Raw genomic sequence first — 144,179 nt, 5'->3', positions numbered from 1 at the left:
TTACCTAGTAAACATCAGATAAAAGCCTACCGTATCGTTCATTTGCAACACTACGTTTGGTCCTGGCTGAGAAAATACACTGGAACAGATCCAGTGGTGTGTATAAATCAATTCTGTTCACACCCCTGAAAAGCTGCCTACTCCTGCCAGCTTGAGCTGTTGGCAGATGGAAGGCTGTGTGTGAAAACTTCTGCAGTTGTTTGCACCATTTCTAAAAAATATAAAGAGAATTATAGCAAAGGATAGTGGAAAACATTTCAGTGTCATGCATTACTGCTCCCGCTAAAACCTTTGATTTTAACAGGGATACATAACAATCTGCCAAACACGTTGAGAAGTCTAGATCTACCACAGGACTTTAATTTTTCTACTTAAACTATTTTCATGTTTAACAGGTTTTAATTTGTTTTAATCTATAGAAAATTTCATAACCCTTTCTGAATATCTCAAAGATTAAGGTGCAGAGAATTTGAAGAATTTATGAAGCATACACTAGCTTAAATACTTAACAGTATGCAAGCCACTTCACGCGTGTTACCTCTAGCAATAGAGAATAGCAGATACCAAATTTCCCCTGAGTTGATTTGGAGCATTTATATTTTTTTGCTCATATATCTGCCAACACATACTCACATACTTCTCAACAAAGAATTTAAAAAAAAAAAAAAACAAAGGTACTACTATAAATTCAAAGATAGCAAGAGCCAATTAGCCAAAAACTACTTTGGTGGACACCAAGGTCCATAATCTTCATGGGTATCTTTAGAGGTTTGAAAGAAGCCTCTAGGTATTACCACTGTTGCTTATATATAGTACTTTTTTCCTCTGATGTAATTTAAGCAGTATTTTACATATTTTTATTCTTGGAAGAACAAGTAAGTCACTATCAACAAAACTAAAATAAATATCTAATGTATATTTGTTCCATAGTTCAGAAATCTACTAAAAATGATCATTCAGAGTGTTGAAGGCAAATTACCCCAAATGCCGAGTTGGCACACAAATTTTACCTCCCGGGCCAATTCTCATCAACTTGTTGCATCTCCCTAGAGCAGCAAATGGAGCAGGAATCTCAGGTCTTACCAAGGTTCAGCTGAAAATAGCCTGACTTGTTACTGATTTCTGACAGTAGCATGGGTGGGACAGCTGTTGGTCTCTCATTTACACATTTTTTAAAGGATACATCTTCACAGACCAAAGTGCAATAAAAGTACAATGAGACTCAAAGACTAAGAAGGAGAGCAAACACAAATTTGAAAATGACATCATGTGCATTTTTTAGTTTTTAAAAATCCATTAATGACAGCAACAACACAGAAATTAAAGAAAAGTTGGAAAGTAGCCAGAAGACATTTAAGAATATTGGTTGGTAACCTCAAAGTTTACAATAACCTGATTAAGCCCCAGAAATAAAAAGCCTTTGCTGAGTTATAAACACTGTTATGATTAATCAGCTGATACTAAAATCAAATACTTAAATAATCATCTGCTGATTGAAGGCCATGGGAGCTGCCCAAGAATATTTGATTGACTTGCTCTTTGGAGGGAAGCAATATTAAAGTTACTTTGTAATAATAGCCTATTATAAAGTCAACCAGACAGGAAATAATACCGCTATTATCTAGAGGTACAAGTTCACATTTCTGGATTCTTGAAGCAGAAAGTGACGCAGCAAAGTTTACTTTTAATTTAGATCAAACACTACTCCAATTTTGGAAGCAGTAACAAGAATATTTATCATGGGGAAATTTAGAGTCTTGAGTCACAGACACCAGGGAACTCCCCAATCCATTCTAAGTGCTATTCAATTTTTTCAGCTCAGAGAACACAGCTGTATTAGTCAGGGTTCTCCAGAGAAACAGAACCCATAGGAAAGATACACAGATAGACAGATAGATTAAAAAAAAAAAGGAACTGGCCTATGTGATGATAAAGTCTGGAAAGTACAAAATCTGTAGGGTGGGTTGTCAGGCTAAGGATTCAGGAAGTGTCCACGTTGCAGTTAAAGTATAAAGGCTTTCTACTGCAGAATTTTCTTCCAGCCTGGGGGAGATCAGTCTTTTTTCTGTTCAACTGATTGGATGAGCCCACTGCATTATGAAGCGCAATCTGCTTTAGTCAAAGTCCACCAGATTAATTGTTGGTTTCATCCAATAATGCCCTCACAAAAACATCCAAAGTAATATTTGACCACATGTCTGGGAACAATGACTCAGACAAGGTGACACATAAAATTAACCATCACAACCACTAACCAAAGAGAGATAAAACAAAATTCCAAAACCAGTTATTCCTATTACATGAAGGCAGCATGAAAGCTTGGAATGTATCCTCTCCTTTGCTTAAGGAGTCAATTAAATGAATTTCATCAGCTATTTACTGAATTATGAAAGATTGTCATAAAAGTGATCAAAATAGTATTTCCATTCCTCATGCTCTTCTGCAGTGTAACTTTGCTATTTCCCCACAAAGGGAGGGGGTCTAATTTCCTTCTCTTGAGTCTGAGTGGCTTTTGGTGATTCAGTTATAACCCATAGAGTCCAGTGACGGTGAGAGTGCAGGCTCTCTGAAAGCAAGTCAGACAAATGACTAAACTTCTACCTTGATCATTTAGACAGTTACTCTCAGGACTCTTCCTCTTACAGGCGCCATGCTTTGAGAAGCCAAAGGCACAAGGAGACATCAAGTAGAGTCTCAGATCTGAAGTCATATCTAAGCCCATTCCTTGAGTCATCCTATCTCAGATGCAAGAGGCATGAGTGCAGTAGCCTCTGATGATTTCAACCTCCAGCCACTTCAGTCAGCCAAGTGTCAAGTCCCTGGACAACATGCAGGAAGGAGAACCCGTCCCCACTACGATCTATCCGAATTCCCAGCCACAGTGTATGTGAGCATAATAAAATGATTGTTGATATTTGCTACTCAGTTTGGAGTAGTAGTTTGTTAAATCACAGAGATAACCAGACTAAAAGTGACTTACTATGTGTAAGCAAATATATACAAAGCACCATGTGGGATAAAAAGCAAAATAAAATTAAAAGTTATTGATGTTCTTCTTTATATATAAAGAAGAAAACAGAAGATATAAAAAGAAGATATCTTTTTTTATTTCAAAAAAAGACCAGTTTCTAAGCCTCAGAGTATTACTCATTATTAAGTGACATGCATAACATCAGTAAAACAGTAATATTTTTAAACATAATACTTTCTTTAAAAAATAAGCAGAAACACAGTTTGATTTTTAAGACTCTAATCACTGTTTGTGTGCCCTGTCTCTTTGAAGTTCTCTTTTGGCATTTTTCTACATTGTATAAAAGTAAACCTAAAAGTGTCAGAGGCAATGTCTACCCACCGCCACTATTACCAGAGGAGCAAGCGGGAGGAAAATCAAGGGGGTTTCTTCTTCTTTCCCAATGCCAAGGGAAGTGGGGGAGCAGGAGGCAATCAAGCAGAATATTTCAATACTTCATTTTTCTATTTCATGTCCTTCATCTTCTAATAGAATGGAATCTTTAAAAAAAAATCTGTACAGAGAGCACCTTATATTATAAATCTTGTTTCACTAGGCTGTAAACTCCTATATGACAAGAAGTCTGTCTTTTCTCTCCCCATGTTTTGAATAGTATCTTGTATCCTGACCTCTCAAATATTAAATCAGTCAAGTCTTGGAACAAAGGGTATTCAAAAAATCACTTTCTTTTTTATTTCATAACATACAGGGTCTTTCTGTTTCCCGGTGAAGATAATGAAAGGTCTTAATCATACCACAGGTGCCAACTTTTCATTTTCCTGGCGAGTGCCCTGATACTAAATCCAAATCAAGCTCTTATTGCAGCAAAGTTAAGTCGCTAGGATGACCAGAGTAGCAGGTCATCTCAGCCATCTTCTCCCATCTCCCACAGAGTGGAAGATTGCTCCATAAACCATGTTCCTTGATGCTTATCCAATCCTAGATTAAGTGATGAAAATCACAGCCTAACAGTCTTTCTTTAGAAATATCTCAAGATTTTCAGTCTAGACTTTCACAGTCTAAAGGACAGCACTCAGAGAACTCTAACTAAAATCTGAGGAGTCAGTAAATTTCAAGTGCAGAGTTGAGAACATATCAAGGAGAATGAAACAGTTTGATCACTCTTAGTTACAGAGACAAACAAGAGAGGGACAACCCTGCCTCTAAGAGAAATGCCTAGATGATTATCAGACCTTTCTCTAAGATTTTAAAGCAACTTTTCTTACAGGCACATAGAAAGGTATCTAATTAGAAGTCTCCTGACCACAAATGAAAAAGAGGGAGATAGTGTGTGTGTGTGTACCTGTGTGTGTGTGCACGTATGTGTTGTGTATACACACTTCTATTTACCATGTTTAAGAAATATAGAAGAAATTGGAATACAAATACGTATATAATAATCAGAAGAAAAAAATAGGGAGAAAATAAGATATACCACTTAAACTGTATCACCAAGTAACACAGAAAAGTTTAGACAAATGAATTCCATGTACATAATAATAAAAAAAAAAAAACAAATTCTAAATCTGTAAACCAAGATTGAATGTGTGTGGTATAAGATTGCATCTAAAAATTTTCAGAATTGTAGTTTAAATGTTAATTAATATGTGCTTCAATGGTAACCCACTCCAGTACTCTTGCCTGGAAACTCCAATGGACGGAGGAGCCTGGTAGGCTGCAGTCCATGGGGTCACTGAGGGTCGGACATGACTGAGCGACTTCACTTTCACTTTTCACTTTCATGCATTGGAGAAGGAAATGGCAACCCACTCCAGTGTTCTTGCCTAGAGAATCCCAGGGATGGGGGAGCCTGATGGGCTGCTGTCTATGGGGTCGCACAGAGTCAGACACGACTGAAGTGACTTAGCAGCAGCAGCAGCAAAGGGCTTCCCTTGTGGCTCAGCTGGTAAAGAATCTGCCTGCAATGTGGGAGACCTGGGTTTGATCCCTGGGCCGGGAAGATCCCCTGGAGAAGGGAAAAGCTACCCACTCCAGTATTCTGGCCTGGAGAATTCCATGGGGTCTCAAAGAGTTGGACACGATTGAGTGACTTTCACTTAGAGCTTCCCTGGTGGCTCAGACGGTAAAGCTCTGCCTGCAATGCAGAAGACCCAGGTTCGATTGCTGGGTCAGGAAGATCCCCTGGAGAAGGGAATGGCAACCAACTCCAGTACTCTTACTTGGAAAATTCCAGGGACAGAGGAGCCTGGTAGGCTACAGTTCATGTGGTCAGAGAGTCAGACATGACTGAGTGACTTCACCTTCTCTTTCTTTCAACAGAAAAGTATTCACATAATGCGTATCTGAATAGGCAATGTTGTCTAAATAGTTTTCAGAGTTCATTTATAAATGAAAATCAAGGCCTAACATTCAAAAATTGGGGAAAAAAACTCTTTCCTTTTACCACAGTTTCTCTCCAATATATATGATGTTTCTTACTTATTCATCTTTAAATAAATAAGCAAAATATGCATATATATGAGTTATAGAATATTTATTTATTTATATATATGTTAATATCAACTACCCTAGGTCATGGGGATACTTGCAGGTTGATTGCACACCCTACACCAAGTACCTCACACTATAACTATATCCTTCCCCACACCCAGGTCCTGGTCTCACCCTTGGATGGAAGGTGGCAAAGAATCCATCCTGGCAAGATCTAGGACTCTGCCCATGCTCCTTTTTCATATTTGCTTATAATAAATGCAAAGATATAACTACTTAAAATGTCAAAATAGCGATTGTAGAGCAACAAACCCTAAGCACAGATTCCTTCTGAGTGTGGGGCCTTGTATGACTATATTGGTTACATGCTCAAGTAACAGACATCTAGAAAACATATCCTTTAAATTTATGTTTTTTTAATGTAGTTTAATACTATACCTTATTAGTTTTAAGATTTAGAACCTTAGAATCTTTTCTCTTTCTTGTAATTTAGAGTATTTTTTTTCTATGATTTTGTTTTTTGTTTCATTTGTATTTGGGAAGATTGTCTCTTCTACAATACAGTTCTATAATATAAAAGTCTATGATGTCTTTTGTAATGGGTCAGCTTGACTAGGATGAATCCAACTTCTCATCCATGTATACTTCTAGTTAAGGTGGGCTGCTGGAGAACTATATGGGAGATCTGGGTGGCACATGTAAGCCAGCAGTCATGTTGGAGCTTATATATGTCAGCCTACAAGTGACTTAAAACTACAGCATCAGGCCTGAGACAACAGTTGCACAGAAACTGCTTAATCAGCCCCTTCAATTATGTAAGGTCAAATTCCCTACAACAAATCATATGTATTATATGATAATCATCAGTTCAGTTCAGTCACTTAATGATGTCCAACTCTTTGTGACCCCATGAACCATAGCATGCCAGGCCTCCCTGTCCATCACCAACTCCCGGAGTCTACCCAAACCCATGTCCATCGAGTTGGTGATGCCATCCAGCCATCTCATCTTCTGTCGTCCCCTTCTCCTCCTGCCCTCAATCTTTCCCAGCCTCAGGGTCTTTTCAAATGAGTCAGCTCTTCGCATCAAGTGGCCAAAGTATTGGAGTTTCAGCTTCAACATTAGTCCTTCCAGTGAACACTTAGGACTGATTTCCTTTAGGATGGACTGGTTGGATCTCCTTGCAGTCCAACGGACTCTCAAGAGTCTTCTCCAACACCACAGTTCAAAAGTATCAATTCTTCGGCGCTCAGCTTTCTTTATAGTCCAACTGTCACATCCATACATGACTACTAGAGAAGCCATAGCCTTGACTAGACTGATCTTTGTTGGCAAAGTAAATGTCTCTGCTTTTTAATATGCTGTCAAGGTTGGTCATAAGATATATATGTAATTTTTGTCCACAAAACCACCTTTGCATATAATTGCATATAATTATAATTGTCTGTATATAAATACACAGACATACACACATATATAATTGTAATTTTGTGTGTGTGTATTCTGCTTCTCTCACAGAATCCCAACTAATATAAGGAGTTATAACAGAAAACATTTTGTGATTTCCAAACAAACCAAATACATTTCCTAGGAAATGTACGCTTTCTTTATAAATGGTGAGATGACTCTATATAAAATTTGAAAAGTGTCCTACTTCTGGGAGACATTATTTATTTCTCCAATCTTTAAGACTAGATGGCTCTAACTGTCTTACCTGTGTTGGCCTTCTCTAGCCCTGCTCTTCATCTCCACCTCCAAAAATGAAGAACAAATTTTTAAAAAGTAGTTGATGCATTTGCATTTTTCTTTTTCTTTCATTTTAACAAAGTTAGACTTCCTTTCAAATTCAAATTTATTTTCAAATGAGAATCTACTTTGTGATTTACAATGTCTTTCTCCAAACTGTCTAGTCCCTAAGCCCTTCTTTGCAGGAAGCCCAGTGGTCTCATACTCTTAAGAAGAGTCCCTAGAACTTTATAGGGCCCCCCACTTCTTTTTTTCTTGATTAATGTGTCTAATTTAAGCATGCATGTTTTTAGTGCTATAAGGCTTCATCTCTGTATGTAAAACAAAAAATAAACCTTCATTTTCTAGATCCTTTCAGTCCTGCCTCAACTTTCAAGAATTTTTGCCCCTGAGCTTACTATGATCAAACTGTATGTCGGGTTGCCAGTTTATTTGTATCCTGATATCATCCACAAAGGCCCTGACATAAAAGTAAGCTAAACATATGTGATAAAAAAGATAAGTAGGAACAAATATCAGTCGGTGGCTAAAAAATATATATAACTGTAAATGTCCATGACAAGAGGAGGGAACAACACATTCAAACAGTAAAACTACCCATATTGCTTTACTTAAATACAAAATTTTACTTTCAGCTTCCTACAAAGTGTAAAGTGAAAACAAAGTAGACAATGCAATAATCCTAACTTGAAATGGACATATGGAGAGATATACATGCATATATACATATACAAATTATGAGTGAAATCAAAACATTCCATAAACAATTGCTCTTGAACTCCCTGAAGTACTAATTTAGGGGACTGATGCATTGAATGCATTTTCAAAAATATAATATATTCAGACGGTATTTCTAGTAGCTTTTTTTCAAAGAGAGTTTAGAGTATAGTATCCAAACACAACCCACTGAAAACAAGGCTTCAAGACATCAAAAGAAGGCTATAATTTCCAAGCACTAAATCACTGAGTTTACTGACAAATGTAATATATGTCCACCAAATAGCAAGTGTGGAAGTATTTTATTCATGAAATTGGTGGAAAAGATATCTTTCATGGTCTGTAAATGCAAGATGGAGATTGCATGCATTTGAAGTTCAAAATTTATCACATTTCCACTGTGTCCTAAACGCAAACTTGTTCCTAACATCTACCTTCAAGCAATTCCATCAAATGAACTAATACGTGGAGGGCTCTGTTAGTCACCCAACCTGACAGTGAAGTACACCAAAGCGGGTTCATCAGACAAAAATCACAATGAAAGCAATTTTGTCATGATATATCCAAAATTCTTAGAGCCTCAGATTCCTTGAGTTTTACTTCTGTTTAAAAATTGAAGTTTAAGTATGCGCATGTTAAAAAAATTATTTTAAATCTCTGAAGAAGAGTTATGATCACATTGAGGTGGCCTCTCACCACTGTAATCAGATCCATTTCAAATACGTTTTTTTTCTGAACATACAACTTAAAATATTTGAAACCTGCAATTATTCCTGAAGATTTCTATTATAAATGTCTGTTTAAAACATACTTGATAGGTGGGAACATTTTCAATATTACACTAAGGCATACCTTTACTTATGCACTCTCATCACATTTTTAGCTCACTGGACTTTTCTGATTTGATGCATGAATTTTGTGCCCCTGCAATGAATACTAAGCAAGAAAGCACTTGCAAATTTCGTGTTCAGTCCCTAAAGTGAGTTCTATGGAAGGCACATTTCTGATCATTTGGATCTTGTTCACTCATTTGTTAATGATAATACATGTTTAGCACACGATATACAAGGTTGCTTCCTCTGACATTGGTTTGTCAGACAAAAGCTGAAGATAGAATGTTCTTTGGGAATACCTAAAGAATGCTGACTCATCCTCTGGCACCATTTATAAGAAAAAGACAAATGTGCATTAATGCAGGAAAAGAATTTGCTAAAAATAACTTTAGTCATTCTTAAACTATACTGTCTTAAGCTATACCATCACATTTACCTCTTGAAAATTATTCATCTCTTAATTCTATTACATTTTTAAAAAGCTTGTGAGTTGATGATACTTACAGAGTAGAAATTGTCTAAAGCATTGCTTTAAATACTTACAGTATATTTATGAGGACCTAGTACATAATTTTGACTTTATATTCTCAATTTTTATGTAACATGTGTGAATAAAATAAGACAACCACTGTTCAGTTCAGTTCAGTCACTCAGTCATGTCTGATTCTTTGCGACCCCATGAATAGCAGCATGCCAGGCCTCCCTGTCCATCACCAACTCCCGGAATTCACCCAGACTCACGTCCACCAAGTTCATGATGCCATCCAGCCATCTCATCCTCTGTCATCCCCTTCTCCTCCTGCCCCCAATCCCTCCCAGCATCAGAGTCTTTTCCAATCAGTCAACTCTTCGCATGAGGTGGCCAAAGTCTGGAGTTTCAACTTTAGCACCATTCCTTCCAAAGACATCCCAGGGCTTATCTCCTTCAGAATGGACTGGTTGGATCTCCTTGCAGTCCAAGGGACTCTCAAGAGTCTTCTCCAAAACCACAGTTCAAAAGCATCAATTCTTCAGCGCTCAGCCTTCTTCACAGTCCAAATCTCACATCCATACATGACTACTGGAAAAACCATAGCTTTGACTAGACGGACCTTAGTCAGCAAAGTAATGTCTCTGCTTTTGATATGCTGTCTAGGTTGGTCATAACTTTCCTTCCAAGGAGTAAGCGTCTTTTAATTTCATGGCTGCAGTCACCATCTGCAGTGATTTTGGAGCCCCCAAAATTAAGTCTGACACTGTTTCCACTGTTTCCCCATCTATTTCCCATGAAGTGATGGGACCAGATGCCATAATCTTCATTTTCTGAATGTTGAGCTTTAAGCCAAATTTTTCACTCTCCACTTTCGCTTTCATCAAGAGGCTTTTTAGTTCCTCTTCACTTTCTGCCATAAGGGTGATGTCATCTGCATATCTGAGGCTATTGATATTTCTCCCGGCAATCTTGAATCCAGTTTGTTCTTCCCCCAGCCCAGCGTTTCTCATGATGTACTCTGCATATAAGTTAAATAAACAGGGTGACAATATATAGCCTTGATGTACTCCTTTTCCTATTTGGAACCAGTCTGTTGTTCCATGTCCAGTTCTAACTGTTGCTTCCTGACCTGCATACAGATTTCTCAAGAGGCAGGTCAGGTAGTCTGGTATTCCCATCTCTTTCAGAATTTCCCACAGTTTATTGTGATCCACACAGTCAAAGGCTTTGGCATAGTCAATAAAGCAGAAATAGATGTTTTTCTGGAACTCTCTTGCTTTTTCCATGATCCAGTGGATGTTGGCAATTTGTTAGGTCATTTAAAAATAAATAAACAGATAGATAAGGCACTTTAGGAAACAACAAAACCATTTTATAATTGTCAAGGAATTTTGAAAGAAATTATCAGTTTCTTACTTTATTATATATTCAATATTTATTAATACTAAGTCCAAATAATATTTTGAGTGACATATTTAAGCATCTGATAACAGATATATAATGTGTAAAATAAATTTCTAGACAAAGAGGACAAAAGCAGGTAGAAGATATGAGTTTTACCTCTCAAAGAGTTTAAATTCTAGTGGCAGAGACAAGAAAATCACACATAACAGGTTATTGAGTATTAGAGAGCAATTAACACGTATCACCAGATGATGGATACAAATTCAAGGTTCCAAGGATTATTACTGTCTAAGTTGGTCAATCCTAAATCAGAGCTAGGCTAAGACCCTTGTTCACTCTGGAAAGTTGCTGATATTTTAAGTAGTCAACTATACGGAGGAGAATTTGAGGCTCAAAATCAAGGAACTATTTTTGTGACTAAACACATCATACTTCATCACCTTAGTTTTCCCTGTGATTATGTGTGAAGAGAGGGTGGAGAAAGGAGAGAAGCACTAGATTCTATTTCTTGTTCATTAAATGTAACAGGACAGGATGTTTTAACATACTTAAAATTTCTTTCCACAGTGACACATAGACAGACAAAACGAAGAACTCTGTTACTCACAACTCCAAAGGAAAGAAGGCTACCACCTAAGACCACAGAGTTTTGTACATGGGATGAGAGCTGGATCTGTAGGGGGCAGCTAATATATGGCAAACAAAAAGAGGGAGAGCTAGGTTTGGTGGGTATGGATCAGTAAATTTAAATAATTTCTCAGTTCCAGGGCATAGAGGCTGTCCACAGCTGTCTTATACCAGGGCATGGGGTGTCTAGGGTGGTTTACAGAGCCTCCGAGACAAAGGAAGTGGTTGAGGTATAAATAATCTGCTGCTCAACAAAGAAAACTCACCAGCCTCCAGCCACAGATTTAAAATTGGGTCAAGACTGCATTTTAAGAAAAAATTATATTACAGAGTCACTACACATTTTCTCAACCATGTATTGAGATATAAGTCAACCTTTGTGGAATAAAGGCTCTATTTCTCCCCTGGTCCTCCTGACTCACAAGGTGCCTTCTGCAGCTTGGCCTCTGTATGTTGGTCTCTGTTCTCGCTGCATCCACAGATGGAACAGCCCTGCTCTATCTTGGGCACTGTCAAAGCTGGACATCTCAAACCTCTGATGGAGACACCTGCTTGACTGCACTCTCCCCCTTCTCACCACCAAATCCCATTGTAATCCTCACATTGTTGGAAGAGCTACACTGTAGCTGCTCTTGGGCAGTTGCTCTCAAACTTAGCTTCATGTTATTACTACCTGGGGAATATCTAAAAATGGTGCTTTGACCTTCACCCCAGAAAACAAAATCAGAATCTCTTTGTGAGTGACTGAAAGGCACCATTCAGTAGTTGCTCTGTGGCTTTGCCTGGGCCATGAGTTCATATGGTCCCTATCTTCTTCTAGAGTACATGCTGTAAGAATAGGAAACTTAAGATATATGTTTTCACTTATCTCTTTATGTTAACAATTTTAGGTTCCCATTGTCACTCATACACATCACTTTGGTAATTTACTGATTATCTTTTTGTGTGTAATTCTCCATGCTAAGCATATTTTCTCTTTTAATATTATTTCACAATATAACATAAATTTTTAAAAAATTCCAAGATAGCCACACCACCATAGCATGTTAAAGAACAGGTGCTCCCTGAACCCAACATGTGGCATAACTGTATATGTAAGCAATGGTGAATTGAATCTATTAAATGTTTTGATCCAGACTCGTTTGGCAATGCTCCTATAAACTCAGCCCAAATATCCTGGAGAGTAATGCATGCTAATGAAACCAAAGAGGTGGAGGCTGAATTTAAATAAGCGCTACAAATACTAGATGCTTGTGATTAAACATGCTGAGGTATGCCAGGAAAATTTAAGTCTCACTAATTATCAGATACCAAATGAGGTATCTGTTCAGTTATAGCTTGACTCAGTAAATCCCTTTTTTTTAGTACTATACAGAGTTCAATAGTTTTAAAAATAGATATGTTTGGCCTCTAATAATTAATTCAGTATTGTGTTGAATACACTTCCATTTGTTTCTATATTGAGTAAAAAAAAAAGAAAGAAAGAAAAAAGAAAACATCTGTTGTTTAATAAAGTTGTACTATGTGTGTTTTTTTAAGTTTGCCTCTATGATAGTCTTTCTTTCTAAATTAATCATAAAAGTGGCAACTTGCAAATAAATTATCTGAGAAAAAAGGTTCTTTAACATGGCTCTATCCAGAGGAAGACTATGTCACTGTAAAACTTTCTGAAAGATCTCCTTATATGGAAGGTGTAATGATTTTTTAAAGATCACAGAGGGGATCAAGGGACTTTGGAACTAAGGGCAATGTATGACAGGAAGAGAGAATGACCAGAGTTAGAAGATCTTATTTCCTGGACAGATCCATTAAGTTAGGTTGTGAACTTTCCAAATGCATTACAGCCTTGGTGTTGGAAGAGCACCGAAGGTTTTCCATGCTTCAGTCCTGCCTCCTAACCCTTACAAAGCTGGAATCAAGAGTCTGCATCCCATCACTGTTTTCTCTCTAATCATGCCACTGTTATTTCACTTACAGCAGGAAGAGTGTCATGGAAATGTACATATTTCAAAGGTCATACTGATAAATGATACTAATCAAATCAATGCATTTAACCAACAGGTAGATATTCATCACCTACGGTACAGAAATCACCATGCTAAGGACAAAGGATTATTTTTTATAATTGACCTAGTCCTTGACTTCAAGGCGCTTATAACTAGTAAGAGGAAAGCAACTATAGAAAAATAATGCATTATAAACTTTTTAATAAGGAATATGTGTATATATACTCATATACGTACATACATATATACAAATAATTGTACTTTCACATATGTGTATATAGAATAGGATTTCAGAAGGAAAGGAAAATTACATCCTCCCAATAGTGAATGAATTAGTGATCCAGATGTCATTTTTATTTAATCATTCAAGTAAAATGATAAACTATCTTCTATCCTCCAGATTTTATTTTACAGGAAAACAAACCAAAACCAGAGTTTCCAGTAACTGTAGCACAATGCATGTGTTGGTTATCACTATGGTCCTCAACAAAAACTACCTTCTGATAAGTAGTTCCAGCTGTCAATCATTGAGTCAGTGACTGTAGATTGCTGGAACCAAAGCAGGTTCCACAACCCGAGCAACCATCTGAGATGTGAATTTCAGGGCAAAGCCTTTTTCCATATAGCTTCAGATGCCATTATCCCAGTTCAGGTGATTAGATATCAGATGCAAATTCTAGATTCTGCAAAACATTAAATTCTTAAGGTCTAAGAAATGCTTCCTAAGTGAAGTTCTCCACATATCTGTAGTAGTCCATGACAGAATAAATGCATTATCTTCTTGTGTCCAGATCACTCTTTGTACTTTGGAAAATAGAAGCGCTGTGTCTCCCTATGTGCCCAAAATGTTATTATAAGTGAAAAATAGTGTGGCTGGATGGTTAGCAAAGTTAATGACCTTGATCAAAAAGTCCATCATGAAATAAACCCTCTCAGTCTTTAAAATGGTCACATTTTAAATAAAAGATTATATGATCACCCCAATTATAAGTGACTCATATCTCAAACTACAAAAAAAATATTGTATAATATTTGTACTTTCTGGTGCTTAATCCTATCTAACAGCATGCTCTACTGAACATATTCCTAAAGGATTACCTAGGTTTGTTGATTACTTCTCATGTGTTTATCATGGTGGAAAAGCATAAACAAAAAACCTAATTAATCAGCAGCTTTCTATGAAGCATTGTTTTATTAGCATACTGAGATATAACAAGGTTTCCCTATTCAGTTTATTGTACAATTATAGATTTCTTCCCACTGAGTTGTTAAAATGTGTTTCACGGCATATTCTGGTCTTTTAAATATGTAACTTAGATATGCCTGCATGCTCATTCACTCAGTCATGTCTAACTCTTTGGGATCTCACAGACTGTAGCCTGCCAGGCTCCTCTGTCCATGGAATTTTCCAGGCAAGAGTACTGGAGAGGATTGCCATTTTCCTACTCCGGGGGATCTTTCTGACCCAGGGATTGAATCTGCATCTCTTGCATCTCCTGCACTGGCAGGCAGATTCTTTACCATTGTGCCATCTGGGAAACTCCAATTTAGGTATATTTTAAACAAACATCAGTAAACACTCACTATATTCTAAGCACGGTACTATTAATAATTAAAAAATATACCATGGTAGCTCCTATATGTATAGTGCTTAGTATATGATGAACAATTTACTAAACATTATATATGTACTAGTTTATTTAATCTTAGTCACAAATTTATAAAGTAGGTATCAGAATTCTGTCCCTTTCCCCTGGGAAAAAACAAAGACAGAGGATTTTACTAAACTATCCCAAGCCAAAGAGTGGTAAAGGTATAAAATAGATAGCTAGTGGGAAGCAGCTGCTATATAATACAGGGAGCCCAGCCTGGCTCTCTGTGATGACCTAGAGGGATGGAATGGTGGGGAGGGAGGCTATGAGGAAATTATATATATATATATAGTTATCACCAATTTGTATTGTTGTACAGCAGAAACCAATACACTGTTGTAAATTATCCTCCAGTTAAAAAAAAATTTTTAAAGAGCTGATAAATAGCAAACCTGGGTTTGAAAAAGTTTGACAGTGTGCTTAATCAGTCATGTCCGAACTCTTTGTAATCCCATGGACTGTAGTCTGCCAGGCTCCTCTGTCCATGGGGATTCTCCAGGTGAGAATACTGGAGTGGGTTGCCATGCCCTTCTTCAGAGGATCTTCATAACCCAGGGATCAAACCCAGGTCACCCACATTGTGGGAGGACTCTACTGTCTGAGCCACCAGAGTAGCCCAAATGAATACTGGAGTGTGTAGCCTATCCTTTCTCCAGGGGATCATCCCAATCCCTTTGGGATGAACTGGGGTCGAACTGGGGTTGAACTGGGGTCTCCCACATTGCAGGCGGATTCTTTACCAGCTGAGCTACCAGGGAAGCCTTAGTATTGTCCCCACCATATACATGGCTATAGATTTATTACAAAAGAGACTGAACTATTATAAATAATTCTGAAAACTTTCTCATTGATTGTGAAATATACCGCTATTACCTGGGGGTTTTGAATTCCTCTGTAACTGTCAGATATGACAAAGGGATCGGAATGCACACGATGATTTTAGTTGGTGGGGTTCTGGTGGCAAGTGTCAGAGGAGGAATGAGGCTAAGAACTCTGAAATATTAAGTGACTACTGTTTTATAGCTCTTAGCTAGTACATTTTCAGAAAAACAAGAAGCAAAGAAATAGTTACAATATTGACCGGTCCAGGTTATACTGCAGAAAGAAAAAAAAATTTAAGGCTTCTTAAAAATTCTAGTACTTTTGAAGTATTTAAATATATGGTTCCTTGCAGTAGTGTTATCATAATTTTAAAGCTTGGGTAACAGATAGTGACTGAGAAAAGAAATTATGCAATTAAATGAAAGTAAAATTGTTGATGTGAATAAAGCAACATGGCCCTTTAGAAGTCATTATATTGTAAATCAATTAACTAAAGATGACTCTCTGGGCATATTTTGTTTGAAAATTTTTTCCAGACCATTAGAAATGGAAAAAAAAATAACCCTTGAAACATGAAAACTTCAAAGAGCTTTTGATTGATCTGGATGATAGTTTCCTGCACTTTGAAATTCTCTGCACTATAGTTAGACGTTTTCAATTATGCTGACTAAATATTCTCATCCACAGGGGCTCAAGAGTAATACAGACGCATGGAATAGTTTACGTTTCCAGATGTTGACATACTGCATTGAATGGTATTTACCAAGAAGCAAACATCTATTTGTTCATTGTGTTGCCCTTGATTCTTAACTTTCATTTTCACAAACATCATTTTCTTTTTAGAGTTTGATAGCTGTATGCAGTACACAGAGGTGACAGGAAGATATCCACCCAAAACTTGGATGTGATATTCCTCCCCGAAAGTAAGCTGAAAAGCATCACTTATCATGGAACCACGAAGTTACCTTAAAGCCAGTCCTTCAAGATCTAGCATTACAACAAATGGATATTTTAAAACTGTTATTTAAAAATACAATATCTTTATTTGAAGAATCACTGTAAATGAAGATAACCTTTTCTCTTTCAAGTATGTGAGAGGCTGGGCAATGCAGGTTTGGGAAAATGGGTACAGCTTATATCCTCCTCATGACAGAGAAAAACAATTTAAAGTCTGCAGGGCAGTTTAGAAAGAAAGAGGTGAAGAGCAGAAAAGAAGAAGCCGGAGGAAGCAGGAGGTCAACCCTGCCTAGAGAGAAAGTTCCAAGGAAGAAAATCATGGTAACAGCATGACTGGAAGTAATTCTGGGAGAACTGTGCCTGCTCAGGTGTGTGCGACTCTTTGAGACCTCATGGACTGTAGCTCCTCTGTCTCTGGGATTCTCCAGGCAAGAATACTGGAGTGGGTTGCCGTTTCCTTCTCCAGGGAGTCTTCCTGACCCAGGGACTGAACCCATGTCTCCTTCATCTCCTGCACTGCAGGCAGATTCTTTACCCACTGAGCCATCGGGGAAGCCAAAGGGGAGGAATATTAGGAATGAGAAAATGATAAAATTAAAAATATTGATAGCTGTAATTCATAGGGTTTATGATGACAGAGAAAATGCAATTAAGTGAGGTAAAAATGTAGTGTCTGTTATCTCAACCAAGGTGGGAGTTGGTAGATGATACTATAAATTAGAGGGATGAATCTCAGAGAAGGCAGGACCTTTCCCAGATATCAGATCACAAGGCTGATCCCACCTGCATGCCCCATGGTTAAGGAGTGCTGCAAAACTCGAAAAGCGCAGTGAAGATTTCAGACAATGCTGGCTTTGAATCAAGGATCATTTGCATCGACTGCCACTTTTCCAGCCCAGAGACTTTAGATGATCTTACCCACTTATTAAAGTTGGATATATTAATGGTCTTACTGGATTGTTAATAACATAAAATAAGCCAAATAAGTAGCACAGTGCCTGGCACAGGACAAATGGTCAGTATGTACCAATATGTAACTAGTATTACTATATATTAGAAATCTTAACTTTAATTAAAAGGTTCTGAGGTCTAGCATTTGGAATTTTTGCATTAAGTAAGGAAGTGAGAAGGAGCATTTTATAAACAGTATGAGATACACTGCTGATTTAATCAACGGAGTCACACAGAGTCGGACACGACTGAAGTGACTTAGCAGCAGCAGCAGTGGTTCTAGGGCTTCCCAGGCAGCACCAGTGATAACCCACCTGCCAGTGCGGAAATACAGGAAGTGTGGGTTCAGTCCCTGGGTCAGGAAGATCCTCGGGAAGAGGACATGGGAACTCACTCCAATATCTTCCTGGAGAATCCCATGGACAGAGGAGCCTGCCAGGCTACAGTTCTTAGCGTGCAGTCCTGAAGTCCTACATCCTGAAGCACACAGTAGTTCTAGAGAGCCCACCTGAAGCAACTGTGTCAGTGGGGAAGAATTAGGAGTCACTCTTAGAAAAAGAATATTCTGGGAAGAGATACCTTTGGGGGTTTTCATTTTGATTACTGGACAAAGGTAACTGGAATGAGAGACACAGTGGAACTAACAAGGCAAGAACCTGGATGTAGTTCTACATTTCTGTCTTAAAGAATGTCAGGGCTAAAGGCTTTCCTCTTAGGTTTAGGCCTTTTCCATCCTCCATGGGACACTCCTCTAAGGATTGTCCTTCAAGTTGTTCAGGTTGATCGATTTTTTTTTTTTTCCCCTACACTCTCTACACCAAAATGACTTCATCTACCCACCGCATTAGTCAGGGTCTTCTGCGAAGCAATACCAAGAAGCATTAAACAAGCACAGGTTTTGTTAGGGGAAGTGATAGAGGGTGGAGTAAGGGGCAGGCCTTCAGAGAGGGAGTATAGGGAGAAGTTATGGAGACCTGGGAGAAAGGGTTTAGTGGGAGCTTCCTGGACTGACATGTCATCTAACAAAGTTTTGACAAAGTCCATAGGAAGTCCTTCAGCCAAAGCTGATCAGCAAAGGAATCCGGCTTCTCCGAAGAGTGGGTCCACCATCTTCTTCTCCCTGCAGTCAGTCTTCGGCAAGGAGCCTCTGGGCTGAATGTGGCCTCAATCTGGGTGATGCACTTCCAAGTTCAGATACTGGAGGTCTGCAAGATTCATTCAAGGCCTCCACACCAACCTAGCAGAATTAATTCCCAATGGAAATTCCCAACAACAACCTCAGTTCGAGTTCCAGGTTAATTCAACTACCTGATTCATACTCCTCCTCAATTCTGCCACAGATCCTCTGACTCCAAGCATCTCAACTTTCCCTGCCTCCTTTGCCAGTGCTCCTACCTCAATCTGTTCTATATCCCCCATATTTAAAAGTACCAAAATGTATCTAGTTAGTTAGAAGCTGAAGTGAAGAAGTGAAGTGAAGTGAAGTCGCTCAGTCGTGTCCGACTCTTTGCGACCCCATGGACAGTAGCCTACCAGGCTCCACCGTCCATGGGATTTACCAGGCAAGAATACTGGAGTGGGCTGCCATTTCCTTCTCCAGGGGATCTTCCTAACCCAGGGATCAAACCCGGGTCTCCTGCATTGCAGACAGACACTTTACCATCTAAGCCACCAGTTAGAAGCTGAGTCAAGTCCTAAATCTCATGTCCTCAAAGATTTTTCTCCCTCCATCTTCATCAATTTCTTTTAGAATCATCTCTTATCCTAAATCTTTTCCTATTGATCATCACAACCTTAAATTATTGTAGGACACTAGTATCTCTAACTCTTGCAATAGGCTTTTGACTTGCACTCTTGGCTCCAGATAGCCCCCTTGCAAATATATTTTCCATGCTATCTCAACTATGCCCCTGGTAAAATTCTGATTTTATTAGGTTATTTCCTTCCTAAAGTCCCTCAGATAGGCTGTTTTATTCCTTTGGAAAGGACCAGCACTTACATACATGATATATCAGTTGGGGCTCTGCTTTCTTTTTATAGCTTTTCTTCTGTAAATACCTATCAGCACCCCCTGGGCTCCAGCAACAGTGAAATCACTGAACTTAATCTACTGGAAATGTGCTTTATATGCTTCTGTTTCTTTTTAAATATTATTTCTAATGGAATACCCTTCCCCTCCTGCTGGACTGGCTACTTCCTATTATTTTCTTTGAGAACAAAATACAATTATGTATCTCAAAGAAAACTGAAGTATCTGAAATAATTAGGAACATAAGTTTTAGTTAATAATGGTCAAAACAGAACTAAGGTAAAAAGAGAATGGTTTTATTTTAAGGACAGCAGAATGAGAGCAGAAACATTTTTTAATGATGCCTAGTGTTAGGGTATTAGTTCCTCAGTTGTGTCTGTCTCTGTGACCCCATGGAATATAGCCCACCAGATTCCTCTGTCCATAGAATTCTAATTCTACTGGATTTGGCAGCCATTCCCTTCTCCAGGGGATCTTCCTGACCCAGGCATTGAACCGTGGACTTCAGCATTGCAGGTGGATTCTTTACCATCTGAGCCACTGGGGAAGTCCTTTATGATGCCTACAGGAATATAAAGATGTAAATTTAATCTGATTGTTTAAAAGTACAATGAGAAATTAATGGCATAGATTGATATATGTGATAATTACCCACTGAAGAAGGGCATGGCAACCCATTCCAGTACTCTTGCCTGGAGAATCCCATGGACAGAGGAGCCTGGTGGGCTATAGTCCATAGGGTGGCAAAGAGTGGGACATGACGGAAGCAACTTAGCACGCATGCACACATGAGATAATTGCATCCTGACTATATTTTAAAATAATGACGCTTATATTTTCAAGGTAGATGCTACAGTATTTATGAGTGAAGTGATAAGAATCCTGGGGTTTCTACCAAAATAATCCAGAACAAGAGTGGAAGTAGTCATAGGGAAGAAAGGAAATGAATAAAGGATAGTTTAAACAGAAAGATAAGCACATGGAGGTATATTATACTGTCCTCTGCTTTGTGTTTTCTATTTTTCATGACAAAAAGTTATTGTTGTTGTTGTTTTTAAGACACCTGGAAATAGTACTAATAGCATGGTAGAGAAGTAAAAGTGGAAGAAGAACTTAGCATTCAGAAGTTGATGGGTGTCTAGTGTGTAGCGATGGTAAGATGTATGTATAAGGTTTGCAAGGCAAAATTAAAAGCCACAAGATACTTCTAAAAGAAGAAGTTACAAAAAAATGAAAGTAAAGTTGGTGAAAGTCTTTATAAAGTATTCTAAGTAAGCACTAAACAGAACAAAGTAAACAACACAGATACAGACTTCCTTGGTAGCCCAGTGGTTACAAGACTTCATGCTTCCACTGCAGGAGGTATGTCTGTTCAATCCCTGGGCAGGGAATTTCCACATGCCATGTGGTGTGGCCAAGGGAAAAACACAACTCAGATAACCGTGTATGTGCATGTGTGTGCATGGCTGTGTAACAGTGAAGGGAAGGAGGTGGAAAAGAAACTAAGATGTCACAATGAAAACAATACTAAACGCACGCCATCCATTTTGGAGACCTACAGGAGATTTTCACGTGTGTATACGCTCAGTGCTTCAGTCGTGCCCTGCTCTTTGCAATCCCATGGACTGTAGCCGGCCAGGATCCTCTGTCCATGGGATTCTCCAGACAAGAGTACTGGAGTGGGTTGTCATTTCCTTCTTCAGGAAGCTCCTCATGTAGAGGAAAGAAACGCTCAGATCCCTGGAGTTGAAGACCAAAGGTGTACTCCCTGCCTTAGATTCCACGGCCTCATCTCACAGGGAGAGGTCCTGGGGCTCGTTACTCTAAAAAATATGATAAATTTTAGAAGTGAGTTTTCCCTCTGAAAGGCTTGCTTATGTCAATTTTCAAAATTGGCACCCTATGTTCCTCTAGGCATTCCTTTAGCATTCAAGGATCCTTAAGATTCTGGAACATTTATACAGTGTGTATAATTAAAGGTAGGATTTACTGATTGATCTTTACTAAGACTCTAGAGAGACTGACAAAGGTATCATCTCTATCCACCCCCCAGACCCTACTCCAAACTGCCCTGTCTTGGAGAACACAAATATTAAAGGAGCTATTCTTTACTACTGCTTATTGATTTCATCTAATTTTCATACTGTCACTCGTGATCGATACAGTTAATTTTTGCTGTTCTGTATGTATATTGGATATTGTCATTTATACCATTAATCACACCCATAATTGTCATAAGAACAGAAATGCCTTTTCTTAGACGTTTCATTCTAAAATATAATTATCCAGACATCCTGCTGTTAATGGCACCGAATCCTAATTACTTCAAAATGAAGCCATTATTCATAAACTTAGAGCCTGTACTACACGTGTTTACAGTAAGTAGATGGGACAATACTATAAAATCTATTATCTACAGTACAGCTCATTTTCTAGAAGCTGATTTAAGTGCTCAGCTCCTTAGTATTTCTTTTTCCAACCTTATTAACATATGATAAAGTTTACCAGCTCCAGCAGTCTAAAGAATAATGGTATAAATTGTCCCTCCCTGAAAACTGACATTCAAAGCTCCTTAACAGACTACATAGTTAATGACAAACGCCCCCACAACACAAACTGTGTCACTAGTAAAATGACATCTTCCATTATAATTTTTTTTCTGGATTTAATACAAGATAATTATGTCAGAGAAGTGTACCAACAGATTATTTCTCAAATAATTTGTGATCTAATAATGAGTAATAACCTAACAATTGTACATTTCCACAGTGCTTTACACTTTTCAGAGTATTTTCACATCCATTATCATACTTTATCTTAAAAATTTTACTTATGTGGTATTTACCTACTTAAATTCCTTTTAAGTCACTCCTGCTGACCAATACCAGAAAAATCTCTACACATTCCTCATTAATTTTCAATGAACCTAGGACTCACAAACGTCTATTTCTTTTTGTATATTCTCTTCAGTTTCTTTTCTCAAAGATTAAGACGTAAACATATGTAGATTGCCCAAAACCAAAGTGTATTTAAACTGAAAATAATAATAATAAATTCTTCTGGATTATTTTTCTACCTTTTTTACATTTATCAACAACTGTGTTTATACAACACAATGAAAGTCCCAGCAGGAAGGTATTCATTTTTTTCCTTTCAAAATCTTAAAGTTATTCATAAATTCGAATTTCTGTTGATTTTAAAAAGCATTTCTTGAGTAAATATTCTAAGCAATTTAAGTATTTTCTTTTCTTTCTGTTGTCAAATCCATCAATACCCCATTCAAGTCTATCAACCTGTGTAAAACTCCTCTGACATTTATCTATGAAATATTTTATTAGTTTCCACATTAATGTTTAATCTCCATTCCACTATTATTTACACGTGATTTAACTGTGTTGCACTTTTCTACTTTTAAACTTCTCTCTTTGGAGTATGAAAAAATAGGCACTTTCCTAATTTGATAGCGAAGTGAAATTGGTACAAACACTCTGGAACATCATTTGGCAACATATGCTAAGAAATTTTGGCTTATTCATCTCAAAGAGACAGTCCATAAGCACAAAGATTTAAGCAGGAGAAGATTCATCACATCATTATTATTTTTGAACACAAATCATTTTATATCTGAAAAGAGCTATGTGACATAGGCTATTACCAATACATAGTGATACAGCGGTGGCGGGTAAGAGCTGTGGGCCACTCTGAAGTTTGAGTGCCTGGGTTCAGAGCTCCACTCTGCTATAGGCCAGCAGCATGATAGGCATGGTAATCAGTTCAGTTCAGTCACTCAGTCGTGTCCGACTCTTTGCAACCCCATGAATCGCAGCACGCCAGGCCTCCCTGTCCATCACCAACTCCCAGAGTTCAAACTCATGTCCATCGAGTCGGTGATGCCAGCCAGCCATCTCATCCTCTGTCATCCCCTTCTCCTCCTGCCCACAATCCCTCCCAGCATCAGAGTCTTTTCCAATGAGTCAACTCTTCACATGAGATGGCCAAAGTAATGGAGTTTCAGCTTTAGCAGTAGTCCTTCCAAAGAACACCCAGGATTGATCTCCTTTAGAATGGACTGGTTGAATCTCCTTGCAATCCAAGGGACTCACAAGAGTCTTCTCCAACACCACAGTTCAAAAGCATCAATTCTTCAGCACTCAGCTGTCTTCACAGTCCAACTCTCACATCCATACATAACCACTGGAAAAACCATAGCCTTGACTGGACGGACCTTTGTTGGCAAAGTAATGTCTCTGCTTTTGAATATGCTATCTAGGTTGGTCATAACTTTCCTTCCAAGGAGCAAGCATAATTTAATTTCATGGCTGGAATCACCATCTGCAGTGATTTTGGAGCCAAAAAAATAAAGTCTGACACTGTTTCCACTGTTTCCCCATCTATTTCCCATGAAGTGATGGGACCAGATGCCATGATCTTCGTTTTCTGAATTTTGAGCTTTAAGCCAACTTTTTCACACTTCTCTTTCACTTTCATCAAGAGACTTTTTAGTTCCTCTTCACTTTCTACCATAAGGGTGATGTCATCTGCATATCTGAGGTTATTGATATTTCTTCCAGCAATCTTGATTCCAGCTTATACTTCTTCCAGCCCAGCGTTTCTCATGATGTACTCTGCATATAAGTTAAATAAGCAGGGTGACAATATATAGCCTTGGTGTACTCCTTTTCCTATTTAGAACCAGTCTGTTGTTCCATGTCCAGTTTTAACTGTTGCTTCCTGACCTGCATATAGGTTTCTCAAGAGGCAGGTCAGGTAGTCTGGTATTCCCATCTCTTTCAGAATTTTCCACATTTTATTGTGATCCACAAAGTCAAAGGCTTGGCATGGTAATGAAACTCTCTAAATATTCATTTATCATGGAGATGATAAAACAACTACTTCACAGAGTTGTTGATAGAATCAAAAAAATACAAACCAAAGCTGTTAACACATTGCTTGATACATAATAAGTGTTCAGCAAATGCTACCTACTAAAACTGTTTTTGTTTTTGGTTTGTTTTTTAATTTTATTAAATAATCTACATATGTCCCTATAAAAATGTAAGGTGTACAGCATAACAGTTGACATATTGTGTAACAATTAACATAATAATTTTAGTTAGCATTCATCATCTCAAAGGCAAAGGCAAAGCACTCGCTCAGTCGTGTCCGACTCTGCAACCCCGTGGACTGTAGCCTACCAGGCTCCTCCGTCCATGGGATTCTCCAGGCAACAGTACTGGAGTGGGTTGCCATTTCCTTCTCCAGGAGATCTTTCCAACTCAGGGATCAAACCCGGGTCTCCTACATTGCAGGCAGACGCTTTACCGTCTGAGCCACCAGGGAATCATCTTACATAGATATAAGAAAAAAAGAAGAAAAAATCCCTTGTAATGAGAGCTCTTCGGCTTTATTCTCTTAACTTCTCTATAACATCATGCTGTACACTATATCGCTAGTAATTATCTTACAGGTATGCTGTGCTTAGTCGCTTAGTCATGTCCGACTCTGCGACCCCATGTGCTGTAATCTGCCAGGCTCCTATGTAGATGGGGATTCTCCAGGCAAGAATACTAGAGTGAGTTGCCATGCCCTCTTTCAGGGAACCTTCACAACCCAGGGATCGAAGCCAGGTCTCCCATACTGCAGGCAGATTCTTTACTGTCTGAACCACCTGGGAAGCCCAATTATCTTATAATTAGATGTTTTCACCTTTGACCATCTTCCTCTAATGCTCCTTCCTCCCACCCCACCTTTGGTGACCACAAATCTGATCTCTTTTTCTATAAATTTGGATGTTTTTGTTTTATAGATTTTCTGTATATGTGCGATTATGCAATATTTGCCTTTCTCTGCCTGACTTAACTTTACTTAACATAATGTCCTCAGGAATCTCAACCATCAGGAACCATTGCTGCAAATGACAGGATTTCCTCATTTTCTTATGGGTGAATAATACTCATACATATATGTAATTTACATAGGGTTTAGTCCCGAAGTCATGTCTGACTCTTTGAGACTCCACAGACTGCCCAACAGGCTCCTCTGTCTATGGGATTTCCCAGGCAACAATACTGGAGTGGGTAGCCTTTTCCTTCTCCAGGGGCTCTCCCTAAGCCAGGGATCAAACCCACGTCTCCTGCACTGGCAGACGGATTCTTTACCACTGAGCCACCAGGGAAGCCACACACACACACACACACACACATACACACCCCCAACCACACACACACACACACACATCCCCACACCCCCACACACCAACACCCACACCCACACCCACACCCACACACACTCGTAAAACAACTTCTTTATCCATTCATAAGTTTTGATGGACATGTGGGTTGTTTTCATGTCTTGGTTGTTGTAAATAATGTTGCTTTGAACATGGGGTGCAGATATCTTTTTTAGTTAATGGTTTCATTTGTTTTGGACATATTCCCAGAAATGAAATTGCTGGATTATATGGTAATTCTTTCTAATCTTTTGAGGATCCACCATACTGTTTTTCCTAGGGGTTGTACCACTATTTATAATTTACAATCCCACCAACAGTGCACAAGGGTTTCCTTCTCTTCTCATTGTTGTTAGCATTTCTTATATCCTATTTGGGGGGGGGGGGTGTGATAACCATTCTAACAAGCATGCAGTGACAACTTAGTGTGGTTCTGACTTGCATTTTCCTAACTACTAGTGATCTCAGCATCTTTTCAAGTATCTGCATCATTATTTTTCATACAGAATATGCAAAAACCACCCACAAATCCTATACTATTTAAAAACTTGAACAAGTTAATTTATGCTTTGGCTATAAAATGAATATTAAGAATCTCTTCAAAGTAATGTAATTTTGTTTTTTATTATTGTTCTTATGGTTTCTTATTGTTATCAACACTTCTTTCACTGCCATCCCCAACCTTCAAGGCTTCCACGTGATCTATTCAACTTTCCCAACTTCAGAATTCCTAATTTTTTCAGAATAACTAAGAGAAATGAGTCAAAGTAGCCTTCAGCTTTCCCACCACCATATTTAATAAAGTAGTCATCCCCTCTCTTCTGTGTCTGTCCTACCAAGTCAGAGAGTTTGATAAAAGATCATCACCTCAGTTGCTCTGCATTATAAATATTCCAAGTCACATGCATTTGTTGAGACTTTATTTGATATAGAAAAAAAGTGTTATAAAATTAATCTTTTTATCCATTTTCTTATATTTGGTAGCCCTAAAATGGATATCATCAAATTCATTTTTATTACCTCTCTGCTGGTATCTCACAACTGGGGGAGTAGAGGGTGCTCTAGGGACTCATACACACAGACATATGGGATTTTGTGGGGCTGAGCCCATCATTTTAGTTTATGGGCTTTAGAATCATATAGTCTATATGTTCAATTTCCCAGCCCAGCATGGTGTTTAATGAAGCTGTTTAAAGTTATGGTCATAAAAAGTCTTATTTTTATTGAAAGGAAAGAAATGCTTTTGAGGAAATGCTATAGTAGAAAAGAGGGATAGAAAATTAAAATGCAGTTCGATCCTATCTATATAAGATAATATGCCCATATGGAAGATGTATACTAATATAGATTCCCTCTCATGAAGGAGAATCTTGCTCTGAGGATTAAAATATTTGGGGATATTTTTAAACTATACAAGCCACCACTGCTTACAAATGTAAAATTTATAGCAGTTATTATTAAAGACTCCATTTCTCCCAGCCTCTTCCTCCACACATACACACACACACACACACACACACACACACACACACGCACAAGCATATGTTTTGAAACCCACTAGATAACTGAAATTATTGATGGAAGTGTCTTTAAGCATGTAAACTGTTAGAAGCAAACAGCACAATAGAGAATAATTGCTCAGAAATCTTGAGTGGTTAATGTTGGGTAGTGAGATATGAGTAATTTTGTAACTGTTATTATTCATGTTTTCTGTAATAAGTGTGTAATTTTAGAATCAGGAAAAAACTAATATTTATGTGTTATTTTTTCTAAATTTAAGCAGAGCACTTGTGTGTCAAAACAAACTGGCAGAATCTGATATCTGCTCTCAATTTCTCCCTTTTTAAAATCTCATCAATATTGAAATACAAAAGAACTAATCTTTGTAATATTCTGCATTGATAATATCTAACCTTTCTGTCCTCCTGGAAGTCATGAAAGCTGGTCACTGAGTTAGTCATGACCTGTCACAGCGCATGAACACACATCACCAGGGAAAAATATAGTGGCAGTAGGGTCACAAAGAGTCAGAAACGCCTGAAGTGACTTAGCATGCACAGTAGAAGTCACAGTAACTTGTGTGCATGCTAAATCATTTCACATGTCTGACTCTTTGCCACTGTATGGAATGTAGCCCATCAGACTCCTCTGTCCATAAAATTTTCTAGGCAAGAAATCAGAGTGTGCTGCCATGCTCTCCTCCAAGGGATCTTTCCCACTCGGGATTGAACCCACATCTCTTGTCTGGCAGGCAGGTTTTTACCAGCAGGTATACCTGGGGAGCCCAGCAGTAACTTACTGACTTACCTCTTTGAGGCACTATTCTCATTGTTTTATGTACATTAATGCATGGAATCCTCACATTCCTATGAGGTAGCCACTCCTTTTGTTTCTTAGTGAGGAAACAAACTAAGACACAGAGAAATTTTAAAATCTGCTCAAGGTCACCTATTAAAAGAAGGGTAGAGCTCAGAGTCAAGACCATATGGACCAATTCCAGAATTCACTCTTAACTCAGTGCTTAAGTAAATAATAAGTAATTCAATTGGCATCAAAACTCTATGATCCATTTTCATTTGATTTCTAATTATGTCTAAAACTTCTTTCTAAGCATGATTTCTGGCATACCACACACTCTCATTAAAGAAATACAGACTATTTTAAATATTATTTTGTTATTGCTATTATTATATCTCTTTTCATCATTTCACTTCCCAATATGATTTGTTTCATTTGTAAAGAATTATCAGATGTCAGTCTTTCACTCTACACATCTGATGAATTTCTTTTTTAATTTTTCAGAGCTTGATAATTGATTGAATTTATTAATGCTTTTATTACATAGGATAGGATTTCTTATCTTGCTTTTTCCCATAATTTCTAGGGTTGGCTTCAGCATGAATGACCACGTACTTAAGAGGCAACATCATCACAGCCATCCAAAACCTATAAGGAGAATACTCATGTGATCCTACCATTTACAATGTTGCAGGTCAGTAATGTTGGTTAGAATCTACAATTAAATTATTCAACAGATGGCTTGTGTGTCACTGGATAAATAATGTGAATTTCAACTTCTTAATAAATTCCTTAGTATCACTCATCTTTTGACATTATAGTTGGTTTTTAGCAGCCTCATACTATTTGTCAGTCATTCTGTTGTATTTCCTTAGTAAGTTACTCACTCATTCATTTATTCATTCATCAACATTTATTCAGCTCTAGCTTTCAAACAGTATAATTGTTAGAGGTAATAAGCCTCCCAAAGTCAATTGCAACATAAGACAATCTTCTACAGAAATAAAGAGAGGACATGTGATAAGCCTTGAGAGTGGGAAGAAGGGCGGTAAGAAGATGACGTCAGAAACCATCTCCTTAAAAACCAGATAAATAAGAGACTGCTTGGAAGTTCTGGAATTAGTTAAGAACAAGTGTGGATGTGGATGTGAGTGTATATGCTTGTGTGTGCATGTGTGTGTACATGTGTGAGTACGAGTGTGTATGAGTTCACAGTGTGGGGAGGGAAGGAGTGAAAGAGAAGAAAAATTTAAGAGATAGGAAGAAGAATCCCCCCAAAGAAAGCAAGCAGTCTATTATGTGGTATCAGTGTGTTATGTGGTGATTGTCCCTGCAATCACCATCCAGCATGAATACAGGAAAGGACAATGTCAAAACGGTTTGTAGAGGCTAGATACCTTCAGTCTTTCACTTACACAAAAATCCATTTAACAAATATGTAGTTGACCCCTGGAGTATTCCAAGTCTATTTCAGGTGTGTGTGTGTGTGTGTGTGTCTGTGTGTGTGTGTGTCTGTGTGTCTATGTGTCTGTGTGTCTATGTGTCTGTGTGTCTGTGTGTCTGTCTGTGTGTCTGTGTGTGTGTCTGTGTCTGTGTGTGTCTGTGTGTGTCTGTGTGTGTGTGTGTGTGTGTGTGTCCCGTGGACTATAGCCCGCCAGGCTCCTCTGTCCATGGGATTCTCCAAGCAAGAATACTGGAGTAGGTTGCCATTTCCTTCTCCAGGGGATCTTCACAACCCAGGGATCAAACCCAGGTCTCCTGCATTGCAGGCAGACGCTTTATCCTCTGAGCCACCGGGGAAGACTTACAGGTTTAGAGAATATAATAATCAATAAGCCAGGCTAAGTTGATGCCTAAAAATACCTGTAATCTACTCCAATAAATAAAAAGCAAAAACTATATACAAGATGAAGAAAGATTCCATGTTACACAAATGCATTTTAATCTTGTGCCAAAGATACAGGAAGGCACTGAAGAGTTTCCAGCAAGGAGCTTTGGAAGCCGATCTTACATTAAGCAAGGCCATTCTGGCATTACCCTGGACGGGCCTGTATACAGGGCCAGTTAGTAGGTAACTATATTATTAGAGTTATGACAAGCATCTGAATTGAGGCCTAAAGACAGAGAGAAAAGGGTGAGAAAGAGAGAGGAGTTAAGGAGCATGCCAGGTTTCTGGTATAAAATTTTAGGTGAATGGTAGTGGCTCTAAGGCAGGAAATATGGAAAGATCTGGTTGGGAGAGCTGAATGGAGATGAGGAATGTAATTTTGAACATGTGGAGTATGGGGTGTCAACGGGATTTGTAAGCAGAGCTGTCCAATTAACCTGAGTACTAGGTCTGAGATGAAAATATAAATGTATTCTTTCATATTATGGGACAACAGATAAAAACATGGGATGACATATAATTATCATATCTTAGAAATTATGTCATATCATAGAAAGACTATGCAGTTAAGAAAAAAAAAGGGACACAGACAGATATCAGAATCAATACTGTTCTAACTAGGTTGGCATATCTGCAAGAAATCAAAATATACAGGTTATTTGGGAAACTTCAGACCATATAAGAATTTCTAGAGCTTGTACTTAGACTTTCTTTTAATTTTTTAAAACTATGTATGATCAACCTGAGTTGCTAACTTCTATTTTTAAACAATTAAGAGATAAACATCAGTATTTTGTTGTTATTTAGTCACTAAGTTGTGTGCAATTCTTTGCGACCCCATGGACTGTAGCCTGCCAGGCTCCTCTATCCACAGGGTTTCCCAGGCAAGAATACTGGAGTGAGTTGCCATTTCCCTCGTGGGGGGCTGTTTCCAACCCAGGGATTGAACTTGTATCTCCCGCAGAGGCAGGCAGGTTCTTTACTCCTGTGCGCTTAGTCGCTCATTCGTTGCCGACACTCTGCAACCCCATGGACTGCAGCCCTCCAGGCCCCTATGTCCATGGAGATTCTCCAGGCAAGAATACTGGAGTGGCTTGTCATCTCCTTCTCCAGAGCATCTTCCCAACCCAAGGATCAAACCCAGGTCTCCCGCATTGCAGGCATATTCTTTACTGACTGAACCACCAGGGAGAATCTCACAAAAGATGAGAGAAAAGAAGGAAAACAAGAGAAAGTGATATATATTATTGAAATACAGTTAATTTTATATGTGTCTTCTTCCCTGTATTGCTTTTTGAGGTCAATATATGCATCTCTAATAAGCATTCAGGAACATATGATAAAGTGTTTAGTAAATACATCTAAGTATATCCATTTTGCACATTTTGCCCACAAACTCTCCCTTATCAGATACCTGACTAAATATAATTTATTTGTTTTATTGACAAAGTATAACTCCATCTTACCTATCAACCAGTCTCAAGATAGAAAATCTAAGGCCTCACAAATGCATTTGTTAAACCTATAGATGGAACTCAAAAGTATTTTTAAAAGAATCCTTTATTTGCATTTTCAAATAGAAGATATACCTCCAATTATATATCTAAGATCACAAATACATCTTGGAAATTAAGCTCTTTCTATATAACTAACATAACATCCTGTGTATTTCCAGCATCTAAACAAAGTAAATTGGTTCAATTATACTTTGTTTTATAAATTAAAATTTTAACCTAGTATATGTATCTTATTATGAATGTTTTCCTTAAAACCATACTTTTATTGCCTTGAAGAAATAGGCAATACATGATCATCTGTGGAACTATCTGCAGAGAGTCCCTTTCTGATCCCCTAATCCATCTTCAGAGCTGTGTGCGAGTGGCCACCTTACCATGAGCCCTCCTCTCTCCTGGCTGCAATTGCTTGGACCAAGGGCAGACATTTGCTCTAAGCAGAGTCAATGAGTCTCTGCTATAAATTCTTAGATATAGAACTAAGAGAAAACACAATCTCTTTCTGTTGTGTAGGGCTGAGATATAAATTTCCAGGAATTATAGTGGTCATATTTTCTATAAGAAGAAAACCAGTCTTCAGCAAGAGAGAGCAGGGAAGAAAACAAAAAGAAGTAGAGTCTAGATATAAATGAATGTCATCGATCTTCAAACCCTGGTTCTATTAGTTCCAAAGGCACAGATGCAACTCTGCTTTTCCCATATCTTGATTGATCTAACTTTTCTCCTAGATTATTTAAGATAATAGTATCCTTTCAATAATCTCATCCTTCTACTTAAGCTAGTTCAAATTGGGTATCTGTGATTTACAGGCTAAATTGTCCCACTTGATCCATTTATTAAAAATTTACCATCATATGTGAGGCCTCAGAGACCCAGAGCAGGCAGCTGGCTCTGAGCCTCCTATAGAAAATTAAGATTTTGCAAGGACTGCATCTTTGGAACAATCACCAAGTCACAATGGAGCAAATCAAGGATGTTTGTCTGCTTCGCCCTGGATGCTGATAGAAAAAAAAAAAAAAACTTTCTCCTTTCTCATAGAAAAACTGCTAACCTACCATAACAAAATAGATGATGCTATATGCAGAGATTCTGAAAAGGACATCACAGTGGTGCTGCTAAGAACACTGTTAGAAATAAATATGAACCACTCTGGAGAGACACACCCTACACCAGGAGACACAGGATCCTCTAAGTAGAACTTCACAAGAGATGAGTTGCCAATAGAGAATTATAAAATAAAGCCACCTACCATCAGCGAGAATCTATCAAACACCCAAACAATAGGATTGTATCCTAAACACAGCAGATAATAAAGCAATCTGATAAATTTTTTAAAGCTGTGTATAAAATTACAGGCATAAAAAGACAAATCAGAAATATAAGAATAAAATAATACAATTATAAAAAATATGGAATCCTAGATATGAGGAATAGAGGCATGGAAATTAAAAACTCAGTTGTTTAGGAGGGGTAGCTATTATAGTTAAAGCTGTTTCTCAGTATTCAGATCTCCTCCTGGGCATACTTCTCCATCCCCTTGAAGTTGAGGGGAGGAAGTTGATGGAGTTAAGGTGAAGCAATGTGATTTGACATTAAATGTCAGTGGAAGGACATGCGTCACATTTGAGCTGAGGTCCTAAGTGTGCAAACAGGGTTGAATGCAAGAAGAGATGGTGATCACAGACATTTGTAAACATATAGGTAAATCTAAACAAATATTCACTGTGTAAAAACTACAGTCAGAATAATTTGGGATTACAAAAACAAAGTGAAATAAAAATACTGAAAACACAAAAATAAAAAAGTTTACCGTCATATCTAATTATGTAAATTTGTTCTCATAAATTTATATCCTGTGTTTATTGCATGCCTTACATTGTATGTTAGAGAATATGGCATTTGAAACTTATTTTTCCAGAATGTTATACTTTTCTTTCATAATGGCCACTATACTTAGTCTATCTGTGTTAGCCCCTTGGGTAACATACAAAAATTCATCAGAAAGCCCTTGAATGATAGATGCCTATTACATAAGTGTGACATTGCAGCCCTTTTAAAGTATTATTATTTAGTATTTTTTTTAACAACTGTTGTTTCACTTATTTATTGATTGCACCAGCTGTAGATTAAAGTCTAGGTTCCCGGCTTCTTGCTCTCCACACATCTCAGTTAATTTCTGTTTATAGCATCATTTAATGGGTGTTCTTATGCAGCATTTTTGGCTATGGCTTTTAATTAAAAGAATATCTTTATGATACTGAAATTTGACATTAGGAAGATTTAACCGTACTACTTTTATTGTATAACATTTTATTTTATAATATATTACTTTGATGGTCTAATCAACCTGAATTTCTACTTAAACAGCCTGTAAATAGGAACACAGAAGTAATTAGATGTTTTTGAAAGAAAATAAATTTAACAGATAAACATCTTAAAAACTCAAAGAGACAGATACATTATTCCCAGTTGTAGATATTATCTTATGAAGCCAGGAAAATAGGAAAGTGTGAAGATACTAAAAATTAAATAATCAGCTTGATTTTAGCATATATTTTGCTATTTAAAGTCCTGAAATAACATTCTTTTTTAGACTTTCATGCACTTCACAAATGTCAAGAATTTTTCAAAGTCAACTTGATATTCTATCTAGTTGATAATTTATCAACAGTTGATAGATAGTATTTCTATTATGGTCTTTAAAATTTAAATATTTAACAAATGCATGGTATTTACTCAATTCCTTGATTTGTTTTGTACATTATTTTCTAAGCGGAGAGATTTATTAAGTCAAGACTCAGGATAGAGCTGAATAGAAACTGCAAAGAGAAGGAAAACTGGAATTGACAGTGCCACTAATGCTTGATCTTTAAAAGGGTCCCAATTTAAGTGTTAGTTTCTGGCTTGAAAATTCTGCAAGAAGGCTTTGGCCAATAGGACAATTCATTTTCAACTGAAGACTTTCTTCTTACTTCACCAATGGAATTAAGGCTATACATCATGATTTTGTCATTTTTTCATACCTAATGCCACAAACAGAAACAATGATATTACCTCTTAACATCCCTTCTATCTCAGAATGTGAAATATTCTATTTATCATGTAGCACTTGCCTCCTATGTTTGCCCTTGATATCATTTTCTCTTATTTTCCCAGATACCACATCTCTCCAGTTAATTGAGCTTCTCTAGTGTCTTCAACTTTTTTTTTTTTTTTTTTGGTACTTTGATAGCAGCTTTTAAACATTCATGGCTCAAACGGTAAAGAATCTGCCTGCAATGCCTGAGACCTGGGTTCAATCCCTGGGTTGAGAATATCCCCTGGAGAAGTACATGGCAACCGACTCCAGTATTCTTGTTTGGAGAATCTCATGGACAGAGGAGCCTGCGGGGCTACAGTCCATGGGGTCACAAAGAACCACATATAACTAAGCAACTAACACTTTTAAACATGCCATGCCTCCTTTATCTCATTATCAATATATATGTATATGTTTTATTTTCCTAATTGATGCTATTAAGGTACAATGAAATGCACTCATTTTGAGTGTGTACTTTGGTGCATTTTGACAATCAACATATAGAACATTTCCATCACAACAGAAAGTATTATTATGCCCTTTTGCAGTCAATAATCCACTCAAAACAGCCACTGATTTGCTTTGCCACAACAAATTAGTTTTGCCTATTCTAAAATCCCATATTACCTATATGAAATCATATGCTATACATGGCTCTTTTTGCTCAGTAAATTATATTTGAGATATATTCATGTTGTGTGTATCAATAGTTGATTCCTTTTAAATTAATGAATAGCATTCCATTATATAGATATACCATAATTTGTAATATAGTTTTAGTTTTTATATTGAGGCCTATGATTGACTTTGTTAATTTTTATACATAACATAAGGTCATTTACAGTTCATTCTTTTTTCAAAAAAGATGACAAGTTATCACAGGAGCATTGTTTAAGCATGTTTTTCTTTCTCCACTGAATTACCCTGTTATCTCTGTCAAAAATAAATAAATCTTATATACAAAGCTCTATTTCTAAATTCTCAGTTCTTTTTTGTTTACTGTGTGGATTGTTTAGCACCACTTTGATTAGTATAGTTATATAATATCTTAAAACCTAGTATGGTGTCTTCCAACTTATTCTTCTTCCTTTTTCAAAAGTGTTTTACTTATTCTTGATTTTTAAAATTTTACATAAATTTTAGAATATGTATGAATTATTTTTCAAAAATCTTACTGAACATTTTAATGGGACTGCATGAAATCTACAGATCAATTTGGAGGAAAATAACATCTACTAGTATTGAATTTTCCAGTTCAAAAACAAAATGTCTTCTATTTCTTCAGATCTTTTTAAAATTCCCTTTAACTCTGTTTAATATTTTTTTTATAGACATTGCACAAACTTTGCCTCCAAATATTTAATGGATTTGGGTGCTTTTGTAAATGAAACTATTTAAATTTACAATTTTTCATTTCTTTATGTAAAAAATATAATGGATTTTTACATAATGATCTTGTATCCTGACATACTGCTAAACTCACTTATTAGTTCTAGTAATTTTTTGGTATACATCTTATGAGTTTTTACACATATAATCATAAGTACTCATATCATCTGCAAATAAAGATGGTTTCATTCTTTTCTTCTTAATCTGTATAATGTTCTTTTCCTTATTTATTGCACTGGTTTGAACTTCCTGTACAATGTTAAATAGAAGTGGTAAGAGTGGACATCCTTGCTTTGTACTTGATCTTACAGGAGAAGTATTTCAGTCTTTCAAAATTAAGTTTGATGGGAAATAATGGTTTTTCATAGCTGTCCTCTAATATTCTGAGGAAGTTCTCGCCCATCCCTAGTTTGCTGATAGCTTTTAACATCAATTGTTAACTCATTAAATATTCTTCATTTATTGAAAAAGTCATAGGATTGTTTTCTTTTATACTGTTAATATAATGAATCACATTCATTGATTTTCAAAACTAGAAACAAATTTTCCTTTCTGGGCTGAATACTAAATAGTCATCATATGCTATCCTTTCTATTTCTGCTGGAAATGTACTGCTAATACTTTCCTTCGGCTTCCGTAGTATTACTCTTTTCCTATTATCATCATGGCTTCCTATTCCTCTTTCTCACGGTTTTTTTTTTTTGTGCCACTCACGCTCCTTATTCTATGCTCTTCCTGGATTATCTCATTTATATTCATGATTTTAATTATCATCTCCGTGACAGTGTTTCTTCAAATTATATCTTCCACAAGCTGCGTATTCATACCCTACCTCCTGCTACTCTTTACCTAGTTGTCCTATATGGATCACAGTCTGAATACTGTGCCCAGAACCTAAAGTTTTCTTCATATACTTTAACAAAGCTCCTTACGCATGATTTTTTGATCTTACTTGATATCACCACTACAACACAATGTCACAAATTAAAATCTGAAATTCAGCCTCAATTGTTTCCATTATTTTACACTTAATATCCAAATAAGTTTTCTTATTTAATCTCAAATAGATCTTAATTGGGGGCTTCCCAGGTGGCACTAGTGGTAAAAACATAAGAGACACAGGTTCAATTCCTGGGTTGGGAAGATCCCTGGAGGAGGAAAGGGCAACCCACTCCAGTATTCTTGCCTGGAGAATCCCATGGACAGAGGAGCCTGGTAGGCTACAATCCATAGCATCGCATAGAGTCAGACATGACTGAAGCAACTTAGCACACACGCACGCACAGGTCTTAATCATTCCACTCCGTTTATTCTCAGATCTCTTTTTTATTTCATACTGCAGGAGCTCCTTAATTCTTTTCTCAATTCCATGATACACCAATCAATCCTATCAGAATGATACCAGGTATAACTTCCTTAATTATAACCTTTAATGTCTCCCCATTGTTTATTCATTAAAATCTAAATTTTTTAGCTCAGATGGTAAAGAATCTACCTGCAATGCAGGAGACCTGAGCTTGATCCCTGGATTAGGAAGATCCCTTGGAGAAGGGAATGGCAACCCACTCCAATATTCTTGCCCGGAGAATCCCATGGATAGACCATGGGGTTGCAAGGAGTCGGATACAACTGAATGACTAACACACTCAAGTCTGTTTGTTACCTGACTTTTTGCATCTTATGTTATACTAAACCACACAGAATTACTTGAAATTTCCTGAATATACTCGATTTTTTAATATTTCCACTCCAGCTCGTTGCTTGACCCTCCGAAAGGCAGTCAGAATACATAACATCCAGAAAGTTTTCTTTTGTTCTGCCCCTTAAGTCCGTTCTGAGCCCTCAAAGCACCTTGAAAACCTGCATTAGTGTACTTGTCACCTTGTACTGAAAGTTATCTATTTTATGTGCCCATATTGTCCAAGTGAATATACTCTCTCAAGAGAAAGAATCTTCTCATTATTCTTTCTATATTTAGTTCAAATTTCTATCTCCATTCCTGGTACAAAATATGTGCTGAATTAAAACTCAAGAGTCCAAATAAAAGTTAAATTTCTTCCTAAAACAATGAAATGTAATGCAAGAAAAAGAATGCAACTCTTTTATTCAGACCACCTTACATACAGAGTTAAACTTTGAATCAAGGAAAAATAAGTAGGAAGCTGCTATTTGCCATGCTTATGGGAGAGAATCGGGACTCCTTTCAATACAATGAAAAAGATTATTTACTCTGAATTTTGAAAAACAACACAAGCAATAAACTAGTACAACATTAATATAAGGAATCAAAACCTCTGCATTGGGTGGAATGGCATAAAACTACTGTGGTCACTGAAGGTTAGCTGGTTCCTGAAGAGAATGCAGGAAGATTGCAAGAGATCAGAAACACATCTGATCCAGTCTTAACTAAATGTTTTCACCAATTTTATAACTGAAAGCTTTAGTACATGTTATTTGCTAGGTTTTGTAAATGATTCACACTTAATTTAATAATAGATGGTATATGATTCTCATCCTAGAATGTGCATATAGTTGTTCCAAATGTACCCTGTTTTCTTCTTCAAAATCAATAGATCCATCATCCCTAAACAAAATGTTAACAAAGCTTATTTCTTCCTGACTGGGAGCTACATCTTGTTCCCAAGTCTGTTCCTTATTCTTGGGTGTCTTTTGGTATACAGTATGAGGTTTGGTAAAGAGATACTGGAAGTAATCCAACATCCCTTTTCTTCCTCTCTTCTTTAGCTTTGGTTATTGTTAAAAATTCTTTCTGCAAAGAATTTTGACACCAGAAGGTTATAAAAATTCAGAGATAGGAAGAGAAAGAGAGAATCTAAACTTTGGCTGCACAGTTAGCCTATGGGCTGAATCCAGGTAGCAGAGAATGTGGGTTTGTTTGCTTGCCTGTTTATTTTGGGTCACATATTTTAATGCTTTTATACTGGATATACAGTTTTCATTTGTCTGCAGTTCTCAGGATTTGCTATTGTCCTATGCAGGGTTATTTCTGTTATTTTATTTATGAAAATACCTTTATTATTTATTAAATCATTTCCATTTAGGATTTCAGGTGTAAGCTCATTCACTCTCTTTTTGAGGAAGAAGTGAAAAGTGAAAGTGTTCATCGCTCAGTCCTATCTGACTCTTTGTGATCCCATGGGCTATAACCCACCAGGCTCCTCTGTCCATGGAATTCTCCAGGCAAGAATACTGGAGTGAGTTGCCATGCCCTTCATCAGGAGATCTTCCCTGATCCAGGAATCAAACCTGGGTCTCCCACAATGCAGGCAGATTCTTTACCTTCTTAGCCACAGAAACTGAGTGACAAAGATAATGCAAATTGCCTGATTTTACAAACCTAATCAATGGCAGATTCAATCTGATACTGCAGTTCTTCTGGACTTCAGATCCAGACAGTTTCCAATGTAGTTTGCTGTCTCGGGGCTCATGGTCTCTTAGTTCTGAGATGGAAAGGGAAGAGGGTGATATGAAAACAAAAGGAAGCTGAGAGAGAAGTATAAACTTCGGAAATGATTTGAATGTTTATGCCTGAATGTGTGGTGTGGATGGAGTAAATCTGTGTTTGAGAGTGGAAATGGGGTATGTGTGATTTCTGGAAATGATTTTCAAAGCTGTGCCAATAAACACTATGAATTTAAGGAGACTGATCAAGGACTGCACTCAGTGAAGGTGATTTAGGCTGCCGGTCAAGTAATGAAATTTGGATCATATAAGAAATCCACAAACACTGACAATTTATCATCTCAGGCACATAATAAGAGTAAGGGAAGGAGTAGAGAGAATGAAAACAGAAGGAAACAAAGAGAGATCATCAATTTAACTGCCGTGTTTGAAGGTGAGAAATACAAGGTTTTTCTGGATTTCAAAAAATATGGCCTTTGGCCAAGTCTCAGCTGCAGTGTTATTGTCAGCCGAGTTTTTTGATTATGGATTTGTTTGGAAACTTGCTACAGTGGCACTTCGCTATCATTTGCCCTGCTTTCAACAAAAGAATTACGTTCAGTTCTCACTAGCTAACTTTTCATGCAGATTTGTGATTCATTGTTTCTTGCCTCTGGAGAATTCTGTGACATTAAAACCGTGCCCTGTTCAGATGCTTCTGAAGAGCCGTCAAAACCAAACGGAGACTCTGAAGCTCATGTTAGTTACCGCATTTGATGTGGAGTCCTATTCTCAGCATACCCTTGAAATCCCTGTTACAGTTAGTAAAAGCCGTGAGCAGAAACGCCAGGGATGATGTACACCGATGTCCCTGCAGTTACCCACAAAGGACCGGAAGTGAGGTGTGGAAAGGAATGGAAGATTTAGGGAGCACAGATTGCCAAGTTTTAATTGTGCTTGTCGTCTGCCTGCAACACACAGGAAAGAAAACTGCTGTGATTCTTGGACCAACAATAAGGACAGAGTTGTATTCCTTCACCATTTTTCCATTCTACAGTGTCTTCATCTTGATCCAAGTCACTTGGGATATGGCTGTATGTATAAATGTTAACAGTTCCAGAATCATTACAATAAGGTTTTTCAGTCAAAACAATCCTTGGCAGTTCAACCTTGTGAATTTATTGTCAAAATAAAAACCAGTTTCAGAGCACTGCCTGACTAGTCTGGCCAAGACTGTGTGTAGCAGACCTGGAAGTTACACAGACTCTAATTAGAAACCTAAATCTGCCTCCTAACTTCTTTGTGTTTTGAGTTTTTGCATGTGCATGTGGGGTGGTGGTGTTTATTTCAATTATTTTTTATTTCAATGTTATTCAATTCTCTGAATGGTAGTTTTACCATCTGCAGTGATGTGGTATCTTTTACCTGTCTGATGCTTAAGTAAGATAACACGTTAGAAATACACTGGCTTATAGAATGTACTCAAAACAAGAAACTTTATGTTAAAGGTAATAAAGAGTTTTGTCTCAACACAATGATGCGGAGCTCTTTAACCTATATTTTAGGGTTAGTTATCTGTGGAAGAAAATTTTTAATGAAGAATCTTATGCCTTACTCCCTCCCACAGTTAAAGTTAGAAGGCCTAGAGTAGGGCCCAGGAATCTGAAATTTAATAAGTTTTTTAAGGATGATTCAGATTTTGAAACACAAACATGGCATAAAAGGGTTTGTAGAGAAAATGACAAGATAAATATAAGACTAATCACTCTTCAAAAATACTTGTCTGAAAGAACCAACTTTTCATGGAGTTAGCAATTTATTTTTCAAGTAACCTGTACATTTAGCCAATGTAGTAGTGAGGCATATAGGGCAGGCTGTGTCAAGGGCTTCTGTTTCTCTTAATGGAGACTTCAATGGAATTCTCCATCTATTTTTTTGCAGGGGGATAAAAATGGGATCTCTCTTATCAAATATCAAATCAACAGCTCCACAGTCATGCATTTCTCATTTTTTCTTACCTCTTGTAAATGCTTCGAGTTATTGTGCTTATTTTTCAAGTTACAGTGTGGCCTAGTGCAAACAGTAAGAGCTTAAGAAACTGAAACTATTATTTAAAAGTCTGGCCCCCACAACTCTTGTGTGACTTTTGGCAAGTTACTGGACCCCCTTTTCTACAGCATTGTTATACTTCTGGATCAACACTTCTACCAGAGTCCTGTGAACTAAATGCTACTGGACAGCTCAGTGCCCATTACTGTGTACTGTGAATCCCATGAAAATAGGAATGTCTAATTTAAAAAAAAAGCAACAAACATATATTTGGTAAAATAGAAATTTAAATTCAAGAACAAGGTCTCATCTCCAAATTTCCTATCAAGTAACTACAGGTTATTATGGAACATCCACATAATGGGACATTCTATAGCTATTCAAAATCATGTTTAAAATTGTGAAAATACTAAAATAGCATTAAAAAGAGGCAAACTAAACATAACATGTTCTCATTTTTTTTTACTATATAAAGATCTTTCAAAATATTAATAGTTATTGGGTGGCAGCAGAATGATAGTTTTATATTCCTAATATCCTCTTGTATTTTTCAAATGTTCAATAATGCTAATGTAGTTAGTTTTGTTTTTCACTGTCAGATTTAAGTTTGATTCATCAGCATGCTGGAAGCCCTGCAGGAAACCCCTGAACCAGTTCCCTGCTTCCCAGAATTTACAAATCAAAACTTTCTTTGTGATAACCTACTAGAGAAACCACAAATCATAATTGATCCTGTTCAACTCTTAATTGTTCTCTATCGTAAATGAAAGGAGAGGGAACTGAAAGTTGTAAGCATGATGGGGACACTCAGAACTTAAAATTCAAAGGGCAGCATCTACCAAAACAGGCTTTTAGCAAGCATTAGTCATGCAGGCAAGCAATGAGAAGCTTTTTTAAGAGTTGTAAAGAAAGACTTACTAAGGTTTAGAAAACAGGCTTATGGAACAATCAAAAGAATATGCCAAGTCCCCCACCCTCCCCTTAAAAAAATGAATCACTAAGAAAACTAAAAACGAATTGAAACATACACATTACCATATGTAAAATTAGACAGCCAGAGGAAACTTGCTGTATGTCACACAAAGCTCAAATCCAGTGCTCTGTGACAACCTAGAGGGGTGGGATGGGGTGAGAGGTGGGTGGGAGGTTGCATACCTATGGTTGATTCATGTTGCTATAAGGCATAAACCAACACAATATTGTAAAACAATTATACTCCAATTATATAAATTTAATTTAATAAAACTAAGGCCAAGCAGAAATTATTCCACTGTAAGTAATTTTAAATGCTGGAAGTGCAGGTTCTTGAAAATCTTTACATCATTGCACAAAGATGTTCACATGGATGGGGCTTAAAAATAAGTTATATGCCAAAAGAAAAGGATGAGAGAATATCTGAACAAATCCATATTGAAAATCAATTGGGTTGAACTAGAAATAACCTCTACATCCTTTTAAAATGCTCAGCCCACTGTGTACTATATCTGGATAAAAAGCTTTTATCAGTAGATACAAAGAAGTTTCTGTGTGAATGACCTAATAGGAACATACAGAAGAAAACGCAGGATTTTTTTTCTTATTAAATATGTCCTATGTCTTTACTTAAAGCTGGCCAGCAATAAACTGGCTAATCATTTAAGCAGAATAGTGGAAAGAATGTATTCTTATGATATGATGGATTTTTGTGAAAGAAAAAATTATGAATAATATACAGAATCAAAACCAGTTTTTTAATTACTCTATATTTTCTTATTTATATATATTTTTAAATAGCTAAGTTCACAATTTTACAATGTCCTTTAAAATGCTATGTTGTTTAAATTTTCATCTGAGTTAGGAAATCCACATATACATGTCTGTACAATACTCCCCAGAAATGACAATTTTTCACTTCTATACTCTAGACTGCCAAATTATGCCTAATAAATAATTCTTTTTGTTTTTAGTCTCTCTTTTTTGCACACTTCTGTGATGCTAGATGATGAGCAGTCCTGAGACTGGTGTGACTCAAGATTGACAGAGTACTCTAAACAGACAAGGAAAATGGACAAGGCAACTAAGTGTGCCAGGTGTCCTATGAGGGTACCATTTGCAGCTTAGTGTGAGACTGTTGCAGGAAGGGGGACCCCTTCCAGGGCCTGAAACTGGGCTCTTGTCAAAGACTCAGAAATGAATTGTCCAAGGAGACACATGTGCTGACAATGCAAGAGATATATTGGGAAAGGGAACCCAGGTGGAGAGCAGTAGAGTAAGGGAATCCAAAAGAACAGCTCTGTAGTCTTAGGTTTTATGGTGATGGGATTAGTTTCTGGGTTGTCTTTGGCCAAATCATTCTGACTCAGAGTCCTTCCTGGTGGTGCAAGCCTTATTCAGCCAAGATGGATGCCAGCAAGAAGGATTCTGGGAGGTGATCTGACACGTGGTGTCTCCTTTTGACCTTTCCTGAACTCTTCTGGTTGGTGGTGGCTTATTAATTCCATGTTCATTACCAGGACCTCTTGTGGTTAAAAAAAAAAAAAAAAAACTCATGCAAATAGTTACTATGGTGCTTGGACAGAGTGGGCGGTTTCAGTTAGTGTGCTTCCCCTAACATAACATATAACTATTTTCTTCCCCTTAATTAAATGATATAATCACATCATTTATGTGTGTAAAGAAACTATCACATTTAAATATACATATGTACATATGCACATGAAGTATACATTTTCAGGAGAAAAATCCTCCAATATCCATTCACTTACTTAGCAACTAATTTTGAACATTTAGAATGGGTCATTTGAAATATAATTTAGCCCCAAGAAAAAATGAGATATAACCGATAAAGAGGAAGATGATAGATGCTAATTTTGTCAATTTTCCCAGCAGACAGAATCACATTTTCACATGCAAGTGGGGTGAAGAAGAGCCTGGAAGATCAGAGAATAGTGACTAGCCCAGTGTGAGCCAATAGTACATAGATGTAATGGAGAATAGTAGTGAATCAGACAAAAAAGCAAGAGGGACCTGATTATGGGAATGATCCATGAACACAGATTAATTCTAGCTGCCACATCTCATTTCCTGAGTCTTGATTAAATAGCTTAACTAAGAACAGAAGAAATGATACCCTGAGTGATATGCATGACTTGCTGAGCAGAAAGTTATTTCTCTATCAGAGCATCTATGGAGATATGATGGAGAAGTGTATCAACTTTTTTGATATGAAACTCAGAATCAAGAATACCTGTAAATAATTCCTACCTCCTTATAATTCCATCAAGGTTAGGTTAACATGCGGAGAAGGCAATGGCACCCCACTCCAGGACTCTTGCCTGGAAAATCCCATGGACGGAGGAGCCTGGTAGGCTGCAGTCCATGGGGTCGCTAAGAGTCAGACATGACTGAGCGACTTCACTTTCACTTTTCACTTTCATGCACTGGAGAAGGAAATGGCAACCCACTCAAGTGTTCTTGCCTGGAGAATTCCGGGGATGGGGGTGCCTGGTGGGCTGCTATCTATGGGGTCGCACAGAGTCGGACATGACTGAAGTGACTTAGTAGTAGTAGTAGGTTAACATGAGTTACTAAAACCTATTTGAAGCCATCGGTACAGTCCCTTCAAACCTCCTCAAAGAAAACTAAGTCCCAGGGGTTTATAACCTGAATTATAAAGTAATACTTCATTTACTCTAAATCAGCATTCAGACATCAAAATTTATCTCCTAGTTTTAATATTCTGAGAGTTACTCTCCAATTAATATTTTCATTATTGTATGGCCATTGATCCATTCTAAACTCCATTCTAAACTCATCTTCTTACTATGAAAATACTAGAGAGTAACCTCCAATAACTATTTGTGGTGTGTGGTTAGGGTTAACCTGTAGCTTGACAGCCAGACTTGGGTAGCTCTATGCTTATCTCTGGGAATGGCCAAGATAAAGATGAAATGTCCTAGGTATACTGTGCTATTTAATGTTCAAAACTTCCCTTGAAGCACCCTATACTAGCTTGTTTGCAATGTTCAGGCTATATAGCTTGATGACTGGGATGTAGTTCCACTGGTTACTCAGCCCACTTTTAGTTGTGTCATTAGCAGAGTAAAAAGAAGTCCTTTCAGTAAACTAGTGTTTGAGCTCTCTCAAAAATAAAACATCTTTCATATATCTTAGATGATTCATCATCCAAAGATGAAGCATATCCAAACTGTGAGACTGAGCAGTCTCAGGGGAGCTTCCTCTGGCAGTCTTGGACTATTCAAAAACTACCAATGCTTTCTTTTTCCTGTTGTATCATATCGTTGTTTAGTCACTAAATCACGTCTGACTCTTTGCGACCCCATGAACTGCAGCATACTAGGCTTTCCCGTTCTAACATATATTTTATCTTTATTAATGTTGTATGTGAGTATGCTGTATTTGGTCACGTGAGACTTTCCAACTATACAGACTTTTGTAGTCATTGCGTTCACCTATACTCTTTCAGCTGAACCAAGGTATCAGCTTTTCTCATAGTTTGCCGCTCAAGCAATTTTTACACAACAAAGAACATCAGAAATTTTAAAACAGATGGTGAATGTTTCTATGATATCTTGTGTTTATTTATAAAAATATAAATGATGTTATTTTCCCTAAATGAGGTTGGTATGTTGAGGAAATATGTACACTTTTGGTTTTGTATATCCTCAGAAACCATCCCCCAGGTCTATTTTGCTCCTGCAAATTTGAATAGGATGATTAATCATCCTGATTTGACCTGAACTGATGAGGTTCCTGGGACATGGGACTTCCAGTGCTGAAACTGGGAAAGTATCAGCCAAAGTGATACTAGTCAGTCACCCTAGATCTTATACCTGTATTACCAGCCTTAAATGGTGACTTTTTATTTTCCCATAAATTTTCCTGCAAAAATTAGCTTTATTGCAACAAGAGTTCATCTTTTCTGGAAAAACATTTACTCCACTGAAAATGAAGTGACCATTTCTCAATTTGGCTGTCTTCAAGTTGCTAAGAATTAGCTTGTAAATTTTTTAAAACACCGGAGTCATGGAAGAGCATCATTTCAGATGTCAGAAGGCTACAGAAGGCTTACATGTGATTCTTGAATCCACAAAACTGTTGTTCAGCTGCTAAGTCATGTTCAACTCTTTTTGACTCCATGAACTGCAGCATGCCTAGCTTCCCTATCATTCACTATCTCCCAGAGTTTGCTAAAACTCGTGTCCATTGAGTTGATGATGCCATCCACCCATCTCATCCTCTGCCACCGTCTCCTCTTTTGGCCTTCAATCTTTCCCAGCATCAGGGTCTTTTCCAATGAGATGACTCTTCACATCAGGTGGCCAACCATTCCAAAGAATATTCAGGGCTGATTTCCTTTACAACTGACTGATTTGATCTCCTTGCTGTCCAAGGGACTCTCAAGAGTCTTCTCCAGCACCACAATTTGAAAGCACCAGTTCTTTGGTGATCAGTCTTGTATATGGTCTAGCTGTCACATCTGTACGTGAGTATTAGAAAAACCATAGCTTTGACTCTATGGACCTTTGTTGGCAACATGATGTCTCTGCTTTTTAATATGCTGTCTAGGTTTGTCATAGCTTTTCTTCCGAGGAGCAAATGTCTTTTAATTTCATGGCTGCAGTCACCGTAAGCATGATTTTAGAGCTCAAGAAAATAAGATATGTCACTGTTTCCACTTTTTACTCATCTATTTGCCATGAAGTGATGGGACTGGATGCCATGATCTTAGTTTTTGGAATGTTGAATTTTAAGACATCTTTTCACTCTCCTCTTTCACCTCTGGTAAAACTGTAACATTGTTTTAATTTGGAAAAGCCATTTGCCTCTCAGGATTCATTTATTTATTCAACAAATGTTTATCAATCTTCTATTTCATTCCAACACTGTGTGAGTTACTTGTGGGCAGCAGAGAGAACAATAAGTGAAGTAGTCATAGCCTTCTACTTCTAAGCTTATATTCAAGCAGACAGTGGTCTTTAGAGCCCCAGTCAGCTTTAAAGTTCAATGGCCTTGCCATTTGTTAACTATCTTCTTTTTATATCCTCATACTCTCTTATGGAAACATGGCCTTAAGTATTAGCCTTTCTCATTCTGAAACAACTGATTAAAGGATTCTTTAGCTTTCCCTTTTACAAAAATAAATATTTTATCCATGAACTTGGAAAGAGTTTAAAAAAATATTTTTTCCTGACATTTGAATTGAGATGATAATTTCGAGGTGATCATCTTGGAAGCAGTTCTGGGTTAAAATGTTAAGAGCCATTGCTGAAAATATTATGTTTAATACAACTAAGGACATCTATCTGCCAACATAACTTTTCTGAAGGGAAATCAGGATTTAAGTTTCAGTTCAGTTCAGTTCAGTTCAGTTGCTCAGTCGTGTCTGACTCTGTGACCCCATGAATCGCAGCACGCCAGGCCTCCCTGTCCATCACCAACTCCCAGAGTTCACCCAAACTCATGTCCATTGAGTCGGTGATGCCATCCAGCCATCTCATCCTCTGTCGTCCTCTTCTCCTCCTGCCCACAATCCCTCCCAGCATCAGGGTCTTTTCCAATGAGTCAACTCTTTGCATGAGGTGGCCGAAGTACTGGACTTTCAGCTTTAGCATCAGTCCTTCCAAAGAACACCCAGGACTGATCTCCTTTAAGATGGACTGGTTGGATCTCCTTGCAGTCCAGGGGACTCCCAAGAGTCTTCTCCAACACCACAATTCAAAAGCATCAATTCTTCAGCGCTCAGCTTTCTTCACAGTCCAACTCTCACATCCATACATGACCACTGGAAGAACCATAGCCTTGACTAGATGGACCTTTGTTGGCAAAGTAATGTCTCTTTTTTTTTAATATGCTATCTAGGTTGGTCATAACTTTCCTTCCAAGGAGTAAATCAGGATTTAAGTTTACATATCCTCTAATAAAGGGTCAAATATTTGAACTTAATTCTATTGCTCTCTAAATCAGAAATTCTTATTCTTTCTAAAACAAAATTTCAGAAAGCCACAGCAATCATTATATTCTCACTAGTAACCCTATTTAGACATCACATTTTAAGGAGACAATAGTGAGTTGGTGGGGCATCCCAGGTAGTGTCTGTGGTAAAGAACCTGCCTGTTAGTTCAGGAGACATAAGAGACGTGGATTTGATCCCTGGGTCAGGAAGATCCCTTAGAGTAGGGCATAGAAACCCACTCCAATATTCTTGCTTGGAAAATCCCAGGAACAGAGGAGTCCATAGGTCACAAAGAGTAGGACACGACTTAGCATGCATACACTGAGCTGGTGAGCTAAACGTCAAGGTACTGCCATCCACAGGAAACAACTGGCTGAATTCAATGAAAGCTGATAAAAATCCTGTCTCAATTTCCTAGGACGGTTTGGATCGGATATGACGACAATGTAACTTAATACCAAGCAGAGCAATGACACACCTGTGTTCAAATGCTCTGAATTATTGTATCTAGAACTGCAACTTTTCAGCTATTTATGTACTTCTGTGTCTCTAAATAACATCTATTATGTAGCAAGAATAGAAATTTGTTCTGGGTTGCCTATTCAAGAGACAAATCTTATCTTCCCTACTGTAGTGTGCTGCAGAATGGGAAAACAAACATGCTGATTGAACTTTTTTCATGTAATTGTGACTTTGTGTATCTTTCTCTATCAGCATAACTTTTCCCTTTGGTGCTATTTCCTCTGCACCTTGGACTGCAATTTGCACATCCCTTCTTTGAACATGCAGGCAGGTGACCAAATATCAACTCTGAATATGTTAATAAGGACAACCATAGTTACCCATGTGGAAACAACATTCCAAAGTGTCCGACTCAGGTCTCTTGGACAATAAATAACCCAGGAGTAGCCGTATGGTTTTGTATTCATCTTTATACACATGAACATAATCTTAAAAAGGCATTTTCAGTTTTACTGCAAGCACACAAAGTTTTAATATTCTCTTGCAGTGACATGACAAACTAACTCCCAGATTGTCTAGACCCAAGTCTGAAAGGTATTGAAAGATTTTGTGGCGTCCAACTTGAACAAACTGAAGAGCCCAGGAGCAAAATGATGAAATGTGTCTTCTATCTTACTCATTCAAATGTAGCCTACTATTATAGCCTGTGGAATTGTTGAAGCAAATTTCACAGACTCATGCAATTTTTCATTTAACCTGCATTAATTGTTTCAAATACTTTAGAAAATGACAATGCTCTGTACTTGGGCACAAATCCAGATTTTTACTAAAAAAAAAATGAAGGGGAAAAAAGATGCAAGGATGCATCAACACCAACATGAATATGGAGTCAGGGTATTAAAATTCATGAAGTCCTGTCAACTGAACTGGTGCAAACTCTATTTGCCTGAAATACATGATGACATTGCAAGCCAGCAAAGATGAAAACAGCTCGCGAAAGCTTTTTCTGATGCTATTTCATTCCTCCGAATATCAAGTGAACTGTTTTTCTCCAGGTAGGAGCCACATGCAGATCCTCCACTCTGTAAAGTTAGGCCAGAACTGGTTTTTCAAAAACAAGGATTTTCCATCCCTCTGCTGTCCCTCTCGCTCCCTTCTCAGCATGCTCCCTGTATATAGAACAGAAAAATTCTCTGAACCATGATCGCATTTTCTCAGACAAGCAATGTCCTCTCTTGACGCTTGAGTTGAACTGAAACCAAATAAGCCCCATGGATACATTTGTATTCAGACTCAGTAAAACACTTCTTTAAAATATTATCTTGGGGACTATTCCAAAGAGCTCTGACTGGTTGCTGTACAAGGGAGGCAGCCTCAATGCAAACTGGGAATGAGCTAGAAGATAGCCTGCTAGAAGAATTCTGACAAGCCCTTAGGTAAAGATCTAATAAAACACGGGCACAATTGCTAGTAGTTTAAACTGGAGAGTTTCTGAAGTTCTGAAAATTAAATAGGACAAGTCAATTTCTTCTTACTTATAAATTAAACAGGACAAGGAAATGCTTTGAAATTGTGGGCTCTGTCACCCACATTTTCTCAGAGTCATCAATCATCATGAATCTTTTCATTAAAGCTCTTACAAAATGTGATCTATTCTTAAATACTGTTTGGAAAGAGTCTTGAAAAATTCCTTGCAGTCAAAGACCATGTCTTCTACGGATTCAATGAAAGATTTAGCATTTGGCAGGCACAATTCAAGTTTAATTATGATCACAAGAATATTATGTGCAAATCCAGGAGGGACACTGGGAGGTCAAAAGTCCAAAGACCCACATTCAGGATATGTGGCTGCTAAGCCTTCACCAGAGCTGAGAATTTACTTTATTTAAAAGTCTTTAAAAGAAAATCTCATGGCTTTTCACTAACTCCTTAAATTATATAACCTGTCTAGGCTAGAAATTTTCTTCCTTTAGCACTTATTCATTTATCATTTTCTAGAAGAGAGTACTGTCCAATAGAACTTTCTGCAAAGATGATGTGTTCTGTATCTGTGTGTTTAACACAATAATCACTAGCTACATGTGCCTATTGAACACTTGAGACATGGCTAACGCAACCAAGGAACTAAATTCAGAATTTTAAGTTTAATAATTTTTAAATTGAAATTAAATAGCCACAGAGGGCTAATGGCCTGCTCACTGGTAATGGTAGAGACTGCGCTCATCATAGTTTTAGTTGAAAAGGCTCCCTTTATTTTTTTCATTTGTCCAATAGGTATTTACAGAGATGCCCTTAGTGTATTCTGTGCCAGGCACAGTTCCAGCTGGAAGGAATATAGTAGTGAATAAAAGTAAAAAGGAATCCTGTCACAGAGGACTTAATTCTAGTGAGGAAAAAACACAAATCAATAAAAAGATAACTAGAAACACCAGTAAATATAATAAAGGGAAACCCCAGGGCAATGTGATGAACTGTAATTAGCCAGTTGTTAGAATTACTATTTTAGATAGAGCGGTAAGATGAGTTCTTTCTGGGGGAGGTGACATTTGAGCTGAGACTTGAATGATAAGAAGGGACCATTCATGCTCTGAGCCAGGGAAAATCATCCCAAGAAGAAGGAAACAGCAAGGGCAAACACCTGAGGCAGGGCCTAGCTGGGCATGTGAGAGCAACAGAAAGGTCACTGTGACTTGAACCCAGTGAAGGATGGAAAGCAGGAGTGACATCATCATAGAGGTAAACTGGAGTTAGATCGATCAGGGCTTTCAGACCATGGTGAGTAGTTTGCTTTTATTCTACGTAGATAGACAAAGTTTTAAAACTAGAGAGAGGGCTCTATTTCATGTGGCACAAAGGGTAACTTCTAATGGAGAAAAAGAGACTATCAACATGTGAATTTTAATGATGGCTATGGTAGATAGCTGGAGAAGGAAATGACAACCCACTTCAGTGTTCTTGCCTGGAGAATCCCAGGGATGGCGGAGCCTGGTGGGCTGCCGTCTATGGGGTCATACAGAGTCGGACACGACTGAAGTGACTTAGCAGCAGCATGGTAGATAGCAAAAGCGATCAAAAGAAGTAGAGTATTCTGGAACTTTTTTTTTTTGTAGATAAAAACTGATGAATGAGTATGAGAGATGATAGAAAAAGAGAAATTAAGAAGAACGCTTTGGACTTCAGCTTCAACAACTGTTTGGATGAGATGAAGAAAGCTGAGCCAAGTGTAGGTTTATGAGGGCAAAATCAAGAGTTTCTTCTTGAATATGTTATAATTTAGATGCCAGATGGAGAGGTGACATGGGAAATGAGATAGCAATCTGGCTCTAGTTCTGCAGATATCCATCAGAAATCCTCAGCTGAGTTGTTATTTAAAGCCATAGAGCAGGAAAGAATCACTGAAGAAAAAAGTGCCAATAAAGAGGTCAAAATAGTCACTGACAGCAAAAGAGAGGATCACCTTGGAGCTTTCTCCTGGGTTTACCCTCTTTAGATGATCCTCACAGTGGCTATTCTGAATTATAAGCCTTGTACCACTGGATCTGAAGTCTATCAAATGCACAGGTCCAGACATTTCAGCCACATCAAATTGTCTACAGCTCAGCAGGTATATCACGTTGTTTCAGATGTCAGTGTCTTTATACATATTGTCCCTTGGCCTAAAATTCAATCTTATCGCCTATGTTCTTCCATTACCAATCACCTGGATAACTCAACTCATCCCTTAAAAATTGATTTAATGGCTCCTTCCCTGATTCTTCCCTCCTTTGTGCTGTCTTATGCCTGATTCATTCCTGATATTATTCGGTTTCATGTCCTTAAGGATAGCCATGTTGTCTTATTCATCTTTATATATCTAGTAACTAGCACAGCTGTGTTTATTCTAGGACAATAGAATGATTACTACTCCCAAAACATGAGCTTTTTCTTCTAAGTTCTGCCTTGCAGTAAGAGCATTCTCTTCCAGCCCAGTATAGGCAATATCACCCATATTTTCTCCGCTGAGAGAAGAGTCCTCCTCCTGGAGTCACCTTTCCCATCGGTAGTCTTCCCAAGAGCATAATTAAGATTCCCAATCTGCTCTTCTCAAACAAAGTGATCCATTATTTTTCAGCTGAAGAAGATTGTCTTCCCGTTCTGTACATATCAGTAGAAGTTAAGATCCTAGGCAACTATTTGAGATTTCTTAAACAAATGGTTTTCAAACATTCATAACAAAACTCGTACTCATGATACATCTATTTTAAATGTTTATTTCCCAGACGTACCTCCCAAAATTCTGACTCTGTTATGTCTGAGGTAAATTGTAGGAACCAATATTTTTAATCAACATCTCAAGAGACGCTGATATAGTAGAACTTTTGTGATATACCACGGAAAATTTAAGGGTTTTCCAAAAGCAGTCCCACTCCCTATTTGACCCTAAAGGCACCCCTAACACAGACAGAGAAAAAGTTATATTAAATTGCAGATTATTCCAGAAGCAGATAATTTTAGAAAGTGTTTAATTATCAGAAAGTTTTTTCTTAATTCCATTTTAGAAAGAGCTAGGTAAAAATATCCTTTTGGGCCCAATTATTGCTGTCCTGTAGCTAACCATACATATATTTAGAATAATGACGTTATGAAGAAATAAGAAGGAAAGCAGCTTGTCTAGTTTTCATACTATTCTACAGGCAACTTTCTGAAGTCTATGTAACATGCATCACTTCATTTTCTTCTCAAGATGTTTCTTTCTACATGCAGTTTATTTACAGTATGTCTACATCTAGGCAATCAAGAAAAGAAGTTTATTTAGCTCTGTCAAAAAGCCAAATAAACCTGGGGAAAAAATCACCTAGCAAGTGCTAATCATACTGGGGCACAGAAGTGAGCAAAAGCAGCTGCAACTTCTGCCATTCCGTCAGTCAACAAGGCTGATTGAGTGGTCCTTAGCTAGTGCTATAAGAATCCCTTCCTCAAATCTCCATTTGTGTTCCTCCCAAAGTTGCATATTTACAGAGACCTCTCCAACTCCGGAAGACTTATCTATGTTAAAAAAGATATAATTAAATATCCTCTGTAAGAACCACTCCATGACAATAACCAACATTTTATTTTTTTATTGGAATATAATTGCTTTACAATGTTCGGTTAGTTTCTGCTGTACAATATAGTGAATCAGCTGTATGTATACATATATCCCCTCCCTCCTGAGACTACCCCCACCATCCCATTCCACCCCTCTAGGTCATCACACAGCACCCAGCTGAGACCCCTCTGCTACATGGTAGCTTTCTGCTATAATCAACAACTCTTAAAATGAGCTCTTTTTATAAGCCACTCATCCTCTCAAAAGCAAAATTCAGATATCAAGAGATATCAATGGGAGACTGAGTATTACCTGAATAACAATGACTGAGGTTGTTGTCAACAGTGTAGTTTCAAGAAGATAAATTCAGAGCCTCCATCTTTATCAGCAACTGAACCACTAATTCTCATATTTCTATGCATTTTTCAGACTGTAGGATTTCCCCATCTATAGTCCGACTACAACATTAAAACATTTGATCAACAGCCCAAAGCTAAATAGGGCCCCACTAGGGAATCTCTTTTTGCTAGAAATGTGTGAATGTTTTCCTAAGTGGTGAGCTCCAACCACTGCCAAAGTATTTACCTTAATTAACTCAAGTATAGTTCCCTCAGGATGAATTCAAATATTCTACCCAATCTTCTAAAATGGAAATCCTCTAACTTCCCCAAATTACTATCCCATTAGTCAGCTGGCCAGTCCTTGTAAACTTTGTGTTAGGATTCTTTCCAGTAAATTTACAATTGAGGTGTTAAATCTAATATTCCTTCTAAGAAGTGAACAGATGTTTCAAGCACAACTGTTTTTCTAAAGATCACTGTCTTGCTTTGGTCTATCTAGCTATAAAAACAACTAAGAAAACATGGGACTCTGCAGTGATGTTTCAGTAACTCAAAATATGTTAACTCTAGAGAAATGATTCTGGGATCAATGTGTAATCTTGATTCTTTCATAACTAAAACCATTCACATTAAATGCTGCAAACTGTTCTATTGATAAACAGTAAAAGTTTGAGGAATTCTTCATGGAGAGTGACATTTTATCAGGGCCATAAGTTGGTGAAGAATTTTCACTGGGAGTGAGGGGGCATTCCCAGCAGAGCTAAGCTACAAAATTAAGAAGCTGAAAAAAATGTGCTTGTTGAACTAAAAGTAGCTGAGAGTTTTCTATCATATTCTATGATTATTTAAAAGAAAAAAGATAAAGCCAAATAGGTAAACTGAAACCAAATAACAAAGAACTTTCACTTAAATAAGAACTATGGATTTTATTCTTCAGACAATGGGAAATGAAGATTTATGAGAATGTGAGTTGCTGATTCCCTCATGAAGACTGACTCAGTTCTGGAGATGCGAAATAACTGTGTGCTTGAGATAGGAAAGGCATGCTGTTGTTACCAGTAGCAGGGAGGTAAGAGTGGTATAGAGTAAAAACTCTTAGGCTCTTGAGTGTGACTCAAAAAAAGGAGTCACTTTCAATTCTGATCCTGTCACATATTTGCTATATGACTTTGGGCAAGGTATTTAACATCCCTGCTCTTTATTTTCCTCATGTGTAAAAAAGAAATAACAATGGTACATTATGTAAAATAGCATCTTATCAAGATTATATAGCATTTTAAGTACTGTTCATCGGTAGTGGTTAGAACAGCACCTAATACATAGCAAGCACTCAATGTCATTTATTAGTTCTATTATTTTGTAAGCACTGTCTCTATGTTATATACAGATTACCTGCTATTATCCACACTATAAACTGCATAATAAATTGACAGAGTAATCTAATATGAACTATTCAATAAATAACTCCACACAAAAGTCCCCACTTTACACCAGAGGTCACTGAAACTCAAAGATGTGGAAATAACTTTATAAAGTGGCACACTTGTTAAGTTAGAGATCTGGAATCCAATGTGGTCATCTGACTTTGAAATCTGAGCTCTTCATCACCACTTTCTTCTGCTTTGTGCACCTGTATTAGTTAAATTAGATTCGCATAACAAGAGAGGGATGCATTTCACCAATCTTGTCCTCAAGATGAAGAATTACATGGTCTTATCTGGGTCCTTGAAAGCATCATTTTAGATGTTCCATTAGCCAAACATTTGCCTTTTCATCCACCCATACACACACATCAAGCCCAAATTCTCAATAATAAGTATATTTGACTTGAGCTCCTTGTATCTCCAAAGATTGAATTTCAAAAAGTCTACATCTGATCATCCATCAACTTGACACCTCCCTCTGCCTTCCTACTTCATTTCCTTCTCTCTAATCAATAAAAGTGGGATGATGAGGGCTGAATTTTACACAGATTGTTCTGGCATCAGTAGGCTGGCTGTAATGAAGCAGGTAAAGAATACAAAAAACAGTCCTGTTTAGAAGAATAAAAGGGGCCTGAACTTAGCGAGTAGCAAAAGGAATTTTTAAAGAAAAGAAAAAGCAACAAGGTATTATAGAGTTAAAGCTGAATCTGACAGCTAATTCTATGGGGAAGGTGAATGGAAGGGAGAGTGCTTTGATCCATGATGACTAAGATAATTACGAGCCCTGTGAATTACCAGGTGTTATTGTTGCTTCCCTGGTGGCTCAGAGGTTAAAGTGTCTGCCTGCAATGCAGGAGACCTGGGTTCGATCCCTGGGTCGGGAAGATCCTTTGGAGAAGGAAATGGCAACCCACTCCAGTATTCTTGCCTGGAGAAACCCATGGACAGAGGAGCCTGGTGGGCTACACGGTCCACGGGGTCGCAAAGAGTCGGACACGACTGAGCGACTTCACTTTCACTTTCACTTTTTTGTTTCTCTTAAGCTTCCCTGGTGGCTCAGAGGGTAGAGCGCCTGCCTGCAATGTGGGAGACCCAGGGTTCGATTCCTGGGTTGGGAAGATCCCCTGGAGAAGGAAATGGCAACCCACTTCAGTATCTTTGCCTGGAGAACCCCATGGACAGAGGAACCTGGTAGACTACAGTCCACGGGGTCGCAAAGAGTCGGACATGACTGAGCGACTTCACTTCACTTCACTGTTGCTGTTTAGTCAGTTGCTAAGTTGGATCCAACTCTTTTGCCACCCTATGGACAGTAGCCCGCCAGGCTCCTCCGTCCATGGGATTTCCAAGGCAAGAATACTGGATTGGGTTGCCATTTCCTTCTCCAGGGAATCTTCCCAACCCAGGGATAGAAACCATGTCTCCTGCATTGCAGGTGAATTCTTTACTACTGAGCTACGTGGGAAGCCCAAATTATCGGTTATGTGGTACCTTAAGAAACAATAGGGTATAAGAGGGCACATACAAAAGCAGCCTGAGAAACCTAAACCCAAACAGAGAACATAATTACAAAGTTTTCTTGAGCTTTGTGTCACACTTCCTTGATTATATGCTATAAAATTTAACTCTGATCCAAAGTTTCTATCCTCTTTTTCTCTAGGTTCTCAAATTCTAATAACCTACATCTAGTATCAACTGGCTGTTTTTTCATGTTCCTGCCTCTGAGAATATGGATCAAAATTTCAAACTTCTAGCAATTTTCTGTTCCTTCCTGTTATTCTGAGTAAAGCAAAAGATAAGTGTAAAATAATGAAAATGTAATAAATTTGATTTTAAATATATCCAGTTGAACTATTGAGGATATAGTCCAAATACAAGTCTATGAGATTTAGTAAAAACAATTCATTAGAGATATATATTCAGGGGTCATCTACACAGGGAGAATTGCTTAGCTACGGGAAAAAAAAAAAAAAAAGAAGAAGAATAGATACCAAGAGAGAAGTATTTAGAAGAGAAGAGAACTGGCTCAAGAATAGATCATAAAGGAATGTTTAAACTTAGAGGGAAAGTATCCCAGAAAGAACACTGGAGAGGGAGAGAACAACCAGGAGAATTGTGGTCTCACAGAAGCAAGGAAGTGGAGATGGCCTTATGTGTCTTATTCAGAGAATCATAGGAGATTATGTATTGTTTTGACTTGTTCTTGTTCCCACCTTCAGATAACAGCATTTCCTCCCTCACTTCTTTCAATTAGAAAGAACTTTCTATTAGTGTGGAGAACTTATATTTCTGATACTAACTGTGGTTCCAATTGGAGTCACTGATTCTAGTACCATGTCTCTTCTCTCATGAAATACAAGGGTTCTAGAGTCCCAAACTGGGTCAGACATGGTACTGCAGCCCATGACCACAGTGGTGGGTGTGTGTGTGTGTGCGTGCACACTCAGTCATGTCCAACTCTTTGAGACCCAGGGACTGTAGCCCACCAAGTTACTCCGTAGGATTCTCCAGGCAAGAATACCACTGCAATGAGTTGCCATTTCCTACTCCAAGCGATCTTCCCAACCCAGGAATTGAACCCACATCTTTTGCATTTTCTGCATCGGCAGGTGGGTTCTTTACCACCACACCACTTGGAAAGTCCGTGACCACAATTGTTAGGACTCAGATTTGGAACCAGAGTCCAATCAATTAGAATCCCTCCTCTATGACAGGGAGGAAAAGACGAGTAAGAACTGTCCTTAAAGTTCACAAAACTATGAAAATCTGAGCTTGGAACTTAAAACTAATGGTTTTGTCTCCCAGACTGGAGGATTTAGTCCGTGGTAGGATATTCAGAGAGAGACTTAGGAGGTATGGGAGGAGAGAGTCCTGTGTATGTGTAAGTGACTTCAGTCATGTCCAACTCTTTGCAACCCTATGGACTCTTAGCCTGCCAGGCTTCTCTGTCCATGGGATTCCCTAGGCAAGAACACTGGAGTGGGTTGCCATTTCCTTCTCCAGGCAATCTTCCTGACCCAGGGATTGAACCCACATATCTCACATCTCCTGCATTGGCAGGGAAGTTCCTTACCACTAGCGCCACCATGATGTGCACAGAGAGAGTAAACAGGTATGGGAGGAGAGAATGCTGACAGAGCGCAAATCTCAAAGAGCTTTCACAGTGCACTCACTCCTGCTCTTTCAAGACTGACTTTTTGCCACTTTGTTTTAATTTGCATACTTCCCTAGAATCACCAATAAGTGATTCTGTTTACTTTGTTCCATCTCTTTATAATAGAGTTTCTGGTACTAACAACCAAGAATCCAGACTAAAGGACAGAGCATGAAGCATAAGGACTGAGAAGAATGGATTAGACTTTGTAGCGTATAGTTCATAGGCAGCCAGAAAGAAGCTGGCATCAGTGTACTGCTGGCAACAGAAAATAGATGTTAAAGGGTTAGAGACCAAATGATGGGGAAGAAATGAAGTCAGTGAAGATGGGCTAGATTTCTGACAAGTGTAAAAAGAAGGAAATAAGCAGCATCTTTAAGGACTAGCAGGGTTTATGAGTATAAAACAATGTATCCTCTCTTACTATAAATATGAGTAATTCTTACTGTATAAATCAATGGATATGTTATTATGAAGTAGCTGTTATTAATATATTGTGATTCAAAAGGGTACACAGCTTCTCTTCAGGAACTGTCCTTGGCATTTTCCAGTATATGGAAACAAGATCAGCCAACCTTGTAGAGTTATAAATTTTTAAAAAGCTTTGGTTTTACTGGCATTTTTTAATGAGTTCATTTCTGGTTTGAAAATCTATTTATTAAAACTGCTTTTGAAAATGTCAGTCATTTTCAGTTATGCCCAGGGAAGCCAAACAAAAGGATTTCAGTTGATTTGGGGACTATTTAAAAGGCGCAGTAGGGATTCCTGTGGGGAACTAGTGGCCACAGGAACAAATAAAAGGCAGAACTTGCTGATACAGACTAGGTCATCTACCTCCTCATCTGAAAAATTCTCCACTCAAAGCTATTCTTTCTCAAACTTGGAAACAGGTGGGAGGATGGGAGGAAGAAAAGGTTGCCTCAGTACAGGAACTTTGTCCTCTGAAGGTGAACTAGCGTAGAGAAGAGGGAAAGGAGGAGGAAACCTATGAACAGCATGTATTTCCACTGCAGTTTACAAACATAACATGACGATAACTACACAGATATATAATATCCGACTTTATTTTTACAACATCCCCGTGAGAAGGTCAAAGAAGATGTCCTCATCCCTTTTTAAGAGATAAGGTAAAGGCAGTTCAGAAAGGTTTATGTGATTTGTTTGCCAAAGATCATTTAACAGCTAAGCGAGACAAGCAAGAACCCAGCCCAGACATGTGAACACAAACTCCAGAGTGCATGCTCTTTCTTGCCTCTTCTGTATCCAACTCTTTGAGGTGCTTCTCTACTGTGACAGAGGCTACATTTTCTGTGAAATATTTAGTGAATCTTTTGGTTTCTTATGAAATTTTACAAAAACCTTAGGAGTGGATCTTTCTCATTTTGGAGTCCCATCTAACTCCAGGTGTATGAGTTATTCATTCCAACGCATACAATATGTTGTTGATAAATTTTTCCAGCTTAATGAAATCATAATAGTTGCCAGAAGCAACAGGTGACATTTATCATGCAAATCACTGCATGGCATTTGTAAACATGATCTAATGTTTAATCATGGCAGCCCCGAGACATGGGCATTTGCTTTTCAATAGAGGCCACTGAGTGGGGGACAAGGATATAAGTCTATGTCTAGATTAATCCATCAAACTATAGTGAAAAATGATGTATTTGCAAAAATAATGGTCTGTAGATCAGACCTCAGCATTTCCTCCTTAGAGGAAATTTCTTAACTTGCTATAAATTTCTCCAGATGTAGATGATGCTGGATTTGTATTCAAAACATTACAGATCTTTAAACGGTGAACGTGAGCCTTAGATGAGAAGACTCGATTGCGCTAGCCAGATCTATTAACAGTATCAAAGTCTCTCTGGAACCAGTTTCCAAAATCACCTTTGTGAAAAATGAGGTAAATTATAGCATGCGCCCTGGTGATGGAGGCCGAAGTTTCCACCTCAAAGGTTCCAATCCAAGCTTTATGCTTTCAAAATATCATAAACTATGATTGTAGTACTCTGCCAAACAGGAAATAATTGTCAGCAGTGCTAGATGGTTTGAAGGAGGCTGTGGTTTTAAAAGTTCAAAGTGCTTTCTTCCTTCTGTGAAGAATGCTTGTTTTCCCTCCAATGGTTATTTCTCACAAAATCAAGCGGATGGACATCTTGAAAACAGGCTCTCTCAAAGACAGCTGCACCTTTGCCTCAGTCATGAAGCTGAAATGACTACTGTACTCTTTCATGGGATTTTCAGGCAGTGGGACGATTACCTGAAAGCCCCAAATAATAAACACCTATCTTCCGCTTGTGACCTAAAAGGACTTCCCTTTAGTAGGCAGGGAGAGTCGGCGGCTGCTGTGTCAATGAAATTTCTTTGGAGGGATGTCTTGAGTATGATTTTGTGTGTGGAAGTGTGAACTCAATCTGCTGAGGAGCCCTCCACAACTGCCTTTGGTACAATCAGTAAAGCAGTTTGAAATTCCAAAGCAGCACTTAACGATTATCTGTTAAAATAAGATCAGTGTACATTTTACTAAAAAGAAGTCATTTTTATGGAAGAGGAATGATATAGTTCATATTACTTAAAAGAACAAATACTTGACTTCTCCATCTTATTGCTGCTGTTTTTAACTGTCATCCTATTGAGTTCTTACCCCTGACAATATAAAAACTAGAATGAAAACACAGAGCAGAAAACTTTAAAAGAAAGTACCTTCTAGCACACAGTTCTTTGAATAAAGATGCCTATATGTGCTGGTATTACAAGAACTTTTTTTTTTTTAATGGCAGCTGGAGTATTACCAGTGGTGACCGCACAAATTTACACAACCTGATTTTGCTGATCAGTACTCACATCTCAGAAACTGGGACACTTCCTGAGACTCAATTAGTAATCTCCTTGCTCAGAAATCAATGCTGAATTCACAAATACAAAGTTATGTAAATTTTGCTCTAGAATTATCCTAAATAATTTAAAATTTCTATCAGGATAAGCACCTTTTAATAACAAATCCTCTTTCCCTAAAATTGGTTTCTACTGTATTATTCATTGAAAATATTGAATAATTTCACAACACTAAGAATATTGATCTACCCTATATATCCCTCTAATTGCCTTGATATTTGTTTATAAAATGTTTAATCAGTTAGAAAAATAGTTTTCAATTCCTACGTCTATTGGGGTAAATTTTGGTAAATTATATTTTCCTAGGAAATTATTTATTTCACCTAAAGTTTTATATCTATTTGCATTCTTCTGTATAAATAAATCTCTCGATTAAAAAAAAATTAGGAAAGATAATATTATTTTAAGGCCATACCTACCTTCATTAACCAGTTTAAATAGGTCCACAGATTTGATAAGACAAAGTCAATAACAAAAGTTGAATTAATAAAACAACTTTAACTGTCAAAACACTGTATTATCAAAATTAAAAAAAATTAAAACAGTCTATGAGATCAAATTGTAAACACCTGTTGGAGCATTGAAAAAGCAAGAAAATTCCAGAAAAAAGTATCTACTTACGCTTCATTGACTACACTAAGCCTTTGATTGTGTGATCACAACAAACTGTGAAAAATTCTTTGAGAGATGGGAATACCAGAACATCTTACCTGCCTCCTGAGAAACCTGTGTGCAGGTCAAGAAGCAACAGTTAGAACCAGACATGGAAGAGACTGGTTCAAAATTGGGAAAGGAGCACATCGAGGCTGTATATTGTAACCCTGCTTATTTAACTTATATGCAGAATACATCATGTGAAATGCTGGCTGGATGAAGCACAAGCTGGAATCAAGATTACCAGGAGAAATATCAATAACCCCAGATATGCAGATGACACCACCCTTATGGCAGAAAGCAAAGAGGAACTAAAGAGCCTCTTGATAAAGGTGAAAGAGGAAAGTGAAAAAGCTGCCTTAACATTCAGCATTCAAAAAACTAAAATCATAGCATCCAGTCCCATCACTTCATGGCAAATAGATGGGGAAACAATGGAAACATAGACTTTTTTCTTGGGCTCCAAAATCATGGTGGATGGTGACTGCAGCCATGAAATCAAAAGACGCTTGCTCTTTGGAAGAAAAGCTATAACAAACATTGACAGTGTATTAAAAAGCAGAGACACTGCTTTGCCAACAAAGTTCCATATAGTCAAAGCTACAGTTTTTCCAGTAGCCGTATATGGATGTGAGAGTTGGACTATGAAGAAGGCTGAGCACTGAAGAATTGGTGCTTTTGAACTGTGGTGTTGGAGAAGACTCTTGAGAGTCCCTTGGACTACAAGGAGATCAAACCAGTTAATCCTAAAGGAAATCAACCCTGAATATTCACTGAAGGACTGATGCTGAAGCTAGATCCAATATTTGGCCACTTAGTGGGAAGAGCTGGCTCACTGAAAAGGACCCTGATAATGGGAAAGAATAGAAGACAGGAAGAAAACGGGATGACAGAGGGCTAGGGAGTTGGATGGCATCACAGACTCTATGAACATGAGTCTGAGCAAGCTCTGGGAGATGGTGAAGGACAGAGAAGCCTGGTGTGCTGCAGTCCACAGGGTCACAAAGAGTCAGACATGACTGAGTGACTGAACAACAATGGGCCACCATTTTAAAAAATTATATTTTTCTGTAGAGTAACAATTTATAGATGAAAATACACAAATTGTAATGTATAACTCAATAAATTATCACAAAGTGACACACTTTTGTAACCACATCCTAAGAAAAAAAATGGAACATTACAACACCATAAATGACCCATAACTGTCAATAACATTTTGAAAATCATAGATGAGTATTATATGTTTGGGGACTTTATATAAATGGAATCATCTAGAAGTATCTGATTTCTCTGCTTGATATTATATTTTTGATATTATCTCCTGTTACACTTTTTGTTGCAGCAAATCATTAATTTTCTTACAGTATAATGTTACATTGTAGGACTGTAGTACTGTCTATATATCCCTTTTATTCTTGGTGAATATCTACTTTATTCCTAGTGTTTGGCTATTAACATTCACTCAACCGTGATTATTTTTCTCTCCATTATTTTATTAATATGGGCATTTACATTGATCGATTTCTCAGTGTTATCCTAACCTTGCATTACTAAAATAGACAAAACTCTGCCATATTTTCCCTTTTATATATTGGTCTGTTTGGTTTGCTTATATTTTGTATAGAATTTTTATAATTCATGGAAGACATTGATATTTGATTCTCCTCCTACAAATGCACTGTCAGTTCTGTTGTTACATCTTCCCTCATAAATTAAGTTGGGAAGTAATCTCTCTGTAATATCTGTAAGATCTCTACCGTTTTAATTGCCCGTATTAGTTATTAGTGTCTTCCCTCATTTTTTAATGAACAATATCATCAGGGTTTATCAATTTTAAACTATCTTTCTGAAGAATCAGCGTTTGTCTTGGTTCCCTTTTGTAATTCTTTTCTGGTTTTAGTTGAAGTCTCCAACGATAATTGTGCATTCGTCTGTCAACTTTGCCTTATGTTTGCCTATGTTTTTTTAGGGTCACATGAATTTAGAATGATAATATCTTCCTGGTCAATTAAACATTTTATCATTATGCAGCATGCCCTTCTATTAATGTTATTTTTAACTTACGATTTTTTATCTGATATTAGTGTGGTTACAGAAACTTTCTCTTGCATCTTTTTACTTTGGAACTTTCTGTATCCTTCTGATTACAGTATATCTTTTATTTGCACCTTATGGGTTGAAGTTATTTGGAGTTTAAGTCTGTCTTTTAATTGGAATATACAGATTATTTACATTTAATCAAAATGCCAATAAGTTTTGCTTTTAATTTACCATATTATTTTTCCCACAAATGATTTTAAAAGTATAAGAATCCAGACTTAATTGACAATATAAAACATCTATACTCAAAGCTCCAAATATTTCGCTGTCGTTTCTGGTTTGGGGTTATGGGATCAGCCCATTACAAGAAAAGCACATAAAACTGACATACATAGTGCCCATGCTGATCTTGGCACTTTACATTCAAGAGAGAAGTCTGTCGCATAGAAAAGGGTCTGTTTGAGATGTTTTACAAGTGAATATAGATCCTTCTTAGGTTGGCAAAGGAATTCAGCCCCCACCATCATTTCCTCATCATTCCAGTGAGCCATTCCCCTACCCATGTTCAGTAAAGCATTGTCCCTTAAGGACTGAAAAAGTCTTGAAGTCCATGTTACCCCTGTGATTTTTATTCAGCAGGAGAATGGTTCCAAAACAACTTTACCCTCCATTTTCCAATGCTGAATTCCAGCATTGCTACTTTAGGAGAAGCAGAGACTCAGAGTACTTAGAACAATTGGAAGCCCCTTTCCTAACTTTCTTGCTGGCACAACAATATCCTCAATATCAGTGATGTGTTGATAACTTCAACAACAAGCCAGCCACACCCTGCCCCATCCCTGGTGGCTCAGATGGTAAAAAATCTTCCTGCAATGCAGGAGACCTGGGTTCAATCCCTTGGGCAGGAAGATCCCCTGCAGAAGGGAATGGCAACCCACTCCAGTATTCTTGCCTGGAGAATTCCAGGGACTAGAGGAGTCTGGCAGGCTACAGTCCATGGGGTCGCAAAGAGTCAGACAAACCTGGACAACTAACACTTGGGCACTTTTCACTTCACCACCCCAAGAAAAAAAATCCCTGATTTATAGCCTTTACTTATTTCTGTAATATAAATACTCCCAACAAAACCATTTTCAAGCTACCTTCCTGACATAAATTTGAAGTTTGGAAAAGATTTATATAGTTGGCAGTCATGAGCCAGTATCAGCTGGTTCCTCTGGAGTCTAATGGAAAAGGTCACAATGACTGTGGAAGTGCCCTTATGCGAAGCATGTTATTTCATGAAGAACTTATTTTAACACTTTGCTCATGTTACTCATTTATTAACTGAACACATATTTAGTGAACCCACACTAAGTGCCAGATCCTAAGCTAACTTGCTGAGACACACAAATGACACAGGGCACCTGCCTTCTTAGGACTTGCATTCAAGTGAATCACCAAGTGTCAAAAAATCATCCACTAAATAAATATTTAATTCCATATTATGATAAGCCCTATGATGCAAAAGATATGGAGCCATGAGAGGTAATAATGGAACATTTAATTTACATAGGGAAGCTAAAGGAAAACTTTTTTTTTTAATGATATTGAAACTGAGAGCTACAGATGAAGAATTAGGTTAAGTGGGATACATTTGTCCTCCATCATAGAAATACCACCTATCAAAACATCTATTTTCTGGATAAAAAAACAGTGTAGGTAACTCATTCATCCACATGAAAGTTTCAAATTATTGACAGAAATTATTATATTCTATTTTTCAATCTATTTTTATCTAAATAACTATCCCATGGGCCATCTCTCTCTGTAATATGATGTTTTAGATATATTTTAAATTTTTTCTTCAACTGAGAGACCCTTCCTTGACATCTCTCCATTCCTTCCAAAGTACACTACATTTGATTGGTCTGCCAGACCCCTGCACAACAGTCTCTATGTCTTCTAATCAGTGCAGAAGAAAAGGAAATTACTACCTTTACTTCATGGTACACAATTCTACAGTTATATTTAATACATCCCTGTGTATCTACAGAATGGTGATCATATTACTAACAGTGTATCCAAAGTCTACAAGAACCTAAAGTGGCTCTCCAATAACAGAAATAAGTCTAATTATGTTCTCGTTAGGGTTAATGTTAGGTTAGAGTTTGTTGTACTCTCATTCTTGAAATTACTAATGTACCTCAGGTAGCAGTTACTTTTTACAAATATGAACAGCTGATTAATCATTATACTCCATTCACAATTCCACCTCTCTTTTATGCTTGCTACAGTAACATGCGAATACTAATAAAGGATTAAAAAGGTTCAATTAACTCAGTGGTTTTCAACTCAGGGTAATATTTCCCCCTGAAGATATTTGACATCTGGGGACACTTGAAGTTGTCACTCCCGGGGCAGTTCTACTGGCATCCAGGTGGTAGAGACCAGGGATACTGTTAAACCTCTTGCAATACACAGGAGAGTCCCTCACACCAAAAATTTCTAATATGTGGCCCTACATATCAAAAGTGCTAGGTCTGAGAAACATTGAGTTAACTAGACTGATTTACAAACCAATATTTTTAGCGGGATTATTTAACTTGTTTTAGTTGCTAAGTTGTATCTGACTCTCTTGTGACCCTGTGAACTTTAACCTGCCAGGGTCCTCTCTCCATGGGATCACCCAGGTAGGAATACTGGCATGGGTTGCCATTTTCTTCTCTAGGGGATCTTCTCTACCCAGGGATTGAACCCACGTCTCCTGCATTGACAGGCAAATTCTTTACAACTGAGCCTACCAGGGAAGGCTGGATTATTTAACTACTGTATTTAAATTTTAAGTAGTAAACCATAACTAAACATTACATTCTGATTAATAATACTTTTGCACATTTTCTTGTGCTAACATGAGTCCAGAAAGACTTTCATTACTCAGCAACCCAAGCCATATATATAGCCTATTCACATAAAAATAGAAATCTCTTCTAAATATTCTAAAAGCTTTAAAAGCAAGTTCTGACAATGAACAGTTAATTTCATGCCTTTTTATAATTATTCATTCCATTATTTGTATTCAATAGATCCTTTGGGATTTTTCTCCCTTTCCATTACAGAGATTATCTCATGGGAAGGAATTTGATACTGTATTCAATCATACTGTTAGGACTCTAAAAGTTTCATTACAATCTTTATTTTAAACCTATATTATTTCCATGTTACCAGAGCAGATTTTAAGACAAAATGCTGCATCTATGGAGATTCTAGGCAACATCCACAGCCAACCAAATGGCACTGTAGGAAGTGAAGATACAGGCAAGACACAGCTAACATTTAAGAGGAAGAGTTCACGCTGACCCTAGGTATCTCAAAAGATCTCATGGGCTGACTCTGAAGGCATTTAGACCTGACTGAATTTCCTCAGCAAGTACAACAATATTCAAGTATCATATCTTCCCTACTTTCAAGCATGTTTGCTAGGCTGGCAGAAAAAATAAGACTGAGCTTTTTTGTCTATGACCCTGAATTCTGGAGAGACCGCTGAATTGACACACAGTTCTGAAGTGGCACTCTCCATCTGCATTATGTATTAACTCTGCAATGCCTGTCTGCCAGCCATACATCTGCCCTATAAAGTGACTGCAATGGAAGTCAGAGGAATGAACGATACAGGACTGACCTCCTGATATGTTCAAAGATTCTGACACAGAATTGGTTCTTGAAGTCCTAATACTTCCAAGGTTCACAATCAGTGTTCTAGAGCCTTATTTAGGGTGATCCAGCAGCGAGTGAAAATATTTGGACTGCAATATCTGATTCAAATTTGTTCCTCATCATTTTTCCCTGAAGATAAAGAAATAACACATTAAATTTTTTAAAAGCATGTTTTTTTGCCAACCTATCAAGAATTGTTAGATGCTAGAAAATATGACTCTGCGTACTGGCTAGATTCTAAAGGGACACATGGAAGACCCCTGGGACAAGTTAAATATTAGTTCCATGACAACAGGAACATTGTTGTGTGCACAGCTGTAGCTCTGGGACTCTTAGGACCCCATGTATAGCAAGTGCTTGCTAAAAAATGAAAGACTGCATAGTGTAGTATCTTCAGCAAACACAGCATTATCTTTTATTTAATATATGTGTACTCTAGCTTCTAAAAGAACACTGTTTGCTGGCTTCTTTCCTGTTGCAACTTCTCCCAATATCTAGAACTATTTATACACTCAGCTGATAGCTAATAAATATCAGAGATTATATGACAAGATGACAAGCTGTCCACTCAAAACAAATATTTTCGGCCTAGATTTTTCTCTGTTAAAAACTAATGTGGTTTCAGTTGTGCCTGTTATCTACTTATAAGCTCAATCACAATAAAAAAAATTAGATAAAAAATCTTCTCCGAAACGTCTTCCGTTGTCACTATGCCTTTTATGACTGAAGACATATTCTGCAAACTGATGAGCTGAATTTTATTAAGAGAGATTTGTGGTAAGACTCAAGAAGATTTGTGCAATATTTTCTCCTGTACTAAGGAAAGATATTCCCATTCATCATCAATGGTTGATAAGAAGTGTGGCTTTAACAACATTTCTGATGATGAATGAACATATCCTTTTTTCATATTAAAATAAATATTAAAAAACAATCTTCTTGAATCATGAAAGAAGTCTTTCAATACAGTTTAATCATGAAGAGTAGAAGTGAGATTAAGAGAGAAAGCTGTGTATGAAGGAGGTGTTTCATGGTTCTAACAATAGCGTACCCTTTCACAGTTTTATAAGAGAGGAAAGGATAAGTTAAGTCCTCATTCAGTAGAATGTGTGCGTCCTCATGCACGCTCATTCACTAAGTCATGTCCGACTCTTTTTGTGACCCCATGGACTGTGGCCTGCCAGGCTTCTCTCTCCATGCGATTTCCCAGGTAAGAATACCAGAGCAGGTCGCCATTCCCTTCTCCAGGTGATCTTTCTGACCCAGGGATCAAACCCAAATCTCCTATGTTGCAGGTGGATTCTTTACCACCGAGCCACCTGAGAAGCCCTCAGCAGTTTGACAACCACATTAATATTGTTCATCTTAAATATATATTTCTGTGTTGTATATATTAGGGAAAAAAAGAGGGGGATGTTAAGTCTTAGCACCCCAAGAAACATTGCAAATTCATTCCCTTTATAACTCTTTAGTTCATATAGAGAGAACTTGGCATTAAGTACTTTAAAGAGAGAATTTGCACCAATCTGGCTTATATGAGCTTCAGGGAAGTCTGCTAAAAAGACTTGATCTTGATTATTTCTTTTGTTACATGATTGAGGGAGGATAAACGGAGTGGCCATGGGATGCTATTTAATGACCGTGAACGTTTTACATAGTCTGCATAAATGTCACTTTGAAATAGCTGTAACAATAGTGCTTCACTCATTAGCTGGGTCCTTAAAGTGTTTCCATTAAACATCTCATTTAGAAAGGAAAAGTCAAGTTATTTAAAATCCTCAGTTCAGTTCAGTCGCTCAGTCACATCCGACTCTTTGAGACCCCATGAATCGCAGCACACCAGGCCTTCTTGTCCATCACCAACTCCCAGAGTTCCCTCAAACTCATGTCCATTAAGTTGGTGATGCCATCCAGCCATCTCATCCTCTATTGTCCCCTTCTCCTCCTGCCCCCCAATCCCTCCCAGCATCAGAGTCTTTTCCAGTGAGTCAACTCTTCACATGAGGTGGCCAAAGTATTGGAGTTTCAGTTTCAACATCAGTCCTTCCAATGAACACACAGGACTGGTCTCCTTTAGGATGGACTGGTTGGATCTCCTTGCAGTCCAAGGGACTCTCAAGAGTCTTCTCCAACACCACAGTTCAAAAGCATCAATTCTTCAGCACTCAGCTGTCTTCACAGTCCAACTCTCACATCCATATATGACCACTGGAAAACCCATAGCCTTGACTAGATGGACCTTAGTCAGTAACGTCTCTGCTTTTCAACATGCTGTCTAGGTTGGTCAGAACTTTCCTTCCAAGGAGTCTTTTAATTTCATGGCTGCAATCACCATCTGCAGGGATTTTGAGGCCCCAAAAAATAAAGTCTGAAACTGTTTCCACTGTTTCTCCATCTATTTGCCATAAAGTGATGGGACCAGATGCCATGGTCTTCATTTTCTGAATGTTCAGCTTTAAGCCAAAATTTTCACTCTCCACTTTTACTTTCATCAAGAGACTTTTTAGCTCCTCTTCACTTTCTGCCATAAAGGTGGTGTCATCTGCATATCTGAGGTTATTGATATTTCTCCTGGCAACCTTGATTCCAGCTTGTGCTTCCTCCAGCCCAGCATTTCTCATGATGTACTCTGCATACAAGTTAAATAAGCAGGGTGACAATATACAGCCTTGACGTACTCCTTTTCCTATTTGGAACCAGTCTGTTGTTCCATGTCCAGTTCTACCTGTTGCTTCCTGACCTGCATATAGGTTTCTCAAGAGGCAGGTCAGGTGGTCTGGTATTCCCATCTCTTTCAGAATTTTCCACAGTTTATTGTCATCCACACAGTCAAAGGCTTTGGCATAGTCAATAAAGCAGAAATAGATGTTTTTCTGGAACTCTCTTGCTTTTTTGATGATCCAGCAGGTGTTGGCAATTTAATCTGCCTTTTCTAAAACCAGCTTAAACATCTGGAAGTTCACGGTTCACATATTGCTGAAGCCTGGGTTGGAGAATTTTAAGCATTACTTTACTAGCATGTGAGATGAGTGCAATTCGGTGGTAGTTTGAACATTCTTTGGCAATGCACTTCTTTGTGATTGGAATGAAAACTGATCATTTTTCCAGTCCTGTGGCCACTGCTGAGTTTTCCAGATTTGCTGACATATTGAGTGCAGCAATTTCACAGCATCATCTTTTAGGATTTGAAATAGCTCCACTGGAATTCCATCACCTCCACTAGCTTTGTTCATAGTGATGCTTTCTAAGGCCCACTTGACTTCACATTCCAGGATGTCTGTCTCTGGGTAACTGATCACACCATCATGATTATCTGGGTCATGAAGATCTTTTTTGTACAGTTCTTCTGTATATTCTTGCCACTACTTCTTAATATATTCTTCTTCTGTTAGGTCCATACCATTTCTGTCCTTTATTGAGCCCATCTTTGCATGAAATGTTCCCTTGGTATCTCTAATTTTCTTGAAGAGATCTTTAGTCTTTCCCATTCTGTTGTTTTCCTCTATTTCTTTGCATTGATCACTGAGGAAGGCTTTCTTATTTCTCCTTGCTATTCTTTGGAAATCTGCATTCAGATGGGAATATCTTTCCTTTTCTCCTTCGCTTTTCACTTCTCTTCTTTTCACAGCTATTTGTGAGGCCTTCCCAGACAGCCATTTTGCTTTTTTTGCATTTCTTTTCCATGGGGATGGTCTTGATCCCTGTCTCCTGTACAATGTCACGAAACTCCATCCATAGCTCAGCAGGCACTCTATCTATCAGATCTAGTTCCTTAAATCTATTTTCACTTCTACTGTATAATCATAAGGGATTTGATTTAGGTCTTACCTGAATGGTCTAGTGGTTTTCCCTAATTTCTTCAATTTAAGTCTGAAATTTGGCAATAATGTGTTCATGATCTGAGCCTCAGTCAGCTCCTGGTCTTGTTTTTTGCTGACAGTATAGAGCTTCTCCATCTTTGGCTGCAAAGAATATAATCAATCTGATTTTGGTGTTGACCATCTGGTGATGTCCACGTGTAGAGTCTTCTCTTTTGTTGTTGGAAGAGGGTGTTTGCTATGACCAGTGCGTTCTTTTGGCAAAATTCTATTAGCCTTTGCCCTGCTTCATTCCATATTCCAAGGCCAATTTTGCCTGTTACCACAAGTGTTTCTGGACTTCTTACTTTTGCATTCCAGTCCCCTATAATGAAAAGGACATCTATTTTGGGTGTTAGTTCTAAAAGATCTTGGAGGTCTTCATAGAACCGTTCAGCTTCTTCACTTCTTCACTGTTACTGGTTGGGGCATAGGCTTGGATTACTGTAATATTGAATGGTTTGCCTTGGAGACAAACAGAGATCATTCTGTTGTTTTTGAGACTGCATCCAAGTACTGTATTTTCAATCCTATTCATCTACAATTAAAATGATGATTTCATCTTAGTGCAAAATACTGGCTGGGGCTTGGGGATGGATTAAATAAAACATAGACAAAAGCTCCAAAGTACTTTATCTTTCCTTTGTATAATCTGCATTTCATTTAGAAAATAATTTGTCTAGGCTTTATGTGGTTGTTTGTCCAACAAATGTAGATGTCTAAAGTTGGAATTTTATTATTTTAGATCCATTGATATAACAATAATAGAAAATTCTACTAATGCTGGCTTTATGCAGGGATTGGCATACTTTTTTATGTAATGGAGCTGATAGTTAATATAGTAAACTTTGCAATCCATGTAGTCTCTTCAACAACCACCCAACTCTGCTGCTGCAGTGGAAGGAGCCCTAGACAATACATAAATGAATGTAGTAACCATGTTCCAGTAAAACTTTATTTATAAAAATAGGCGGTAAACTGGATTTGACCTGCAGGTTGTTTTTGCCAACCCATGACTTAATCTGTAAGGAAATCTTCCGCTGATTGAGAATGAAATTAGAGGAGTGGGTAGTTCAAGAGTTTATTTAGCAGCTTCAGAAATGTGAGCATGGGTTTGATTGCCACCGCTGCCCTAGACCTATCCCACATAATCCTAAACACTTGATTCTAAAATGTCCTCTTCTAAGTACAGTAAACATGAATGTTGTCAGAACCATGAGGGTGGGCTTCCTTCATATGCTTTCCCTGTTTCAATTAGGAAGGGAAGAAACTTCCTAGAAGACTCTTTTACATCCTTTGTCAGACTGAGTCACATGCCTATCCTTAGGCCAGTCATTGCCAAAAGGGGATGGAGTAGGCATGATTACCTGAGAGCAATTTACTCTTTGGGACTTATTACCACCGAGAAAGTTGAAGTTTCTGATACATGGATGAAGATAAAATGGCTGCTATATAGGCAATCGATACTTTATCACACAAACAGTAGTAAGATTTGTCTGTCTTGTTTTGTTTCACCAGTTAGAACATAAGACTGTAGATGGCTTTCAGATGTTATTTTGATTCATGGATGGAAGAAGTAAAAATTACTCCTTTGGGTCTTTTATCTTCCCTATTGAAGTTCTACACCTGGTCTTGGGCGACATACATTTTAGGAAGATGATTTTATTTTACTGGTCATCAGTCTATCTGAAAATTTGCAGCAAAGAATAAGAAAATATTTCTATTGATCTTGATATTATGGAGGAAAGAATTCTCTCTTTTAAAGCCACACTCTCACAAATTCTCTATGTTTAACCATGGACAAATTAGAAAATCTAAGTACAGAGACATAATTCTGGTCCCAAGAAAACGCATTTGAAGCTGTGCATCAACCCAGCTGGATGGCAAGTCTGCCCAGCCGAGATGTGGTTGTGTCTGACAGTCAACAGAGTAGCTGCTGGGGGTGGAGGTGGTGGTGGGGGCTATTTATGACGTGTGGTCTCCAGAGAGAGAGTATTTTCTAAAGGAAGGGAAATCAGGTACATAAGACAGTCAAAATAAACCCTTTGTTGTTAAAAGGATTTTTTTATTCTAAATAAGACATAATGTATCTCATCACTTGACTATATTCTGCAATCTATGCTTGTATAGATATAAGAAGAGGGCCTAAAATTAAAATTGAGAGAAGTATTTAATCAAAACCTCTATGAAACATTAAAATGTAAGACAGCAAAAAATTAGCAAAATTTATCTAGCTGTCCCTGCTGAGAATGTTACCCATTCCTGGGGTTCCAAGGACTCCAAAGAGCATGTTAACACTGCAGAACTTCCAAAGTCCCAACTCATAAGCAAAGGTATGAGCAGTGCCTGTCAGATAGTGTGCCCAGCTGAGGCATTGATAGGGCTTGAAGGTGACCACGGTAGGCAATTAAGCTGTTTAGTGCACAACGGAGGAAATGGTTCCCAGTGGGATGCTGACCAGCAGGAGACCCAGCTTCACAGCTATCTTAGGCCTCCACAGCAGAGAAAAAGCTGGAGCAAAAGAGAAGAGAAATATGTATGCCATATAGGGCTAATTTGTGAGCATACATGGCATCCCCAGAAACTTCAAAAAATCTTGGGGGACTCTATAGGAGAGAGAGGATATACAATTGAAAATGATACCAAAATACTGCTTGTTAAAGCTAATATCTTCATATAAGATTATACTGAATGGTCAGAGAAAACACAATATATTAGCATAAAATGAAGCATATGAAAGAGGGATTCTGTCATTAACCCTTCTTTTTTTTTGGTCTTCTCATGATCTGCCTAAACTGGTTAAAAATATTAGTAGTAAACCCTACCCATAACTAGATTTGAAGGGTACCAAAAAGTCTTTTATCTCAAAAATGTTTTAGTCCTGGCCTTGCCAGACCTGAAATTCTCAAGTTATCCATAAACATTGACTGTGGTGTCCTTTCAGGTGCAAAGCCCTGTGTCTGGTCATTCTAATCTTATTACACACTCCACTGGGCTAAAGCACAGGAGGCCTCTGTTTAAATGCAAAATTTACCTGGAAAAGACAAGACATTAAGTGATTACATGCCATTAGGACCTTCACTCATCAGATTAGTCTCAGAAAGACCCTTGAGGGAACGAAACATGAACAAATAACAAATGCATTTCCATGGGGTAGTAGAACAGAGCACTTCATTTTTGAGGTAGGAGGTTTACAGAATTAGCAGAAAATATTCTTTATGTATTTTCTTTCTGCTTTTGCCCATAGATATTCCACCTTAATCTAGCCATGAATCCTACTAACTCTTTCCTAAATTTATTTTCTAATGTATGTGTGAACACCTATATGCCCACACTCAGGTCAGAGTACACAGTTAGACATTTTAAGAACTCTTGAGCAATGCAAAAGCTGGAGCTCAATTCAACTTATAAGCTTCTTCTGGTATTACCATTAATGATTAGTGTGCTCATTTAACTGTTCACAGCCATTATTTATTGAATGTTTAGGCTCTGGTGGCCTTTGAGATAAATTCTTTAAGCAAGTAGCAAAGTCAGGATTTGCATATTGACCTATTTTATGTTAAGGTGTAAGGATTTTTTTTTTTTTAATTAAGATCCACTTTTTAACTGAAAGTAAAAAATGAACCAGGAACAGAAAGCCTGAAGGTATTTACAACCTGCATTCCTGCAGAAGTCAAGTAATAGTAGCTTTATTTAAAAAGGCAAGAATTCTCATTTGCCACATCTAGCTGACTGCCTTCATGTATATTACCTGCCTTAACTAGATCTATCACTTCAGTTCAGTTCAGTCACTCAGTCATGTCCAACTCTGCGACCCCATGACTGCAGCACGCCAGGCCTCTCAGTCTAACACCAACTTCCGGAGTCTACCAAAACTCATGTCTTTTGAGTTGTTGATGCCATCCAACCATCTCATCCTCTGTTGTTCCCTTCTCCTCCTACCCTCAATCTTTCACAGTATCACGGTCTTTTCAAATGGGTCAGCTCTTCGCATCAGGTGGCCAAAGTACTGGAGTTTCAGCTTCAGCATCAGTCCTTTCAATGAACACCCAGGACTGATCTCCTTTAGGATGGACTGGTTGAATCGCTGTGCAGTCCAAGGGACTCTCAAGAGTCTTCTCCAACATCACAGTTCAAAAGGATCAACTCTTTGGCACTCAACTTTCTTTACAGTCCAACTCTCACATCAATGCATGACTACTGGAGAAACCATAGCCTTGACTAGACTGACCTTTGTTGACAAAGTACTGTCTCTGCTTTATAATATGCTGTCTAAGTTGGTCTTCCAAGGAGTAAGCGTCTTTTAATTTCATGGCTGCAGGCAACATCTGCAGGGATATTGGAGCCCCCCAAAATAAAGTCTGAAACTGTTTCCACTCTTTCCCCATCTATTTGTCATAAAGTGATGGGACCAGTTACTATGATCTTCGTTTTCTGAATGTTGAGCTTTAAGCCAAATTTTTCACTCTCCTCTTTCAATTTCATCAAGAGGGTCTTTAGTTCTTCTTCACTTTCTGCCACAAGGGTGATGTCATCTGCATATCTGAGGTTATCGATATTTCTCCCAGCAGTCTTGATTCCAGCTTGTGCTTCCTCCAGCCCAGCATTTCTCATGATGTACTCTGCATACAAGTTAAATAAGCAGGGTGACAATATACAGCCTTGACGTACTCCTTTTCCTATTTGGAACCAGTCTGTTGTTCCATGTCCAGTTCTACCTGTTGCTTCCTGACCTGCATATAGGTTTCTCAAGAGGCAGGTCAGGTGGTCTGGTATTCCCATCTCTTTCAGAATTTCCCACAGTTTATTGTCATCCACACAGGCAAAGGCTTTGGCATAGTCAATAAAGCAGAAATAGATGTTTTTCTGGAACTGTCTTGCTTTTTCAATGATCCAGCAGATGTTGGCCATTTGATCTCTGGTTTCTGCCTTTTCTAAAACCAGCTTGAACATCTGGAAGTTCACGGTTCACATATTGCTGAAGCCTGGGTTGGAGAATTTTAAGCATCACTTTACTAGCGTGTGTGATGAGTGCAATTGTGTGGTAGTTTGAGCATTCTTTGGCATTGCATTTCTTTGGGATTGGAATGAAAACTGACCATTTTTCCAGTCCTGTGGCCACTGCTGAGTTTTCCAAATTTGCTGGCATATTGAGTGCAGCACTTTCACAGCATCATCTTTTAGGATTTGAAATAGCTCCACTGGAATTCCATCACCTCCACTAGCTTTGTTCATAGTGATGCTTTCTAAGGCCCACTTGACTTCACATTCCAGGATGTCTGGCTCTAGGTGAGTGATCACATCATCGTGATTATCTTGGTTGTGAAGATCTTTTTTGTATAGTTCTTGTGTGTATTCTTGCCACCTCTTCTTAATATCTTCTGCTTCTGCTAGGTCCATACCATTTCTGTCCTTTATTGAGCCCATCTTTGCATGAAATGTTCCCTTGGTATCTCTAATTTTCTTGAAGAGATCTCTAGCCTTTCCCATTCTGTGGTTTTCCTCTATTTCTTTGCATTGATCACTGAGGAAGGCTTTCTTATCTCTTCTTGCTATTCTTTGGAACTCTGCATTCAGATGCTTATATCTTTCCTTTTCTCCTTTGCTTTTTGCTTCTCTTCTTTTCACAGCTATTTGTAAGGCCTCCTCAGACAGCCATTTTGCTTTTTTGCATTTCTTTTCCATGGGGATGGTCTTGATCCCTGTCTCCTGTACAATGTCATGAACCTCATTCCATAGTTCATCAGGCACTCTATCTATCAGATCTAATCCCTTAAATCTATTTCTCACTTCCACTATATAATCATAAGGGATTTGATTTAGGTCATACCTGAATGGTCTAGTGGTTTTCCCTACTTTCTTCATTTTAAGTCTGAATTTGGCAGTAAGGAGTTCATGATCTGAGCCACAGCCAGCTCCTGGTCTTGTTTTTGTTGACTGTATAGAGCTTCTCCATCTTTGGCTGCAAAGAATATAATCAATCTAATTTCGGTGTTGACCATCTGGTGATGTCCATGTGTAGAGTCTTCTCTTGTGTTGTTGGAAAAGGGTGTTTGCTATGACCAGTGCGTTCTCTTGGCAAAACTCTGTAAGCCTTTACTCTGCTTCATTCTGTACTCCAAGGCCAAACTAGATCCATAAACATGTCAATTTGCAGAATTTTAAAACAAGTTATTTTAAAGAATTTTAAAATAGGATATTTCTATTTATAGAAACTAAGTGGCTTGATATCTCAGGAAAGAACCAAAAACTTATAAATCAATAGAACTAAATACTACTCAAAAGAATCATCAGAGGATGAATAAAATGATTTTAGTCTATTCGTCTATCGTTACAAAAACTTCTTGTGTAGTAAATTTGTAATATGTTACTGAAATTATTTTTAGATATTATAACAAAAAATGAAAAAAGAAAAAAGACCAAAAAGCATGAAAATATAATCAAAATAATTGTATCACACAATGTAATTTCATAGACATGAGTAGCTTGTTGCATACAGTTTTACAAGAAACTAAGAGAATTAATTCATCTCAACTTATTATCTATTTATACATTTTTCCAACATTTAGAATTAAGTTAAAACCATATGTATTTGTTGAAAGTTAGAAACAAAGTGTTCTACATTAAATGTGTATTTAAACTGATAATATTTTAGTGTACACCAACAAGAACAAATTATTAAATTGTGCCATATTTTTTAAAAAAAGGTAGAAACTATAAGCAGAGTAATAGAGTTGTCAAATTCTGGTTCTCAGGGGAGATCTTTGCTTACTGTGAATGATAATCCTGCGTGTCAATAGGCATAAAGACAGCTACAGAGTAAGAAAACAAACTGTCAATTATAAGTCAATTCAGTGAGGGGTAAAAATCAAACCAACTGGCTATCTGGCATCAGTTATTCAAACTAACCTGTTGATCGAATTTTTCATTGTTTCTACCAGTTTCCTTGATATCCTATACTCAGATTATAATTTCCTCAGTAGGGGCTGGATGAAGCCTCTCTCCACTATGTCTGTGGGTCCAGAAACCAATTTATTGGAGCATAAATGCTCAGGGAAGTTTCTAATAGGTTTCCCAAAAGCTAGCTAATAGTCAGTAAAGAAGCAATGAAATTTACACGGAATTGCTCAAGCAACAGTCATTCATTTACCCACTTGCTCACTTGTTTATGGAACAAAAAGTAAGCACTTCACACGCTCCAAGACTCTAGATATCCTTCTTGGTACTTAAACTCTAACAGAGTGGCCTTTTCTCAGCCCTTCAGAAAACTGAAGACCAGAGAAACCAAGTGGCTTGAAACCTCAGGAAAGAACAGCAGGATGTGAGCACTGGCTCACTTGTGGCAGAGAGCAGGAGTACAAGACACAAAGCATCACAGAAGTAGATCACACAAAGAATCATTTAAAATGTTAACAAGCTTATAAAAGACAAATTATGCAAAAATACAGAACCCATGGGAGCTCGGATACGAGAGGAGTTCGCATCCACTCTCTGACTCCTATCCACAAACCTCTAATGAGTACTCAACAAAGGGCTTAGAAATAGAGCAGGAGATTTTCCATGTGCTATAGAACTAGAAAAAAATGAAGACTGGTACATGTAACAATATAGATGTATATCAAAAGCATTATGCTAAATGAAAGAAGCCAAATTCATAAACTACATATTTTATGCTTTCAGAATATGATATTTCAGAGTAAGGCAAAGCCAAAAGAAATCAGTGGATGCCATGGGTTATGTATTGGAACTGGGAGGAATGACTGCAATGGAACATTTAGGAGCTTTTCAGGATCATGGAAGTGGTTTTTACTTGATTGTTGCGGGCACATGTCCAGCAAAAAAAATCATAGAACTCTCTGCCTTCATCGAAACTCATAGAACTATGCATTGAAAATGGTGAATTTTATATAATAATTTTTTTCAATAAACCTGTGAAGGAGGATTCCAGAATAAATTTCTTAACCCAGGTAATAACCACAGCTAATATTTTAGTTTACTTACTTTTATTTCTGTGTGTGTGTGTTTTATCATCGATGTATAGTTTTGTATTCTGTACTTAACAATACTGAGAGCATTTTTTTCATCTTTAAATCATCTTCCAAAATCAAATTTCACATTATAGAAAAAGGTATACGGAAATAGTTTGTTAATTATTACTAAAAGATATAATATATGAAAAGTTTAAGAATCTAATTGCTGTACACAGTTTAGCTGATCATGTGTTCATTTTTCATTTAATTCATTATTAATTCACTCAGTCATTCAATAAACATGTACTGAGCATCACTGATAGAAAATAAAATTAAATGAGATTCATGTTCTCAAAGATATAACTGAGTACTGAGGACACAACCAATTCAAAAGCTAATTTTAAACCTGGTGACATATGTTACAACAGAGGTATTAAAAAGTACAATTATTCATAATATTATTCATAAATTACCATGAGACTTTCATAGGGAATCATTTTATACATTTAATCACCATTAAATTTAATTGTTTTTTAAATTTGCATTTATATGCCTGTATTAATGAGATTTTCTTTGGCCATAGTGATTCCGGTCACTCTTTCCTTGAAAACATTCTGCACAAACCTGTGGTGTGCAACTTTAACATTATGTCATTCATTAACTTTTTCATGTGTCAGATTTGAGTCACACTCTTTCTAACAAAAATTCTTGCTCCTGAGGAGGTTTTTCCCTGGTTTGGAGCCAAAGTGATCATGAGCTTCAGGGACCAAACCCCTGGTGAAACCCTTCCATTTTTATTTTTCCCAATAATCTATTTTTAACCCTTAATTAGCAATACAGAAACACCATCTTATTTCATGCCTTACTATGAAGTTTAAGTGCTTCATATCTCCAGCAATATGATTGATCAAAAGCAGAAATCCACAAACACACATAGAGTTCAACTATTACTCTGAATAGTCTAGGTCTCATTTCCAAATAAAGATGTCCCAGGGGCAGCATTGTGCTTGAACTACATTCTTGGGAGGTCCTCGACTAACTTGCACTGTTGCCTCAACTTGCATGAGAAGAAAACTTCAAGAACCAGAACAAAGCTATAATACCAATTACTATAAAGTATTTTGAAAATGAAGTCACTCAGTCGTGTCCGACTCTTTGTGACCCCATGGACTGTAGCCTACCAGGCTCCACTGTCCATGGGATTTTCCAGGCAAGAGTACTGGAGTGGGTTGCCAGTGGCTTCTCCAATTTTGAGGAACCTGCTTATATGAGTCAGCTGGGGCTGCCATTATAAAATATCACAGACTGTGTGGCTTAAGAAACAGAAATCTATTTTTTCACAGTTTTGGAAGCTAGAAGTCCAAGATCAAAGTGTCTGCAAGATCAGTTTCTTCTGAGACTTCTCACCTTGGCTTGTAGGTGACCAGCTTACCACCATGTCCTTACACAATTGCGCCTCTGTGCATGGGAATGTCTATGCCCCCAATTCCTCTTCTTGTAAGGACATCAGTTACACTGGATTAGAGCCCACCCATATGGTGTCCATTATAAGGAGGCCAATTATATTGGTTAGGGCTTCCCTGGTGGCTCTGATGGTAAAGAATCTGCCTGCAATGCAAGAGACCCAGGTTCAGTCCCTGGGTCAGGAAGATCCCCTGGAGAAGGAAACGGCAATCCACTCCAGTGTTCTTGCCCAGAGAATTCCACAGATTTAGGAGCTTTGCAGGCTACAGTCCATGGGATCACAAAGAGTTGGACACAATTGAATGACACATTTTCACTTTCCACCCATATTTAACCTATTTAACTTAATTACTGCTTTGAAGGCCCTAAATCCAAGTATAGTCATATTCTGAGATACTGGGAGCTAGAAATTTAACCTATGAATTTTGAGGAAACATAATTCAGTCTACTACAGCAGTTGTTACATTTATTAAAGAGATAAAAATACTGAAAAAAGTATTCAATATATATTTTTATGAACATTTATTACTGACTTCCAACAAAGTAATGTATTATTCCCTCTGAGGAAGTGATAGGTTTTCTTAGGAACACTGTGAATCGTATAACTGATCATGTTTTGAATTTTTCTTTGATCATCAGGATTCTCAAGCTCAACTTAAGTAAATGTACTTTGCTTATTCTATGAACTCTATTTAAAAATTTACACTTTTTTTCCAGATTTTGATCAATTTATTTTACCTGCTTTGTCAGAATCTTGATTTACTTTTATCGTTTTTTAATCCATTTTATTGTAGGTAATATGAAATATGACATCCTAGGTGGCAAGATTAAATAAATTGTGGGGACAGTCATCAGCAAACCTTAAAAATGCCCAACATGTGTGTAAGCCACAGGTGACTACGTCTGATTTTCCTTAGCTATGGCAAACCTCCTGCACTGGAAGCGATAGCATGTCTAATGAACGCGGCATGTCTGTGGTCTAGACGTCTCCTCTGCTCCATGAGGTATTTATGTCTTTTGATCACAAACTCTTCTTGAAAATATGAAAAGTTCAAAATATCTATTCCCTATCAAAAGACAGCATATTTTGTGTGCTGATCAAGAGTTCAGACCCTGCAGCCTGACTTCTGGGTTCTAACACTAGCCTAACCCCATATTAGCTGTGATGCCCTGAGCAAGTTGCATGAAATGTCTGTACACCATATTTTTTCATGTGTAATGGGAAGACAGCGGGAACACATATCCTAAGTGTTTCATGAGGGCCAGGAGAATAAAAACTTATAAAAAGATCAGAACAGCTCCAAACAAATAGAAACTGCTCCATCACTGTTAAGCAATATCATCTCAGAAAAATACACTCCAAAATTTGCATGTGGTTTCCGAGTCCTCACAGATGCCCTGAAGCTCTTCACTACTATGTAGTTCTGGGTCCAGGAAGCCCAGCTAACGATGTCTTCTCTACCAATTTTGTCTTGAACGAGAAATTCAGTTAAATTTAACTCAAACATACATTATTTCCGCTTTTGCTTTTGTATTTGTTGAGCCTCCACAGAACATTTGACAGGGAAGTGCTAAAGCATCATTATATTATTTTGTGCTTTATTCCATTAAAAAAAAAGACATCAAAAGAATAAAAAGTACAAATTGCATTGGACTATAAAGTACAATTTCACCATGTTTTCTTCTGGGAAATGATCAAGGCCTTCTTTTATTTTGTTGTTTCACAAACATTTAGGGAGCACCTCCTTTTCACAAGGTAATCAGCTAGAGGAAGAGAGAGAAAGAAGGAGATAGTGTTTGGTGTTTCCAAGCTAAGATTCAGTGTGAACTGTGACCAGATCAATGAAACCACAGAAATAAGTACCGATTATGAAGATAGTTAAAAGGGTGGACTAATTGTTCTTTGTGCTTTTTCCCTAACACATATAGATAATCCCAGGCATCAGATTTCCAACCACAATTTAGAGTGATATAAACCCACCTTCCTTTCCTTACTTTATTCATCCCAAATACTGTTTGAAGATACTACTTGTATTTTCATGCATGTTATTATGTAAAATAAGTGAAAGTAAAAGAATTGTCAAACCAAATTCAGCTGGTTACTGAAACATAGAATTGTTTTTAATATCACTTTTTTCACAAACCAATATATCTACCAGCCTTAAGACTTGTGGACTGAATAAAAAATGTATTGGGTGTACTTGATACAAACAGTAAAGAGGGAAAATCTTTTACAATGGAGCTTATATTTTGTTATATAAAAGCTCTGTATTCCTCTATTATTGTGTGTTAAAAGGACTCTCTAGTTTTCAAATAATTTTGCATTAGCTTTGGTTCAGCAGTGATGTTCTTTTCTTTGAAAAAGCTTTGCCCACAGCTCTTTAAGCCTTCATGTGTAAATTAAAGAGAATGAAAAATAGTTAGCATGAGGCATCTTAGAAACCTTGACACTCCATCATTATTGCCACAAATGTCCTTATTAAACTTAATTCATTGATGTGCTTGGTCTAAACTATTTTTTCTTGAGAATAAAATATATGAAACACTTATTTTCTAAACCCAATTTACTAATAGCTGATCAGTAAAATAAATTTTTAAATTTAGCTAGGCAACAAAGCTTTTTAGAAATTTCAACAACCTTGGAAGAATTTTCTACATAGGCACAGCCTTAGTTATTCCTGCAATTTGAACATGCTAAACATATGATATTTAGAATAATCTTACAAAATGTAAAAAATATATTTATCATGAATAGCAATGTTTTTATTTTATAGCAATAAGTAATTATTCCAAACATTGCTGCTAATATTTCATTAAATTATAAAAATATCTTACATTCCTTATATTATTTGGGAGGAAAATGGTAATAGATCAATGAGTTGATGGAAATAAAATTCACACTCATATTTTCACTGCAACTAATTCTAGAAGAAATTTAACTTTAAGGAATCTTAATCATAGCTTTTTTTTTTTTTAATCTTTAATTCTTACATGTGTTCCCAAACATGAACCCCCCTCCCACCTCCCTCCCCATAACATCTCTGTGGGTCATCCCCATGCACCAGCCCCAAGCATGCTGTATCCTGCGTCAGACATAGACTGGCGATTCAATTCTTACATGATAGTATACATGATAGAATGCCATTCTCCCAAATCATCCCACCCTCTCCCTCTCCCTCTGAGTCCAAAAGCTTTGATATATTCTTATTGTTTAACAATCTGGGTACCTATGTAAACACACTGGAACAATGAAATTATACCCTCTAAAAAACAGTCATACATTTGCTATCACAGTCATTAGCAGAAAGAGACAATACAATTAGAATGAAAGGAGGCAATGAAAACACTAACTTGGAATAGAAAAAAATGTAAAGACAAACTTGGAGGAAGGATGGCTTCGCTGTGGCATTAGCACTACGAAGAGATGAAAACGTCAGGACACCAAGTCAATCTTTGTTACAAAAACTGCAAGCTTAACAAAATCAGAGGAGAATCCATCAACAGATGAGTGGATAAACAAAGTGTAATACATGCAAACAATGAAATATTCAAACATAAAAAAGAATGAAGTTCTGATACATGCTACAACATTAATGAACCTTGAGGACATTATGTTAATTGAAATAAGCCAGATACGGAAGAGTAAATGTTTCATAATTCCACTTATCTGAAATACCTAGAATAGGCAAATGCACAGAGACACAAAGTAGATTAGAGATTCCCAATATCTTGGGTGAGAGAAAAATAAGGAGCAATTATTTAATGAGTATGGAGTTTCGTTTTGGTTGATGAAAACACTGGGCTGATAGTAGTGATAATCGTATAAAACTGTGAGTGTAATTAATTCCACTGAATTGTACACTTAGAAAGGTTTAAAATAGTAAAAATTATATTTATTTTACCAAAATCTTTAAATATAAACATACTATACATACAAACACACACACACACCTGCAAGTTAATAAACATCCTAGAGAAAATGCATATTAAGAACTTAGCATGGCAATTATGCATGTACCTGGCAGGTCACATGTATTCAATAAATGCAAATTATTTGTAAAGTGAAAGAAGGAATCCTGACCTTTAAAAAGATGTAGACCACAGGACTGGAATTCAAGTTCCTTGACAATGTGAACTGTTTGCTTTCCAAACCCTCCACAGAATGGAGCAAAGGGCTCCCACAGGTAGATATTTCATGTTGGATGTGCAACTGGTTGAGCAAATTTGAGCCTGGTTACCTTGAAGGAGTCAATGGCACCTCCACTTTCATAAGGGAGAAGTGATCTGGTAGTACAAGATAAAGAGTAACAAAGTCTTTGGTAACAAATATTTTAAAATTAAGAAGGGGATAGAGAGAAAGAGAATCAGAATTTCAATTTATGGAATTAGAATGTTTCAGCTAGAAGCTAGGACTCTAGTGTAAATTCAGTCTTTCATAGATGAAGAAATTGTAGGTAGGGAGGAAAATAAAATGAAAATGAGGTAGCCAAGGCCAAGGTGATTCATGCCAATGTTGTCTAGTTTGAGTAATACCATAAATTCAGAGAACACTGTTTCTGCTTCTCTTAAGTCTAGTACAGTGCCTCAACACTGCATGAAGGAACCAGTAAGATTTATTAATATTAGTCAGTCAAGTCAGGTATCTGTTCAAGTGCTGAAGTGATTACTATAATCGCAGTACAAATAAAAGGAAAAGCAGAAGTGCAAAATTTTAATCCCTGTGCCTAGCGTTCAACTCATATTGTGTGTGTTGGTAACTCAGTCATGTCCGACTCTTTGAGACCCCATGGACTGCAGCCCACCAGGCTCCTCTGTCCATGAGATTAGCCCAACAAGAACACTGGAGTGGGTAGCCATTTTCTTCTCCAAATCAGAAAACATTAAAAATAGGAAACTCTATAATATAATCTGAACAAAGTTCATTAATCCTTCTAGTTTATAGATATGCCTTTTAAAAGGCAGTCACTAAGTGAAAATTCACACTGCAGTATAAAAATATACTGCAGTAACCATTCTTTTCTAATGATACCTGTAACCTATGTTGGAATTAGTTGCTTAAAAGTATGCTAAACAAACAAATCAAATACCCCTAACAGGCCTTACCAGAGATACTAAATAAACCATGAAGAACTATTATACAAGATAAACAAACCCAACTAGAAAATGGACCAAATAACCTAAGTGCTGTGGATAAAAGTTAGAGACACAAGGTAGAATCAGGCAATATTTAAACCACATTTCATTCTTCCAAGGGCTCAGAACCGAGAGCATATAGCTTTTGTCTACAGTACTCTAATTTCAATAGAATATTTGAACTTTGTGACAATGATTATATCTACTGTATTATAAAATTATTAATCATTAAATGTTTAAGTGAGTTTTTCTTTTCTATACCTATAAATGTTATTATATTCAGAAGCTAAATTTTTAACATCAGATAGATTTTAAATTTTAATTTGCAATTACTCTAAAATACCATTTGACAAAAAGAAGTTTGTTTTACATCAGATTCTTGGAGGAGATAATTAATTTTAATAGCTGTAACATTTATCAAAACTTGCAAGTGTTATTTATAAAAAATGACTATTAAAGTATACTCAGCCTTTAAAGGAAACTATAAACATTTTAACTTTGCTAAAATGGATGAAATAAACAAAATGATTTTTCAATTATCTTATTAACCCCATGACTAAATAAGATGATAGTATATTTTCTTCAGTTCAGTTCATTTCAGTCTCTCAGTTACATCCAACTCTTTGCGACCCCATGAATCGCAGCACGCCAAGCCTCCCTGTCCATCACCATCTCCCGGAGTTCACTCAGACTCACGTCCATCAAGTCTGTGATGCCATCCAGCCATCTCATCCTCTGTCATCCCCTTCTCCTCCTGCCCCCAATTCGTCCCACATCAGAGTCTTTTCCAGTGAGTCAACTCTTCGCATGAGGTGGCCAAAGTACTGGAGATTCAGCTTTAGCATCAATCCTTCTAAAGAAATCCCAGGGCTGATCTCCTTCAGAATGGACTGGTTGGATCTCCTTGCAGTCCAAGGGGACTCTCAAGAGTCTTCTCCAACACCACAGCTCAAAAGTATCAATTCTTCGGGGCTCAGCTTTCTTCACAGTCCAACGCTCACATCCATACATGACCACTGGAATAAACCATAGCCTTGACTAGACGGACCTTTGTTGACAAAGTAATGTCTCTGCTTTTCAACATGCTATCTAGGTTGGTCATAACTATTCTTCCAAGGAGTAAGCGTCTTTTAATTTCATGGCTGCAGTCACCATCTGCAGGGATTTTGGAGCCCCCAAAAATAAAGTCTGACACTGTTTGCACTGTTTCCCCATCTATTTGCCATGAAGTAATGGGACCAGATGCCATGATCTTCGTTTTCTGAATGTTGAGCTTTAAGGCAACTTTTTCACTCTCCACTTTCACTTTCATCAAGAGGCTTTTTAGTTCCTCTTCACTTTCTGCCATAAGGGTGATGTCACCTGCATATCTGAGGTTACTGATATTTCTCCCGGCAATCTTGATTCCAGCCCGTGTTTCTTCCAGCCCAGCATTTCTCATGATGTACTCTGCATGTTAGTTAAATAAGCAGGGTGACAATATACAGCCTTGATGTACTCCTTTTCCTATTTGGAACCAGTCCATTGTTCCATGTCCAGTTCTAACTGTTGCTTCCTGACCTGCATATAGGTTTTTCAAGAGCCAAGTCAGGTGGTCTGGTATTCCCATCTCTTTCAAAATTTTCCACAGTTTATTGTGATCCACACAGTCAAAGGCTTTGGCATATTCAATAAAGCAGAAACAGATATTTTTCTGGAACTCTCTTGCTTTTTCGATGATCCAGCAGATGTTGGCAATTTGATCTCTGGTTCCTCTGCCTTTTCTAAAACCAGCTTGAACATCTGGAAGTTCACGGTTCACGTATTTTCTTCAGATATTATCAATTACATGTCCCATTTTTCCACAATGATTCTATTAATGTGATTATTTCAAATACTTATAAATTAAATCAGTGTTGAGAAAAAGCATATTGTAAATTCCACTAAGTTACTTATTTATTTCATTGATATTTATCATGTAGTTATTTTGAATCATGCATCAAAACCAGCATTCAATTGCAACAAGATCATTTATTACTATAAACTCAATATAAAACTTCTATTAAGCAATACAATTCACACAGTATCCTAAGACTCATAGGATATGAGCAGTATCCCTGACTCATAAGCAATATTTTGATCTTTATATCATATATATATACATATATTTCTCTCATTTCACTATTTTGTAAACCAACCCCCCCAAAAAAAATTGTTTTCAGACTAACTAACTTGTGACCTACTTATATGGCTCCGATTCATTAAGATCAAATTAACACCATTCATCTGAATCCTTCAATTTAATACTTTTTAATGTTTGTTAGGTATATAATGAATATCAAGCACTGGGGTAGATGCCAGGCAGGCAAAGACGATATACATGGTCCATGGTCTAATCAGCATTACAAGGAAGCTCACAGAATTGTGGAGAAAATTTTCATCTTTCCCTTCCTTAACTGCAAGTTTTCATTATCTGGCTGGAGTTATGCAAACTTCAAGTATGGAGTTGTGTCTGGCATTTTCTAGTCACCGCAGTTTAGTACACATCATGTTATCATTTCCAGCCCTTGATATTTGCTGCCACTTTGCATTACAGAATGTGCACTGATCTTAAGATTCCAGATGCTTCTCTCTCTGCCTTATGAAACCACATGCTTCCATCTATTATAAGTTAAACATCCTTGATAGCCACTGCTTGCCTATACATCCTCATGCACCTGCCACTTACATTTCAAGATACCAAGCTCCATCAAACTAACCACACCAGTATGCATTTCCTGGTTCATATACCCTCCTGTTTATGACATCTTCTGTCAAGCAGTCCTTTTCATGATAGTTTGGGTGGGAGAAAGAAATGTTTCTCAGTTAGTTCCTATGTATCCTCCAGAGGAAGAAATTCTACCCTGAATTAAATTTCTACCTTGGGTCTGAACACAGAGCTTTGAAAATTTTTTTACTTTCCTGAATCTTTTATTATTATTTAAAATAATAGTTAATGCTACTTTTCCAAATAATATCTTTAACCTTTCCAAACCCAACATTTTATATTAATAGATGTGGTAAATAAAATTCAAAGAGGTTTGTGCTAAATGACTTTTCCAAGGTCACATGGCAAATTAATGCCAGAGGTAAAACTTTTTGTCTTACCTCTAAGACTGATTTTATATGATCAAATATCAGATCTGGAAGAAAGATACCAGTTAATGTATTTGCCAAAGTATGTGAGTTCTACTACTCAATGGGCAGAAGTTTGGCTTTTAACAAAGAAAGACCATAAAGGAAAGGCTGTAAAAAAAAATTATCCTCAGTGTATCTAACCAATTATAACTGATTCTGTATCTCTGATTTTTTTCTAGGCTGTGCTCAAGACAATATGTTTAACAGAGACATATGCTACATAAATGTGTGTACACACACAACCCAAGTATACAAAAGAATGGTAAATAAAAAGTCTTGGATTCTAAGATGTTAAAATAATGGATATTCCCTAGCCATACTATCATTATTTATTTGCTGTAAAATAAAATAATTTATATTAGCCTTTTCCAAAAATTCACCAGTTATAGGGCCCACTGAACATGTTTTAATAACGAATCTTAAAGAATCAATATAACCAAGTGGAAAAACTTTTTTCTAAAATAAAAGATTTGAATTCTGAACATGTAGCACTGGCTGGAGTATCTGACATCCATATGAAAGAGGTTTCACCCAAAATATGCAGCTCAGGCTGTGACAGTGACAGTGATGTGCACTGTGTAATGTCAATTCAAGAGGAGAGGCCACAGCAGAGTGAAAAGGACCCCACTAACATGCGTCTCGTGGCACTAAGGAATCGCTTAAGAACCCTGACTGCAAAGTGATTGAACAATAGGCCAAATGTGATGCTTACTTTTTGGACATTTAATGAAAAGAATAATAGGATGTCTTCCCATTTGGTTAAAATGCTATTTTTCTCCATTTAAACATTTTGTATATCCCTAATATTCTGTAACATATTTATTGTTTTCAATAGCTCACACAATTTATGATGTTGCTTTGACATATAAATAAGATGCTATACACTTAGATTGGAAAATGGCATTAATGTGTCTGCAAATGGAAAAGGAAAGGTAAACAAAATAAATGTGGAAATATATACCCCAAAGAACACACATCCTTCTATTATTTCATGTACCTTTATATGATTTAGAGTTACTCAAAAATGTAATAATCAAAACAATAAAATAAAATTAAGAAATTTAAGTTTTCATAGTGTAGTTAAATTAATTGGATTGGATGGCATCACCAACCCAATGGACATGAGTTCGAGTAAACTCTGGGAGTCTGTGATGGATAGGGAAGCCTGGCGTGCTGCAATTCATGGGGTCGTAAAGAGTCGGACACAACTGAGTGACTGAACTGAACCGAATATTGCCCACGCTTTCTGTATATTTGGCATAAGATAACATATCCATCTAGAAACATTTGTTACCATGTTGGAAAACATTACCCTAAACATTTCTGTTCCTCTCCAAGAGGGTGCCATTATTAGAGACAGTCTGGTAGATGCTGAACCAAATAATGAAAGACTACAGCCACTTTAGTCAATGGCAAGAACTCAATTACACAGTACTTTTTTGCACTAAGGCTGACCGGTAGTTATCCACTAGTTATCCCAATATTATGAACTAACTTGTTTTATTAATAATACAGTCCCATCCTGGTACCCTATAAGCACTCATATGGTAATCACTTGTCAACATGCCTTTAAAATCCCAGGAGTTTTCAGTCTTGGTTTGCACGATAAGATTTATGTTTCTTGCACAAGACTATATAACTACCAATACTGGAGTAGAGCTTTATTATCCAAGGATCTCAGGGGAAGCATCCTTCTTACCAGAATCAAGTCCATGAACAGGTCAGAAAGTTAAATGACCTTCAATATTTGGATGAAATTCTGTTTTATTTTATCAATATTTATTATATGAATAAACAGACAAATACTGGTAAAGCCAAAGAACTGTATTCTTAACTGGACTTAAGAAAAAGTTTTCTGAAAACTAAATCAAACAAAAAAATATTTTGTCATTATGAGCTACAAAATTCGACTTTGTATGTCTATATGTATGAGTATATATTTCATCTTATCAACGTCACTGTTTCCTCAATAACATGATCTTACTTCCCTAATTTTACCATCACATGAATTAAAGGGAACTCACACGAGTCTAAAATCCTGATGGCTTTCATGATGGGAAGGACTTATTTATCACTTTATTATCTTTGACATCTTTATCCCATTAATAAATATCTTTTTTATAGATTTGAAACACAAATGTGTTTGGCAGAGTGGTCATTTTTTGATCATCTAATATGTCAACAGATGCATATTAGATGAAAATGTTGATACCACGTCATCTCTAGTTCAGATTTATAAACAATAAAGCTCTGTGTGTGGGAATTTACAAACTGGCAGGTGGAATAAGCTTCCATACCAGTATATCTGGAAGGCTTACCTGGTAGAGCTCCCCAAGTCCTGTGGCTTAAAGAGAGTCTCCTAGAAAATGTCCCCAGCAACCCCCTCATTAGCTTGCATTTACATTGTGCTTTTCTCTTTTTACTCCCCTGCAGTGATTGGGAAATAACTGGAAAAAAGAGATAGCTTCTTGTCAGAAATGGTTTAGGGCCTTCTGTTGGAGAAGCAATCATCCACAAAGCTTACAGTTTGCTTTTCCACAAGTGAGAAAATTAACAGGTGTGTTTCAAAATTAAAGAGAAAACAAAACTTTGGGCTGAAATCAAGGCTTTACTAGTTTACCTAAATCAAAGATTATAGTTGAATCAAAATAACGTATTCTCCTTTTCATCCTGGTCAAGAGATAAGAACAAAGACTAATTCAATTCACATCTTCTCTTTCTTGGCCATTTACAATGTATTTAATTTGATTAAGATAATTAACTTTAAAGTTGAAGTTAGAACATTGCAAAAAGCCATCTGTCAGTAATTTATGGGTCTTGTGCAATTATTGGCTTCGGCTCTGTGCTGCATATAGAAGACAAGCCATTTATGGGTGGGGTTACTTTAAAACAGGAGGTTTGGTACTGAAAATAATTTTCACATAATGTGTTTTCCCACAAATTACTTCATGTATAAAATTTGAAGATGACCATTTTGATGCAAGTCACTATTGTTCACTGTGATATAGGAGAAAAGAATCCCATGATCCCTCCCTCCTTTCTACCCAGAAGAAAACAAGAATTCCTTGATTTGCAATTACAACTGTGGTTGGCATGTTCTGGTGTTTTACAAATTGCATCTTACAATTCTGGTTGACCTCTACTATTTCCACTCCTGAGAGCTGCAATTATGGTTGTGTTCTTAGCAGCTTTCCTAGTTTGGAACTATAATTCAATTTGTCCCTACAAAATTTTTTCTCTATTGAGACAGAATGAATATAAGCAAGAGAGGCAGAAGGGTGTTCTCTTCTGGCACTGTTAAGTTGCTTCAGTCTTGTCCGACTCTGTGCGACCCCATAAAGCCCACCAGGCTTCTCCATCCCTGGGATTCTCCAGGCAAGAATCCTGGAGTTGCCATTTCCTTCTCCAATGCATGCATGCATGCCAAGTCATGTCAGTCGTGTCTGACTCCATGCAACCCTATGGACAGCAGCCCACAAGGCTCCCCTGTCCACAGGACTCTCCAGGCAAGAATACTGGAGTGGGTTGCCATTTCCTTCTCCTTTTCTGGAACTAGATGAAATAATTTGGAAGAAGGATTCCTGAGGTGGCTTTAATTACTCATAAAATTCTGAAGAATTCTCTTTTAAAGCCTAGAATGCCTAACTTGTCTGTACAAAACTATACTCCGATTATTTTATTACAATGATATATAAATTTCAAAATATCAAGAACTTGCCCAGTCAGCTGTAGACTCCCTCTATTGTGGTTCAGTCACTAAGTTGTGTCTGATTCTTTGTGAATCCCATGGACTGCATCATGCCAGGCTCCCCTGTCCTCCGCTAACTCCTGGAATTTGCTCAAATTCCTGTCCATTAACTCAGTGATGCTGTCTAATCATCTCATCCTCTGCCGCCTCCTTCTCTCTTTGCCTTCAATCTTTCCCAGCATCAGGGTCTTTACCAGTGAGTCAGCTCCTTGCATCAGGTGGCCAAAGTATTGGAGTTTCAGCTTTAGCATCAGTCCTTCCAGTGAATAATCAGGGTTGATTTCTTTTAGGACTGACTAGTTTGATTTCCTGGCTGTCAAAGGGACTCTCAAGAGTCTTCTCCAGTACCACAAATTGGAAACATCCATTCTTCGGCACTCAGCATTCTTTATAGTCCAACACTCACATCCACATATGACTACTGGAAAAACCATACCTTTGACTATATGGACCTTTGTGGGCAAAGTGATGTCTCTGCTTTTTAATATGCTGTCTAGGTTTCTTATAGCTTTCCTTCAAAGGAGCAAGATTATTTTAATTTCCTGGCTACAGTGATTTTGGCACCCAAGAAATTAAAAAGTTTGGAGTTTGACAATAGGAGCTGAACTTTGTTCACAGATGATGGACAGAACCTTTCCTCCTGTGCCCTGGTTCTAGGCACAGGGTCAGGTAGGAAAGTAGCAGTGACTGAGGAAATGGGAAGAAATGCAGCTGTTGAGCTTTCCGCCCAGCTCCACAAGCCAGACAGGCAACATACCCACTCCTGTGCCCTGGCTGGAAGCCTCAGACATCACTCACTCCCCTCAGCCTACCATTGCCCTCTCTGTACCCCAGGGTACTTGCCTTGATACCCTGCACAACATCTTTTCATCCTTGTTGAAGAGCAAAATTCTCTGCTGATGACACGCATAAATAATCATTTCCACCCACTCAGAGCCAGGTCAGTTCACATGGAGCTGAGAATTTGAAGTGGAGTGACTCACCTTTTAGCCTGAGTCATCCCCTAGGAAATGCCATCTGCTGGGAGTTATTACAGTTCCAATCAACACTATGTTTATAAAATTGACTCAGACCTTTTGTCAAAAAATAAAACAGTATTTAACAAAAATAAAAATGATAAAGGTAACTAAGCCTACAGAAGGAAATGGCAATCCACTCCAGTATTCTTGCCTGGAGAATCCCATGGACGGAGGAGCCTGGTGGGCTACAGTCCATGGGATCACAAAGAGTCGGACACGACTGAATGACTTCACTTTCACTTTCACTAATTTATGAGGAAACAGTATTGTGTCATCCTTTCCTTGCTCTATTTTTTTGAAGTGATTTCTCAAAATGCTTTTTCCTAAAGTAGATATTCTTCAGAAATATATATACCAGAGGGCATACCAGTTCTCTCTTTCTTTGTATGGCTTTACAGATTTATACCCCCAAAAGCACAATGTTCAAAGCTGCCATGGTGGTGTGCTAGGGCTACAGTCAGATCAAGAGTGTGGTGAAATTTCAGATTATTTATCATGAACTCCAAGTGTTCACTCACATGGAAAAATGAGTCACTCAGAGGCTTCTAATATAAGCAAGAAGGAGGAAGGTAAATTATAGTATTTTTTTCTCTAAATATATCAGTCCTTTCTTTCTCAAGGTATTTTTAAAGATCTGTATATTGTTCTAAGGGCTTCCCTTGTGGTCAGCTGGTAAAGAATCTGCCTGCAATATAGGAGACCTGGATTTGATCCCTGGGTTGGGAAGATCCCCTGGAGAAGGGAAAGGCTACCCACTCCAGTATTCTGGCCTGGAGAATTCCATGGACCATACAGTCCATGGGGTCACAAAGAGTTGGACATGACTGAGTGACTTTCACTTTCATATTGTTCTATAAATAGTATGCTACAATTCTCCAATTCCTTTAGCTCTTAGAAGTTTTAAGTGTAAGTAAAGGAATTTTTTGCCTTCTAGAGTAAAAAGAGCATGTATAGAATTGAGGGAGATGATGGATACCTGAGAAAAATAAATTACAGATGCTGTCAGAGACTCTGGGTGGTGGTATTCTTCACCAGACTTTGGTTCCTTCTAGATTGGAAAAGACAATGGCACCCCACTCCAGTACTTTTGCCTGGAAAAGCCCATGGACGGAGGAGCCTGGTAGGCTGCAGTCCATGGGTCGCTAGAGTCAGACATGACTGAGCGACTTCACTTTCACTTTTCACTTTCATGCATTGGAGAAGGAAATGGCAACCCACTCCAGTGTTCTTGCCTGGAGAATCCCAGGGATGGGGAAGCCTGGTGGGTTGCCATCTATGGGGTCGCACAGAGTTGGACACGAATGAATTGACTTAGCACTAGCAGCTTTATCCTACCAGGTGTTCTGTGTGGTATATATTCACTGTTATCCACCTCAGTTCTGTATTTTTAAGTCCCTGCTTTATGCCTGGCTGGTCAGCTAGTGAGAGTGTTGTGTTTCTCCCTTTAGCAATCAAGTCTCTGACAATTTGTTATGGTGGACTTTCCTTAGTTGAAGAGTGGTACAGTATTAGAAACCACTCAAGTCAATATGAACAAAAACTGACATTACTAAACTGCAGAATCTACAATTTTTCACCACTGCCCCAGGGTGAGTCCAAGCACTGTGCAACTTAGAGATATGGAATAAGACTGGAACATGCTTTATGATCAAGCTAGCTTCTGGATGATATTTTTTCTTTACTACTTATTATTAGCATTATTTCTATTGTATTATTTCTATTATACCTAATTCCAAAGATGACTGAAAACATTTATGTGGAAATACAAACATAATCAGATAATTAAAATATGAAAGAGAGTCTTAGAACATGCAAAATAATAGTTCTTAAGCTTTGATGAAAGCTGTAAGTCTCCTCCTTAGAAAAATATAGATATGCATATTTTGACATCCAAAGTTAAAAACAAAAACAAAAAATGCTCATTCATGGAAAAACTCCTCAAAGCCCCTGCTTGAAGGGTACAAATAACCATGTGCCAAGACTGGAGTTTACAAACTCAACTGCTGAGGAGATCAGCATACAACAGAGCAAAGTGGGCTGAGAAGAATATGGTGTGAGACCATGAGGCTTGGGGAGAACCAGACCAGAGGCTCAGCTCCTCAGCACCTGCCAGGTGGCAAGGCTGCTTCATTGCTACTGCCAGAGCTTCCAACTTTTCAAGACAAAATCCAAGTTTAAATTTCTGTGTAAAATTTTTCAATGCCTAAGTTTCAGCAACTAATTCACATTTGTTTAAAATGCTGTGCAGATAAAAAAAAAAGAAAGAAAACAAGCAAACAAAAATTAAAATGACATCACAGCTGTGGCTGAAAAGCGAATGCCTGAAGCATATACATTCTGTGTCATTTAAAATGAGACATGTATTGTTCAGATAAGTTCTTGGTAGAAAAACAGGCATTTTCTCATAGAAAGTTAACTACTTAACATGTTCTTGCCACTTCACCTTCCAGAGTGAAAACTACAGGAACAGCAGAAGATAAGGACCAGATTTCCCTAAGGAAGCAGCTTTGGATCTGCTTAAACCTATGAAAACCTACATCAGGAAAGCCACAGTTTTCCAGAAGGCAGAAATTTTTGTCCTAAAACTTCCTAAGGGTAGGAGCTACAAATCAGTGGTTTCAATCTTTAAAGGCCTTAGTATGGCCACTGCAGCACATTTGGTCTTGAACAGACTTTATGCTGATTGGTCAACCAAGATCAGCTAGCTGCTAAACGTCCCCCCAGATGACTCCGTGAATTGATCCATGAAATGGAGTTATTTGGAATTGTCCATGCAAGTGATGAACAGCATCTGCATGAAACAGTCATCTTGGCTCTATCACTAAAGACAATACTAAAGATTTCAGTCTGCTTAATTTGAGGGAAATTACTAAGTAAATCTAATATGACTATATTTCTCAGAGCTTTCTGTTCCTCTCCCAAGTAGGTAAGGACCCCTGATGGCACAAATCAAACCTTCTTCTGAGGGTGCCTAGAAAATCAGCAGGAAAAGAGGATGGATTCTGCTCCAAGTTCATTGATACAAATAGACACAATGTAAACGAACTGTTGAAAAGCTTCACCTGTATAAACGAATGTATGTCTGTGCCCCAAATGTTACTGTGCCACCAGAGGACAGTAAAACAAGAGATAAACTTCTACAGCCTCACAGTGTCTCCTGTCCTGTTAACATGGTCCCACTATGTGGCTGGGCATTTATCTGGCAAAGCCTCCAAACTTTTTTCTTTTCTTGTCCCCTCTGAAAATTCTATAAGCTTTTAATTTTCATATAATATACCCATTGGCTTAAACCTGGTAAAGTCAGTTCTGTTGCAGCAAATCTGAACTCTAACTGATACAATACTAAGTAGAGAGGATTTTCCTTACCTTTCACAAGATGAGAATATAGCATTCTAGGCACATGAGCTCCCAGCCTCATCGGTGTCCTCTGCCCCAAGAATGGCAAGCAAGCAGCAAAACAATCAGACAGAAAGGAATCCGCAGTTGCATCAGTAACCACTGTTAGTTTGACTAATCACCAATGGCCAGCGGGCCCAGCTCAGTGCTTTGACTCAGGAAAAGATCTGAGAACATGTACACAATTCTGGCTGAGAGAAGGGGTGAGAAACAGTGTCAAGATTGGGGGCAGGAGGAAAAGGGGACAACCGAGGATGAGATGGCTGGATGGCATCACTGACTCGATGGACGTGAGCCTGAGTGAACTCCAGGAGTTGGTAATGGACAGGGAGGCCTGGCGTGCTGCGATTCATGGGGTCACAAAGAGTCGGACACAACTGAGTGACTGAACTGAACTGAAGCAAGAACAGAGAACTTCCCACATGGCGCTAGTGGTAAAGAATCCACCTGCCAATGTAGGAGATGCAGGAGATGTGGGTTCGATTCCTGGGTCGAGAAGATCCTCTGGAGGAGGAAATGGCAGTCCCCTGCAGTATTCTTGCCTGGAAAATACCATGGACAGAGTCTGGCAGGCTACACTCCATGGGGTTGTAAAGAGTCAGACACAATTGTTTGTGCATGCACACGCGCACACACACACACACACACACACAAGCTAGAGGAGACCTCTGAAATAAGTTTAAATTGATATGTTTTAAAATAAGAACTATTATTATTTCTTATATTCCTGAGGTTATCAAGCAAAGTTCATAGCTATAACAACAATGATAGCAATTGTAATCATAACAAACTTGACAACACTGATATATAACACATATATATTGACTTCTGCAGCACATTCATTTATATGACCCAGATTGCAATCAGCTGCAATAGTATCAGTATTCCTACAAAATGCATCATACTTCTTGTCTATATTTACTAGATCAGTGGTGACCATGAAAAAGGGCAAGCAAAGAAAATCCTAAAGAAATGCAAGAAATAGCTCTCGAGCATTCAGTCAAAGCAGAAAAATTGAGCTAAGAGATTTGATTGAAGAGAAATACAAAAAATCAAATACATTTCCAATATACAAGATTTCTGCAATACTTGGTCTTTCCCTGGTGGCTCAGACAATGAATAATCTGCCTACCATGCAGGAGATCTGGGTTAGATTCCTGGGTCAGGAAGATCCCCTGGAGAAGGACATGGCAACCCACCCCAGTATTCTTGCCTGGAGAATCCCATGGACAGAGGAACCTGGCCAGCTACAGTCCATGGGATTGCAAGGAGTCAGACACAACTAGGTGACTAACACTTATACATTTTCAAGAGTACTGCAATACTGAGAACTAAGGAATATTTTCCACTTGTTTTCTCAGATGCAAAATTGACAGTCTCCTTGTAGGAATATTATTCTCTCAGGGGAGGCTACTGTTTTGAAAATCTTGTCAGTACTAATGGAGTGAGCTCAATAATACTCTGAGGTATTCTGATTTAAGTAGTAAGATTAGCTCTCTCAGATAGAGACCCATATTTTCCCATTAACCTAAAGTGGTATCTTCATGTGTGAGAAAACCATTTTAAAGAAACAAATACAGTTTTGTATCAGACCTCAGTGATCTTTCTGAGTCCAGCTCAAATAAAATGAGCCTAACACATAGAACACCATGCTGAGATTGGCCAATGTATCTTTTCTAGTGGCAACATTTTAAAATTTAATAAAAATATCTGTTTTTCAATAAAGCAACTTTACTTATTCAACAAACATTTACTAATATCTTCCAGGCACTGTTCTTGCGTGTGCACACACAAGCACACACACGCACACACACACACACACACACCCCTACCAAGTGGTGATAAGTTCTAGAAAGAAAAGTAAAACAGGTCAAGGACTTTAATAGGAATAGTTGTGAGAAGTTTCATATTAGGTAGGGTTTAGATAGCAATGAGGTCTCTCTAGCCTTGCAGATGAGAGATTTGACCATAAAAATGTCTCCGAGAAAAGCATGGTAATATAAGAACACATCAAATGCAAAGACTCTGAGGTCAAGTGTACCTAGTGTCATTCATTGAAGGACAGGACAAAGGCCAGTGTGACTAGAGCTCAGTGATCTAGTTGAAGACAGAAGATGAAATCAGAGTGACAGCAAGAGCCAAACCATGCAGGTTGTGTGATGGTCTTTTGAATGAAGGAATTATATAGTATGATATGTATACTAAAACATCAACCAGGCTGCTGAGATGATACCAGATAGGAGGAGCTAAAAGGGAAGCAGGCAGGTCAGTCAAAGGCCCTTGCAACAATTAAATGCAGAGATGATAACTGCTTGGAACAGTGCAGTAGTGGTGAAAGTGAACATATGTGTGTATATATATACATGTGTGTGAATGTGTGTGTGTGTGTGTGTGCATACTTCAAAGATAGAACAAATAGAATTTGCCAATTGACTGAATGTGAGAGTAGAAGAGAAAAAAGAATTCAATGACAACTCAAGTTTTTTGACCTGAACACCTCCATGCAGGCTGGAGATGTTTACTTTCTGAGGCAAGACTAAAGTAGGAAATAAAACATTTCATCTTGGACATTTTACATGTGAAATGTTTATTAAATCTCCGAGAGAGATGTAAGAAGGGAACTAGAATTTGGGAGAGGGGTCAAGGCTGGAGCTACATCTCTTAGAGTTAAAGCATCTATTAACATGTGGCATGTGAAACCGTGAGATGGGATGCAAACTCCTGGACATCCCCAAAGTAGAAAATACAATTTCTTTTCAAGTGGACCTGGAGCATACATTACGTTACAAAGAAAATTCCAGTAAGTTTCATAAGGCAGAAATAATCCAAAATATATTCTCTAATTGCTGTGCAGTACAATTATAAATTAAAAATAAAGCCAAAAAGTCTTATCAAGGGACCTTTTAAATGAATTGTTAAACAACTCTCAGATAAATAAAATGAACAAGTCACCCCTGAAGAAATGGCAGGCTCCATGTTAAGACCAAGAAAGCAAAAGGATATCTTATGCCAAGAAAAAAGAAAGGAATGTCAGAAAAACACCAGGGCAACTTAAAGGAATCCCCACTGATAAATCTAAAGAATTTAAACATTAAAAAGAATAACAATGGTAAAGAGTTATAACTTACTGAATATAAAAATGCAAAAAAATATTATAATATTCAAAGAGGGAGAGGGGAGGCTACCTAATCAGAACAATGCTGTCTAATCAATATAAAAGAAATAATGAATTGGAAAAATCCAAATTTTATATCCATCTGATGTAATAACTGATGGAGGAAAAGTTCATCAATGGATGCTAAACTCATCAACTGAACAATATTGGTAATCAAGACACTTATACAGTCTCAGAGTAGCACTCTATCAAATACATATTAATTATAAAGAAGAAAAGCTGCCTCTATAATGGAAGCATCAGGTTGACTCACCTTAACCCAAAGATGATCAAGCAAACTATAATTTTGTATCTCTTGATTCAAGGCAATGAGATTACACATCACCTATAATATTTCTGTTTACCCTGAATCTAATCATTAGGAAACAATCAGACAAATCCAGACAGAGGAACATTCTACAAAACAATGCATTTGGAAGTGGTAATATCTTGAGAAACAAGCAAAGGTGCAAGATTCCTGTACAATAAAGGAAACTAAAGAAATTTGAAAGCCAAAACCAATAAAGGATTTCTACTTGGAGCCTAAATTTTAAAACAACAACAGCTATAAAGGACATTTTGGAGATAATTGGAGCAATTTGAAACTGGACTATATAAGAGATACTATGGTATAACTGTCTAAGTTCTGCATGTGATAGGGTTATTATGTTTATGTTGGAGAATATTCTTGTTCTGATGAAGTTCTTCATGACAAATGAAAAAGAAGGTAAGCACTTTGGGAAAAAAGGCTGAAATTCTTTCATTCCAAATGGCTGAAACAAAATATAGTTTCATAGTAAACATTATAATTACCTAGCGGATTGAGCAGAGAAGGCAATGGCACCCCACTCCTGTACTCTTGTCTCGGAAATCCCATGGACTGAGGGGCCTGATAGGCTGCAGTCCATGGGGTCGCTAAGAGTAGAACACGACTGAGCAACTTCACTTTCACTTTTCACTTTCATGCATTGGAGAAGGAAATGGCAACCCACTCCAGTGTTCGTGCCTGGAGAATCCCAGGGACAGAGGAGCCTGGTGGGCTGCCGTCTATGGGGTCGCACAGACTCAGACATGACTGAAGGGACTTAGCAGCAGCAGCAGCAGCAGATTGAGAAAGTGGGAGAGACAATGGAATGGAGCAATGTGGTAGGGGTGCTGGACAACCCCAAGCAGCCTCGATGTGAGCTGTCAGTCCGTCATAAATTTAAGTGGGCTAGACTAAATGGTTCTGTGTTTTTCTCCAGCCACATTCAGAGCTAAAGTGCAAGCAAAGAGTAAATGGTTAAGTAAGTTTTACCTAACCAGGGCTGCAGCTTCATCTGGTGAGTATTATCATGAAGACATCCACAGGCCGGTTAAAAGTTTCTGAAAGGAAGACTTATAATATGGGCCACTGGACTGACGGGATAAAGGGCGATGTTTCTAGCTCATGTTCATCAATATACTTTCGTTGGCTCTTTCTTCCAGACCAAAGAGCTTGCCTCTGAACCTCCATAGGTAATTTCTAAATATCTCTTCAATCTGGGTGTGTCTTCTACATCAATATTATTTATCTCCTATCTACTTATTGCTCATTTCATTCTGCATTTTACCCACAGAATTATTTCTCAAGAGCCACAAATACTAACCTTGTAATGTCACGGGGTCAAGGGGGTCAATGTCCTCTCCGTAGACCACAGAGGCTTGATTGAGCATCTGCAAACACAACCGCTTCTCAGTGGAACAAGGTTGCTTAGACTCTCTAGCACCACCAATTCTCTCAGCCCTTACACACGCTGCTCCTATGAATACTGCTGGGCTTCCCTGGTGGTTCAGATGGTAAAGAACCTGCCTGCAATGCAGGAGACCTGTGTTCAGTCTCTGGGGTGGGAAGATCCCCCGGAGGAGGGCATGACCACCCACTCCAGTATTCTTTCCTGGAGAATCCCACAAACAAAGGAGCCTGGCAGGCTCCATAGGGTCACAAAGAGTCGGACACAACTGAGCAACTCAGCACACAGCATACATACTGCTGTAGCCAGAATCATTTCCCTCTATTTACAGCCTACTGAATACCTGCTCATCATTCCAGACTCAGCTCAGATGCTAGCCCCTCCATAAGCTTCAAATGTTGCTCCTCTGTGACTTACCATGATCATCAATGCAGCAATCTACACAGGTAAGCCGTGCTGTCCTCTGACCTTCCATAGAACATGTGAGTATTTCCAATTTTTTTGTCTTGCTCTGTTTTTATTTTGTTGTATTTTTCTCATGGGTTTTAACACCTGCCAAAGCTGAATTTGAATTCTTACTCTATTATCTCTGTAATAGTGAACAAATTCCCTTAGTTCCTCGGTTCCTCAGTTACTATATCAATTAAAACAGATATAGTAACATATGTTGTCTCAACCCTTATCTTCAGGACTACCATTTCTGTAATTCTTTCCATCAGACAACAGAATTGAAGAGCACAAAAAGAAACGATATCCCCACACCAGTTCCATGATAGGGCAGACTTTGTCTGCAGAGAATTCTGAAGCAATAACTAATACCATCATTAATGCCACTATAAAATCATTAACTAACAGACAAAAAACTCTAGAAAAAAAGAAGAAATAACAGCAAAAACTGTAATTGTATCCCTCTGAGGAGAATGGAATTTTTTGGAAAGTATATCATGTATAAAATAAGAACATGTAGAAGAGGTTGAGTTAAGTGCTGAACACAAAGAAAAATCTTGCCGTCACTCTGTGAGTTTTTGTCCGTTGTATTGAGCCATATTGGAAAGGGCAGATAGTGGTTTAAAAAAATAGTACCAAATCTGCATTGCATTACCTACTGCCATCAATGACAACAAATGGATCTCTGATCCCAATTTGCAGTCATGGGCTCAGAGTGGTTAGCTCCAGTGATTATCTAGGGTAATATTGTGTGCTGAATTTTCCTTGCTGTTAGTGGCAAAGCCTTTGATTTCACTCCAGTAGCACTAATTAATTATGTATTACAACTGTCAAGTAAGAGAAAGATTTTACCCTAAATTTACAGAGACATAAAAAAGGTTAAGTAACCTTATCAAGGTCACACAGCAGGTTATCCACGAAACCAGGCATAAGCCATTTGAATATTCACCAGTGAAATGTTTAATATTAAAAACAAGTTTTTCCAAAGACCCATCAAATGTAATGAACACCGTATTTTGTGTGTAGAATGAAAAATAAGAATGCTCTGAGGGAAAACAGTGAAATGATTCACTGTTGGTTCTAGTTGAAAGGAAAACATTCATTACAAATGTTCCTGTGTTTCAATCCACTTTCTAAAGAAATCTGAAAACCTTTTGCAATTTGTAAGGTTAAGACATCCCACTCTCGTGTAAAATGGTCTGTAGTCAAAAGAACCCTCAGCTGTACTCAGAGCCAAAAGACCTGGGTTTGAGTTCTGACTTCAATTACCACCTATCTGACCTTGGACAATCACTTATGCTCTCAGAGCATCAACTCCATTATCCATAAAAGTGAAAACAATAAGACAATAACTACTGAAGTTATTGTGAGGGCTAAAAGGGATAGCAGAAGTGAAAACTGTGAAGATTGCAAATTGCTGTATGTAAAAAAGGTATTATTATGGGGAAAGAGCACAAAAGCATTCTCTCAGTTTGAAAATGATAAATGTATAAGCGCAACGTGGAATTTCACTTAGGTTTGAATCAGAAAAAGCTCTGCCAAATGGAAATGGAGATGTGAGGTCAGGAGTGTTTGGCTACTTTTGACTGCGTTGGAACAGTGTGCCCTTTCTGGTCTGAACAAATCTGTCCCTTACGCATTGTCAGCCAGCCTAATATAATAAATCCTGAGGGATGTGCTAAACTCATTTGGCCAAGGTTTTCAGCTTGCAGCTAAAAATCTTGTGGAGCAAGCACTCTGACCTTGCAAAACCATCACGGAGTCATTAGTGTCCATATTGAGCAGATCAGACTGATTCAGGTTTTATCACAAGCAATACCTTTGATATATTTTTCATGTTCCCTGTATTAAACATTAATATTTGAATGTCACAATAAAGGGTGCAGTTTTTCATTAAACAAATAAATTGGCACCATACTCAAGCAAGAAAAGAACCATTTTAAGTCAGACTTCATATAGCCAGGAAAATAAACCAATGCTGTTACTATACTTAAGAACTGTAGATATAACTTATAGGGATAAAGTTAAAAGGTCAGAAGAAGGAGAGAAAATTCTCCACATGCCAAGTAAAGAAAATCATGTCTTTTTTTCCCCTCTAAAGCCGATAATGCAATCAACATAATTCCTATAATGCATGTTTCATATTAATATAAAGAGATGATTCAACTGAAAACTGCAGCTAGATAGCTTAATTCATGCAAGAACCTCCAAGATTTCCCAGTGAAAACTGCATTGTTGTTTTTGCCTTCCAATATTTTAAAAATTATACTAAAATTAAAAGCAGAGATATAAATGTAGCACATCGCAATATAGCTTCAGAAAAATAAAATTTTAAATGCATTTCACTTAGGACTAACCCATCATTTCCATATGGCAGCATTAAAATGTATTAAATGAATAACTCCATTTTTAATGCTATTAAGCCTGAGTAACTTTTAATAACATATTCTCTCCCTAAAGGGGGACACAAAAATGCTTGAGGTAGTTCTTGATTCTTATTTTGGTCAGAAAGCATAATCTATTTTATTAAACTCCAGTTGAGAAGTGAACAGAGCTTATTTCTACTAATATGATGGCACAAGCACAACTGAAGCGTTCTAGTTATTTTAGAGCTAGAGAGACAGTTTTGCAGTTTTCCATATAACTGAGTAACTGATTGAGTAATTGCTTTCCCACTATAACTTGGATCTTAAATTGTTGAAAAGTTTTATATAATATATTGCATTAGATATAGACACAGATATAGATATATCTATATATAGATATATCAATATCTGTATATATCTATATAGAGATACATATATACACACACACATACCTACATAGAAAAATAGAGCTAGAGATGGTGAGGTGATAGGGTGGTGGAGAGTACATATGTATGTGTCTTTCTGGCAAAAAAAAAAAACAAAGAGATGTTGACCATAGCTGTCACAAAATACCTACAGCAGTTTTAGCTGAATGGAAATATTTCTCAAAGGAAATTCAGATGGGTTGGAAGTTGTAGGCATGAGTTTCAAGGGGGAAAAGTGAGATCTTGAAAAAGATTTTGTTCCTGGAAAAACGCCCTTCCAGAATTGAAGGAACAGAGGTGGGGAGATGTCTTGGCAGGTAAAAGAGGCATTTCTGTGATAGAACTGGTTGCATTTGGTTCACTGGATATGGAAGGTATATATAAAAAAAATTTAAAAACAGAGCTGAAAATGACCCTGCTGTTTGGAGTTTAGAACTGGGTAGGGAAGTCACACCATCAACTGAGTTCAAAATATAGGAAGGGCCATTTGGGGAGAACGATCATAAATTCCATTTGTGGTGGGGATAAAAGCTGCCTCTGATTCAGCCAGATGGAGACATAAAGTCAGTATTGGGAACCACAAATCTGGAGTTAGAAAGGAATCTAAGGCAGAACTTCTGCGATTTTAATGTGCAGAGAAATCATTAAGGAAGGGACCTTGTTAACAGATGATTCTGGCTCAGTAGGTCTGTAAGAGCAGAGAGAAGAGATCTGTGTTTCCAGTAGCCCTCAGGTGACGCTGCAGGTCCAGGGAAGACCTTTTGAACAGTAACGCTCCCACTAAAAATGAAGAATAAACTGTTCAAATAGGGTTCCTCACATTTGAGGGAATGAGTCTCAGATATGGACAAGCCAAGGTGGCCCTGAAACTGAAGAGAAATAAGATTGCATCGCAAAAGCACAACTTCCTGTGGTTTTGTTTCATGTTCTACCTTCCAGATTGTGACTCAATACGTGAATTTAATCACAAACAAAAAACTTGTGTTTAAAATGACTGCATTCAATACAAACTTAAGATATAATTTGGGGAACGTTATAATCTCAAAAAAGGCAGTTCTGCAGCAGAGGACCCGGTGATGGCCTGCTCATAGTTTTCCCTGAAGGAAACTTGGTTTCCAGTCCCACTTTTGGCACCAGCTCACTAGGTAACTGTTTAGACCTCCCACTCCTCATCCATTAATTGAAGAATTTGACTACAAGACTTTTATTTCTCTCATTTCCCCACTGGATTTTGCACACTTAATACATCATTCATTGATGTGGCTTCTATCCACCATTTAGATGGGTACCTCTGCCCTTCCCTTGGAGTCTCACCCAGGAAAGGAGGGACCAGATTTGACTCCTTTTTATGCTCAATCCCAAACCCTCACATACAATTCTTTGTTCACTAATAGCTGTTCACCCCTAGGTCTAACATTCTATTATACCTTAATTTCAAAGCTGGCATCACTATAAACACTGTTGTCTCTTAGTTAAAAGTATCTTACAGTGACCTGATCACTTTGCTGTGCAGCCATCTGCTCAGTGTGCACCCCTCTACTGCAGGGCAGGGAGGGGAGTGGTGGGGACTGTCTCAGAACCAGGGCTGAGAGATGACCTGAAGTCTGGAGAAGTATAAGCACTGATTCTGATTCTTCCAACATTTGCCTGCCTCTCTTTGGTTTATAACCTCGATAAGATGCAGGATCTGGCCTCTTGGAGCTCGTATTATCCACGTGTGCACACATTCTGCTCTGATCTCTAGGCCTCAGACATTGGCAGAGAAGTGATATGCATGGTGTATCAGCTTGCTACATCAGTAGCTGTGAGCTGCTCCTTCTGAGCAATATACTCTTGTGTACCATGAACCTGCTACATAGCCCCTTCCTTTCATGCCATACGGACCACACCTAGGCATCCCCATTAGCTGGAAGCTAGGAATTCACTGCTATAGAAGGGACTTCCTATGCAGACATAGCTATATTCCTTCTTGCCCCTAACTAAAGTCATTTTTAAGCAATATGGATCATTTCAATGAGTTTCTGACTTTGTCATAAACCCCAAGAACAGAATATGCCTTCTGCTGTCTTTACCTGGCCTTTGTATCCAAGTTCACTTCTTTGTCTTTCCACTACCTAAGCCTACCACTGCTGTGCATCCCTGGTCTCCTGTCAGTGTCTTCTGATAACTTAAGCTATCCTAATGGCCTTCCTAAACACCCTCTGCAGTGCAATCTGTTCCTCTTGGCACTCACAAGTACCACCAGCTTCTTTGGGTACATTCTGCCCCTAATCCTTCTTGGCACTGTCATCACACCCCAGTGACAGAGCTCATGGCCTCAGTGTTCAGAGGCTGCCACCGTGAGAGAGGAGCTGTGTGAGGTTCAGAGGCTGCTCCTGCAGACTCCAGTCCTATGATCACCACACCCTCATTAGAGCCCGAACAGCTTGTGAAAGTGCCATCGGAACACACTGGCATGATTACATACTTCTGATTTGAGAATTCAGCAATGAGGCCTGGAGTGAGGCACAGCCAAATGGCTTTGCTCCTGGTAATATGATGACAAATCTATATAGCAGGTGCCAGGCTATGGCTACTGCTGTTCTTAGATGGAGGAGGTTCGAAAACAATACCAACAATAACTTCTATTTTATGATCAGTCGAGAGTAACATATACTTGAGCACCTAGCCAACACAGATGCCCAGCTAACACCAGAGGAGGACATACAAATAGAGAGGACATAGTACCTTTCCCAGAGGAGTTTCCCACCACAAATGTCTTCCAATACTTCCAAAGAACAAACACAGATTTTGTAAAGCCATTCTTAATTATCATGATGAAGTTAAATGACCTTTATTCTCCCTCTAATCTCCCCCATTGATCTTTGCCCCTCTATTAAATCATTCCTCTGAGTTGACATTGTGGCCAACCAGATGAATGGCCCCTCCATGCTGGACCAGTCTAGGAAAGGAGGGAACCACAGCTGGCTTTCTTTTTTTTTAAATGATGCTCAACCACCAAGCATCACACAGTCCTTTGCTCAGAGTAGGTGTTCACTAGGTGTGTAACTGACCAAATTCTAGCTCTAACATTCTATGACCAGTTTAAACTGGTAAAGAGGACCTGTTTCATCCAGCATCTCCCATTATGTTTATCAGTAGATAAATATTCACCAATAAATCTTGAAAAATGAAAGTGTTAGTCTCCAAGTCGTGTCCACCTCTTTGCAACCCCGTGGACTATAGCCTGTTAGGCTCTTCTGTCCATGGAATTCTCCAGGCAAGTATACTGGAGTGGGTAGCCATTCTCTTCTCTGAGGTATTTTCCCAACCCAGGGATGGAAACTGGTCTCCTGCATTGCAGGCAGATTCTTTACTGTCTGAGCCACTAGGGAAGCCCAATATCTTGAAGGATTATATAATATGAAAGCTATAAAAAGCCTTAGCTATTATCCAATCTCATCCCAGGCCATTTTGATGAAGGAAAAGAAAATATTAAAAGTCAAAGGAATCTCCCAAGGTTTTCTGTGGCAGAACCATGACTAGAAACCAGGTCTCATCTTTCCATACTATTCTCCAAATTCATCATGCTATGATTCCTCCAAGCCAATTACCACTACTAATGTACATCATGCATCATTAAACTGAGTTTTCTGGACTCCTAACTCAGAGAGGTACCTTAAAAATGGACATATTTCTTGTCTATTAACATCCTATTACCATCCAGGGCTTCAGTTCAGTTCAGTCACTCGGTCGTGTCTGATTCTTTGTGACCCCATGGACTGCAGCACACCTGGCTTCCCTGTCCATCACCAACTCCTGGAGCTTGTAAGGCACAAGTAATACACAGTTCTACTCCTTGACTTCTCAGATGGTCCAATGGTTAAGAATCTGCCTACCAATGCAGGGGTCATGGGTTCTATCCCTGGTCTAGAAAGATTTCACATGCTGTGGGGCAGCTAAGCCCACACACCACAATTACTGGGCCCACACCATCGAGCCCAAGAGCTGCAACAGCTGAAGCCCGCATCCCCCAGAGCCTGTGCCCTGCCACAAGTCACAGCCGCGAGAAAGCAGCGCACTGCAACTAGAGAGTAACCTCCCTCACCGCAGCTAGAAAAAGTCTACCCGCAGCAACCAGAACTAAAGAACTAATAAGTGAATTTTAAAAAGAAAGGTGCTTGGTATGGACTGGCCATTCAGAGAAGAGCCCAGGGCTGGGTCACTCTGCTTGGCATTACTTACCAAGCAGCACTTTCAATAGATGGCATCAATAGCCATCTTAGCTGGCGACTTGTTCAGCCTCATAGCAATTACAGCTCCAGCCATTTAAGTCAGAATTACCAGGTTTTAAGTCAGGGCATTACCAGGTTTCAAAGTTCCCCAGGTGATCCCAGGGATATGCAGCCAGAGCCGAGATGGCTGAGTTATACATTTTTGATTCTTCTATGTTGATGACCTCGTCCAGGGGTCCTTTGTCTTTTTTTTCCACCATCCAACAAGCCTGAAGTCTAAGAAAACTACCCATTGGTAACAGAGACTCAAAAGCATTGGTATGGCAAGCGGCTTGTGAGGATGACAAAGTGGACATCCTCTAGGTAATCACATCAGAAGTTCATCCGGGAGTAAGAAGCAAAGAAAGCTTGTGTTGGTTGAAAAACTCGTCCCAATGTTTCACATGTCGAGTCTCCTTGATAATAATAGACCTTTTCCAAGGTTTTTCTCTCCCTCCTTGGTAATAGGGAGGTGACATCAAATTCCATCTCCCCTCACTCCAGGCTGTGGTACAGAAAAATATTGAATAAGGCTCCTTGATTTCTTGATGCCCATCTTCAGATCAAATCTGGACTTATTGCTTTTGGTCAAAGGCGTTCTCAGAGTTTACAGAGCAGAAGTCTGCTGTGGTCTGATCTTCCAAGTGACTCACAGTTTGGAATTGAGCACCTAAGTATGACAAAGAAAAGAAAAAGGAACATTTTAGAGGTGATTTTTTAAATAAACCATGTATTTACATGTCTTATAGTGTCATATCTAAAACAGCTTTACCTTTGATTTTTAAACTACCCTTTCAAAAAGACAGCCACTTTAACTTACTTATCTGTCTGTGTGAGATGAACAATAGCTTACTTTTTTTAAAGTATTCATCTTAAGTAAATATTAGTTGAATTTTACTGGAAAATATCTGAGTGGGTCCAAGCACCAAAGTGACTTGTTCCGATCAAGCTTCCAACTGCAGGCCCATTGTCTGGAGGAAGATATTAACTGGTCATAAAATTGTGCTTTTAGAAACACTGTTTCCAGGAAGACTAAGCTACAATGATCATTTTGGTTCTCCAGTCCCACCTTTCTTTTTTTTTTTTTTTATTGAAGTATAGTTGATTTACATCATATTAGTTTCAGGTATACAGCAGTGACTCAGATATATATGTGGGTTTTATATATATATATATACACACACACACACACACACACATATATATATATATGCTGCTGCTAAGTCGCTTCAGTCGTGTCCGACTACGTGCGACCCCATAGACAGCAGCCCACCAGGCTCCCCCATCCCTGGGATTCTCTAGGCAAGAATACTGGAGAGGGTTGCTATTTCCTTCTCCAGTGCATGAAAGTGAAAAGTGAAAGTGAACTTGCTCAGTCATGTCTGATTCTTAGTGACCCCATGGACTGCAGCCCACCAGGCTCCTCCATCCATGGGATTTTCCAGGCAAGAGTACTGGAGTGGGGTGCCATTGCCTTCTCCAATATATATATATGAGTGATTCAGATATAGATAGATAGATAGATAGATAGATACACATATATATATATCCTTTTTCAGATTCTTTCCCTTATAGGTTATTAAAAAATATTGAGTACAGTTTTCTGTGCTATACAGTAGAATTATCTACTTCTATTTTATTGGTTATCTACTTTATACGTAGTAGTATGTTTATGTTAATCTCAAACTCCTAATTTTTCCCTCCTCACCCTTATCTTTTGGTAACTATTAGTTTGTTTTCAATGTCTGTGACTTCACCTTTCCTGAGCTCTAGGGGAAAATGCATTACATTTGAAAAATATCAAACAAATGAATACCAATGACTAAAAGATAGTAAGAAGTAATGTAAGAGAGATAAGGTCAGTCTTGAAAAAAATTAAAATTGATCAGTGCAACCATGGAAAGAAAACATGCAATTTAGGCACTCCCCTTAGTAAAGATAGCTTCCCTGGTGGCTCAGAGGGTAAAGCATCTGCCTGCAATGAGGGAGACCCGGGTTTGATCCCTGGGTCAGGAAGATACCCCGGAGGAGGAAATGGCAACCCATTCCAGTATTCTTGCCTGGAAAATCCCATCGACAGAGAAGCCTGGTGCAGGCTACAGTCCATGGGTCACAAAGAGTTGGACACCACTGAGTGACTTCACTTTCACTTTCTTAGTAAGGAAAATCCCTAAACATTACCCCCTCAATTATCTATCTTCATTTAATACAATTTTGTCTTGCGTTTATAATAAAAGTTTCAAATGACAGGTTGTATAACCTTCATTTTTTTAAAAAAAGACATAAAACGTAAATATAAATGCAATTTTAATCGGATTCAGTTCAGTTCGGTAGCTCAGTCGTGTCTGACTCTTTGCAACCCCATGAACCGCAGCACACCAGGTCTCCCTTTCCATCACCAACTCCCGGAGTTTACCCAAACTGCTCTTCTGTCCATGGGATTTCCCATGCAAGAATACTGGAGGGGGTTGCTATTCCCTCCTCCAGGAGATCTTTCTGACCCAGCGATTGAACCTGAGTGTCCTGTATTGCAGGTGAATTCTTTCCCACCAGGTAGCAGAATTTTTTAAATAATGATTAAGTATTAATAAGTTGGGCTTTGCTGGTGGCTCAGCAGTAAAGAATCTACCTGCAATGTAGCAGACACAGGAGATACGGGTTTGATCCCTGGGTCAGGAAGATCCCCAAGAGGAGGGCATGGCAACCCACCGCAGCATTCATGCCTGGAGAATCCCATGGACAGAGGAGCCTGATGGGTCACAGTACATAGGGTCACAAAGAGTTGGACATGACTGAAGAGACAGAGCATGCACGTACATTAATAGGTTACTTTGAACAAAAAAGGAAAACTATTTTAAAAGTATTTATCTTAATTCTGAATAGGTCAAGGACATATTCCATTCTATTTAAAAATATAGGGCATCTGTGTGCAGGCATGCTAAGTTGGTTCAGTTGAGTCTGACTCTTTGCAACCCCAGGAGCTGTAGCCCACTAAGTTCCTGTGTCTATGGGGTTCTGCAGACAAGAGTACTGGAGTGAGTTGCCATTCCCTTCTCCAGGAAAGCTTCCTGATCCAGGGATTGAACCCGTGCCTCTTACTTCGCCTACATTGGCAGGTAGGTTCTTTACCTCTAGCGTCATCTGGGAAGCCATATAGAGCATCTACCTGGAGACAGTTCTACCTGTAGACATAATGGAGCCTATGCCTTAAGGAATTTACATCATGTCGTTTCCTCAAGCAAGACTTTAAGCACCCTGCAGACCAGATCAGGTCTCCGTGACACTCCCTCATAGCATCATCCACTTCCCTTCTGCAGCACTTTCTGCGACAATCGCTTATTAACTTGTTTTGAAATGATGTCAATATCTGTCTTCCTCAAGAACACCAGCTTCATCAGGATTTCACTGTTCTTTGTTCTCTAATGCAGCCCCAAAACCTGGAATAGTGCCTGGTACAGAGAACATCCTCAATAAATGTTTTCAAGTGACGAAACAAATGAACACCAATGACTAAAAGATAGTAAGAAGCAATGAAGAGAGATAAAATAAGAAGACAGAAAGATGGTTATGCATCTAGTTGGTAAGATAAAGGGAAAATTCACTAAGTGGAAGACTTTTTTTTCCAAAATCATATATTGTTGAATTGTTTCTTCAAGGAGGGGCATGATTATTTTGAAAAGCTTTTTATTGTTTGTATTAATAATAAATAGCCTTATTGAGGTATCATAGAAACACATAGAACATTCTAGAAAAGAGCAACGTTATTGTTGTTTAGTCACTAAGTTGTGTCTGACTCTTTGCACGCCTATGAACGGTAGCCTGCCAACCTCCTCTGTCCACAGGATTCCCCAGGTAAGAATACAGGGTTGCCAGCTCCTTCTCCAGGCATTCTTTCTGACCCAGAGATCAAACCCACGTCTCCTGCATTGGCAGGCAGATTCTTTACCACTGAGCCACCAGAGAAGCCTTTCAATATTTTACTTATATTTTATTATTTTTATTTCTTATTATTGAGTTTTGCTGTATATATCTTCATATATTCTGGATATAAGTCCTTCATCAGATATGTGAGTTGCAAAATTATCCTATCGGTCTGTTATATGCCTTTCATTCTCATAATAGCATTTTTTGAATAGCAATAGTTTTTCATTTGATGAAGCCAGAGTCCTGGCTTAAATATTGCAGAAGAAGTAGATAATCCTGCCTGGCTGGATAACTGTGTTTTTTTGTGTGATTTACCAAAAGGAAGTGAAGTCATTGCTGAAATCATGTTCAAAAAACAGTACTTTGAATATGCATCACTAGTACCCCCACAGATCCAATTTCAAACTAGGAAAGTAGAGCAATGCTATCTCGAAGGAGGCATACACTTCCTATTTCTGTACAACACCCTAGTATTAGGCTCTCACCAAGTAGATAACCAATCTCAGAAGACTTCTATCCACCCAAGCGTACTACTGATTTTCAGCTCCATCTTTCTGCAGGTTTAATGGTGATAATCCAATAAGGAATATGGTTTAGAAAGAAGTTGCTACCTTTGTAGTTTCTGCAGACTTAATGTGGACTATAGAAAACCTATTCCCTAGGCGTTTGGCTAACTGCACACTGTCATTGAGTTTCTGGTATCCCTTTGTTCTTGCAAAATCAGTTGGAATAAGCCATTAACTTTCTATTAGACCAGCATTAGTGGATTCAGTGCGTTGATCCTCTTCTGATAGAAAATTTATATGCAATAAATAATTTAACACTGAAATTTACATCACACAGAAATTTCCTGGTGTGATATCAGGGATTATTATCTGGAACAAATTACAGGCAAAGAAAAAAAAATCATTTGTACAATAGCCATACAACAAAAATAGGGTTCAGAAAATCACCATTAAATTAACAGACCATAAAATGACAATAGGCAGTGTTAATTCAAAGGGGAAAAGCATCAACTGTCTTATTTAAACACTGACACAAAATTGTAAGTTACATTTGAAAAATCAGTATGTTTTTAAAATTAAAGAAAAGCCAACAAGAAGGAAAATACTCACAAGGACTTTTTTTTAATTAGTTTTTGAAAACTATGCCCTTTTAGCACAGTTTCAGTCCTTACTTGTAAATGTGAGAACTGTTCTATATAAAACAGGAGATTCAGCACTAAATATACGTCAAAAAATACATAATATTCTGTATTAAAAGAATAAGAATTCAATGTTATCAGAAGAATAAAATACACACACCTTTTTAGGTTTAGAAATATTATACCTATCTACTCTTTTAATCAATATATTTTCTTTCCTAGTAGAAATCTTACTAACAATATCAAGCATAATCAAAGACAATATATGATAATGTAGGTAGATTCCCAGAAATGTTTTCTAATCAATGGCTGCCACTTAAATAAGAAAATGAGGGAAGGAAATGCATGCATTACTGTAACATTAAACAATTAAGAAATATTACCAAATTAGAGTGACCAAAGGATATTAAAAGTTGGCGTAATAAAATTTTCCTCCCTGTCTTGGGTCAAGCATGACTATTTAATTCACAATACACTAAAAATAACACCAATGTGATTTTTCCTCTCGGCTTTCAAAGAGACTGTAAACAATACTTTCTCTTAGGCATACAGAGTAGGGGGGAAAGATCTCTTTCTACTCTTACCAGAATTTGGGCTAAGTTTGCCCTGAACCGGCAGAGAATTTCTTTTTGAGTCTCAGAAGTCACCCACAAAACAAATTCCAAAAAAAGTAGCACATCAGGTATGTCAGAACAGAAGTGGTGCTGTGGCAGCCGTGAGACAGGAGCATGTCACCAGCACAGAACTGAAGGAATCTAGATGCTAGTCACCTATGACAGCAGTTAGCCCCCCACAGCACGAGGAAGCCATGGAGGAAGACAGTGGTATAATATTTATCTTCCCTTCCCCACCTCCAAACACACTAGAACTAAAATAGAGGTGGGGTTGAAATTTACTGGTGACTGTTGACCACTGGAATAATAAAAATGGCACAAAATCTCCTTTAATTCACACTCCTTTCCCTACACCCATTTTGAGAAAGACTTGGCAAGGGAGAATTGAGGTCTATGTGATTTTTGTCAGAGAGGCCCTTTTGCATCTGAACAATCATTTTGGGCCAAGGCGGCAAAGAGTTGGTTCTCATCCTATATATGGAAGAAAGTCAACGTGGGAAATGGATGGCAGTCTCTCTGCTTCCATTAAATAATAAGCATGTGCATTTTTCAGTTGGTATTAGGTCTAGTATAAATACCTCTGGGGCTTCCCTGGTGGCTCAGCAGTAAAGAATCATCTGCCAGGGTTCAATCCCTGAGTTGGGAAGATTCCGTGGAGAAGGAAAAGGCAATCCACTCCAGTATTCTTGCCTGGGAAATCCTATGGACACAGGAGCCTGGCGAGCTACAATCCATGGGGTGGCAAAAGAGTTGGACCCAACCACCATCAAGAGACATCAAATATCATCTAAGAATGTCATGGGACATCACAGAGAGCCAAAAAGATAGTGTGCAGAGAAGACTGAAATATGTGACTGGTAATAGCAGCCAATATTTTGATGGGATTTATAGTTTACAATGCATTTTAACCCTCTTCTGCAAAATAGTGATTATAATATCACCCACATCATAGAACTGCGTTAAAGTTAAAACCTGCAAAGAATCTGAAATAGTACCCAGTATATACAATATTATGTATGTATTGAGCCTATTAACGTTATTGTTGCCATGACTATTAGCTGTTATTCTCCCTTAGAACTATTATCACAATAGTACATATGAGGAAACCAAACTTCTCTAACTGTAGATTTTGTGTCCTTTCTGATACAGCATACTGTTTCAATAATAGCAAAAATTACTATTATTGTTAATATGGTTAGCACTTAAGTAATGTTTAAATGTGCTGAGCCTTTCATATATGTTAGCACATTTAATCCTAGCTGCTGACATATGACAGTAGTGTTGCTTGCATTTTAGTAATGAAGTGACTGAATCCCAGGAAACCTAAATAGGTTTACCAAAGTCATGTAATTTAGCTGGGAAATGAACACAAATCATATTGTCTAAAAAGCTTAAACCTTAACTATTGTCAGGACTGTCTCCTCTTTTACTATAATCACTCCAGTATTTGACAATTTTTAAAGTGAATCGTCAACTGACATGTGCATCAAACGCATGGCCTTTAGAATACTTCATATTCTTTCTCCTGCCCCAGCCTGATCTAGCAAGGAAGAAGCCATGGATCTCATGGTGCCATGCTATCAAGTCATTCACCATCCTCAAAATACCAGTCCAACTCTTTGACGTGCAGCTCAGTTTTGCTGCAGGCATGGGGTGGGGAGGTAGTTCTGTGCATTGTAGGACATCAAGCAGCACCCCTAAACTGTACCCCATAGATCAATCACGCCATCACCCCAAGAGTGACAGCCAAAAGTTTCCCCAGACAGTGGCAAATGTCCTCTAGGGAGACAAAACGGATCCGAGGTGAGGATCACTGATCCAGAATTCCTTTTTAAAATGTTCACATCTCATAGGACATGAAGTTTTATCCAATGATAAGGATTTAAACCCAGACTGGAAGGAAGAATGTGATCCAGGTTAACCTGGAAAAGATGAGAAATGTCAGCTGGGACAGGACTGGCTGGAGGCCACCAAGATAAACTTCAGCTTAAATTAGTTCAAAAAACATTCTCCAAGGACTGACCGGCTCTGGGCTACGCACTGAGGTTATTAGAAGAAACCAGAACAACCCCAACCTCAGGACCACCACCAGGCATCATCTCTTCCAATTTTGCTGGAAGCCCTGTCACACTGTGGTCTTCCTCAGATGGCTAATTCCTGTGATTTCTAGTTTGCCAACTCATCACTTGTTCTCCCTGTCTGAAACTGTCTGGCAGATGGGAAATGGATTTCAACTTTTAGTAAAAAGGCATAGAATAAAAATCCACATTCCCTGAGGTCACAGCACTGGTTAGCTAACTTCAAAACCACGGAACTCCACTTGGATAGAAGCAAAAATTTCCTCTGAGACCAAAATCTTGGCAATCTAAAGGCGTTAGACTTCTAAAGTTTACTTCAGCTATTTCAGGATTTTAGTTTTTTGTTGTTGCTTTCATTTGTTTTTGTTTTTGTTTTTTTTCTGTGTAAGTTTTAATAAGCTTAGTTTTTCATTGCTTTAGAGACAAACTATATGAGTTTAAATTCTGACTCTGCTGCATACCGTTTGTGTGTCCTTGGGCAGATTCCTCAAACCCTCTGTGGTTTACTTTTATTGGAAAATTAAGAGAAACAGCATCATTACCAATATCATTAAGGTAATTGTGAAAATTTAAAAATCAATTGATATTTATTAACCACCTAGAAAAGTTTCTAGCACATGGAAAACATTTAATAAATGTTAGCAATTGTTATTATTGTTATTGATGGTAGTAGTATTGAGAGCTAGCATTCAGGCATCCATTGTGTGCATACCTCTCTCTTAGACACTTTTGATTCATTATCTCTTTTCCATCTCCACAAAAATTGTATGGCGTGTTACTGTCTTTATGCTGTGGATTCAAAATCTTAGATTCACAAAATAGCTAACTAGCCCCAAATCATGCCATTTAGTCCCCAGTTCAAAATAAGTAAATCAATAAGAATTAACAATAGAGGAAAAGGTAGAAATCAGACATTGACCACAGGATGAGAAGGGCATTAAACTTAATGTTTTAGAACAGAGTCTTCAGAGATAAGCAAACCTGAGTGTGCAGTGTCATTTGGATAGGCTTCTTTCAAAAAAAGGTTAATTTCTTCTAAATTTTTGATATCTGAAAGGACATACTTCTATTCTTTAGAAATTTTAGTTATGATGGAGAAAATAAGCTATAAGAAAGCAAAGAGTTAGAGATACTTAAAAAAAAAAGAAAATCTTTATCCAGTCATCCACTCAGTGTGTGTATATAATCATCTCTGTTGTGGCTTGAATTGTATCTCCCAAAATTCAAATATTGAAGTCCTAACCACTTTAGAATGTGACCTTAATGGAAAATAGGATTATTGTGGATGTATTAATAATTAGTTAAATGAAGATAAGATCATACTGGAGTGGGCTGGGCCTCTAATCCAGTATGACTGGTGTCCTTATAAAAAGGATTTGGAGACAGACAAGCATAGAAGGGGAAATGATATGAAGAGACAGGCACATAGGAAGAAGACAGCCATGCACAAGCCAAGGAGAGAGGTCTAGAAGAAAACCTTCCCTCATAACCCTCAAAAGGAACCAAGCCTGCTGACATCTTCATTCCAGACTTTCAGCCTCCAGAACTGTGAAACAACAAATGCTTCTTGTTTAAGCCCCACCTCCACCCCAGTTTTCGGTCCTTTGTTACACCAGCTCTAGCAAACTAATACAATCACCACCTGTATGAGTGACATAGACTAGGTTATGTTGCAATAACAGATGAAACCCACATCATCGCAGAATTTTATTCCAACGAGGTATTTCTCTCACACACAATCTCTCTTGCACTCTCCAGGGAGGCTGTCCTCTATGCAGTGGCTTGGCCTTTCAGGCTGTTTCCATCTATGGCACCTTCAGCCCAACACATTACTTTTAAGATTTTCCACCCTGGAGGGTCTCTCATAGCAGTTACGATGTTATTGTTGTCATTGTCTGGAAGATGGCTTTTTCCCAGTTTAAGAGAACTAATAAAGATAAACAGTTATTTACCTGGGGCCAAGCTATGTGCGCGGGCGGCTGCGACTGGCACACACAGCGCAGCCAAGAGGAGCTACCGCACGTCTGAGGTCAGGGGCAAAAGCTGAGAGGACCCCATGTCCGAGGGGCGGTGGCCAAGAGGAGTTACCCCACGTCCGAGGTCAGGGGCGGCGGCCGGGAGGAGCTACCCCGCGTCCAAGGAGCGGTGGCTGCGCGGGCGCAGGAGGGCCTAGAGGAGCTATTCCATGTTCAAGGTCAGGAGGGGCAGCGGTGAGGAGATACCCCTCATCCAAGGTAAGGAGCAGTGCCTACACTTTGCTGGAGCAGCTGTGAAGAGATGCCAACGTCCAAGGTAAGAGAAACCCAAGAAAGACAGCAGGTGTTGCAAGAGGGCATCAGAGAACAGACACCCTGAAACCATAATCACAGAAAACTAGTCAATCTAATCACACTAGGACCACAGCCTTGTCTAACTCAATGAAACTAAGCCATGCCCTGTGGGGCCACCCAAGATGGGTTGGCATGGTGGAAAGGTCTGACAGAATGTGGTCAACTGGAAAAGGGAATGCCAAGCCACTTCAGTACTCTTGCCTTGAGAACCCCATGAACAGTATGAAAAGGCAAAATGATAGGACACTGAAAGAGGGACTCCTCAGGTCACTAGGTACCCAATATGCTACTGGAGATCAGTAGAGAAATAACTCCAGAAAGAATGAAGGGATGGAGCTAAAGCAAAAACAACACCCAGTTGTGGATGTGACTGGTGATAGAAGCAAGGTCCGATGCTGTGAAGAGCAATATTGCATAGGAACCTGGAATGTCAGGTCCATGAATTAAGGCAAATTGGAAGTGGTCAAACAAGAGATGGCAAGAGTGAATGTCGACATTCCAGGAATCAGTGAACTAAAATGGACTGGAATGGGTGAATTTAACTCAGATGACCATTATATATACTACTGTGGGCAGGAATCCCTTAGAAGAAATGGAGTAGCCATCATGGTCAACAAAAGAGTCCAAAATGCAGTACTTGGATACAATCTCATAAACAACAGAATGATCTCTCTTCGTTTTCAAGGCAAACCATTCAATATCACAGTAATCCAAGTCTATGCCCCAACCAGTAACACTGAAGAAGCTGAAGTTGAACGGTTCTATGAAGACCTACAAGACCTTTTAGAATTAACACCCAAAAAAGATGTCCTTTTCATTCTAGGGGACTGGAATACAAAAGTAGGAAGTCAAGAAACACATGGAGTAACAGGCAAATTTGGCCTTGGAATATGGAATGAAGCAGGGCAAAGGCTAATAGAATTTTGCCAAGAGAGTGCACTGGTCATAGCAAACACCCTCTTCCAACAACACAAAAGACTCTACACATGGACATCACCAGACGGTCAACACCGAAATCAGATTGATTATACTCTTTGCAGCCAAAGATGGAGAAGCTCTATACAGTCAACAAAAACAAGACTGGGAGCTGACTGTGGCTCAGATCATAAACTCCTTATTGCCAAATTCAGACTTAAATTGAAGAAAGTAGGGAAAACCACTAGACCATTCAGGTATGAACTAAATTGAATCCCTTATGATTATACAGTGGAAGTGAGAAATAGATTGAAGGGCCTAGATCTGATAGACAGAGTGCCTGATGAACTATGGACTGAGGTTCCTGACATTGTACAGAAAACAGGGATCAAGACCATCCCCGTGGAAAAGAAATGCAAAAAAGCAAAATGGCTGTCTGGGGAGGCCTTACAAATAGCTGTGAAAAGAAGAAAAGTGAAAAGCAAAGGAGAAAAGGAAAGATATAAGCATCTGAATGCAGAGTTCCAGAGAACAGGTAGAAGAGATAAGAAAGCCTTCCTCAGTGATCAATGCAAAGAAATAGAGGAAAACAACAGAATGGGAAAGGCTAGAGATCTCTTCAAGAAAATAGGAGATACCAAGGGAACATTTCATGCAAAGATGGGCTCGATAAAGGACAGAAATGGTATGGACCTAACAGAAGCAGAAGATATCAAGAAGAGGTGACAAGAATACACAGAAGAACTGTACAAAAAAAGTACTTCATGACCAAGATAATCACGATGATGTGATCACTCACCTAGAGCCAGACATCCTGGAATGTGAAGTCAAGTGGGTCTTAGAAAGTATCACTATGAACAAAGCTAGTGGAGTGCCGGGAGCCAGTGTGAGGAATCCCGCCCGTGACAAGGTCATGAGGAAGGAAGCTGACATACGCAAGGTGTGCTCAGACTTCAGGGACCCCTCTGGATATTCCTAAGCATGTACCCCAGCAAAAATCTGCCGGCTTTTGTGCTCTGCTTTTCTGCTTTTCTGATATTCTCTGGAAAAAAGTCAATTCAGGGTTTTAGTCTTCTGCATTTGAAAGGGATGTTTCAGTTAAACCCCTCTGATAGCTCTCTAGCCTGCCTAACAGGTTCCCCAGACCTCTTACAGCTTGTGAATTGCCTACAGCCCCCCAACCGCGGGAGGCACAAAGCTTAAAAGCATCTTAAAGATACAGAGCCTTTTCTAAAGAGTTAAAAATTATATTGGTAGAGGGTTTTCACTGTTGACTCAAGGATTGCTGCCAGACCTCCTTATTCTTTATCTTTTAGGCACCTGGAAGGATGTTAATGTAAGCAGGATGTAGAAAAAGATACATAGTAGTTTTGATGTTAGCAACACTAGACTTTTGAGTTAATTGCTTCTCTTCTGCTGTAAATCACTGTACTCCCTCTACTTGTTATAAGTTGCTGTATCCTTGCTGTGTAAGAATGTAACTTTATTTAGTGCTTTCTGAGAGTGGCACCAGACCTTGGGAAGATCAACACAAATAAGTCTTGTGGTTGACAAACCCTTATCAGAAAAAAGGCTGTAAAATGTTAATTGGCCCTTTTGGTTGGAAGATGATGTAAATTACCTAAGACTTGTGTATACAATTAGGTATGCAGAGAGAAAAGCCTGGTTTTGGTAAGAGTCTGGACTGCTAACGCTGCATAACTTTGTGTTACCCATTGATCTCCATGTTTTATCAAAAGTATAAAAGGCCTTCTGAACAATAAAGGATGGGACCAGATTCTCAGACCAGATTCTCAGACCAGTTTCTCGGACTGGTCTCGGCCTGGTTTCTTGAGAATCTGGCTCCCCCCGTGTCTCTCTCTCTCTCTCTTTTTCTCTCCCTTTTCTTCCCTCTGCTCTTTACTTTAATTTCAGGCTGAATTTCCATCTGGGGCGCGGAGGCTCTCCAGGTCTACTTATTTGCCCTGGTTATTAAGATCCGCGCGAAAGGGAGCTTAAGGCGAGGCACCCTTAGATATTCAAGCGGGCACCGGTGGCCCAACGTAGATGGTGCAAATTCCTTGTCTGGAATTTTATTGGTCTTCCGCGTAAACCAAGCTATTCAGCCCTCTTTCTCCACTTAATCTTCCTACTGCACTATAGTTTCTTAATCTAATCTTATATTAATAAATAAGCAAGTCTTTCCACGCCAACGCCGTCCACGCTTCGAATTCCCTGGATCCACCGGGGCTGGACCCCGGCAGTGGAGGTGATGGAATTCCAGTGGAGCTCTTTCAAATCCTGAAAGATGATACTCTGAAATTGCTGCACTCAATATGCCAGCAAATTTGGAAAACTCAGCAGTGGCCACAGGACTGGGAAAGGTCAGTTTTCATTCCAATCCCAAAGAAATGCAATGCCAAAGAATGCTCAAACTACCACACAATTGCACTCATCTCCCATGCTAGTAAAGTAATGCTCAAAATTCTTCAAGCCAGGCTTCAGCAATATGTGAACCATGAACTTCCAGATGTTCAAGCTGGTTTTAGAAAAGGCAGAGGAACCAGAGATCAAATTGCCAACATCTGCTGGATCATGGAAAAAGAAAGAGAGTTCCAGAAAAACATCTATTCTGCTTTATTGACTATGTCAAAGCCTTTGACTGTGTGGATCACAATCAACTGTGGAAAATTATGAAAAAGATGGGAATACCAGACCACCTGACCTGCCTCTTGAGAAACCTATATGCAGGTCAGGAAGCAACAGTTAGAACTGGACATGGAATAACAGACTGGTTCCAAATAGGAAAAGGAGTACATCAAGGCTGTATATTGTCACCCTGCTTATTTAACTTCTATGCAGAGTACATCATGTGAAACGCTGGGCTGGAAGAAGCACAAGCTGGAATCAAGATTGCTGGGAGAAATATCAATAACCTCAGATATGCAGATGACACCACCCTTATGGCAGAAAATGAAGTCGAACTAAAAAGCCTCTTGATGAAAGTGAAAGTGGAGAGTGAAAAAGTTGGCTTCAAGCTCAACATTCAGAAAAAGAAGATCATCATGGCATCTGGTCCCATCACTTCATGGGAAATAGATGGGGAAACAGTGCAAACAGTGTCAGACTTTATTTTTCTGGGCTCCAAAATCCCTGCAGATGGTGACTGCAGCCATGAAATTAAAAAACGCTTACTCCTTGGAAGAAAAGTATGACCAACCTAGATAGCATGTTGAAAAGCAGAGACATTACTTTGCCAACAGAGGGCCATCTAGTCAAGGCTATGGTTTTTCCAGTGGTCATGTATGGATGTGAGAGTTGGACTGTGAAGAAAGCTGAGTGCTAAAGAATTGATGCTTTTGAACTGTGGTGTTGGAGAAGACTCTTGAGAGTCCCTTGGACTGCAAGGAGATCCAACCAGTCCATTCTGAAGGAGATCAGCCCTGGGATTTTTTTGGAAGGAATGATGCTAAAGCTGAAACTCCAGTACTTTGGCCACCTCATGCGACGAGTTGACTCATTGGAAAAGACTCTGATGCTGGGAGGGATTGGGGGCAGGAGGAGAAGGGGACAACCGAAGATGAGATGGCTGGATGGCATCACTGACTCGATGGACGTGAGTCTGAGTGAACTCTGGGAGTTGGTGATGGACAGGGAGGCCTGGCGTGCTGCGATTCATGGGGTCACAAAGAGTCGGACACAACTGAGCGACTGAACTGAACTGAACTGAATAAATATAAACATCTTGTATCCAAGAAGAACAAGAAAACAGCCCCATACCAACTACATGCTCTTTACTGGGCTCACCAAAGGTAAGGTAAGGTGGTAAGGTGAAGTCAAAGTTGAAAAAAAGTCAACCAGAGTTGAAGAAAAGAAAAGACATAACTCTCACTCCAAAAAAATTATAATATAAAGGCAGAAGCGCAATTTAGACATAAAAAAACAAATGCAGAAATAATTCAAATGGTGATAAGTAACTTGAAGGAAATAGTACTTGTAGGAAACAGATGATGAATAACAAGGAGGAGAGCAGATTATACAAGGTTATCAGGGGTGACCCCTCTGAGATAACATTCAAGATGAGATTTGATGGGTGAGAAAGAACTATCAATGCAAAGATCAGAAAGATCAGTGCTCCAAGCATAGGCTTTTTCTACATATTATGATGTCAAAATGCTTACTGTGTGCCAGGTGCAGCTCCACATGCTGTAAATATATAAATGTGTATTTATTTCTATTTAACAGACGAGAGAGAGAAAGAGAGGTAAGTGACTTTGCTTTGGTTACACCGCTAGTAAGCAAGAGAATAAGGATTCAAACTCAAGCACTTTGGTTCTAGGATCTGTGTGCTTAACCACTATGCCTACCATCTATGCTTAGATAGAGCTTGGCTTGTTTGAGAAACTTAATTAAGTATTATAAGATGAGGGAAGAGAGTGAAGAGAAAAATGGCTTGAAGGGTAGGGGAAGTATATTATTAGGTACTAGTTCATGCAGGGCCTTATAGGTTCTTGCAAAAGTTTAAATTTTATGCTCAAGAGCAATTTGAAGGCACTTGATTTTTTTTAATTTTTAATATATTATTTCTGACTTTACTTTTTGTTACTTTTTAAAATTTATTTTTAATTGGAGGATAATTGCTTTATAATGTTGTGTTTCAAGAATAACTATAAAGTGAAGAAGTTTACATTTTCAAAGAATACTCTGAGAACTGGATTGGTTCTGGACTGAAATCTGGAAAGCCTCTAGAGAGATATAATTAGACCTTGCATTCATTTTCTATTGCTGCTGTGACAACTTAGCAAAACTTTGGTGCTTAATAACACAAATTTATAATTTTATAGTTCTATAGGTCACCATCTGACGAGCACCTCACTGGGCCAAGATCTAGTTGGGGTCCTTTCTGGAGACTGCAGAAGAGAATCAGTTTCTTGCCTTTCTCATTTTTTAGAGGCTGCCTGCTTTCCTTGGCTCATGGCCCCCTCCCTCCATCCTAAAAGCCAGCAACTACAGACTATCTGGCCAAGCACTTTTCATACTGCCACCTTTCTAACTCTCTCTACATTTCCCCTTCCACTTTTAACTACCTGTGTGATTACACTGAGACCTTCTAATATTCCAGCATGATCTCCCTTTTTTAACATAGCTGATAAACAACATTAATTTTATCTGCAACTATAATTCCCTTTGCCATGTAAACTAATAACATTCACAGATTCCCAGGATAAGGATGTAGATATAATTGGAGCACCATTATTCTGCTTATCACACTCCTAAGACTATCAAGAATGGTTTTACTTAATAAACCATGGTATAATCTTATAATGATTTCTTGGCAATCATTGAAAACAACATCGAAAAAGTTAATGACATAGAAAGATTTATGTGATGAATTGCTAGGTAACAACATGAACTCCATCATCCCCAACTCCTGGGTTTCCTCCAGATAGTTAGGCTAACAAGGACAGGGAAAGAAACGTTTGTTCTAGTTACATCATTTGTGGGAACAGCAGGTGTCAGTGATTAGAATGCCAGCAGCTCTGGTACCCTTGACCTAAATCATTTCCCACAAAACCTCAGTGTTTGTCCTCTGCACATTCCACAGTCTAGTTCCCCTCTCTCTGACAATCTCAAGAATTTCACATCTTCCTATTCATGTGATTCCAAATAGCTTATTGACCAAAATACACTTCTTTTAAGATGCTCAGCATTGCTAGTTATTAGAAAATATGCCAATCAAAACAACAATGAGGTATCGCTTCACATTGGTCAGAATAGCCGTCATTAAAACATCTACAAATAACAAATGCTGGAGAGGGTGTGGAGAAAAGGGAACCCTCCTATGCTGTTGGTGAAAATGTAAATTGGTTTAGCCTCTACAGAAAACAGTATGGGGGTTCCTCAAAATACTAAAAATATTGCAATCCCCTCCTGGGCATATATCTGGACAAAACTATAATTCAAAAAGATACACATATTCCTATGTTCATAGTGGCACTATTCACAACAGCTGAGACAAGGAAGCAACCTAAATGTCCACTGACAGATGGATGGACAAAGAAGACGTGGTATAGATGCACAGTGGAATACTGCTCAGCCACATCAAAGAACAAGTAATGCCATCTGTAGCAACATGGATGGACCTAGAGATTATCATACTAAATGAAGTAAGTCAGAAAGAGAAAGATAGATACCATATCTGTCATAGATATCACTTATATGTGGACTCTAAAATATGACATAAATGAATTTCCACAAAACAGAAACAGACTCACAGACATAGAGAAGAGACCTGTGGCTGCCAAGGGGGAGGGGGTGGGGAAAGATGGATTGGCAGTTTGAGATTAGCAGATGCAAACTATTATAAATAGAATAGGTAAACAATAAGGTCCTACTGTATAGCAAAGGGAAGTATGTCCAATACCCTGTAACAAACCATAATGAAAGAATAGGAAAAAGAATTTTGCTGTTCAGTCACTAAGCCATGTCTGACTTTTTGCAACATGGACTGCAGCATGCCAGGCTCCTCTGTTCTCCACTATCTCCCAGAGTTTGCTCAAATTCATGTCCATTGACTCAGTGAAGCTATCTAACCATCTAATTCTCTGTCACCCTCTTCTCCTTCTGCCTTTAATCTTTCCCAACATCAGGGTCTTTTCCAATGAGTCAACTCTTCACCCCAAGTGGCCAAGTTATTTGGCTTCAGCTTCAACACCAGTCCTTCCAATGAATATTCAAGGTTAATTTCCTTTAGGATTGGCTGGTTTGACCTCTTTGCAATCCAAGAGACTCTCAAGAGTCTTCTCTAGCACCAAAATTTGAAAGCATTAATTCCTGGGTGTTCAGTCTTCTTAATGGTCCAACTCTCACATCGATACATGACTACTGGAAAAACCATACCTTGGACTATATGGACCTTTGTCAGCAAAGTGATGTCATTGCTTTTTAATATGCTATCTAGGTTTGTCAATGAAAAATAATACATATATAAAACTAAAGATATATATTAGTATATAAGTGAATCACTTTGTTATACAGAAGAAACTATACAACATTGTAAAGCAACTATACTTCTATAAAATAAATTTTAAGAAAAAGAAAAATATATACTTTTCTTAATGACCAAGTCATGTTCTTTTATTCTACTGGTTTAAGTATTTCTATTTTTCACAATAAAATATAAGATTTAAATATGTTTCCAAACATGAATGACCACCTACAGAACCACCCAGAAAGTGCACTAGCCAAAACATTAATCAATCTATCACTAACTCCCAATTGTACACCAATCTTTCCCTCTGATTAGATCATCCACTAGGGTCACCTGCCGCACATCCGCCTAAATTTTAGCTCCCAATAAAAAGAGCTATCTTATTTATTTCAGATCAACATCAAAGTAAAAAGGGAGTTTATATCCCAGCATTTTTAGCATGAAGAAGTTACACGTGCTTGAATTTTCGTGGGCATATACACATGTGTGTGAATGCGCTGAAGAGTCCACAAAAGTATGCACCCAGTCCTGATCAAGTTACCTCTAGGTGGGAAATATAAATGAGAATCAGTTGTCATACCTTCCCTTTTTTTCAAAATAAATATGCCTTTAAAAGAGAGAAAAAGTCATTTCCATTTATAAATAACTGTTCATTTTAAGAAGATCAGAGGTAATTGGTACACTCACCTACCTTCTTTGGGTGACTCACCATATTTCACAGACCTCTAATAGACCCACACTCTGTTATCCTCAGGTCCCTGGTCACTCTGGGCTCTACGCTCAGGCATGTGAGACACACTGATCCTGATTAAATAAGTAAATAAATCGATATTGAAAGTGAATAAAATTAGCATCAACAAATCAACAAGATCCCAGCAGCACCCAAATTCAATAAAAGGAAAACAGTCCATTTTTGCCTCATTCAGTTTCTGAGGAAGAGTATTTCTACCTCATTGATTTTTCTCTCATTATATACTGTTCGCCTCCTCATTTAATGTGGAGTTGTGGAGCCAGGGATTATACACCACTTCTTTTTTTTTTTTCTTCTGTACCCATTTTCTCCTTTCAGTTTCTTAACTCTTTATTTCACAATAACCATAACTTTCATTTAGCACCTGAAGCTGAAATGAAGTTCACCAATGCTTAACCAAGTTTTTGATGTGGGGTCTGCACAAATAATTTGAAAACCTATGTATGTACATATGAACTTCTTGATGCACCCTCTCCCTTTCTTCCAGCTATACAGCGTTCCTAGCAAATTTAATTTGTTAGATAAAAATTAGGCACATGGACTTTTGCATTTTAAGGAATTTAGGGGAAGAAACTGGAGTGGAATATACCATGAAGCAACAAAAGAAGCCAAGTTATGCAGACTACAAAAAAGGACATTTATTGTCACTGCCATATGGTTGTAAAAATCTTCTTAGCAAATTGGCCTTCATTCATTCTAATCAGAAGAATCAGGCTTAGCTCAATAAATCTTATACCCCCATTTTGTCCCAGCTATTTATATCTAGAAAAACCTGATATACCTTAGTTCTTTTTAACATATTTTATCTTTCTAAAGGCAGTAAAAATGCTAGACTATCACAAGTGTTCAGTTCAGTGCAGCTGAGTTCACTCACTCAGTCATGTACAACTCCTTGCCACCCAATGGACTGCAGCATGCTAGGCTTCCCTGTCCATCACCAACACCTGGACCTTGCGCAAACTCATGTCCATCGAGTCGGTGATTCCGTCCAACCATCTCATCCTCTGTTGTCCCCTTCTCTTCCCACCTTCAATCTTTCCCAGCATCAGGGTCTTTTCCAAGGAATCAGTTCTTCATATCAGGTGGCCAAGGTATTGGAATCTCAGCTTCAGCATCAGTCTTTCAAATATTTAGGACTGATTTCCTTTAGGATGAGCTGGTTGGATCTCCTTGCAGTCCAAGGGACTCTGAAGAGTCTTCTCCAACACCACAGCTCAAAAGCATCAATTCTTCAGTGCTCAGCTTTCTTTATAGCCCAGCTCTCACATCCATACATGACTGCTGGAAAAACCATAGTTTTTACTAGATGGACCTTATTGGCAAAGTAATGTCTCTGCTGTTTAGTACGCTGTATATGTTGGTCATAGCTTTTCTTCCAAGGAGCAAGCATCTTTTGATTTCATGGCTGCAGTCACCATCTGCAGGGATTTTGGAGCCCCAAAAAAACAAAGTATCTCACTCTTTCCATTGTTTCCCCATCTATTTGCCATGAAGTGAAGGGACTGGACTGGTTGCCATGATCTTAGTTTTCTGAATGTTGAGTTTTAAGCCAACTTTTTCACTCTCTTCTTTCACTTCCATCAAGAGGCTCTTTAGTTCTTCTTTGCTTTCTGCCATAAGAGTGGTGTCATCTGTATATCTGATGTTATTGATATTTCTCCCAGCAATCTTGATTCCAGCTTGTGCTTCATTCAGCCTGATATTTCACATGATGTACTCTGCATATAAGTTAAATAATCAGGGTGACAATATACAGCCTTAATCTACTCCTTTCCACTATTTGGAACCAGTCTGTTGTTCCACATCTGGTTCTAATTGTTGCTTCTTGACCTGCATACAGATTTCTCAGGAGGCAGGTCAGGTGGTCTAGTATTCCCATCTCTCAGAATTTTCCACAATTTATTGTGATCCACCCAGTCAAAGGCTTTGGCGTAGTCAATAAAGCAGAAATAAATGTTTTTCTGGAACTCTCTTGCTTTTTCAATGATCCAATGGATGTGTGCAGTTTGGTCTCTGGTTCCTTTGTCATTTCTAATCCAGCTTGACCATCTGGAATTTCACTGTTCACGTACTGTTGAAGCCTGCCTTGGAGAATTCTGAGCATTACTTTGCTAGCATGTGAGATGAGTACAATTGTGCTTTAGTCTGAACATACTTCGGCATCCCCTTTCTTTGGGATTGGAATGAAAACTGACCTTTACCAGTCCTATGGCCACTGTTTATTCCACAAAAATAATACTGCATTCCTCCTGTGGGCCAGAAACTCTTCTAGGTATTGAGAATAAACAAACAAACAAAAAGAGTAAGCCAAAAACTCTGCCCCTAGAGAGACTGTGTTTGAGTGGAAAGAGACAAGAAATAAAAAATATAACTGCAAAAATATACTTCGTATCTAGAAAAATAAAAAGGGAAAAATAATACTGGGTTAAGGTGACAGAAAATGCCAAAGTTCAGGGGTAAGGTTAGGAGGGATGTTACTTTTATGTAGGATGGAAACTGGTAGATTAAACATGGCTAGATGACTTCCCTAATGGTGTTGTTACTTATGACACATAAAACTCCACACTGAAATGTGTCTCTAGAACTCCATTTCCTTGAACTTACCACCCACTGTCTCTCCTTGCCTTCAAAGCCGGCTTTCATGGAGACAAGTCCACATGCGGCTCATGTCCGTTTCCTCACTTCCCTTCAGTCTGAAATCCTCTGCAGTGTGACACCTCGACCTCACCAAGAACCTACCCCAGCAAGAGCATCATGGCCTCCCAACTATTCAGCTACATAAGCCTCCTTTAGTCTCTCTACGGCATTCCCATCACTTCCTCATTGAAATTCTCTCTATTGCTCCCATCTGTGTTCTACTACTTTTCCTCCCACCTTGCTAACCTTTATCTTCAGATCTTTTCAGGTTCTTCCTTCTTCATCCACCTATATCTTAATCTGGTTTTCCAGGAAAGGAAGTTGAGGCAAGGCTTAAAGTGCTATTTCTATTTGAGTGGTACAAGTCCTCGGAGAAGGCAGTGGCACCCCACTCCATTACACTTGCCTGGAAAATCCCATGGGCAGAGGAGCCTGGTAGGCTATAGTCTATGGGGTCTCGAAGAGTCAGACACGACCGAACGACTTCACTTTCACTTTTCACTTTCATGCACTGGAGAAGGAAATGGCCACCCGCTCCAGTGTTCTTGCCTGGAGAATCCCAGGGATGGGGGAGCCTGGTGGGCTGCCATCTATGGGGCCACACAGAGTCGGACACAACTGAAGTGACTTAGCAGCAGCAGCAGCAGGTACAAGTCCAGTTAGAGAGAGCTGCTTTTTGTTTGTTTGTTTTCTAAGGCTTCCAAGCAATGAAGACAAAGAGCAGTAGGTGCATTGACTTGGCAAGTGAGACTCTTTGGGAAGGCTGACAGAAGAAATTGCCTTCAAGTAGCACACAGGAGAGAAGAAGGAAGAGGATCTGATCTCCTTGACTCCTCACACTTCCTGTGTTGATCAAAGTCCCAGGGGTACGGACTCCCTTGAACTGATTGGTGACATCATCCAAACTCTTCGGTATCCCAGTTCAGTCCGTCATCTCATTCATCTTTAGTGCTGCAGTGAGTGTTCTTTCTCAAAGAGAACTGGCTCTGCTCTGCCCCAGGATAAAACCCTTCTGTTGCTCTGGATTTCCAGCATCAGTACTGATGATTCTGTGATCCAGTTCAAGGCATTTCCTGACATATATATTCTGCTCCAACCAAGTTTTCTAAGGATAGAGAAGCCATACTGACTCAAGAGTCTAGAACAGGGGCCAGCAAATCTGGCCCACTGCCTGTTTATGGGTAGCCTTTGAACTAAAAAATGATTTTTGAAAAACATTATATGCAGCAGAAACCTAAGTGGCCTACGAAGCCTAGGTAACTATTCTCAGGCTTTTTGCAGGGAAAGTTCACCAACCTCTGGTTTACACAACTTCTTCCTGTACTGTTGGGATAGTTAAGGACTAACATCCCAAAAGACAAAGTGTGGCTAAGGGCAGCCAACCAAAAGTGCAGTGCTTTTTAGCACCATCTGTTCCCCTCTACCTCCTTGCCTGTGCTCTCACCTTGAACTTGCCCTGTCCTTTTGCAGTCCATGTCTTTGACCATATTTTCTACCCTACTTGGATGGGAAGGACATTTCACAACCCCATTTTGCCTGAAAAACTGCTACTCACAGTTTAAGATCATCTATCATCCTCTCATATGACAAACTTAGTGAATTAAAAAGCAGAGACACTTTACCAACAAAGGTCCATATAGTCAAAGCTATGATTTTCCAGTGATCATGTAAGGATGTGAGAATTGGACCATATAGAAGGCTGAGCACCAAAGAACTGATGATTTCAAAATGTGGTGCTGGATAAGACTCTTGAGAGTCCCTTGGACGGAAAGGAGATCAAACCAGTCAATCTTAAAGGAAATCAACCTTAAATATCCATTGGAAGGACTGTTGCTGAAGATGAAGCTCCATACTTTGGCCACCTGATGCAAAGAGCCGACTCATTGGAAAAGACCCCGATACTGGGAAAGATTGAGGGCAAAAAGGAGAAGGGGGCTCAATTGGATGAGTTGCTTAGATAGCATAACTGACTCAATGGACATAAATCTGAGCAAACTCTAAGAGACAGTGGAGGACTGGGGAACCTGGCGAGCTATAGTCCATGAAGTCACAGTCAGACATGACTTAGTGACTGAACAATAATGATAACAATCATCTTCTGCATAAACTAACTCTGGCCTCCCACGTCACACCCAAAACAGAGTACAGTTATTTAATTTCTTTCTATAACTGTTTTTCCAATTCAAATTTGAATTTTTGAGTCTAAAATATTAATAATAGCTAACATTTAGCATGTGACAGGCTGATTCACTGTGATTTACATAAATTTAGTCATTTTATACTCACAAAACCCATAAGTACCTCTATTATTCCCTATGTACAAGTGAAAAGAACAAAAAGGAAAATAAAAACAGAAGTACAAAGATGTTAAGAAACTTGCCTGAGGTCACAGGAGTTTAAACCAGCCATTTCAATTCCAAAACTGAACCGCAGTTCTATTCTCCCAGTCTGTAGAATCTTAATAATACAAGAACAAGGCCCTTATGAGTAAAGTAGAATTGAAAAATAGCTTGATACTGGAGTCTGAAATAGGATGTCTATTCTCCTAGATTAAGCTACCCCAGACACAGAGATGCTAGCGGTAAGGCATGCTCCAAGAGCTTTACAAACTCCGCCTTAGATGAGAGAAGAGCATGAATGTAAAGAGCCTGCAAGCAGGCAAATCAGAGGCAGCAAGAACGTGAAGCAGGGAGTTTCTATTTTACAGCCAAGATAAATATAAAATGATGGAAAGGAATCTGATAAATATTGGTCTGATTAATAAATCAGAATTTTGAAACTATTACAATAACCACATCTCATGGCTGAAAAGGATCTGAGTCCATGGATGAAGGTCTTGAATAATATCCCAAGCACCTGTGCTTCCATTATTCTAATTACTGGGCTGGTATCTATTTCTCAGTTATTCTTACTCATTTGCCATGGTTCTGTTTTATGGAGACAAAGATAAGACATCTAATCAACTCTTCCATATGAGGGGTCAAAATATTTTACCACTCCTAAATTAGTTCTGGCCTAGACTAAATGTCTCCAGGTTCTGCATGGTAGACATCCAGTCTTCTCACTATCCAGTTATTTTCCTCTGGACCTCCATTTACTTGTCAATATCTCTTCTCCTCTGTGGTATCCACTGGACACAAGAGTTTTAAGGTCTCTTAAAACATAAAAACTAGATTTAAAACTAGAGTTTTAAGGTCTCTCCAGAGCAGAGATTGAAACTATTACTTCTGCATTGAAGAAGATAGTAATCTTCTGTTAAGATATCTCATCATTTTACTTTGAAGAGGCAGCCATATAATAATGTTGCTTCAATTTGGGGGCTTTTCAAAAAATTACAGTAGAAAGGAATATCTTCCTTCCAGTAGAAAGGAAGCTACAGACTTATTCCTAAAGAATTTTATTTTATTATACTTACTCAATATTTCAGCCTATCAAAAGTCACTTATATTTTTAATTCTGTCATATTGGTCATTCCCCCAGCATCATTTCTCCATTTGTTTATGAATATGCTGATAAATCACTCATCAATGCTGATACTTCCTGAAAGAGAAAGTTAGTCACTCAGCCATGTCCACCTCTTTGCGACCCTATGAACTATATAGCCCGTCAGCTCCTCTGTCCATGGAATTCTCCAGGCAAGAATACTGGAGTGGATTGCCATTCCCTTTTCCAGGGGATCTTCCTGACCCAGGGATCAAACCCAAGTCTCCTGCAATCTCTAGGCAGATTCTTTACCATCTGAGCCACCAGGGAAGCCTTGATACTCCCTAAAATCCCTATTTAGCCAAGCTCATGTGATTCACTAAACCTAAAAGTTAAGAAACTGCATTTTTAGGGGACTTCCCTGGTTGCCCAGTGCCTACCAATGCAGGGGACACAGTTTGATCCCTGGTCCAGGAACTAGGATCCCACCTGCTGCAGGGCAACTAAGCCTCTGCGTCACAACTACCTAGCCCACACTCTAGAGCCTATGAGCCACCATTACTGAAGCCAGCACACCCTAGAATCCATGCCCTGCAATGAGTTAGCCCCCACTCGCTGCAACTAGAGAAAGCCTACACACAGCACTGAAGACCCAGTGCACCCAAAAATAAACAAATGCTTATTTAAAAAAAGAAATTTCACTTCTTATAAAGATTCCCTAAGTAACTCAGATATTTCACAGACTGGCCCACTTCTAATTAGTGTAAATTATGGAGGCTCTTCAGAAATCATATCAGTGCAATTTGTCAGCAATCTGCAAAGTGATTTGCCATTGCATCCGGCACTGACAGTTGGCAGCAAGTGTACTTCACTTTTGAATGGTCTGGTGACAGTTGATAACTGTCATTCAGTCATATCCTGAGTGCAGCTCTGGTCTTAAAGTGAGGCATACTCAAAGATAAGGCAATGGAATTGGCCAACAGACTCTTGCATGTATCCAGAGGGGACCGTAACAAATCATTTATTCTGGGTGTTACTCCTGATATCACTGAATACATATTAGTCTAATATATCAAAGCTTAAAGTATGGTAGATCCTTTAAAAATCCAGTACTCCATTAATATATAATTCTTATGTTTATTATCATGACACCTTTCTGCTTCCCAAACACATTCCTGCTCATTTTGGAGGGAAAGAAGCATTTTTTTTTAACCCTATATTGGACTTCCCAGGTGGTGCTAGAGGTAAAGAACCTGCTTGCCAGTACAGGAGACATAAGAGACATGGGTTCGATCCCTGAGTTGGGAAGATCCCCTGGAGAAGAACATGGCAACCTAGTATTCTTGCCTGGATAATCTCACGGGCAGAGGAGCCTGGTGGGCTATAGTCCATAGGGTCACAAAGGGTCAGACACAACTGAAACAACAGCACCAGCACCTTGACACTAGTAATATTAAACCTACTCCCACAAAGTTCGGAAGAAAAGACAATCAGAATAGGGCTGGCAGAGGTAAACATGGTCAGGATTTATGAAAATGTTAGTGGAAAATTTATAGATCAGCTATTCTATTTTTTTAGAAATAATAGATGTTTTCTGAGCACCATTTATGGCATGAGAGGAATTGAGGAAATCATTGTAGATGAAACATAAATAAGATTTATTCTCTGCAATCAAGGCATTCTCAATCTAATGAAAAAGAGGAGATAAACACTTGTTAATAACAGATAAACAAAAATACAATAAATATAGCAATACATGGTCTTTGGAAAAAATAAAAGGAGATTTGTAGAGGGTTAATATTACAAGTTGAGGTGACTGGGATTGACCAGCATTTTTAAGATGCAGATGAGAACATTTTTATGGGGGAGGAATTATCTGAGCAAGGCTTGGTGGGGATAGTTTAACTGCATAAAATGACAGATTATATGCGTGAGGAACAATAGAAACTGATAATTTACATTCTCTAACATTTCTTCTTCAATCAATACATTATTGATTAGAACTGGACAGACATTAACTCAGCTGTGACGACAACAAAAGGCCTAGAAGAAGATATACTCTGACTGCTAAACAGATTAAAACCCAGCAGAAGAAACCGAAGAAATATATGAGAGAAAACAAATGAGAAGATAATTAAATAAAATCTGTGCATTTGTATGGAGCCTATGATATCAGTGCTGGAGAGAATGGCATGATTATTCCACATGGGGTTAAAATTTTTATATATAAAATATACATAATTATCACATAATTATATACTTTAACTTATTAGATTTTACTTAAATATTTACATTAAAATTATTCCCAAGATTGGATTATGAGATATTTAATTTTAAATTCCTTGGAATCAGGTTCCTACAACATGGTTGTTGCTTCTTTTTCTTAGAATGAAGAATTTATCCTCACTTTTATTTTGCATATGAGTTTCTATAAAGCCTTTGTTTATGGGCTGAGACCCTTTATCTTCTGTGTTTCAAGAATTCTAATTGTTATTCAAAGGTCTCTTTAACATTCTGTATAATGAAGAAAAGTATTACTGTTTAATCATTGCTTGATGGATTACAATCAGCATGTCTAGACAAGTGAGTTCATGTTTTTCTCCCAAGGAAATTAGCAAGCAACAATTATGCAGCTTGTCCACTTTTTTCAAGGGATGATTCAAGAGTTTCAGTAACTCAAGTTCTTGGAAGATGACAAATCAATTGATAATAATCTTCTGTGTTTAAATGATTTCAAGGTATCCTCTGTGTGTACACAGTACTCCCGAGGAGGCTGCTACCTTAGATTTCCTTCAGTCTTTAACACTTTTCTACTGATAGAATACTCAGTGTTCAAGACTCTGAAGAAAAACCTACTGAATGAACTGCTCCTTTAATATACTGTTGTTTTATTGTTAGCACTTAGTTTTAGTAATATGCTTCAAACAAATCAGTGAGATCATAGAGAAGGGTGGTACATGAATTTTATCTACACTGAACTTAGAAATCTCCTTGGATAGTATCTAGGAGACAAATCAGTTACTCCTTCTCATTTGTGAATATTAAATTAAGATGCATATCTTCATGCAAGGACAGTGTAGAAGGTAATTATTTGTTCTACCTAATATCTGAAGTTCTGCAAGAATGCATAATCTGAGAGAAGAAACAACCATATAAACAAACAAACAAAAAAAAAATCAGAATCCATGCAATGGAGCCTTGTCAATGCAACAGATATCTCCAACAGGAAACTTAGGAGGGACTTCATAGAAGAGATAACACTTCAAATGAGCTTTGAAGAGTAAGTTGTTCATCAGGTGAAGAAGAGGGAGGAGGGTATTCCCAAGGAAGATAAAAGCAGATATGAAGCCAAGAAGGGATGACAAATCTGGCATATTCAGAAAGGAATGGGGATCCAGTGCTTTATATGTCCTGATGTCTTAGTTCAGGCTGCCATAAGACAGTACAGTAGATTGGGTAGCTTAGAAACAACAGAAAGGTTTTTTTCACACATTTCTAGAAGCTGGAAATCCAAGAACATGATGCTAGCATGGTTAGGGTTTTGGCGAGTTATCTTCCAGGTTGCACATGGTATCCTCATTGTATCCTCACATGTCTAAGAGCAGTGAAGGAAAGCAAGCTCTCTTGTGACGCTTGGTGGTTTAGTCGCTAAGTCATGTCTGACTCTTGCGACCCCATGGACTGTAGCATGCTAGGCTCTTCTGCCTATGGGATTCTCCAGGCAAGAATACTGGAGTGGGTTGCCATTTCCTTCTCCAGGGGATCTTCCCGACCTAGGATTTGAACCCAGGTCTCCTGCATTGCAGGTAGATTCTTTACCAACCTAGCAATGAAGGACTAGAGCATTTATCCCTTTCATGAGAACTCCACCCTCATGATCTCATCTAATCCTAATTACCTCCCTAAGGTCCAATACCATCCTGATACCATCACTCTGGGGAGCTGGGTTTCAACATATCAATTTTGGGGAAGAATGTAAATATGCACTTGCTTTGTAATATATACATATATTAAATCATTATGTTGTACACCTTAAATTTATACTATGTCATATGTCAATTACATAACAGTAAAACTGCAAGAAAAAAATTCACCTGTTAAAGAGCTTAGAATTAACATTACAACAAGAGGGAAATCAGAAAAGGCTTTTAGAAAATAGGTATATACAGAGAGAGGTAAAAACAAAGAAAGAATCAAGATAAAATGTAGATTGAACAGATAATAGTACTTATATGCATTTAGATATTTTAATTTCTTTCAAGATGTTATGAACTTTTTACATCACACCTGCAACCTTAATCTTTAATAATAGTCTTTTCAGCTTGGTTCACATGATTCACAAAAGACAAATCTTGAAACAAACTAAAAGACCATTTGATTCAATAGTTTGTCATCCGTATAAGAAAACTGAATAATAAACGTTCTTAAAACTTCATAGGCTACAACAAGCATCATTTATTTAACTCACTATTCTGTGAGTTGACAGGTGTTCTGCACTGACTACTCATCTAGGCTGGGTCACTAATAACTCTAGAGTGAGCTGCCAAGATGAAGTGGGGGCTGGCTGGGCTAAGATCATTCAGCTAGCACTGTGGCTTATCTCAGATCCACCTGGTGCCCCACCAGGGAAGCCAGGTTGGTGGCTGGGCTCCAGGGGAACAGGAAGAAGTGTGCAAGGCCTCTTAAGGCTTAAACAAGTTCAAGGCTTAAAACCAGTTCAACTTTGCTTCTCCCATTCTGTTGATCAAGTGACAAGGCCAATTCAGTCTCAAGGGGTAGAGAAATGGGCTCCACCTCCCATCCCTGGATGGAAGGAGATGCAAAGAGCTGCACACTTCTTTTCTCGACTTAACTTCCAAACAGAAGTTTTACGACCAGCAGTGTTATTTCCACTTCAAAGCAATTTACGTGTTAGTCTAGCCATTGGAAAAAAAACAGAAATTAACCTTCTCAGTTAAATTGAGGAATATCCCTCCCTTTTCTTCTAGCGCTCATCTCAGTAACGCATATCGCTTTTAGCACACAATTTTTTAAATAACACATAAATTAGTAAGAATATATTAGTTTTCATGAATCGTTATGCACTGCTACTAGTCATTATGCAGCTTTCACAAAGGGTTTTCAGAAAGAAATGCAACATCACTAAGCATTTTCTATGTTTCATCCAAGCCTGGACAATTAACTTGTGTCCCTCAGAAACGTTATTGCAACACAGGGGAAGAACAACCTTTCTACAGCCACCCAAATACAGCCTTCCTAATTCGAAGGGTACTCGTTTGCAAACACAAGTAAGCGCATGAAAATATGAATGTAAATGTATTCTCCTTTTTAAAAAAACAGATTTGGATCACTTTAGCATATTTTTAGAAAACTTTGTTCACTTCATCTTCTTGGCATTTCATTAGACTTTATGATCACAAAGTCAACTCTCCTGCAACAAAGCGAAACATGGCTCTTTGAAATAAATGTTGTCATTAACAAGCCATACCAGGCACGGTGACAGATTTGCAGCTGTAATGAATAACAATTCCCGCAAAGTTCTTCTGTCTGACAGAAAAGCTGTGACATTACTGCAGGCAACAGTGTTGAAAACAAAAAGATTGATTGATGCAAGTGGATAATTGAAACCTCAGTACTGTCACATGTGTGTCAGACTAACAACCAAACTACTACTCTAAGATAATATTTTTCATAATACAGCCTCTCTATGAATAAAAAAAAACGACATGTTGAAAAACGTAGACTATATCCCATTACATATGATTTAGAGGATGCCATTGTAGATGAGTCCATTAATAGCAATAGATTACACAGTGCTCAAACTTACTCTAAAACTCACATTGTAGGTGAAAATTCGTTTCTGCAATGATATCCAGTCCAAGCAGGCATTTAACTCTCTTTTAATAGCAAAGCGAAGGCTATATTTTATAGTTCATCTATAATTAACTTTGCAGTAAACCAGTATTAAAGTAGTTGGCACTGAAAAAGTAAATAGTATAAAACCTGGCTAAAATTTTCTTTTCAACCCATATTTCTGTCTATTCACTTATACTTTTAAACATTTGTACTTCTAAATCTAAATTGAGAATATATTGAACATATACATTCTAATGAGAGAAATTATATAGAGAAATTTACAATATATATTTTTGCCTGTGGTAAGCTTTTCATGGGCTTCTCTGGTGGCTCAATGCAGGAGATGCAAGAGACCTGGGTTCAATCCCTGGGCTAGAAGATCCCCTAGAGGAGGAAATGGCAACCCACTTTAGTATTCTTGCGTGGGAAATCCTATGGACAGAGGAGCCTAGCTAGCTACAGTCCATGGGATCGCAGAAGAGTTGGATGTGACTTAGCAACTAAACAATATTTTCACATTCAACAGTTTAGAAGAGAAAATGGTATTACTGTATAGAGGAAAAGATATGAATTACCTAGTCACATGGAAAAAGACAGGAACACTCAGGCCCCAGATTTTCCAGCAAACTTGGAAATCAGTGCCATTCTTCTGGGTTTAAGTTTCCATATACATATATGCATATATGTTTCCATATATACAAATATGTTTATATGTGTATGGATTACACACATATATATGTTTATTTATATATATATATATATATATATATTGATTACAGTAGTTGTTAATAAGGGTGACCAACTTGTCCCCATTTGCCTGGGATGTTTCCTAGTTTTAAAACTGAAAGTTCTGCAGCCAGGCAAACAGAGATAGTTGGTCAGATTCTAGTAATCATGGACATCTTGGGTACCCTAGATTCTTTCAAAACTGTAATGAAAAGAGTAGACCCCTTCATTTAGAATAATGTCCATACTCACAAATGTTCCATGAAATTCCAGGAGGTCATTGACCTGTTTATCAATTTCAGATTAATAATCAATCTACTAGATTATCATTCTAATTCTTTCCAAATGACATTGTGTCTGTGATTAGTGAGAGGATCTTCTGTGCTTGTTGCCAGTGTGTAGTTTGTATTGCAGTGAACAAATAAGATGAGGGGAAGGGGTTTTGTCACCCAAGGCTTTATAATTCAATAACATACAGAACAAGGAAAGTGACATTTTTCCAGTGAATATAGTGGGGAAAAGGGACAAAAGAGAAAATGGCCTTCAAAATACTTTTAATCAAATTTGCCTCATAGGTTTTGTTGTACTGTTAATGTCAAACATCTTCCAACTTTTTCACTAGATTTCTCATTTCCTGTTACACTGTCTATCAAAGTCTACATTCCTTAAAACTTTTCTTTGTTCAGTTATGTTATTTTTATTTGTTTCTGTTTAATTTTTCTCCAAGATGATGTTTTGTGTCTAGATATTCTTTTCTTTTTCCTAAATATTTTGCTTTTGTAGCACCATACATTTTCATTTTATTTGTATCTCTTTCCTTTTGACCTAACACTACCAGGTGACAGTCTATTTAGAATTCTGAAAGGATCTCACTATTAGCAATGATATCTGAGAGCTCAGATTAAACATACAGTTCTGTAATTTCTTAACGAATTGTGATTCTAAATTTTTATTTAGACTCTTTCTTAAACATAATGATGTGGATATAAGTGAAATCCAAATTTCTTATCAGGCAGGCAGAGCCCTCAGAGTGCCTTCAGTTTCCCATTGCTCTTATAAGTCTTCCTGGTCAACCATCAACCCCAATTCGATGTATGTTCACTCACCTACTTCCCTGGTGGCTCAGACAGTAAAGCCACTGCCTGCAATGTGGGAGACCTGGGTTCAATCCCTGGGTCTCGAAGATTCCCTGGAGAAGGAAATGGCAACCCACTCCAGTACCCTTGCCTGGAAAATCCCATGGACAGAGGAGCCTGGTAGGCTACAGTCCATGGGGTGGCAAAGAGTTGGACATGACTGAGCGACTTCACTTCACTTACCTAAACCACATCACCCACAATGTTCCTCTATATCTATTTTTTAAAAACTGAATATCCTTTAAGTTTGAACTCATCTGTGGATCATTCTTTCAACTGAGCACCTACTATATGCCAGGTACTGCTATAGAGAACTCATCTGTGGATCATTCTTTCAACTGAGCACCTACTATATGCCAGGTACTGCTATAGAGAAAATCACCAAAACAGAAATAAAAAGAAATCCTTAACTTTATAAAGCTTGTCATTCTGGGAGAAGAGATACTAAATAAATAGCAAACATGATAAATAAGTAAATTATGCAACATTTATAGAATATGACAGATATTTTAAAAATAGAGCAGAATAAGTCAATAATGTCAGGAAAAATGGCAGTTTTAATTTTAAATTAAAGAAATTTAATTCAATAAATAGATAATGGAGGGGTCCATGAAGAGTCATCTTTTGAACAAGATTGAAAGGAGCCGAGTCTGTGGATGTACCTGCCCACTGATTTGCAGATTCTGGTGCCTTCCAGAGGTTAGACATTGAGGACACTTGTGCTGGGTATTTTCAGAGAGAAAGATGGTTAGTTGAGCAGCTTTTCCAGCTTGTCTAGGTTGGATGGCATCACTGACTCAATGGACATGAGTTTGAGCAAGCTTCAGGAGATGGTGAAGGACAGGGAAGTCTGGTGTGCTACAGTCCATGGGGTTGCAAAGAGTTGGACATGACTGAGCAACTGAACAACAAACAGCAACACCTAGATTCTCACAGTTAGGCTGCAACTGTGCAGAAGCACCGACACTTCCCAGCCAGCACTGGGTCCTCACTGATCCCCCTCACTGTCTTCCCAACACGAGGCACCCTTTGCCTGATTCACTCCTGAATCGATGGACTCAGATACAATGCCACACCTACTGAAGAGCTTTGGGGACAGCCCCTCCTTCCCCGTCCTTCCCATTCCTCAGCTCTACCTCCAATACCTCCTTAGCTCCCTTTTCCTGCCTTTATGTAGAAATTAATCATACTTTTAAAAATTAAATTGTTATTTGTATGCTTTACAGAGGTAGGGATGTATGTGTCATCTTTGCATCCCTAGCTATGATGCTTGATAAATATTTATTGAGTGAATGAAGGATGGAGGCCACCTAATATTTGTTTATGCTTACACATGTGAAAATGAAATTCAAAAA

This window comes from Capricornis sumatraensis, chromosome 13 (assembly GCF_032405125.1).
Source record: "Capricornis sumatraensis isolate serow.1 chromosome 13, serow.2, whole genome shotgun sequence".
Classification (NCBI taxonomy): Eukaryota; Metazoa; Chordata; class Mammalia; order Artiodactyla; family Bovidae; genus Capricornis; species Capricornis sumatraensis.
This window is presented reverse-complemented; position numbering follows the sequence as displayed.